Raw genomic sequence first — 144,179 nt, 5'->3', positions numbered from 1 at the left:
TATCCTTTAAACAGAGACGAGTCTGGACCAAGATTTAAGGAACCAACTAGATGGTATGAGTCACACCTAGACTCTTACATCCAGACCTCCAGAAATATATCTTACATCCAGAAATATATCACAGCATTTTCAAACCCTATGGTTTGTCATTGGGTGGCAAAAGGAGAATTCTGCCCATGGCTGAGACAAGAAAAGCAGCTGTTCCAACCCACCACCAGTGTGCAGGAAATCTTCAAGAGGGGCCAGCATTATTGGGGTGGCGTCCCTTGAGGAATCCCAGACTGCATGTCTTACTACTCCTCTGTTCTCAGAACAATGTTTCTCAGTATCATAAGTGAGAGGACATAGACAAAATGTTAGTAGAGTTTTTCATTTAAGCTTCAAATTTATAGTTAGAGATTGATGGAACAATTTACTTGATAATGGATTCATTAAAAAAATTAAGCTACTACTCAGTTCATCATTTAGCAAGACAAGAATGACTTTTTAAAAAAATATTTAATAGCATTTCAACATCATTCTGTACACTAATTACATGTATTTGCCTAGTTCTGTAGAGAATCAATCAATTTTCTATGTTTTTAAGAACCTTCCCTGACACTACTTTTTGACTATGGAGGACTTGGAAAGTCAGTCATCTAGCAGAAGGTGTCTGAATCACCCTTCACATATGCAGTAAAGGTCACAAAGATCACTCCTTTATTTAGCAGCATGCCAGAATGTGTGGCTTCTGTGAATTCCATGCTGTATCTCTCTCATTCTTTTCCCTTTACTTCTACTTTACTAGTGTGATAAGAGATCCCCTATGTCATGACCATACTCTGAATACAAATATTTACATAGTTTCTTTTCCATTTGCAGGTTCTGCTGATGAAATGATCAAAGAGAAGTGAAGATTAATTACAGATTGGAAATGGTTTGTCCTTCTCCAGCATCTAGTCACAGGACAGAGGGTGCTTCTGATGCTTCTGGCACTGCAGATAATGTAGAATAAAAACACAAAGGAGAAAATTAGATCATACTGTTGAAAATACAGTTAATTTGCATGAAAAGCAGCTGACAGAAGAGGACAAAAAGTTGGATCCACATTAAGGATCTTAACAGACTAATAATAATAATAATAATAATAATAATAATAATAATAACAACAGAGTCTTCTATATAAAATTGCCATTTAGAAATGTTTTAATGCATAAAGAAATATATCAGACCTTTGTCTTCAGATGTTTTTATTTTGTGCTTCATTTATTTTCAAAATGCTACTTTTTTTTTCCACAAATGTAGATCCCTTCTTCTCCAATACATAAAATTACTGAAGATGGCTAATGAAACATCCAAACAGAGATGCAAGTTTGAAGTAAGTGTGGAAAAGGCAGACTAGGAAGTCAGGAAGTTACATCAAACCTCTGGAGCTCTGCAGAAAACAAACCATCCTTAGAGGGAGTGAGCAGAGTGATGGAAGTGGTGCAGTGTGAAGATGTGCAGGCTGCACCACAAGGCCTCTCATCCCCTCCCAAGGAGATGAGCAGCACATGCTTTTCTGTTCAAAGAGCACCTTTGGAGGAAGAGAAATTTACATCTCCAGGTAACCAAAGATTTCTTGAGAGACAGCAAACACTTTTAGCTCTCACCTTGACTCCCAAGGGGGCTGTGTTCCTCACAGCTTATGTTCTCCCTCCCCAAAACTATTCACCATTCTCCACAAATTTGGCCTCACTCCTGAACCTATACTATTATGGCTGCTTCATTTCCAACATTTTCTTTCTGAAGTGATGGATTTATTCAGGAAACCAGAACTTTCTTGTGCATAAGATGCAGCTGTGAATATCAGTGTACTGTGGTAAGATTAGAGCAAGCCAGTGGGTGCTGATTGTGTGACACTACATGCAGCTTTCCAAGTTTTGTTAAATTACTTTAAAAGAGAGAAAAATAATCCAAAACAAAGATCAGGAGGAACTGGACTGCCAATATAACTCTGATTTAATGTTTATGCATGAAACATTTATGCATGGGTCTTTCACCACATACTCAATGTTTGGGTCCACATAAAAATTAATGATACTGAAAAACTTCATGGCTTTAATTAGAGTGAAAAGTTCTAAAAGCCATGTGCAAGGTAGAAATCCAAGATATTTAAAACTATTGAAAAAAAATTTGGGAATTTTTTATTTATGCTTCCATCTTTGAAGCCATCCATGCTCCTTCTGCCTGATGTTCCTCCTGGGGTTAATTTTAAAGTCTGCCTTGCAATCAGATCAAATGGAGACTATCATGTGTGTGTTACACTTCTGTCTTCACTCAAAACCTCAAATTATATTATTAGTTTCTAAAATAAGCCTCAGACTGAGCCAGAAGACTGCGATGAGCTGTACAATTTAAGCATTCTCCAATATAAACATGTTCAGGTTATATAGAAAGATAGCTCAATTATTTCTGCCAAGGTGTCAAATTTTTGAAGGGTTTCTTTAGCTGCACTGCAAAACTTTTAACACATATATTTGTACTTGAGGAAGTGTCAGACATATGTAAAAATACACATATGTATTTTTCTGTGTGTAACTTTTCGTTTATATAAAAACAGGTAGATGCTCTGCAACAAAAAAATATTAACCTACCAAAATTTAAATGAAATTACTCTTTTTATTACTGAATAGCAAAAGGTTTCACTAGCACTGATTAAAGTACTAGTTATTAAAGCATTTTAAAAGGTATGAAGAAACACACAGGAGTGGATAAGATAGCTGCATCTGATAGGACAAAGAGCAGAAGCATCGCTACAAAGCAAAAACCTGTTAAATCTAGCTAGTGGGGGCAGCAGCCCAGCATGTAAATTAAGTAGATAACAAGTTTGAATGTGACAGATTTCCAATGGATGTACCCTATTTTCCTTCAAAAATCTGTATTTCTTTTGCAATTACAGCAAAAGTATGCCATACAAATATTGAATATTTATATTTCTCATAAAATTTAAGTAAAACCTCTCACAAAGTGATCAAGAAAAACCTCTTCACAACAGTTCACAATAGTGGGAGAAAGTTTCTATACGAAACTTCTCCAGACAGATTTCCATGCACAAAAACATGTTGGCAGGGTCTGTAGCTGGTGACATTTAATGATTCTAATGGTCAAAATTACTTTCAGAGGAAAATAAGTCAAAAAAAGGAGCAGGGGGGGAGTGCAGGGAGAAAAAGTGCTGTGGTGTCCTCAGAGGAGTATCCTCCCAAGTGTGGGTGTCCTTCCTCCCTCATGCAGCAGGTGATTTGCCTCAAAGATTTTTCCCATACTAACACAACTGGTTTTCATCAGGGCCTGTTTGAAGTCTCTGCTGGGTGGTGGTGCTTTTGATGTCCAAGTGTTCAAAAGATAAACTAGTTTTTGGTAGAACCTCTTTGTTAAAGTTTCGGGCTTGACATACTTCAGTGATCTCAGACCTAGATGGGAGTTAACAAAGCTTAAGAAGAAGGATGTATCAATCATATCAGACACAAAGAATGCAGAATTTATGGGCCACAAGGACAGAGCTCTGTTGAGCTTTGTGCTGGTGTGTTACTGGATCTCCTGGGGCTCCAAATGGAAGCCAGAGCAGCAGCTGCAGGGTAGGGAAACAGAGGAATGAATCTCATCCCACTGGCAACTGCTTCCCAGGAGAATCTGCTGTAACAACAGCACAGGGCTGGCCGTGGAGAAGGCTGTGAGACCTACAGCACAGCAACAGCAGTGTGGCCACAGCACAGGTGAAATAGTGCACTGGAGACCCTGGGAAACACTCTCCCCACAGCCTGGGTCAAAGGGTGCAGAGCTGTGAGAAGAAAGCTGCAAAGGAGCTGCAGGTAGAACATCCAAGGAGCTGAGCAGCAGTGTGACACCCATGTCAGAAGGAAAAGAAGATGGCTATGGAGATGCTGCCAGTAAAACCCACAGGGCTGTCTGACAGTCATCTATGGAAATCAGTGAGGAGCAAAGGCCATTAAACCCCTCAGCCTGGAGCCTCATTGTTTCCCTATTCTTATTCAAATATAAGAGCAGTGGCTTCAATTCCAGCTGATTAGGTTAGATTACCTGATTAGAGGAATCCTAGCACACGAGGGCTGCTGATACTGCTCTTTGCAAGACCTGTCTATTGCAAATACCTGCACAAGTTGCAATCCAGTAATCTTGTTGGTAGGTCGGACTTTAGGTATAGAATGCAGTCTTCTGTATAAGTCAATTTTGTGCCACTTTGGCAAACAAGGAGAAAGTAAAAACAACAGAAAAGTAATGGAAAACTGAGAGACAAGAATAAAAAAACAAAGGATGGAAAAAGTAAAAAAATATTTGCTCCTTAAGTACCCCAGAAATACATCATAAGGAAACTTCAGTTACTTAGGAAGTCCACCATTAACAGAGGCAATGGAATAGTGACATGCATGGTTAACTTGACTAGTTTGAAAATAGCTGATGAAAAAATAAATCTTGATTCAAAATATTTTTTCCCCAAAATCTCCATTCAGTATTTATTTACTTGATGCAGAGTGATTTGACAGAAGAATTTTTTTTCAGGAAAGGAAGTCCTCTTATCAACATTATATGTGATACATGAGGATTAAGCTGAACAGAGAAGAGCCTTCTGCACCAACAAGAGACCAAAATCGGAGCTTGGATGCAAAAACCTTTCATGTAATTATCTCCTGTGTACAAGAGATAATTTCATGAATCCTATGATACTTAAAATAGAGCAAATCAGGGCCCAAAAGAGCCACTGTGGTACATTCACATGCTGAATGTGAGGACTGAGAGCTAAAGTTTCCACCAGGATCCTGACAAGTGTTTGTATCTTTATATATCTATCTGCATCCATTTTTACTCTGTCTTATGGACTGTATCTCAGTATCTGAACCGCAGAAAATAACATGTTTTAAAATATTTGTCTTGTAATAACTACTCCCCTAACAGTTTTCTCCTGAAAAAAGTAGCCATCAAAACTCTTGCTTGGAACATGAAAACACCAATTGCAAAGCAAGAGCAAGCTGAGAAATTAAGCTGTTAAAAAGCAGCACATGTCGGAATTGATGCCTTTTCCACCTAAAAGTTTTTTTCAAAATGTAAAACCTTCATCAGATCCTGATAGCACTAAACAGAGTCACTGGAACAAGCTCCCCAGGGAAGCGGTCCTGGCACTAAGCCTGAGAGAGTTCAAGGAACACCTGGATGCTCTGAGCCATATGGTTTAGTTTTAGGTAATTCTCTGAGGACCAGGCAGTGGGACTCAATGAGCCTTGTGGGTCCCTTCTAACCTGAGATGTCCTGTGATTCCATGATTCCCTGTGAACATGCCTGGAGATCTTCATGCCATCAGCATTGTAGAGTAGCAAAGCTGGGTCTTGAGGTAAACATAGTCTGCTGCTCTTGGCTCTCCAGTGTGTTTGAGAGTGTTTATAATACAGTGTCGCCTGCTGGGCTAAACATGTGCTTAGATTGTAAACTGATGGGTTTGAATGACATGCTTTTATAGGCAGCTGATCTTGGGCTGACTCAAGATGTTACTCTCCTTACCACACCACTCTTTTCAGGTCAAAGTTTCCAAGCCAAAGCACGAAGACAATGCTCTTCATCCATCTCAACAAATTTTCATAAGGACTCGATTGCCTTGTAACCAGCTTAGACTGAGAGAAGCAAAAATCCTCTTGGGGAATCAAGTCATATTAAATCACAACATCCAGGGCCTGACAACATTTACTAGCACCTCACCATAAAGAAAACAGGTATGTGATTTTCAGCTACCTCCTTTTTACAGTGAAATGTATGTGTGCTCATCCTGAGAGTTTCTAACAACTAGACTAGGTGTTTGTACACAGCAGCAGGTGCTCCAAAAATTTGCAACAAAAAACCAGTGCTGAGTGGGCTAACAAAAAATCTGCATCAAAGATTGGAAGATGGAGAAGACCAGAATGAACTCAACAAAAATTGCTGGATTTGTGCACAAATTAAAATGAGATACCACAGCCAATATTAAATGTGAGGTAAGAAATCATCTTCACAGGTATCAGATCTAAATTAGGTAAAATTAGTTATGAAATGAATAATTACAATCTAGTAACATGCTTGTATCCCTTTTAAATCAAAACTTAATCAAAACACGCTCAGAGAATCTGCAATATTTCTGAAGGGAAGAGCATTAAGCTCAGAATGGAGCCATTTAAATCATTTGCATGGCAAGAATCAAATAGACTTGATGGTTTAAATTAAATAGTTTATCCAGAGTAATCAGTCTAACTAGCATGATTAATATGGACACTGAAAGAGAGGCAACCCCTGCAAGGAGGAGTAGGTAAGGAAATTAAGGAAATGGGCAGAGCAAAGGACCTGATGGGGAGCCAGTGACAAACCAGACCATGTTTCTCTTTCCTTACTTCCCCACCTTAATCTCCCTGCCCTCTCTTCTGCCCTGCAGGGTCTCCTTTGTCTACCAATGGCCATGGCAGAAATGTGCCACAAGTGTGTGGTGAGGATGGCTCTCATAAATCCGCTCGCCCTGGGGACACCTGGACATCCTGCTCTGGCTCTGGGAGAACCAGTTCCACTGCCTGCCACGGCTACCCATGACCACTATGAGCAATGCTGTTTCCCCCACTCCTGCTTGTGGCCCCTCAATTGCTCCTGTGGCTGATGGGGCTCCTCAAACCTGCACTTGTGTTTCCCACGTCTCCAGTACTTGCTCTGCATCACTGCTTCTCATCTTTAATATTGTCCCCTCTCAGACCAGCTCTTCATCTAGGACAAACCTCCATGAAATGCAGCTATAGCAAACCCATTTTTTTCTGCAGTCTGATGCAGCCTGACAGGGCACAGCTGAGCTTTCATGGGGGCAATTTGCAGTTTTATCCACAAGAAATATGTGGGGATGATCTTACATGACTGTACTGCTATTTACACTGGCAGACTGGAGTTTCTAACTCATTTCTGTTGCAATGGATGTGCTAAAAATTACTATAATTCAATTAAAAATTTTTGTTCTATTCTGTTTTGTTTTTTTAAATCCAGAGATATAAATGACAACATGGCTACATAAAGTCCATCTGCACATGAAGGGAAGCTTTTGCCAGTCATGCCATAGTTTATTCTCATCACTCTGGTCATCACCTGCTCCTTTTCAGGCTAATACAAATGCACAGTGTATCTCTTCCTCCTTCTTCTCACATTATGTAAAATAATTTTTTAAAATTCTGAAGAAGTTAAACATTTAACCTCGTTTTCCATGCTTCTCATTTTATACAAGCCTGGGGGTGACAAATAAAAGGCAGTGTAGCATCTCTTTGTGTATTTTATAAGACAAAAAGAATGAATAGTAAGTGGCAGCTCTATTGTAAATGTCAAATGTACAAAGGCAACACTACTTTCTTAGAGACCTGCACTACCTACAGGTTCACAAGAAGACACCAGAGAGAGGCTTTTAAATGCAATGGGAATGGCATCATTTAGAATCACAAATGGGGGTAAGCACATTTTTTAAATTGCTTGGTTTGGCCATGCAGTGCAGAATGGCCACAGAGGTTATTTCTGTGGGGCATTGGGGGACAAATGGAGTCACACAGTAAAAGCCATCAATCTTCTGAAAGCAACAAGGTGGTAACATGTCAAATGAAAAACACAAGTGAAAACAGGCATTGTTCTCACATTGTCACTGAGGATCCTGTTAGCCTCAGCTGTCATGCTTACCCCCAAATCAAAGACATAAAAAAATTCAGACAAATTGTACCTCTGCAGCTCTTCCTGTGGGTGGAATAGGAAAAATAATTAGATAGAGGTCACTGTTGTTTGACTTCTACAAACAGGTAGATTTGTTATTTAGTACATTTAAAAGAAAAAAAGTAATCTCATTAGAAGGGTCCTGATGACAGCTTGTTAAGGCAAACTTTCAACAAGGTGGTGGGCAAATATGCCATAAACTTCTGCCTAAAAACAGTGCATAACTATTGTGTTTGTCAGCTGTATTGCATATCCACAGGGCTAGAAAATAATTCTCAGGACATGTGACTCCAGCAGGGCAGGGCTCTACCACAGAGCTCACAGGAAAGCCCTCTTTTTGTATTACCTATTTCCAGTACTGGCATCAGATAGCAGTAAACCACAAACAGCCTCCCAGGGTCTCCCCAGATCTCTCCCAACCTTCCCAGTGTCTTTTTGACCTTTATAATGGATCAGAACAAACCAGCAGGACAACCAAATGGAGTGGATCACGTGCCACAGAAAATAATAGGTATCTATCACCACAGCACCCTGCAGAACCCAGGATTAAAAACCCGATGTCTAAAACACAAGGTTCTAGTGTTTCTGTTTTTCAAAAAGACCATGTTTAATCCAGAGAGGAAGGGAAAGAAGAGGGTCATTCTTAAAAAAACAAATTGTTTTTCCTCAGACATACGCTACCATCCAAACCAAATGGAGATATCTTGAGTGAGATTTCCTATCTGAGGAACTCAAATCCTGCCAAGTCATGGATGATCTGTGAAAAATACAAATATCATTTCTAGATAAAATAGCATTAAATAAACTTGAGTTTTGGGCAGTAGTGACTCCACGCAGAAAATATAAAGGATGGTTTTACTAGCCTGTATTATTTTCTTTTTTTATCCTGACCTAATTGTTTCAACACCTTTGCTTCCTATTCACACAGGAGTTGCTCAGCTCACAGCACTTGACAGGGCAGGGGCAGCCTGGCAGCTGGAGGTGCTGGAGGTGCAGTGGCCAGTTTACCCTGGGCTACAGCAGGGACAGTCTGCTGTTTCTGCCCTTTGTGTTCATATCCTCTGACACAGTAGTTTCTGTAAATTCTTTGTTAACTGCTTACGTTGTACTGTGAAAATGCCTATTCTGTACATCCTTATACTGTGGAAAAATATGGCACCCTAGAGGAAAAATGTCCAAGCCTTTACTTGGCTAACTTTTCCCTCCCCTACAGAGAAGTGAGGAGATGATATTATTTTTAAATATGTTAATTCAACAAGTAGTTTTTCTCACTTGCTTTCTGTCTTTTAGCTATGATGAGGAGGCAGTGATTAAACTGGAGAATAAGTAAATTCTACATGTACAGAGCAGTGGTTTAAGGCCTGAGGAAAAACAGAATAGTATTTTTCCATTTTCATGTGACCCAATCAATGGACTGAATTCTAAGTATGGTCACAGTGCCCTCTGCTGAAATATAATGCCCTACATGAAAAATAAACAATGTTAAAAAAACCCAAACAGGCAAAAGAATTACATAATTCCTATTCAAATATGAATGGTAAAATACTTTTGAAAAGCTATTTGGGACTCCAGACTTTCCCTTCACAGCAACGTTGTTGGGAAATATTTAGTTTCCAACTTTGCTGCTCTGCTATGAAAACTGTGCGGCAAAACTCACAACAAAAAACAGAAAGCCTTTTTAAGGGATCTACCTTCCCTGCCTGACTGCTCAGAATGAGACCCTGGCAGTCACACTCCCAGCACCAGGGACTGTCACTGCTGGGACCTGTTGAAGGTTAGGTGGGAATTTTTACTCATTATGTGCTGGGACAACCTAACTACCGGTATTTAAGGGTGCTCACAAAGGACAAAGAGTAGCCAGGCCCAGGGTGGCGGGGGAAGGGGGCAGAAAAAGGAGGGTGGGGACAGTTTTTAGCTGGCTTTTCCTCGGCTTGGGGGAAGAAGGACGTTCGTGCGCTGGGTCGCGGAGCTGCTTCTTCTCCTTCTCCCCTCTTGGTTGGTGGCCTCGCACCCGCTGTCCTGCCAGGCATCGCCGTGGAGCTGCTGATCCACCTCATCCACCAGCCCAGGATCTCAGCTCATCCCTGCTGTTCCAGCTGACTGTTTCCTCGGAGCCCTGCAGGAGCACCGGGACTGACTGCCCCAGGGGTTTGTGAAAACAAAGCCTCTCCTCCATCCCGTCTCAGCCGAGAAAGCTGTCCCGGGGTCCCTGGTTCTGTTTTCTTATTATTGCTGTAGTTATTGTTTGTTTGTTTACCTGGTTATACTAGTAAAGAACTGTTATTCCTATCCCCAGATCTCTGCCTGAAAGCCCCTTGATTTCAAAATTATAATAATTCGGAGGGAGGGGGTCTACATTCTTTCATCCCAAGGGAGGCTCCTGCTCTCCCTAGCAGACACCTGTCTTCTAGAACCAAGACAGATTTTGGCGCCCAACGTGGGGCACTGAGAGAAAAAGGGCAAAAAAGGAATAACAGTTCTTAAATAACCTAACTTTTGTGTGCTGGATTTAGAAACCTTGTTAGGTAGAACCATGTTGTTTAGCTTACCCAGGTTCGTGGGCCATGTGGTCACAGCTATATTTCTCCCATTTGCTGCACCTTACCTAAATATGGGTCCTATAACTAAGGCTACTGTGGCTATTATCCAGCTTGTTTTGTGGGTTGATAAGGTGAGGAATTCATGGATGTTTAACGTCCTCTGGACGGCGGGCTCATGGATTCAGAGCTGTCACACACTAACTGGATGGTTTTCAGGTTACTTTAATAATGGTACCTACTGGGAGAAAAAGACAGCTGGGGAAATTTTCTCCCAACCTTTCACCCAGTTCCTTGGGCCTACCCCGCCAGTTTTCAAAGGGTTAAAATCTTCTCTGGATGCTAATGACATCACACAGTGGCTGGTGTTGCTGATAGGCCTGTTCTACTTAGCCTTCAGAGACAAAGGGAAAGAGACCGGAGGTGCTGCTCCAGAGCCTGGAACAGCCCCAGAGACAGGGAGTGCTGCTCCAGAGCCTGGCACAACCCCAGAGACAGGGAGTGCTGCCCCAGAGCCTGCCCCTGCCCCAGAAACAGGGAGTGCTGCTCCAGAGCCTGCCCCTGCCCCAGGGAGTGCTGCTCCAGAGCCTGCCCCTGCCCCACAGCCCACCTCAGAAATGAACCACCCAGGGTGGGTGGGGGTGCTGGTGAAGGAGATGCATGAGATGGGCCAGATGCTAAAGGAGTGCATTTCCTCAGCTGCTGGGAAACCCTCCCCCTGCCCCAAAGAGGGAGAGTCTGATGGTGCAGCAGTGGAACCCACAGATGTTACAACCATCCAGGTTCGAGCTGAACCACAAGGGCAGTCACAGCCAGCAGCTGTTGCCCCTGTGGAAACGAGGAAGTCTAAGATGAAATCACAGCACCCTGCTGAGAAGGATAAGAAAGGAGGGTCCTCACAACCCACAGGGGAGCCAGAAGTTGAAATCATCACTGAGTCTCTGACATATGACAGTCTCCGTAAGTTACAAAAAGACATTGTGAGGCGGGGGCGTGAGCCTTATACCACCTGGTTACTTCGGGTCTGGGACCTTATGGGTACAGGCGTGCAGCTGGATGGTGGTGAGGCAAGGAATGTGGGACCCTTGACCCAGGACTCAGGTGTGAATCAGGTATTTGTCAGGGATCCAGGGCCCCTTTCCCTCTGGGAGCAGCTTTTGATGAGTGTAAGAGAAAGGTTTGTTCATAGAGAGAGAATGGAAGAGCACTATCATAGAAGGGAATGGAAAACCATTGAGGAAGGGATCCAACAGCTGAGAGAAGTGGCGATATTAGAGGTCCTTTTTGGAAGGGGTGGACAGCATGATAATGACCCCGACAAAGTCAGGTGCACTGGGCAGATGTTATGGAGTCTGGCAAATCTAGGGCCACGTGACTACACCACCTATATTGCAACAATTAATGCCGATAACAGCCGAGAGACGGTGGGTTCTGTTGCCACCAGGCTTAGAAATTATGACAGTATGGTCCATGGCCCACATCAGGCTAAGATTTCTGCTGTGATTAAGGAACTCAAAGAGGAGATGAGGGAAATGAGGGAAGAGATGAGGAAGAGCAGTTCCCATATGGCACCAGTGCGGGTCACAAGCCCAAAACTCCAAGCCCCACGTTCCCCAGCTAGAGAGAGAGGGTACACCTCACGAACTGAGCTGTGGTTCTTTCTACGTGACCATGGGGAAGACATGGGAAAGTGGGATGGGAAACCCACTTCTGCCCTGGCAGCACGAGTGCATCAACTCAGGCAGGGAACCAGTAACCAGAAAGGTTCCACTAAAGTGAAGGTAGCCTCAGCATCCCGTGACTAAACTGCCAGATATTACAGAAAAGAGGATGATCCCCTTGAAGGAACCTCTAGCATGTATGCCCAAGGAGGAGAGGATGACCAGTGCTAGAGGGGCCCTGCCTCTAGCCAGGAAGAGGCACGGGAAAACCGGGTCTTTTGGACGGTGTGGATCCGATGGCCTGGCACATCAGAGCCACAAAAATACGAAGCTTTAGTTGATACTGGTGCACAGTGTACCCTAATGCCACCAGGACATGTGGGGGCAGAACCTGTTTCCATTGCTGGGGTGACGGGGGGATCGCAGCAGTTGACTCTGTTGGAAGCTGAGGTGAGCCTGACTGGGAGAGAGTGGCAGAAACATCCCATTGTGACTGGCCCAGAGGCCCCATGTATTCTGGGCATGGACTTCCTTCGAAATGGCTATTACAAAGACCCAAAGGGACTCAGGTGGGCTTTTGGAATAGCTGCTGTGGAGGCAGAGGACATTAAGCAATTGAACACCTTGCCTGGACTATCAGAGAACCCATCTGCAGTAGGACTCCTGAAGGTGGAAGAACAGCGAGTGCCAATTGCCACCTCGACGGTGCACTGCCGACAGTATAGGACAAATCGAGATGCTGTGATCCCCATCCACAAGATGATCCGAGAACTGGAGAGCCAAGGGGTGGTCAGCAAAACCCACTCACCCTTCAACAGCCCCATCTGGCCTGTGCGCAAGTCTGACAGAGAATGGAGATTGACTGTGGACTATCGTGCATTGAATGAAGTGACTCCACCGCTGAGCGCTGCCGTGCCGGACATGCTGGAGCTCCAGTATGAGCTGGAGTCCAAAGCAGCGAAGTGGTACGCCACTATCGACATTGCTAATGCATTTTTCTCCATTCCCTTGGCAGCAGAATGCAGGCCTCAGTTTGCCTTCACGTAGAGGGGAGTGCAGTACACCTGGAACCGACTGCCCCGGGGTGGAAGCACAGCCCCACCATCTGCCATAGACTGATCCAGGCTGCCCTGGAAAAGGGTGAAGCTCCAGAACATCTGCAGTACATTGATGACATCATTGTGTGGGGGAACACAGCAGTGGAAGTATTTGAGAAAGGAGAAAAGATCATCCAGATTCTGCTAGAAGCCGGCTTTGCCATCAAGAAGAACAAAGTCAAAGGACCTGCTCGAGAGATCCAGTTCCTGGGAGTAAAGTGGCAAGATGGACGGCGTCAGATTCCCACTGAGGTCGTCAATAAGATCACTGCAATGTCTCCACCAGCCAACAAGAAGGAAACACAAGCTTTCCTAGGTGCCATAGGTTTTTGGAGGATGCACATTCCTGAGTACAGCCAGATAGTGAGCCCTCTCTACCTGGTTACCCGAAAAAAGAATGATTTCCACTGGGGCCCTGAACAGCAGCAAGCCTTTGCTCAGATCAAACAGGAGATTGCTCATGCAGTAGCCCTTGGCCCAGTCAGGACAGGACCAGACGTGAAGAACGTGCTCTACTCTGCAGCCGGGAACAATGGTTTGTCCTGGAGCCTTTGGCAGAAAGTGCCTGGGGAGACTCGAGGCCGACCACTGAGATTCTGGAGCAGAAGCTACAGAGGGTCCAAAGCCAATTACACTCCCACAGAGAAGGAAATCTTAGCTGCCTATGAAAGAGTCCAAGCCGCCTCAGAAGTGATTGGCACAAAAGCACAACTCCTCCTGGCACCCCGACTGCCAGTGCTGGGGTGGATGTTTAAAGGAAAAGTTCCCTCTACCCACCACGCCACCGACGCTACATGGAGCAAGTAAATCGCCCTCATCACGCAGCGCGCCCGTATTGGAAACCCAAATTGCCCTGGTATTTTGGAGATAATTACAAACTGGCCTGAAGGTGAAAACTTTGGTCTCACTGATGAAGAGGAGCAGGAACAAGTGACACAAGCTGAAGAAGCTCAACCGTACAACCAACTGCCAGCAGAAGAAACACGCTACGCTCTGTTCACTGATGGTTCCTGTCGCATCGTAGGGATGAACCGGAAGTGGAAAGCAGCCGTATGGAGCCCCACACGACAGGTCGCAGAGGACACTGAAGGAGAAGGTGGATCAAGCCAACTTGCTGAACTCAAAGCTGTTCAACTGGCCCTGGACATTGCTGAAAGAGAGAGGTGGCCAAAGCTCTACCTCTACACAGATTCATGGATGGTAGCCAGTGCTCTGTGGGGATGGTTGGAAAGGTGGAAAAAGGCCAACTGGCAACGCAGAGGAAATCCAATCTGGGCTGCTGATGAGTGGAAAGACATCGCCACCAGGGTAGAGAAACTGTCTGTGAGGGTCCGTCATGTAGATGCCCATGTCCCCAAGAGTAGGGCTAATGAAGAGCACCGAAACAATGAGCAGGTGGATCAGGCTGCAAAGATAGAGGTGTCAAAGACAGATTTAGATTGGCAACACAAGAGAGAGTTGTTCCTAGCTCGATGGGCCCATGACGCCTCAGGTCATCAGGGTAGAGATGCCACCTATAAGTGGGCACGAGACCGAGGGGTGGATCTAACCATGGACAGTATTTCTCAGGTTATCCATGACTGTGAGACGTGTGCCACGATCAAGCAGGCCAAGCGGTTGAAGCCCCTCTGGTACGGTGGGCGGTGGTCCAGATACAAGTATGGAGAAGCCTGGCAGATTGACTACATCACACTGCCCCAAACCTGCCAAGGCAAGCGCTACGTACTCACAATGGTAGAAGCCACCACTGGATGGTTGGAAACCTACCCTGTGCCTCATGCCACTGCCCGGAACACCATCCTGGGACTTGAAAAGCAGGTCCTTTAGAGGCATGGCACCCCTGAGAGGATTGAGTCAGACAATGGGACTCATTTCAAGAACAGCCTTATAAACAGCTGGGCTAGGGAACATGGCATTGAGTGGGTGTACCATATCCCCTACCATGCACCCGCTGCTGGAAAAGTTAAACGGTGCAATGGCCTGCTTAAAACCAGCTTGAAGGCACTGGGTGGGGGAACTTTCAAGAACTGGGAGATTAATTTAGCAAAAGCCACATGGTTAGTGAACACCCGAGGTTCCACTAACCGAGCAGGCCCTGCCCAATCTGAGCCCTTTAGAACGACAGATGGAGATAAAGTTCCAGTGGTACATATGAGAGGTATGCTGGGAAAAACTGTTTGGGTTAATTCTGCCTCCAGCAAAGACAATCCAATCCGTGGGGTTGTCTTTGCTCAAGGACCGGGTTGCACTTGGTGGGTGATGCAAAAAGATGAAGAGACCCGGTGCATACCCCAAGGGGACCTGGTTTTAGGGTGAACTACCCATGACACTGTGCTTGTATCTGTATCTGCATGTACATATGTATATAGTTAAAGTAGTATGTGTTAGTGTATAATTTAAAGGTTTAATATTTGATGTAACATTTTGGTATGGGAAAAAATTCGGGGTGGATAGTGTTGAGGGTTAGGTGGGAATTTTTACCCATTATGTGCTGGGACAACCTAACTACCGGTACTTAAGGGTGCTCACAAAGGACAAAGAGTAGCCGGGCCCAGGGTGGTGGGGGAAGGGGGCAGAAAAAGGAGGGTGGGGACAGTTTTTAGCTGGCTTTTCCTCGGCTTGGGGGAAGAAGGACGTTCGTGCGCTGGGTCGCGGAGCTGCTTCTTCTCCTTCTCCCCTCTTGGTTGGTGGCCTCGCACCCGCTGTCCTGCCAGGCATCGCCGTGGAGCTGCTGATCCACCTCATCCACCAGCCCAGGATCTCAGCTCGTCCCTGCTGTTCCAGCTGACTGTTTCCTCGGAGCCCTGCAGGAGCACCGGGACTGACTGCCCCAGGGGTTTGTGAAAACAAAGCCTCTCCTCCATCCCGTCTCAGCCGAGAAAGCTGTCCCGGGGTCCCTGGTTCTGTTTTCTTGTTATTGCTGTAGTTATTGTTTGTTTGTTTACCTGGTTATACTAGTAAAGAACTGTTATTCCTATCCCCAGATCTCTGCCTGAAAGCCCCTTGATTTCAAAATTATAATAATTCGGAGTGAGGAAGTCTACATTCTTTCATCCCAAGGGAGGCTCCTGCTCTCCCTAGCAGACACCTGTCTTCTAGAACCAAGACAGGACCAAAGACCCTTTGCGCTGGACTCTCCAGTGTCCTGACCTCACTCCTACACATTCTCACCGGCCCAGGTTTCCTGGCTGTTTCTTGAGTCTTTTTTCTTTGTGGTTGAGGGAGAAAATTATGGCTAAGAGCAGGAGAGAGAAAAATATCTAATAGGTGCTTAAGTCTGAACTAATGTCAACTAATGAGCTTTATGCATTTGATATCTCTTAAAAATAATTGATCCGGAAGGAAGAGCTCGGTAATGGGCAAGGATAAAAGGACTCAAGTGCCTCTCCTGATATGGTGTGTGGGGCAATGCATGGGGCCTGACCCCCTGCACAGTATTTAAAGAGGATGTGTAGGCAATGGGTTAGGAACAAACAACTCCACAGGCTCAGCTGCAAGTGTGTTTGGAGCAGGCTGTTGTTCCAATTATTGGTTGGCATCAAATATCCCAATGCAGTTGCTGTCCTCTGTCTCCATCTGTACCTTTCAATCTGCTACTGAAAGGCAGAAGCTCTTTATTGCCATGCATATCTGCTCATCAGAGTCCACACCCTAATGTTTGGTGAAAGCATAGCTTTAAAAGAAAAAAACCCAAGACCAGAAAACTCCTATCTCCCAACTGAGTTCAATTTCTCCTGTCTCCAGTGCTTTGTTGCCATGTTTTATACAAGAGGCAACTCCTGATGTTTTGTTGTTGCTTTTTGTAATTACAATGTAAAATGACATAAGAGCTATGGCAGAGCTATCTGAGAACATTTCTGCTGGTTGATTAAACCATGTTCTTCAGTCATGCTAAGAGTTAGCCTCAGAATTTACTCAACAGCCTGCTCTCAGGTTTGTGTTTGAGGATGGACATGTGCTGGAGATTTTATGTGAGTTTAATGCTTGGGTTCAAGTGGGAGCTAAGAGACAAGAAAAATCTCTTCTTCAATAACTTTTGTTGTCTCTTTTAATTCTTCCTTCATTTCCCCAGTGCTCCCATCCAAGATACTCTTTAATCTGCGCTCGTGGCAATGCATTCTTTATGTTTCTCATTGTGGTGCTCAAATGATAACTCCACCTAAGTTCACTCAAAGGTTATTCTAATTCCCTACATCAAGATTTCAATTTAGAGGCTTACACTAAACTATTAATTAAAGTGACCTTTTTTTATTACAGCAAATTCATCTTAACCAGTTAATGTGGTGGCAAGTCTTTGTTGTTTTGCCTGGCAGCGAGATCTCCTGAAATTGCAGTATCTGCTGGACAGGTGCCAAGTGGTAAAGCAATCCACAATCCCTGCCATTTGGCACTGCCTCATCTGGCTCCAAGCACACTGGAGCTGCCAATACTCCAGCAAGGGACCCCTCACCATTACAGGCTGTAGCTGAGACACACCAAAAACACCTTTTGCAAACAATCACAAACCTCCCAGGGGCTGAGATACCGTGCACTAGCTAACACTCCTGAAAGGCTCAAGAAAAGCTGTGTTTCAAAGAAGCCTCACTCCAAAACGTTTCACTCTAGAAATACTTGGCTACAGATTCTTCTGAATTTCTGAGGTGCTCAGCCATATCCTTTCTCTCTCTCTGTCTGCTGGTTCCAGCCAGACAGGTGTGACACCTCTACTTCTCGTCTGTGAGCTTGCCCATGGTTTCTCTGAGACCACAGTGCATGAAGGGTTTTCTCTCCATCTGATGGCAGTGCTTGTAAAATCAATAGGAGTAAATTTTAGTTTTGCAGATCATAGCACATCTTGCTTCACAGGAATTACCTTGCTGGAGACACAAAAATGTAAATTTTACTGGTCAAAGCGGTCAATAGCCTGATGCTAATCTTTTCTTGAAAAACTTTCTTCAGAAAAGAACTTTCATTTTTCTGGTAATATTCCTGGGAAAATTATTTTGCTGGGAAATGTATCCGTCTTCCCCTATTTGCTATTCCATATCTGTTACTTTTTGATCTAAGTATCTGTTAGGGTGAGAGCATACATTACTCTGTCTGAATCAGACGTTATAACTGTGTTGAAAACTGGAGTATTTGCTTCTCTGCAGTTCTGCAATGAATTATGCATGACAGAGGAAGGAAATCAGTAGCCACTGCACTTGTTTTGCTTGCTCTGCCACTGTCTTGGCCTAACACACTCTGTTCCCTGGCCCCTCTTATGGAAGGGTTGTTTCCTGCACAGGAACCTATTCCTGTTTGTGACATACTTTATCTGAAAAAGAAAAATCATGCCAACATTTACAGACATTTCTTTCCTAAACTAATTCTCTTCAGTGATGAATCAACTCTCTTCCTCTATCCTGTGATCCCCCCACATTTTGTCTGGGATAGTCTCTACATACAAAGCAAAAGAAGCTTTGGGGATGAGCTCTGGTGACTTTGCTGGGAATTAAAAGATTTCTATATATAACTACTGCACTGGATTTCAAAACCAGACTTGAAATCTGCATATACTCTTCCTAGTGGATTACTATATGGACTGTATATTCTTGGTATCAGTGTAATTAGCTCCCTATAGTTCCAAAATATTATGTACAATTGTATTCCTGTAACTTACCTGTCACATGAAAAATAAGCAATATTACAGCAAAGGTATCAATGCCAAAGAAGGGCAGAGAAATCTGTGAAAATCAGTGAAAACAGATACATACAACCCACCCCCAAACCTTGCTACCCACTGTTACATGGAGAAAGGTGGGTTTTGTTTGACTTTCTTTTCTCAAAATCTTACCAGTTGGTTCTCTGGAGGGAGTTGGGTTAATTAATTGTTTACGGAGAAGGTTCACAGGTCCAATATAAGAACTTGGTTTACAAGGAGTAGAATTTAAAGCAAGAATTAAAGGACTTCAACACGAAAAGCAGAATTAAACTCTCACTTTAGGTACAAATGGCCAAATTACTTCTCCAACAATTATGAAGAAAACCCCACACTTGCCTTCAACCACTTGTTCCTATGATCTTAACCTCACATTGCTGATTGTTCATAAATTAAGCATATTGGGATGAGAGCTTAAAAAAAATTACCAAGATGGCCAGGGTAATTAATGTCTTTAGAGATCAAGGATTTGCCTGTACCTATATTGTCACATCTCTGCCTAGTGAGAAACTTCATCTCAAATTGTACTTTCATTTTGCAGGTGTATTCTAGCAAATGACATATCTTTGTACAGCTCCATTATTTTTGCATAACATTTCTGAGAATCCTTAATGTTTACAGTCAAGATACAGAGTGTTTCAGTCCCTCAAACACACGACCAGAATTTGGCTAATTGTAGGTGTGGGTTCACATATTGGTTATAGTGTACATCTAGCCACCTGTGAGAGAGAAAACAGGATTTTTACTCTAATTTACCATACACTGTGCTCCTAACAGAATGTTTTCTTCCCTGCTATGCTCTGTATTGAGACTTTGTGCTCTGGGGGGATCCAGCAGCGACCTTCCTTAACAACTTCAGTTCTAGGCAATCTGTAATATCATTTACTGTTTCACTGATCCAGCTTTCACTGGCAAACAGGGGAATTGTTTGCACACAAAAATATTTTTGTAAATTTTAGGATCTTTTTTGGAAAATGGTGTTTACACACTTATGTATTAAAGACACATAAATCTAGAAACTGAAATTCACTTGGGACCCTTGTTTTCTACTTGTATAATCAATAACTGTTAAACATATGTGTATTAGTGTGAACTATATTTATTAGCTTCATTTTAGAAACTGAGCTTGTATGTCACTAATACTGGTGATGTTACTTGTGTAGGACTGCCCAGCATGTGGGGGACAAAGAGTGCACAGTGACTGGAGTGAAAGTAAGAAAGCTGAAGAATAAGAAAAAAACCCCAGCCAATTATTCCTACAAAGAGGAGTTATCAACATTTCCAAGCTTCATATCGACACTCATTCTAATCCCATAACCTGCACCACCAAGTGTTTAACCTGGTTCATTCAACGTAATGCTTATGGAAGAACTCAAACCCACCCTGACTCACAAAGGGCCTGTTTGGTGCCCAGCAAGCAGCACTGTACACAAAAATAGGGAGTGGAAATCAACATTTTTATACAAGTTCTGTGCTATTAATTCCTTCAGTCTGAGGCTGAGAGGTTGTGGAGCCTCCCTCATTCGAGATACTCTAGAACTGTGTGGATACGATGCCATGTGCTCTGGAGCAGCCCTGCCTGAGCAGAGAGGTTGGACCCTATGACCACCTGTAGTTCCTTCCAAGGTGACTGATTCTGTGATTCTGTGACATGGGCAGTGTCCCCACACCTGATGCCTATTCATCCAAGGCATTTCTATGCTTCTCTTTAATTTTGAACATGTTGCTACAATGTGAATGACAAGCAGCAGAGAATTTTATGAAAGAGGTATATTTTGAGTGATGACTCTTTAAACAGAATCATGAATGAGTGTATTAGGTTGCTCAAGGAATCACTGGCAAAGGTAAAGCAGGTTTAATATAGAAGTGAAAGTGTAAAAGAAGTTTGTTGGCAAAGTTCACTCTATTATTTACTGGACAGAGCACACAGAAAAATCAGACTCAAATCTGAATCAATCAGTCTAAAAATAAAGTCAATTTAAAATCATATACATAGAAGCTGGGGATGGGAAAAAGATGAGGATGGGAAAGAGTAAGGATTAAAAGAAATAAGGTAGACTCTCCTACTGAATCACAAGCTTTAGAGTGGATGCCCTTGCTAAACTGAGCCTTGGTCTTGACCAAAGGTTTAGGCCTAAAGGGTTTAACATCACCTAAACTAAACAGCACTCAATCAATATCCTGACTTAAATAATTTGTAAGAAGATCACATAGAATTTACTGCAGCACAATAGTAACTTACAAGACTAATTACAAATCTGAAGTACCTAAGCATCTAAGAGAGCAACATGCACAGCACATTTGCTATAGTATGTTCACACTTGTATGCACACAGACCCTGAGGAGGATGTACAAGGTATATACCTGTGAAAAACAGCCCCCAAGTTCAGTGATGTACTCACATGGGATGCCTTCATGCCTTCTCAATAGGTGAAGGGTTGAGCCCTGAGGATGGGGTCAGCATTCTCTGTGATTCCAGAGTATCCTTCACTGGCTCTGAAAGGTGCCCACTCCAAGGGAGACTTCTGGTCACACCCCACAGTGGTCCAGGGGAGTTCAAAGGGTCTCACTTGGCACCACTGTTATTAGGGTCACAAGAGAATTTGCTTTAGCCACAGTAACTTCCCACATGAAGGCCAAGGCCTAATGAGCATTTCTGAAGTCAGCGCAGCTCGAGGAGGCAGTGGGAGAGATGCGCCACTACAGAGTCAGATTGCATTCTGAAAGGGTGGGGAAACAGGAGGTGTCCAACCCACTCTCTAAGAAACTTTGTTAACAGATTTAATGGAAAAGAAAGATTGAGTTACTCAAGACAAATCTGCAGGTGGCAAACTGTTGGAAATATCACAAATGGAAATGGAAATGGCAATAAGATACTCAGCCAGAGCAGCATCGCAGCCCTTAAAGACTGAGAAGAAAGTGGTGAGGTTCCCTAAAAAGCAAAAAGAGAAAGGTGTGAACAGCTTATAGGCAATTGTCATGGTTTTAAAGCACTAGATAAAAAAATCACTAGAAAAATTTACTTAAACTTTTTTTATGCCTTTTAAGTTTTAAGCCTGTTTTGCTCTTCTCCTAATCCATATCTCACAGCAAGAAATAAGTAAATTTTTCTAGCGATTTTTCAGCTAGTGCTTTAAAACCATGACAGCAATAAAGACTGCCAACCATCTTTTCTTATATTTTAATTTTATTCCATGTTCAGCTATTAAAGCCTGACAATCAGTTCTTACTGTATGTTTGTCTGCTGGCTAGCAGAATCAACGCAGTGGCAATTGTGCATGAAGCTATGATTCACAGGATTATAGATACTCGTGTCTTCTAACACTTTGTATTCCTGTACACTGTATCCACTGTAGTGAAGCACAGGAAAACCTGATCTCAACAAAAGAATGTTAAAAAGAGGAATGTAACCAAAACATGCTGCATATAGAAATTTATATTCAAGTATTAAAAACCATTACAAAGCAGAAATGTGCAATATCTACTACTGTGATACCCATAATAAATTTTCAGAAGCAGAAAAGAGACTACAGATAATTTTAGTGTTGTTTGCTGTTACTACAAACATACACCAGTCATTTGCACCAGAGCTGAAGGAAAACTATTAGATCATGGTTCACACCCTACAGATGGAATAAACCATCTTCTGCTCATGAACTTCATAGATATTAAAAAGATGATATCATCTGAGATCCATCCCCAAAAGCTACCAATTACACAAAACACACCCTGAACTAACTTTGGGGTATCTGTTGAAAATGTCACTGGAAATGCTGCATGGAGACAGTTGTGCCTCCAGCTGCTTATGGCAGTTCTAGCAAAGAACTTTTCTACTTAGAATAATCGCACTCACCAAAATAATCTTGAAATACCACTTAGTTTTTATTTCCTATTTAGAATAAACTACATAAAAAGTCAGGCCTTTGTATGTTCTACAAACAGTATCTGAAAAAAATACTATAAATTAGAATATTCACCTAACAACTTATCTAACTTGGAAGAGGATGAAACAGAGAATTCAGTCTCCGGGCAAGGTAGTTCAATCTGCTTTGTACTCATAAATACAACAGAAAAAGTTTAAAAGTTTGTCTGTAAAAGTTATACAGACTGATAACTTTGAAATTTCTCTGCGATCTGACCAAGCCAATTTCTCACTAATATATCAAATGTGACAGCTACAAACCATTCAAGAAAAGCAAAAGTTTCTCTGAATTTTTTCCATTTTGGGTAAAGAGCACAAGATGATATACCAAAAAGTCTAGGCTGATGTCAGACGATCCCACAAGTGCCCTCTCCCAAAATTCACAGATTCATAGAATGGCTTGGGTTAGAAGGGCCCTAATGATCATCCAGTTCCAAACCCCTGCCATGGGCAGAGACACCTCTCTCTAGACCAGGTTGCTCATAGCCCTATCCAGCCTGGCCTTGGACACTGCCAGGGATAGGGCATCCACAGCTTCTCTTGGCTGCTCCTGTGCCTCACCATCTTCACAGTAAAGAGTTTCCTTCTAACAGCTGACCTAAAGCTACACTCTTTCAGTTTGAAGTCATTCCCCCTAATCCTATCACCACATGGCATTATAAAAAGTCCCTCTCCAGCAATCCTGTACTTTCAGATACTGGGAGGTAGTTAAAATTTAGAATTTTAAATAGCACAAGACATAGGGCAAAGGGGAGGCATTAGGAAAGAAAAAATATGTTTGTGAACTCCAGGAAGGGTCAAAACTTCCCACAAGTGCTAGAACAAGTAAGACCAGAAGACACTGAAAAATAATGACTGGGAAATGCTCACATTTTGAAGTAGAAAAGTTACTGCTTTCCATAGATATTCTGAAAATAAGGTGACATCAGGATTACCTTAACCAAATATAACCATGACAAACATTAAGACCTTCACTGACCAGTGCAGCTACAGATCCAGATAGCATCAAACTCAGCTGACTTGAGTTTTCTCAGAGTTGGATACCTATTGTTAGCTCTACATCCTTCCTACATAAGGTGAAAAGGAGTTGAGGGGAAGCAGAGGAAATCATGGGACTTGCCCTGAACAGGAAATTCATGGCCTGGGTCAGAAGTTATCTGGGGCCTCAGCTGTCACTGCTGTCCCACAATACACAAAATTAAGTCAGTATTTTCCTAAGCATGTCCTTGCCATCATCTGGGCTCTTTGGGGTGGGTCTCTTGTCCCTCATTTACTGGATTTCCAGTGGAGCCTTTGACCAGAGAGAGGGTCTTATTCATAGTACACTTAATCTGCTACTGGCTGCAAGGAATTTGTTTCTTCTTTTGTTTATTTTTAAAATTTCTTTACTGCAGGATGACATCATTTGAGCAAATGGAAATCAGTCTATTTGTATACAAATCCTGAGCATGAAGAAGCAACTACAAGATCTTTTGGAATGGGTCTGGGGACTCACCAAGTTTCAGACATAAGAAGTGTCTGGCTCAGCCCTTGCAGGCTGTGGCAGCTGGTGCACCTGGAGAGAGAGGCTTAGGTTCATCAGTGGCTTTAACTGCCCAAAACTACAGCATCACCTGGCTGGTAATCACCCCTGGAGAGTGCCCAGGATATTTGTTGTCCCAAAGCATGGTCAGTTAAAGTTTTCTCCTCCATAGAAAAATGCTCCACAGGTGCTCTGGCAATCAATTCCAGTGCTTGACCACCTATTCAATAAAAACTTTCCTTCTGTTTTTGTGGAACTGCATTTCAATGTGTGCCCACTGCCTCTTTTTCTCTGCCACTGGGCACCACTGAGAATGGCTGGTTTCACCTTCTTTACTCCCCCACCAGGTAGTTAAAGACACAGATAGGATGCCCCTGAGTCAGTAACAACGCTGCTCCTTGCTCCCGAGCTGAAATGACTGTGGACACGGCAGCCCAGACAGGCTTTGAGATATCTGGTTTTCAAGACAGGCCCATAACTTCAGCCACCATCAGTGACTTTCACCTTTCCAGTGTTGCTAGCTTGTCTCTGAATGAAGAGTAGGATGTTCTCCACAAACCTCACAAGTAAACTGGTGTTGCAATAAGAGAGTTTGTATTATTCACACAGCACACATTATAAAATTACTTGATACAACAACAGACTTGATACAACAAAAGACACCCAAAATTTTATTGCCTTGTCAGATGTAAAAATTTATTTATGCTATTTATCAAGTGTTTAAATTTACACAAAAGACAAACACTTTAACTTCAGGTCCGATTGCTCATCAGTAAGCCCTACATCAGAATACCCTTGAAACGTCCAAGGACAATTTTTACAAGACGCTTAGAACAGCAGAATATCATAAATAATGGCCAACTTCACAAGGCTGAGGGTCACTACCTCATCACTATTTCTCTGCTGAGCATAACCCACAGAATAGAGGAAGCCTTAAAGCCATTTTAATCCCCAAACACTATCACTACTGCACTCAGAGCATTTAAATCACACTGCCCTGCATTAATAACACCAGACATCACAGCTAGTCTTCAAGATTTATCACCGCTTCCCCTAACAAAATGACTTTTCTTTTAAACATTACAAGAGAACTGTGCATCAGAACTGCGAAATACACAATCATCCATTTGGCTTGGTTTTACAGTAAAAATAATATCAGTCTTCTATTTGTTAACTTCAACTCTTGTGTCATACTCCTTACCCCCTCCCTTCTCACTTAGGAAACTACACTAGATCAGGCAGTTTAATTGTAGCACTGAGGTAGCATATTTTAATTGAACAGAGTAATACATTTGATATTGTGCCTCCTCTCCTTTAAAGCACAAAAAAAATCCCCACAGTTTTTCAACATCTTTGGAGAAGACAGGCATATAGTCCATTTCCAGCAGTCACTCTATTTTGAATTCAAAGCACAAAGCATCTGTGAATGGTAGATACATTATACCAGCTTGAATGAATGAGAACATATACAAGAAGAAGGAAATATGTAGTTTTATTAGAACTAGGGTTACATTTTAGCCCTATGGCACCTATTGTTCCCCATTATGAAATGCATCTTCTCAGTCCCTGAAATTTGATTTCAAAGACGAGGATCTTGAAAAAAAGCAGCTGTGCCACTACTCTAAATGATTTTCACTCTGTTGTCAGTCACATAACTGCAACAAAACCAGATGAAATCAACAGACCTAATATTAAGTCAACAGGAATTAACATGTGTATACTAAAAGAATCAAAGTTAAGGCAGAAGGTATGATTTAATGAACTGAGAGTACTTTCCATTCACGTAGAAGTTAAAGCTGAGATAGTCTTAAAAATAATTAAAGAAAAACCAACACCAAAAAACAAACAAACAACGACCCAAAACAAACCAACCAACAAAACAAATCCCCCAAAACAACAACAACAAAAAAAAACCCACCACTGCAAGAGTAGAAGCCTAATTTCCTAACAAATTGAGAGTAACAGTATCTCAGCTTTGCCCTTCTGGCTAAAAGCTTTAAAAGACTAAGCTGAAGTCAAGCTGTACTCAAGACTGCAGCCTTAACTTCTAGACTGTTTATTAAAGTAGCTCTTACAGACACACCTGTGTATTTAGAGGGAATAATAAACAGTGATCCTAAAGAACAGGAGTAATTTCCGGCTCAGCATACCATGCTTGTACACATAGCCTTGTAAAACTCTGCTGAATGGTACACAATCCTAACCCAGCCCCAGGCTGGATCTTTGAATTCCTCCCTCCAACTTTCACACAGGAAAGCAAAAAATTTTTACTGCAGTTAAAGTCCCTTCAGTCAGCTGAATAGGACTCATGCATAGGGGAAATTGAGTTTTAATATATTGGGAAGCAGAATGAGAATATAACTGAGCTGACTGATAAATAAACTCCCAAGGAAACAGCTAAACAGCTGAAGGAAAAATGCTTAAGTTGTAATGACCAATTGAAGCTGTTTATGAAGGCATTGATGTTAATCTTTCAAGTAACCCAAAATGCACTCCAACACCTGTTATTAAAAACTTAAGGCTTTTATGAATACCCTCTTACATACAAAAGGAGTATTAAACAGAAGGAACTAGTTTACAGTAAATACAAACATCTGAAAAATCTCTGAAACCTGTTTATACAAATACTAATAAATTCTTTAATATTTTGTACAACTAGAAGGTGCACAGATTGGCATTCAAGCAGTCAATGCTGGCAAACATCTGTCAAACAATAACATGATTTACTTGGATAACAATATAGTTTAAAATGCCATAAATTAAAAAATAAGTTAGTTCACATTTTTTTCCCCCAGATTTTATGTACATCTTAGTATTTAATGAGATCGTGCAGCCTTCTTCAGAAGCTCGAGGTCTTTCCGACGGCTTTTAATTACTCTGGCACAGCCATACTCTTCCAGTTGCAGAGGGATATACTTTTCTATCTGAACGAGCCCATGCCCAGCAGGACTGGTAAACAGCTTAATCCAGGATGGCTTAATGTTTCCTCGGAAGCCCAGAAAGGCCAAGCTTCCTGTGATAGAAAAAGCTCAGCATTACCAAACCAGCCAAGCTCACTGCAGCACAATACAGGACTGGTTAGGTAGGAAAAGGTACATTCCCCCAAAATTCCTTCTCCTACATTTTTCAGGACATTAATCCACTCTCAGTTTTACATGCACCTCACTAGGTGCAAATAATGATTTGCAATTTCCTTTCTCAATACTTAGTATTAAATACCCTGAAATCTTAATCTGAAAACACAGCTAATTGGACAGTTATAAAATGGGCTTTCTCAACCACAACTTGTGGCATCACTCTGAACAGATGAGAAACCTATAAACTCATCATCCCTCAAAATACCAATAGCATCTCATTTCTAGCTTCATGTTATTTTAGAACAGGAAATACTAGGCAGGAACAGGAGATTGCTTAAAGACAGATTTGCTGGGTGAGGCACAAAATACAAGCTTTAGGAAAAAAGCCTGGGACTCCTTTTGCATGATCCACAGGCACAGAGCACTGCTAGTTACTTCGCACAATGGGATAAAGGGGTTTTCTGCCCCATCTGCTGAAGAGCTGCCCACCTCCCCTCTCAACAAGAGCTGACAGACAGCAGCCACACCAGTGCAAACTTGCAACCACCCTGCACCAGCTGCATCCTTCTCACACACCCCATGAGAAACCCACCATGCCAACATAAACACAAAGACCGAGGCGGTGTCAAAGAAATGCGCAACATTTCCACCAACCGTTGCTCTGAAGATAAGGTGGTTTCGCTGTCCCCAGGGACGTTAAGGCTTCAGATAAATTATTAGGAATTGCTACATCACCTCTTGTGCTCAGTAGAATGATAGACCTGCAACAGGAACAGCACAGACACAGCAGCTGTTGTAACACATTTTTTATAATTCTGTTATAAACACATTTTTTAATATTCTGCTATACTCCTTTACAGCTAGCTGCCCTCAGAGTCCAATTCCTTATGAGTACTTATGACATGGAAATAGTCAACCCTTTCTGAAAGCAGTACATAGAATTTCTTGGTTTTAAACTGACTTTAACTTCAAAATCATTAGAAAGTGTTATTTAACAGTTTAGTGTCTTGTATAAAAAAAATGAAGTTTAGATATTGATCCAAAATTAGAAAACTAAAATGTGGATTATTTTCTAACATTAACTCTTTATTTAGTGATATCTTTTCCCTATATGGAGAGAACAGTATATCTTTCACATAGTCCTTGCCACTGTCCTTATAAAACAAAAAGTTGTTCTTGTTTTAAGCAAAGCAGTATTGTTACATGATGTTTTGTTTAAAAAAATTATTTTGGAGGAAAAAGACAACACCAGAAAAATTTTAGGCATTCTAAATCTGCTTAGTTTTCTTAAATAAGGCTACACTGTCCAATAAATTGCTCCTATATTTCTCCTTTGGCCTGAACTGAGACATATGTTTTGCTCACTTTCAGTGCTCATGTATCATTACCTATTCATCATTATTTAAATCCTTGTCAGAGAGCAGAGCTACAGCTTGCAGGACACACTGGAAATGAGTGGTCATTGCACATACCTTTGTGGAATTCCAGATTTTAAATATCCATCAACATGCCTAATGTCTACTCCAGAAAATAATTTGTTTCCCAACACTGTGCCAGTGCAGGCATCTACCACAACAATAAGTATTCCATTACCCTTGAAGGAAAACATGGTTTCATTGACCTGAATGGGAAGAAAAAGAGAGAGAAAAAGAAGTTAATATGAATCAAACAGCAATTCTACTGCACTCAGTGTTAATCAATCTTACTCTAGTTTAGACACAATCATTTCCTTACAAATACTTGCTTCTCCCTAGCATCTCTTCAGTTTTCCCCTGGAAAGGACACTGCTTAATAGAACTTCTGAAATTGCACGGGAGTCTTAAGCCTGTAGCTTCTATAGGAATACTGCACATTCCAGGTGACTTTACTAGCTGCCTCAGTCACGGTTCCTGCTTTGGGAAGCTAAAATTAAGATACTGAACCCCCTGTACTCCTTGAGAGCAATACAGTTAATCGATCTCTGCCGCAGGCTAGTTCCAGCCCAGTTTCCTCCTAGTGCTTACCTGTTTTGGATATGGCACACACATTCCTGAAGAAGCTTGCAGCTGCAAAGGTTAAGCTGCTCAGCTGCCATTTGTCTACCTGGACAAGTGAAAGTTCAGCCAGGCCAACAATGACACTGCAGAATGTAAGGCATGTGCAGACTAAGCTCTGTGGTGGGAATGCATCTGCAAATGGTGTTTCACCATCATGTGCAAGTCTACTTCAGCATCTGAATAGAAAAGTCAAACTAAACTACTTTTTATACAGTATCACGTCACTGAGCTTATTTGGGCCACATCAGAACAAATACAGACATCTACTGATTCTTTAGCAATTGCCATTTAGAGGACTTTAGCAAGGCTTAATGGCATATGTGACCCATCCCACTGTTTTACTAATCTGCTTGCACAAGAACAATTTCAACAAATTGGATTTAACTGACAAATCGTTAGGTTATGTGTTCTGTTTACTTCCAAAACCAGCTAAAAATGTATACCCACACAGATTTAAACATGAAGCTGAACATTTTAAACTCTAACGGGAACATTTTTCTCTTCAGCAGGTAAGATTCAAATATCAAATGAAGCTTTGAAGCCTCACTTTCTGATGTTTAAACAAGCTTTTTGTCTTGGTTTTTTAAACAACAAACCAATCTTTTCATTCAAGTGGAGAAAACTGAGGTCTGCATTATATAGAACCATACAACTGTTATAATACAAACTGTTATAGTGATATTTAAGAAGAAAACCATAAAGAACACTTACATATATAAATGCTTGCTGACTTCTGCTTAACTCTTTTTCATCAGCTGAATTGATTTGCACAAGGAGGTAGTTTTTGTGAGGGTCACTGGTGAATACCATCTGGATATCAAACAAAACAGTAAAGTACACATATTAATGTTTCTTCAACACTTTCATGCCAGTTTACAACACACAGCCCATGCTCCAAAGCAAATTCATCCATTCGTCAGTGGCATTATTTATGGTACTAGTAATCCTAATAAATATAATGATACATAGTGTAACCTATTTATTTCTTAATTTCAGTAATTTTCTCAGCTTGTGTAGCTGAGATAATTTCAAATTCATGCTAATAAATAAAGATCCAAGCAGAAAGAATGTTTGCCATGCACATGTCTGCAGCAAAGCTCTCCACGTAGCACAGACAATACTGTAGTGCAAGACATCAATCCACCTATGTCCCTTTTCTGCAGCACTTAGAACAAGAGTTGCACAAAAGAAGAAAGAAAGCCCTGAAACCTTTGTACTACAGAAAGGACTCCAACCTCTCAAGGAGTCCAAGAAGATTAACCAGCTGGCCACAGCAATCTGGTAAGTGCAGTGTTCTCTGCTGAAAGACTGAAATTTGGACTTGAAATTGAGTAGACAGCATCACCAGTTCTACAGCTCATGAAAGTTTTTGTTTATTTTATTTTACCTGAGTTGTGCCACATTTTGTACATGGTACAGTAGTTTTTTCTGGCATCTGCTTTATGACGGTTGGTACTCGGTAGTACTTTGGGTAAGCTTTTGCCATGCAATTACTTATCCCTTTTGATGAATCTTTGGTCACAATCTTGATCCTTTCACATCCCTGAGATGAGCAATAACTGTGACCATCCCTATTATATTTGGCTTGAAGAAATAAAAACAGTAATCTACACAAAAAGGGGAAAAATAATCTATATTAAGTGGTGAAATATAGATATTTATATTCAGTCTTAACAGCTATATTTCATGATTTTCAGAAGCAGACAAAATACAGTATTCACTTTTGCACCACTATCCAAGGGTTTCAAAATATTTAGAGTTCACTAGAGTTAGAAAATATCTAACAACTTATCTAAAATTCCCCACAATTAAAGGAGACGTCAATATAAATGCAGATGCTTTGCAAAGAAGAACCAGTCCTCAGATCAGTAACTTTCAGGAAACAAAAACCAAATTGCAGAGCATTACTTTTCTCCTTGCTCATAGATCTTTGCAGACATGCAGCAGAAACATTCAGTTTCACCCACCAGCACTGAACAAGATAGCTGTGCTACTTCAAATGCCTGGAAATGTAATTTAGGGTGTAATGGTCAATAATATTCACAGAAGACTGGTAGTTTTTCTATTACATTTTAGACTGTTACCAGGGCAGCTCTTACACAAAGTAACATAAACGTCTGTTCTACATAAATTTGTGTTTTTACTACAGACAGACACAGTAGCAGGTAACAGAAAAAATAAATAAGAGAACAAATTATAAATTTAGAACCAATATTTGTAAGACTCAAAAGTAATGTATATAGGATAAAATTTAATGGAAGTTGACCACATCTAAAACCTCTCAGAAGAATCTTAGAGGCGACTGTGAGAAGTACTTTTGAAAGAGAACCTAATACTTTTAAGTCCTTTTGAGATGGCTGAAAACAAATTAGGATTTTCAAAAAACATAATTTTTAAATGTTGGAAGAGAAAGCTTCTTGGAAATTTCTAGAATTTTCAGTTTAACAAGAAAACAGTTAATTTCTCTGAAGACTAAGAAATTAAACCCCAAAAGGCACTGCTCTGCAGCACACAAGATACTGTATTTTCCCCAGACCTATGGAGTAGGAAATAGCTTTGGCAACTGTGGTGCTCTTGAACAGTATTTCAATGACAACGATGGTAGTTTGGAGATTTAAAGACACAAACATTCTTCCAAAGGGTTTTGGGGTCCTTCTCAACAGCTTCCCTCTTATGCAGGTGTCTCAACCAGTTGCTTTTAGCCCTATCAAACTGGCCATTTCAAGGTTAAACAACATCTTCCAGTAGAGTCAAATGACAAGAGTTACCCAGTACTGTTGTCAAAGTAAAACCTCTTGTTCGATCGATTCTTTTCAAGCTCCATCATTGAAGATACAGGCATGTAGCGCTCCACCTTGCTTGACAGAGCAGATGACCGCCTTTGAAAGGTTTCCAATACTATAAGAAAATCTGTCTTTGGTTGGTAACAAAGACCAACACGAATCCAGTCATTCCTAAAACCAAAATAAAATGTATTAGTCCTTCTAGGAACAGTTTAGGTGTCAATACTTGCAAACAGATCACTCCAAAAAAAGAGAAACAGGAACAAAAAAAGCTCCTAAACCTTCACCAGATGATCAAATCTGCACAGTCTTTCATTAAATATTTTAGTAACTCTGATTCTCTCAGGATATATTTGATTATATACTTCAGAGATATTTAGTAAGTTTACCTGGCAACAAAAAGTATGATAGGCTATTCAACTGCAATTCTGCTTGACTTCACTATTGCTACATTTTCTTCTCCAAAGATTTTTTTCTTAAAGATACTGTACTGGAAAAGTGTTTAAATTCAGGTGCAGGTCTGTTGTTTAATCTCTTACATTTCATACATTACTATTTGTGATTATGAAAAAACATCCCAAACCCAGGCTCTGGTCCTCCAGATGGCTGCAAACTCGTGCACAGTAATTTTGCAGGACATAACTTCAGTATTGCCTTATGGATCAAAGCCACAAAAGAAAGTAAACGTACTTGTTGAAGTTAATCAGATACAGATAGGTGACATTTGGAGCTTTTCCATTCCAGTGTATTGTGTAGCCCTTCTGGAGCATCACCACTGGCTGGTATTGCTGAAAGGCAGCTGCTCTCTGATTAATACCTCGAAGAACCATGGGATTGGCTGGATATTCATCTCGGACAATAGTCATGGAAAGATTCTGTCCATTCCACGTTTGGACATAAACCTATATGATATTTAAGAGGGTGAAAATAGGAAGATTTAGTCTCTTTGTAAAAGAAAATGAAAGAGAAGCACAATGAGTATATTATTAACCAAAATGCTGCAATTTGATGCTCTGAGTTATGTAATACACAAGTCTCTCCTGAATAAAAGTCCTATTAAAATACCTATTATAGATTTTTCCCATTTTACAGACAAAAAAGTGTATGGAAGAGAAAAAAATACAGCTATAACACCTGGCCACACAGAGCAAGAGCCAGAATGGGAATCCACTCAGTGAAAAAAAAGCAGACAGCAGACAGACCTTGCGTGGAAGAAGACACCTTCAAGACAAAGATATTTAGCAGATACAGCTGCAACATCGAACTCTTGGCAAACTCATTTAGTTTTATCTTGCAGCATATGATACTGTACCCTCAGTCTGTTGAGAGGAAGCATGACACATACAAAACTGGCTGAAGTATTTTTAGAAGTCAAAAAATTTTGAAATTGAAAGACAAGTAATTTTGCATATCTTACACTACCTGACTCCACAAGTAGTTCATATTATAGATTTACCCCAAACAGAAAGTCAAAAGTACTAGCCTGTGCATAGTTCCCACTGCAAATCACTCCACTCCATTCTGTGATGTTAATGCATCTGGGGTGTTGAATCAAGTAATTATCCATTCGGCCCACATAGGTATCCCTGTAATTAGTGACTGAACCATCTAGATCATGAAATACTGAGTTCTTGTCACCGTCCAGATCTCCTTCTTCAAACCAGGGACCAGGCTTTCCAAAGAAGGCTTTCAAAGAAACCTGATGACAGCAATAAAAGTTTTTGTTTCTCCTGAGTTGAAACACAGACTAACATTTGCGTATGTGCAGACACCCTGGTATTTTACATAGCTGATTAAAAACTTTACAACAAAGATGGCGTATTCTTGGAAAACAGACATGCTGGGTTTTAGTAACAGGCTCAGGCCAGCTCTTGCTTCAGAACAGTGTTAATATTTGCTGCAGAAAATTCGTTACTAAGGATATACCAAATGTTACAACATTTTTTAAAAAATTCTTTTCAGCTTTACCATAAGCCATTAATCATTTAGTGTAACATATTCTACATCTTTGTTGGTATTGGTTTTTTTGCTCAGGAGATGAAGGATATACTCTGTGTGACCTCCAGCCAGGAGACAAACTCTGAAGCAAGTGTGTGTAGAAGGGATGACCTACAGTTCTTGTCTGCATATGTTAAATACAAGAAAAGAAAAACATTTGCAAGACTTAAGGAAAACTTGTCATAAACTTACGTTTGGACCAAACTTCACAAGAGAAATGTTATTTTTTGGAGTCATCTGCCATGGATTTTTCATCAAGAATCCAACTGCACTGGTAAATCTGTCTGGAGTCGGCATGAAGTTTTTAAATGTGCACTTGGTAAGGTGAACAGGTCCATCATAAATCTGAAAGCCTCTAATTGGAAATGTCCTGTTGATGCAACCAAATATTTATACCATCCTGTAACAAAACTCATGATACACTTGAATCTGTGTCAAATACATTTCCTCTCACAGAAATCAATAAAGCAATAATGAGACAATGACTCACAAGATAGATTTTAGTAAAGGAAATACAGTTTCTGCACTTCTCTAGTGAGTCAAAAAATCCCCTACTCCTAAATTTTCCTGTTAGCAGAGCTATCCTTGTCCATTTGCAAATGTGCCCTTTTTTCAATATGAGAAATACAGCAGAAAACTAATACCACCTGCTCTTTTATTGATCATGGCAACTGGAAATGAGGAACACCCAGAGAATGATAGGCTTAACTCGATCCCCAGGAAGATGATGGTGTAGCTAATCCTAGACACCATTTCCAGGTGCCTGAAGGACTGGACAGTCATCAGGAATAATCAGCATGGATTCACCAAGGAGAGGCTGATGAACTTGTGTGATTAAATGACTGGCCTGGCAGAGGAGTGGGAGAGCAGTGGACACGGTCCACCAAAACAGCAGTAAGATTTTTGACACTGTGTCACATAAGATCCTCATGAAGTACGGGCAGAATGAGAGGACACACAGCTGGGCCCAGAAAGTGATGTCACAAAGTCTACTTGGAGACTGATAACTGGTGATGTACCCCAGGGGTCAACACCAAGTCCAGCCTTGTTCATTACCTCCATGAGTGATCTGGATGATTAGGCCAAGAATAGTCTGTGGGCCAGGTTTGCAGACGGCACAACACAGAGGGCAGCAGCTGATGCAGCAGAGCATTGTGCCACCACCCAGGCAGGAGAAATGGCAAATGGGAACTTCATGAAGTTTAACATGGGGAAATGCAAAGTCTTTTAGTACATTGGGAGCAGCAACCCTCTGTGCAAGTGAAAATGACCTATGGATCCTAGTGGAAGCCAAATTAACCATAAGCTAAACAATGTGTCCTTGCCACAAAGAGGCAAAGGGTATCCAGGGCTGCACTGTGAAAAGTGTTACCAGCAAAGTGAGGGAAGTGATACTTCCCATGTTTTCAGCATTGGTGAAGCGACAAGTAGAGTGCTTGTCCCCAGTACAAGGCAGATATGGAGGTACTGGAAAGTGCAGCAAAGGGCCACAAAGATGATTAAGTCCCTGGAACATTTCTCATTGGAAGAAAAACTAGGAGACATGTTCAGCCTGGAGCAGAAAAGCTAAAGGCAGGAATTCTCAATGTGTATCTGAAGTGAGGATGCAAAGAAGATGAAGCCAGGCTATTCCCAGTGATAAGACCAGGAGCAATGCACAAGATGAAAAATAGGAAGTCCCTGCTAAACAACAGGAGAAACATTTTCACTGGCTGAGCACTGGCACAGGTTGCCTAGGAAAGCTGTGGAGAATCCACCCTTGGAGATACAGTAAAGACACCTGAATGTTGTCCTGGAACAGGAGGCCTAGGTGACAGTTCTTGAGCAGGGGAGTTAAGATGACCTCCAGAGGACCCATCCAGACTCAGTTACATGATTCCACCCAAGACTGAATATCTCATATAGCTACCACATTAACTTCTCTTTAAATGTCTAAACAGCAAAAAACTAGGGTGGCCAAGGCCCACAACACCCTTTGTCCTACTTGGCCAAGGATGTGTGGGGGGATAACCTGGTGCCATGTGGGCATGGCCAAGACATTGTCCTACTTGATACCATATTACATCGTGGCTAGGAGCTGGGGGAAGGGACTTTCATTTCCTGAAGGGAGAGCGTTTTTTTTCTGGGGAAGCAGTGGAGAAACACTGGTCCTGACCAGAGAGAACACTTTGGGGTGTTGATAGTCTCTTGGCCATCTTGTTCTTTGTCTTGGGGGCCATCCAGTGCCAGGTTGAGTGGTGAGCAATTTTTTTGTACGTAAATCACCTTTGTTTTGTATACTTTTGTTATTAATTTTGTTGCAATTACTGTTAATATTCTTAATCTTATTGTTTCTAGTACACTGTTCTTGTCTCAGCTTGAGATCTCTGTCTTTTGTCTCTCTCCTGAGAAGGTGGGGAAAGGGGACTGGCTACATGGGGCTCAATTTCCAGCTGAACTTAAACCAAAACAGTCTTCACAGACAGCATTAAAAAGAAAAAGAGAGCCTCACTTTCAGTGGAGTCTTAATCTCTGATAGCTCAGCCAAGAAGTCTTTATATCTGAGAGAATTATTCTTATATTTCTACTTCCTTCATTCATGACATACTTACCGATTTCTAGGCAGAGTGCGTGTCTTGTTGTCTATTCCTCCAGTTCCCACATATTTATTTTGTCCACCTTGAAACCCATAATTCTTGCTCTCACCTATGAACAGCGACTCTGATACTTCCTGGCTGGCACCTTCATCATTTGGGAAGCTCCCATCACTATCAAAGCACATCAGAGATAAATCTTTAGCCAAGACTCCCAGCAAATGATGATACCAAGGCATAACACTACTTTTACTTCTGTAAAAATCCTCCTCAAGCAAAGCAGTAGACTTCAAGTACAATACACAAAACAATAGGTTTAATCATTAACATGAATAGAGACTAACTCACTGAAATATTCAGCAGAGGCAAACATTAAAATTTCTAGCTCCCTTTGAAGTGCAGCACCTTTTTATTTACAGCCCACTTTTCCAATCCTAGAACCAGTTTGTCGTAATCTAAATAGCAGCAATTTCAGCTCACTACCTAAGTTACTTGATATTTTTCATTAGAAAGAGAATCTACCCCTACTAAATGCTCAACCCCTTTCTTTTCCATTACTCACTCTCATCTATTCAGGAAGAAAATAAAATACTGCCTAAGGAATTATACAGTACCAAGAATACCTGGATAAATATAACCCTTCTGGTAAAGAGGCAGCAAACTGTGGTGTAAACCAAGCACAGGGTAAACTAAAGTGGAAACTTTGGCAGCTGTGCCAGTTTACAGCACCTGTAACATCATCTGCACGACTGGAAATACAACCAGGCCTCAAACAGAAACCACAGCCTTATTATACCTATTACTTTTAATAGATGCATGTAGATTTTCTAAGCTCCTATGTAAGGAAACACAGAAATTATTAACAAAGTACTCACCTAGCAAATGTCAAACCTATTCCATTGTCTGCAAACCTACAAGAAAGTCCAAAACATCAGGGTTTTTTTTTCTGAATTATCCTACAACTGACTAATGTAAGCACACATGAAAAATGCAGTGAAAAAGCTTGAGTTTTTCTATTAATGGAACTTAAAACCACCATACAGTTAACTTTTCTAAAGCATTGTTGTTAAAAAGTAGAATAATTTTCCACACATTTTAAGCAGGACTAGAGAGCTTCAAGGAGACAACAGAAATCCTAGTCTAAATTTACTGTCTCCACCAACTCGTAGACTTTTTACTATAGTTGTTTTTTTTGCTGTGTAAGACAGGTTCTCATCTAATCACACATAAACTCGAATATTTGAAGTTTTGAGACAGTATGAAAGCTAATCATACTGAGAAATTCCTAAAATTAATCATCAATCCTCTCCTATGATCCTGTTGTAAGGCACTTTCATAAACAAAGCTTCAGGGTAAACTTCTTAACAGCATGCAGCTGTTTGCTTCCAAATACCTACCCAGAGTTCTGAATGAGGATATCCCCTCCCCTGACCCAGGCTCCATGATCATTGTTTTTGAAAGAGATTAATCTGTCAATCAGGGCAGCAACTCGGGGCTTTTCAGGGTCTGCATCTTGATGAGGTCGAAACCTGGGAGAGACAAACACTCAGGACAAGAAAACTTTTTATTTTACATGTGCCGTGTAGGCTGCATCGAGTAAACTTGAAAGATAAACATTCATCTGATGGGCAAATTCCACTCTGCTTCATGTTTGGAGTGAAAGAAGCTAAAAGCAGTTACATCTCTGGCCCTCAAGCACTAGAAAAGTGTCTCTGGGGTTTAGTGAAGCAGGAACATGAAATGTCTCTTTTCCAGTAACTCTCACAGATTCTTGCTCACTCTCTCTAAGCTTCTTTAGCTACCTTTAGCCACCCTTTGTCACCTTTTTCTTTCTGCCCTCCCTATTTGTAGCAAAGCATTAATGTGAAAGTTTGATGAAGGGAATTATAAGCTCCTTGGAAGGATACACAGGGCTGACACAAGTTATGCAAGAACAGTCTGAACATTTGTCCAACTAGTCCTTCAAATGTTTCAAACTCTTCTGACATACAGCAGTGCTGCTTCTTTGCGCAGGCCTGAGATTTTTTTATTGCATTGCTACTAAGATGGTCCTCTACAGTACATTATGGCTAGAGTCTAGTTTAAGTAGTAGAAATAAACAGTCTGATTAAGAACTGGTGACATTTTCACTTGATTACCCCCCACGACCCCAAACAAAAGGCAATACATCTAAAAAAAATTGCAAACAGGCATTTTGAGTGGGTAAAGATACCTGTCTGCTATCCCAATCACCTAATACTCTTTTGTTCAGATTTGCATCTGCCCCCTCCCTATCCAAGGGAAAAAGGGGAAGATAGGTAAATGTTAGGTTTTGATAGTCCCAGTCTTCTCAATTAACATTTGAATCCCTCCAGTCTGGCTCCATGTGCAATGACTGGGGACCTCACATAGTTATGCAGTGCCTCATTCCTTTTATTTCTGCTGTGAAACATGCAGTTTCATGCACTTAGTTTCTTGCATCCTCAACACACTACAGGCTCTCATAGGGATTCTTTCCCTCCTCAAGATCCTCTTGATTACCTATTATGACTGAGGTAAACCACAAAAGTTATATGGGCTTTCTGTCAAAATATGGAACCAGTAGGCTCATTTCCAAATTACGAAGTATTGAGTATCATCAAAATTTGGAACTTTCCTCCTTGCATCTGTAGCAGTCACTTAAATGTCCTTGTCTAAAACACAGGTCAGTTGACAATAAAGATAATCTATATACCATATTTTCAGTGCTTATAAGTAGAAGCACTGTTGACATAATAAAATGTTGACAGATACAGTTATACAATATTTATTTAACCACTATCCTAGGCTATTTTATTTGAAGTTCAGGAGAAGACTAACCAGCCACAGTATAGCTTGGAACTTTCCTAGACTCTCCATTACTTTCTCTCACTTTGTAAACTGAAGAAAATGTGGTTGATTGTACCACCTCTGTAAAGAGCCTTCAGTAGAATTGTACCACCGAGCTACGACTCCCAAGTCTAGAAGGAACAGCAGAAACATTCAGCAGTGGGAAAGGTGAGTGGATGCACCACGGAAACATTTTTTTATCAATTAGTTAAAACTCAGTTATAAATCAAAAGTTCAGATTTTAAAGGAATATTTTTCCATTAGCAGCAATTCCAGAGAACATTTTAAGCATGACAGTAAAGCATGTTTAAAACAATGTCTTCTAAGATGGAAACTATCCTGACCAAAAGCTTAGAAGAAATCAAAATCCTTTAAGAGACACCATCTCTGTTGTTCCCAAAACAGATGAATAAATCAGGGAAAAGAATGTATATGAGCTTACTGTTTGGTTATAATTTATAAATTATTTTATTGTTCTTAAAGGATTTTTCCCCATGTGACTGTAACAGCAGTATCAAAACTTTGCTGTTTTTCACACACTTGAAAGAAAATATCCTTTACCTTGCATTGTTGTCCAAACAAAGATATTCTCTGGGATCATCAGCACTAGCATTAGTTGTTTTAACACCCTTATCAATGAACAAACCAGCCTGAAATAAGCAAAGAAAGAAATTTCATACTATGCAAAATGAAAGATAGATTAGAAATGAAATTTTTAAATTTCAAGCATTGCATTCCATACAAATATTAGAAACTCTTAGATCTTTCCATTTGGCTTCAACTGGCATATTGTCTAAAGGAAAACTAGCTAATTAATATAAAAAACCAGTCTGTGCTAAAAGAAAAGGAATTATCTGTGATTTATAAAAAAAAAAAAGTAATGTATTTGAGGTTTTCCATTTATTACCACATGCTGTTCTGGAAAATCTGGAAGCCAATCTTGTGGTGAGTTCAAATTATTGTCATAAATGGAAAAGAAAAACCCAAAACACACTGTGAAAAATACTTTGTATTTCACTTTAATTTAAACTACCTTTACTACTGAAGTTTATTTTGGTCCAAGCAGTAATAAGCTTGAAACTTAATAATCCAGTATGAAATAAATTACTTGAGAAAATAAAAGCATGAGGAAGCATTTGTGCTCTTTTACCTGAATTACATAGAAATACCTGTGACTACTTTCGCCTCTGATCCAAGTTATGATTAGAACTGAGTCTTACACACAAGCAGATTCTCTGACCTGCTAGTGGAGTTCTCTTTCAACATGGAATTTTAGCACACAAATTGTTACCCTTATTTAAAGATGATAGTAACTATACAGGTGGAAGTATTTTCTTCACAATGCACTTTTGTATTCAGTATGTTCCAATTCCAATCTGAACAAAATGCCCTACAATCCCAAACACAGTGATAACCAAACTTCCATCAAACATCTCTTAGTATCCAGACAACTGCCAGGCAAAATCAGTTTCACTCAGAAAAAAAAAAAAAAATCCATAAAGATTCTATGAGGTTTCAATGATTAAACTATGAGAATCTTCCACAGCAACCAAACACAAATAAGTGTTTATTTAGAGTTAGGTAGCTTTGTAAATGTCATTATATTTATGAATACACACAGCAACTAGATTCCAAATTAAATACTGTAAGGACTCCAGCTGAAGTGAAGCTTTAGATGAGATGTAGAAAAGGTTTGAAAGTCATACTAACACAACACCCCTCAATGACTGTAGGCTGAGAAGTCTGTAAGAAAACTGTTGCAAATAAGTGAGCTCCTGAAGACAACATTAAAGCTTAATATCTAGCCAGAGGCTGTCACCATGTGCAAACACCTGAGACTTGGAAAAGTAAGTTGTAGCTATTGCAGCAAGCTATGAGATGAATCACTACTATAATAAACTTTGATTCTTCAAGGGTCAGCTTTCTTTGGAGTAGGAAACAAAACCGTAAAAAGTAGCATCTGAAATACTACTTCTGAAAAAAGTAGTTTATTAGAAGTATTAACTGATTTTAGTAGTTTGCATCTTATGAGGATCTGAAACAGTGAATACTCAAAAATGTAGCTAGAAAACACACCCATGCTGATTATACATTATTATTATATACATTATGATTATACAGTACAGTTCAAACACAGCACAAAAATCTATCTCCTACCCAGCTTATAATGAGAACAGACAAGTTTTAATATAAAATACTGAGAAATAAAAACTTCAGACTTTTTAATAGAATACAATATTACCTTAAAATTAGAATGAACCCTGTTATTATAGAAGATTCCTAGGGGTGTAAGCTCTGATTTGGTTTCAATGCCTAAACTATGAGAATCTCCTGTAGCAACTCTGTGGAACAAATACCAAATTCCAGCATCCTGCAAATAATAACAGAAAAATATTACTTATAAGTGATTCTGATACTATTATTGGTGCTGATATAAATTTTAAAATAAAGTCTCCAAACAACAATTTAATCATTGAAAGAGCGGGATTTTGCAAATAGGGCTAAATTCTAGTGGACAGTATCAACTAAAAAGTGTTTTGCTTCTCAGTAAAGCCATTCAACACCACATATTTAAGATGTTATAATATTTCAAAGTAGAAAAGTGTCCAAGTTAATGTAACTTCTGCATTTCAGTTATGTTATCCAACACACTAGATTTTCTTTTATTAGTAGGTAATACTATTCACAGTAAGATCGCAAAAATCATTCCTCCTATCCTTACTGTTCCAGTCTGTTAAGGCTGGTTCATAAAAATTTAAATGGCACAACCAAAAAAACCCTCAAGAGCTTTCAGAAGACAGGAAAATAAAACACATCAAGAAATCTGCCTACTTCGGGGCACTGTGCCAATGACATGCAGTAATAATTTTAGTATCTGTTCATTTTCTATACTTCTTTAATATCTCTGCTCATAACCTGGATTTATCTGCTAAATAAGACCCACAAAATTTCGCTTTTAGCTCCATTTGCATTCACAAGAGGTGGCATCATGACATCTGTATTGCAAACACCTACAGACATCAAAACTTTTGCCTGACCATAAGTTGTGTGCCCTTAAAAAATAATAAAAAAGGCACATTAAAGGATTAAAAGGTAGCTAAAGAAACACTGGGTGCTTCATGTCACAAAAAAAGTCATCAACCTTTTCAAGAAACATGGATAAAGCCAATTCAGCCTGGCTTAAAAGATTTTATGAATTTCAAGCCAAGAATATACTAATTTTCCAATGAGTGCTGGAAATTCTACTTTACAGTAATGCTCCCAATCCCAGTGTGTAATGATGATGCACTGACATTTCTGGTGATTAACCATTACAAAGCAAATATGGATGTTCCATTAATAAAAATACCAAAATCTTACCTCACATATAATTAAGTACAGCTCTGTGCTTGGCAGACTCAAATAAATTTTATCCAAAACACCCCCTGGTGCTTGAAAAATAAGACTTAGATAAACTTAAAAGCTTGTTAAACATCTGCAAGCATTCAGAAATATGAATAAGGTTGGGAATTTTTCTCTTCTCTCTCATACACACCAAAAAAGAAAGAAACATCTACTGCCTATACAGCCTTACAATAGGCTTCACTGCATAATTAAGGACCTGGGGGAGGAATGGAATTATTTGGCTGTGAATTGCTCTAATTCATAACAGCAAAAGCTCTATAGGGCAGAGTCTGTATGAACACAGTCGAATTATTATATTCCTGAAACAATAAGCTGTGGTCCCTTTAGTATAAAGTGCTTACATCCATGCAAGGGATCTGTATCAGAGTGGCTAGACTTTGTTACAGACAAATGCTTGCTCCAGCCAGGAACATCCTGCTAACAAAAAGATGTAACATCTGCTGGGATGAGCTAGACAGGCAGAAAAAGACCTTGCAGATCTTAAGCACCAGATCAAAGAAGCAAAGAAGCTGTTTAACTTAGCCTGCACTGCCTAAACTAGATATATTACATTAAGCAGGCAAAATGTAAAGACATTGAGTTGGACAGAAAAGAACTGGTTTAATTTAGGAGGTGAGTCCAGATTCTTCCTAGTGGTAGACAGTCAAGTAGAAAATAAACAGAAATAAACCCACTACAATAAAGGCAACAAGAATTAGATCACACAAAAAACAGAACAAAATTTTCTGATTTTTTTTTTATACTCCAGATATTTCAACTCAGCTAAGTATTTTGAATTGTATTCTATTTATTAATAAGTCACCTGTTAGTAAAGAAATTATTTATTTATGTAAGTGTTATCAGGTATACATAAATATTATCTGTGGCTAAAAATACACAGGCTCATAGTCTTCCAACACTAGAGCCTTTGCAACAACAATCAACAACCTTTCCTGTGTTCCGTTTCCATTTATCCCTTCATAAAAATCCAATTAAAAACTTTACTTATCTCAGCCTCTCATCCAATACAGAACAGACTCCAGCCCTCCCTCCTCCACAGTATGTACAGATCTTTCTATCACAGGCAGCTATGACAAGATATTTGCACAAGGTTCAGAACAAGCAAAAACATATCAACAGTCACTGGATGGAAACAATTGGCTAACCACCGACAGAAAAGAAGTGTTTTAGCTCTTTCTTATGCAATGAACACCCTTTTATAGTAATTTTTCATTCCATTGACTACAGCTCTTGCAGAGCTGTCACTAAACTCATGACAACCTAATAGAAAATACAGTAGACTTAATATGAAATGCATGAATTCCACGAAAATAAAAGGATTTCTTCCTAGACACTACTACATTTCTACACTGTCAGGTCTATTAAATACAAAGAAGAGTTCTCCTCTGCTGCAGCCACAACAAAGATTTTTGGCATCACTTAAATGCACCACTAGACATACCCTGCACTTTCAATGCCAATATGCTGCCAAACATAAAATGATTCACATATAAAAAAGAAAAATATATGTATATCTGGCAGTGTAAATGTTACAGATTTTACAAATGCCAGTGACATAAGCAGTTTGTCATTAATGACACCCATATGCCTTACCTGTGAGCCTGCTGCTGCATTATTTATAAGATGATTGTTGGGATGAGAAATCCAGAATGTTGAAACAGCCCTGAAATATTATTCAGAAACAAGTTACTACAGAAAACCTCTATCTCCAACAGAAATAACTTCCCTTTTTAACATTCACATCAGAAAAGTCTAAACTGATGAAGTAACTACTTCACATTCAAAATACAAATCACAAAACCTCCCACAGTGGAAGTCAAAATGACTTTTTATTTTTTAGTTCAGTACACAGTATTGTATTTAATATTGTGCAGAGATCCCATGCAATGTTAAACTGTTTTAAGAAGCTTTCAAAATAAACAAGTAGTATTCAGAAAAAAATAGTGGTGACAACCTGAGAATATGCATATATTTATGCAGTAGTGAAGATGTTCAACAGACTTTTAAGGTCCCTAGTATTACAAGAAACAACAATATTCCTATAATACAATATTCCATTTTTTTTCTTTAATAGAAGACTACATGTTAATTTTTGTTGCTATTTTTTAAATACCATTACTATGTGAACTACATTCATTAAATTATAGATAAAAATGTTTCCATCTCTATTTTGTCAAGAGACCATTTTTGGTGGGTTTTACTTTTTCATCATGACATACTCACATGCAGTCTGTGGCTGGCACTGGGACATAACTTCCATACACCTTATCCCTAATCCAAATACACATGCTGCTGTTTCTGTCTGTAGGTAGAAGAGTGCCTGGTTTTGTGACTAGCCCAAGGTTGTGGAACAAAGTATTCCTCTGCTCAATGCCATCTTCTATGAAGAAACAGTGACCTAGTGTGTCGTAGCCAATGGTGTCCTTTATCTGTAGAAATACAAGTTCATTATGTCAGTAGTAACAGCATTTACTGAGATTTATTTGACAAATACCATCTAGTTTTACTATCTTGGCACAGCTGCAGAGTGAAGTGTCAGTATCAGCAGATACTCAGAAGATTCAAGCACACAGTTTTATTCATCCCTTACAAACACACTTCTGTGTCTGTGGAATTTAGCTGCCTTACAGCTGTCATACAGTTAGCTCCTCTAAGAATCTGAAAAAACAGAATGGTGAGAACTGCTAAATTACTGCTTGCAGTAATTTATTTATCCACTGAAATAAGAAAAACATTGCTGAGCATTGAATTTGCAGAAGGGATGGGATTATTTTGTCATCTAAATGTTCTTTATAATATTTATTCAAACATAATATGTTTTACTCTCTGTGTACCTACCAGTAAACCATTAGTTGCATGAACAGTCACACATCTGGAAAAACAGTGATGAATGGAAAGACCTTCCAGGTAAGTTTTAAAAGTATATCCTCCTTTTTCATCCACATCTCCACAGAGGTGAAAGTGAACAGGGTAACTTCCAATCTGCTGCTGGCCCATTTGCTTCAATTCCACATAGGAAAGGTGAACAGATGTAAAATTCTTCAAAATCTAAAAAAAAAAATGAAGTCCAGAGTGAATAACCAATTTGCTTTTTAACCAATAGAAATTTTAAGTTAATACATCATCTACCCCAGATGTACAGAAGCTAGATGTACACAGTTGCCACAGGCCAATACAATATAGAACAAATGTTACTGTCTTTCTCTACAAGATGCCTTAAAAAACTGTATCCTTCATACATAAGTTCAAAATATATATCTCCATGCGGCTACAACAGAGGAATTTTCACCAGACATATTACCACTGTTTGGTCTTTACCAGGTGGCACATTAAATATTCTTACATGTACTCTCCAACCCAGCAGAAGTCACCCACATCTGGGTGTGTCTGTAATGAAGCTGCATCAGCACAGTCCACCTGGGAGAGGCTTAGCTGAATAAAAACCACAAAATAATGCAGATCCAAAGGAACTTGTTGAGATACCTTGTCCAGTTGAGAGCTTGGTGCTGGGTCAGCTTCATAAGACAGCTGCTCATTGCACAGAGAATACCTCCAGTCACAGAGATGCTCATGATGTCAATTAGTTCTACCCTTTCATTTTCCCAGTGTACGAGCATTATTCACCTTCTTTAAGCCTGGTCCCATTGCCTCTTATTCTACTGCTGTGCGCCTCCAAGTGCTGGAGGCCACTCTGAACCTCCACCAGTACCTGAAGACAGCAGCAAGATCCCTTCCCTCAGCTCCCTGTCACTTATCATCACACACTGCCACATCACCCTTCCTGGACACACCCCAGTGCATCTACGTTTTCATTGCAATGAGAACCCAAAACTGGACACTGCGCTTCAGAGAAATGTCTTTACTAAAGAATATATGAAATTATCCTCACAATCATGCAACTTCACAGTAAAGTTACTGTGTACAAAGTAAAGTCATAATTGGGTTGTACTAGAAATACAGGAAAGAGAAAGTATTTTCTTCCACCTAATCTGCTATAAAAGCATAAACAAGTGCAACAGCTGAACTGCAAGGAACCAACCTGAGTTAAAAATCAAACAAAAAAAAAAAACAGAAACCAAACTGAAACAAAGCCTACTTTTTTTTTTTTTTGTAATTTCATTTCATTAATTTACCTGTACTGAGTATTTATCAAAAATACCAATTTTCATGGGGAAATAAACTTTTTTTTTTTCCTCCTCTTCTAATTGAATTCTTAGGGTTTGCATACCTCACATATAGAGGGATGGTAAAAACCTGATCTTTTAGGCATCCCAAATCTCTAGCTCTTACTACTGAAAAGCACCACAACTGCAAGCCAATGTCTCTCCTCACTGGCACTAAGCCCCCTTTAAGGCTACTGAACTAGTGACCAGTAGGAAATACAGGATGCTCAAAAGCATTTCTTGACATCTAGGATCCCTCTGCTTGAGCATGTAAGATTAGCATAAACCAAAGATACTTTCAGTGCTGAAATCTAGATTTGGCAGCAGAAACCACTACTCAGTCTCCTGGGAACAATTTCACTTTGATGAGTCAAATTATTTTTTTCTCTTCTACCTTCCAGACAACTGAAGGTCTGCCTATGTACACTTTTGTGGCAATCAAGGTCACACTTAGCAAGATTCACAGCTTGTCATTATCCTCTTTCATTACATTATCTTGATTGCACCTACCTTCTTCCACAAAACAAAAGCTGCCAACATAGTAGGAAAGGGCTTATTTTTTTTCCACTGTTATGGTCACTTCTATGAAATTAAAATCTGTATCCAAATACATTAGAAAAAGATTTAAACCTGATGACTACATAATGAGCACATATATATTTGCAATTAAAATTTGAGGCCTCAGACTTCTCTAGCATCACTGAAGCACTGCTGCTCAAATCTTTCATCTAAAAGAGTGAACCCAAGTTTAAATACTAGTTTATAGAACACTCCTTCCTCTCAGCTTTGTTTATAATTATAATACAAAAAAATTTGAAGCAGTTTCCTTTATATAACCTTAGTACTTGCATATTTTTAAGAAACTAAATATAAAACCCAATATTATAAGTCAGTTTCTTCCCCCTCTCTGCCTCTCTAGTGCTCAGGTTCAGATGGGAAATCTGAATTAGGATTCAGTGTTCATCACCTTTGTACCTGGGGAGGTACAAAGGCAATAAAAGGAAGGAAGAGAAATACAAGGGAGATCAAGCTTTATTCTGTAATGTTATAGGATACACATGCATGGATGTCACTTGTTTAATCTGTGCCATACAATGTCACAATACCTGCTAGATGTTTCTAGAATAGTTTATGCATTATATCCCTTCCTTCAACTCTGCAGACTAAGACTTAAGGAGTTAAATCTAATCTGGGTAAAGCTGAGAATTAAGTCATTTCCACACAAAGCAACTGAATGAGTTAATGTTCTTTAAGTTTTCAAATCCCTTGAAGTGAAACATTAATCTTTTTGTCCTTAATATGCATTTATATGACAGAAAGTTAATGTAAAATGTTTTTCAAACCTTGATATGTCCACCATATGTATCATAACTGAAGAATTGACACTCCTTTTCAAGATAGCAGGTATTTTCTGTCTCCCCCTTTATTAGGATATTTCTTGTAAGAACTCCAACTTCTGCTCTCATGTCCACTCCATCAATTACTTCTCCTACATGAGGAAACTGAGGGTTTTCTGTCCAACAACATATTTTGTAGAAGAAGGGAAAAAAAAGAAAAAAAGTCACCACTGATTAAAACCAGAATCAACATACATAAAAAAGCAAGATAACTGCATCAACAAAAATTGTGCATTTCTCTTCCTTAATGCGCTGGTCTCTCTTAGCTTCTCTTGTGGTAGATATATTTTTCATTTTAATAAGAAACTAATCCTCAAAAAATATCAACATTTTATTTTCAAGTATGTCTTACAGTTTTGATCCAACAGTTTGTGAACAGAATGGGGAAAAAAGTAAGAACAGTGTAATGTATTAATGCATTAATGCATTTAACTTCTAGTGAAACACAGGTGCAGACTTGCTTTAAAAGAAAAAGATGCTGGCTGCTTAATCTGTTTCAAAGACAAATTAAGAACTGAAAGTGAAGCCAAAACACTGTTTGAAAATGCTGTATTTATCTCCTCCTAACAAAAAAAGGACTTGCTTTCCTAACTATATCCCCTCTTACTTAGGTAGCTATTCTGAAGATGCATAAGCTCAAAATTAGAGAAAAGATAGTCTAGTTTTACACCCTTCATCAAAAACGCAATCAACTTCCCAATGAAACCGAGAAAATGATCTGGTTCTGTAAACCTTAAAAAATGCATTTATGCATTTACTGATACTCTGAATACAGACTGTCACTATCCCTCCAAGCCTTAAAAAAAAGGATATAAGCGTAAACTACCACAACATGAAGCAGAACTAAGAGTGATACCAACACTGTATCTGCCTCTGAGGATTTAAAAAGACCAGATGCATCTGTAAATGGCACTGCACTCCTCTCCCTAAAGGCTTGCCTATTGTTTTTCCCTGTATTTGACTAGCAACTCAAGAAATCAAGGGCAGACAGAGTAACCAGGGCTCCTATAACACAACACTTTTTTGTTTCCCTACTACAGAAAGGTCAAATCAGCAAAAAACTATCAAAACAATGCAAGAAATAATTTCAAAGGATGGTATGTTCTTCAGCATGTCAAGTTTATCATTACACAGGAAATTCATTCTCTGTGGAACAAGTATGTAGGGTGGTATGGGGATTTTCTAAAACTGTATAAATTACTATGTCAAAGAAAATTATATTGAGGGTGGCAAAGAACCCCAACTGGGAAAGTTGACTGTAAGTCCACTCCCTTTAATATCTTTTTAGTTTAGCTAGGATTTACTTAAAAAAAAAAAAAAAAAAAAAAAGACCAGTATTTTGTATTTTATGCCTTATTGCAAATCTTGTGAAAACTAATTTTTTTAACCTTTAAAAGCAGCTGCCTTTTCATAGCACATGATTTCCAGGATGAAATAGTCTACACGCACACTATTCAGTGGTGACATGAAGCTTCTTAAACTTCATGCTGCAACCTTCCAGTTAAATTTGCTCTTTAAAACATGACACTTAAGAACAAAGTCCAGAAATACCATGTTCAATAGCACCAAGTTAGCTCTGCAGCTTCACTCAAACTGGTATTCTCTGATGGCACAAAAGGTAAGAAAAGATACGCTTTCCTCATACTTGAGATTTCTCAATGCAGTAAAACATACATGACCCATGCTAAGAAATGTGTGAGAAGCAAATTTCACCGCCAGAGGGACAGACAGACTGGCATTTCTTTAAGGCACAGGTGGACAGGGAAATCTGAGGGTGCTGACAGAAAACTTCTGAGAATTAAGAAGGAGAAGAGCAGTTTGCAGAAGAGGAAGTTCCACTGTGCAGAAATTACTGGGACAAAACCAGACCGAGAAGAGCACCCATGAGCTGCTGCAAACTAACACTACAGAACAACACTCGTTAGTTTATGCTATGGAATGACGCTGCAGCCCACCAGGAGTGAGAGGGGAAGCTCCAGACCAGAAGCTGGAGGACACCAAGGGGAAGGGCGGCACCATGGAGCAGGTGTGGAGCGGCAGAAGGAAAACAGAGACGCTAGCATAGCTGGCAAGCCAGTCTCTTGGGAGGCTCTTGTGATGTCAAGCAGAATGACTCACATAATAAAAAGAAATTGGTCAACAACATGCATGACCATTTACTTGTGCATCACACCCAAAGGAAAACCAGACTGCAACTACTCAGGGACATCCTGTGAGAGCAGAATCTTGGAAGGGCCACCTATTTTATAATCACTTTGTTGCGGAAGTGATAAAAAGGAGACTGAGAGAAAGAATAAAAAAAGAAAAAAGGTACAGGTTCAAAGATGGCATTTTTCTTTTTTCCTTCCTATTTTTATTTCTACTTTTTCAATAACAAAAGAAACAGAAAAAATTATAATGATAATAGTTCAAGAGATGAGAATGACACTAAAAGCAAGGGAAACAAGTAATGACTGCAACAGCTATTCAAGCATGTATAAAGAGAACTTGTGAAAAGACAGAAAGGAGCCAAGGAAAGAAACCAAGCCTAACCCTACTGGAAAAAAAAAATAAGGCATTCAATGAGCCTGGGAAGAAATGAGAAAGAAAAGTTAGCATGGTGAGCTTGCTCCTTTATAGCAAAGAGAATTACACATCCGTGTATGTGGCAACAAATCCATACAGCAATTTGAGAAAAGGCTGCTCTTTACTGCTTCCACTCAAGGGCCTGTCCAGCAGCAAATACACGTCTCACACAGATCTTCAAGTGGTGACTGCTCTCATACCTTTGACTTTAACCTGATGCATGGTACATTCTGGGCAGGGAAGGAGGGTGAATTCCTCTGTCTGATACATCGAATAGTCTGTGCTCGCAACCACAATCCTGTCTCCAGGCTCCCAACTACTAACATCATCCAGAAGATTCAGTATTACTCCACCCACTGCTTCCACCTGGAAGCCTGATATAGGGACACCTAATAGGAAAAAAAAAAAAAAAAAAAAAAAAAAGGATTATATTCACCTTTATATCAAACAATTACCAATAAGATACTGATAAAACACCTATGAGATTTTGCAGGCCCCAAAGCCCTCTAAAGTACAACTCTGACCTCAAACACGCCAGTGGGAGATGCTTTTACAGCCTGTTGAGTTATTAGATCTCAAACAAAAAAAAAGGGAAAACACAAAACTAATGGTGACTGGAATAAACTATGATTTATTTTTTTTCTTCAAAAAACCCTGCTATCATATGGCAGTAATTTGTAGGTCCAGCTACTTCTGCTTGTTTTGGGCGACATTTTTTTGCCATTTTAAACTCTACAGATGTAATCAAGGATGTGGAAAACAAAGTGTTTTTTAAGAACAACTAATAGAACAGTTTGGCAGACTAAATTGCACACACATAGAATTTCATTGGCGTATGATGAATTTGCATAACTTCAGCTGCTTTTGCTAACTCTTGAACCTAACTTTACAGCACCAGTAAGTAAAAGATGCATTTTGATGGATTTCTTTTTTAAAATGTAAATCTATACATTTTCATGGGGTTGTAATGAACAGTAAAGGGGTAATACCAAATAGCTCAACTGCCTAACAAATAAATTTATGACTACCATAAAAAAATTTTGAGGAAAACACAATAGTATTTAGTAATTCTAAAAATAGAAGGACATGATTGCCCATAGAAACTCAGATCAAAGATATCTTAAATTTAAAAAAAAATTTAATAAAGGACAAAAGCAAGCAAGTGGCAGGTCTTCTATATTTTTATACCACATATTCAATGTTGTATCAGAACAGCTGCCTAAAGTTCAGCACTCTAACAGCAACCAAAAATTGTAACAAGAAGAAAACATTTCTTTTGGCTTCTGTAGGTTTTTTTCAGTACCGTGATCAACATCTCAAAAGCTTACGATTTAAAATATACATGACTGCCAAATTACTAAAATAAATTTTAAAAGCATCAGAACCTATAAGACTATCTTCATCTAAATATACTAGAATTTAAGAGTCAATATTACGCTGCTCACATACTATATACAAACTGAGTGAGAAAATAGGTAGTACTGAAGAACTGTGTCCTCCTATTTCAACCATAGCAAGAAAAAACAACTTATAGAAGCACTCAAAAATTTAAATAGCAACCAGAAGTTCTAGTGAAAAAAAGCATATAAAGTATTTTTTTGATTTTTCCCCAACTGTAGGATTTCACAAAACACTTTCCTACCATCATTCCATTCGCTGTAAGCTCTCACAACAAACTTCTGACCATCCACTGTGAAAAACTCTTTTTGAGCAAGCGCTTTCCCACCAGTGCTGTGGTTTTCATAGTTTCTCACTGATTCATTACAGGAAGAATTTCCACCACCTATGACACCAACTAAAGCCCAGGCTTGCCTGTGAAAATCAAAAGTGAACGTTTAAATATAATGGCCCTTTAAAAATTCTTTACAAAACCCAGAAAAGACAAGGAGCATAGTAGTCATAAAAAAACCTTTTGCTTGCTCTTCCAAATTCATTTTAAAATGAAACTTCAAAATGTAGAAAGAAATGGGCAGTGGATAATTAAGTTAAAATAGTTTAAAATAACTGAGTGTCCTATACACAAATTGGCAAATACAAGAGCCCTTACTGGGGAAGACTTTCATATACATTTTTAGTAAAACATTCAATAAGATATTGATATACAGTATTTTTCCAAAAGGTAATTGTTAGAGATGTGTGACAGAAGCCACACAGGATTCTACTCCCAAACAGCTTTAGCAGGGCCCAGGAGGAGAAGGAGTCAAGGCCAATGTTCCTGCCATAGCCCCAGCAACACCCCAAAGGAGCAGTCAGGACTCCAGGGGACCATGTGTTCCTCAGGCCAGGAGGGATGGAGACAACCAGCAACAGCCACTGGTACTCACCCCTGTGCTAGACAGGCAATAGCTTTTGAATCTTTTAGGATGCTCAGACCCAGAAAAGGAAATGCATGCACAACCTTTGTACAATATATCACTGATGTGTGAGTGTTTGAAAATTAAAAGCAAAGCATGCACCACAGAAAGCTGCCACCAAGTTAAAAAAAACAAGTTTCTTTTGCTGTCCTTTACTACTCTATAATGCAAAGGAAGCAGTCGAGATCATCTATTAAAAAGCCAGACAATTTTGCATCATTAAAGTTGAATCATTCATCCCAAGTGAAAACTGTGTCAGCTAGCTGGACTGCAGGCTGTTGTTAATGATTAATTCAAAGGCAGATATTAAACCTACCTTAAACCCCATTGCCTTTATTTTAACCCTTTCTGAAGTTTTTGTTGATTTGGATCAGAAAGCCAAACAATACTTTAGGCATTAACATGTTCACAGGAATAGTACATACTGGGACAGCTTTTTGGTAGCAGCAGCAAACAAGTTGAACATTTCACATACCGACATTTAAAATAAAGTTATTTTGGTACATGCTTTGGATTTCACATGTTGCAGGAAGAAGTAGAAGGGGAGAGGGCTGTAATGGAGTATTCACCTCCATGCTGACATCTTTTTCACTAGCTTTAGAGGTTTAAGACAATGGCCCCTGCTTTTCCTAAGCAAGCCATCAGGGAAAGCTTCTTGCCTATCTTCCACCAAGAACAAAATAATTTTATGTGCTTACAGAGCCTTTACTGACTAAGAAAAGCAGACAAGAATCGGTTCAGCAGAGAGGGAAAAAAGGCTGTTTCTTCCCAGTTACAGGATGAAGAAGTTCCTCATTTCAGACAAACTGGTGTGGAGTTCATGGGCAGAGATAAACACCAGAAATCTACACGCACCTCTCAGGGCAGGCTGGGCTGGCTGCACCAGAACCTGAGCAACCTGGAGCCACACAGGCTCTGTTGCTTTCAGGAAGTGGTATTCTACTACAGGACATCCAGGTCTTGACACTTTTGGCCAAACTGCTTCAGAGGCAAAAGCATTCCATCCCACACCCCTGTGCTTACACAGCCAGTGACACAAATGTACTCCTGACAGGAACTGAGGTCAGAACATGCCATCCTGACTGACACGCCAGCCTGCCTCTGCCAAAGCACAGGGAGGAAACTAACTGGAATCCAGATGTCAGGGGATAGTGAGGGATAAGAATAGAATGGAAAAACCAAATTACCAATTTCCTGGAAAACACTGGACAATACAAAGAGGTTATACAACCATCTCAATAGAAGAAGAACAACAGACTGACAGGCAGTTAGGAGACTGGGTATACTTTTCATTGTATTGCCAACACAGAATCACAGAATCATTTAGGCTGGAAAATATCTCTAAGATCAAGTCTAGCCTTTGACTGATGGGCACCTTGTCAATTAGACCATGGTACAAAGCACCATATCCAGTCATTTCTTGAACACCTCCAGGGATGATGACTCCACCATCTCCCTGGACAGTCTGTGCCAATGCTTAGTATCAACTTCCATTAAGGAATTCCTCCTATGTGGAACTGGAAACCTCCCTGGATGTGGCTTGAGGTTGCATCCCCTTGTTCTGCCACTGGTTGCTTACAAGAAGAGGTTGACCCCCACCTGGCTTACAGAGAGTAATAAGGTCTCTCTGAACCTCCTTTAGTTCAGGCTAAACATTCCCAGTTCCCTCAGGCAGCTCCTCATATGACTTACATTCTAGACCCATCCTCAGCTCATTGCCCTTCTCTGGACACGCTCCAGCACATCAGCCTTTATTGTATTAAGGGCCCAGAACTGGACACAGGACTTAAGATGTGGCCTCACCAGTGCTAGTACAGCACTGCCCAGTCCTGCTGGCCACATTATTGCTGATACTAGCCAGAACCTTCTTGACTGCCTGGGCACAATGCTTTGTGTTGCCCAGAATAGTGTGGACAACTCTTTGCAGCAGAAAGCCAAGTTCAGAACATGCACTAAATGAACTCAACTAAATGAAGAGCAATTAAGAGCAGTGCAAATTTCCTGCTTTAATAATCCCTGTTTTATCTCTTCTACTGTCTCACCATCCAAATCCTGACCAACTGAAAAGAATGGCCAAAAAATATAAAAACACCTTGTAACTGCATTTCAATCACAAAATAACTTTACAAGTCAGGTCCTTTGAAATCACGGTGGAGAGGTAATGTACTTTTATTTCAACAGCACAGGAGTATGAATAAGATGTTTGATACTTGGGATTAGTATCCCTTAGATACAATGTTTTGGGTTGGAAGGAATTTAGAGATCTTTTAGTTCCATTCCTTGCTCTTCCAAAGTCATACAAATTAAAAGCTTCACCTAGAAACTGTTATCTATGTCTTAGTTTAATTTCTAGAAAGAACAATGAAAGCAAGTAATTACAAATAAAAAAGTCTGTCACACAGATACCAGTCTCTGCACTGTACTGCTAACTGAATACTATTACTGCAGCACTATGTACAGCACCAAGAACTCTCTGAGAACCTTATGGAATGCCAAGGTTTAACAAATCCCCAACAGAAAAACTGCATGTCATCTTTACTCAGCACAAAATGGAAAATAAATTACTTACCTGTAACTTAATCCTCTGACAAACTTACTTCCCAGAAGATTTTGAATAGTCACTCTGGTTTCTTCCAAAAGATTTTTAGCAGCTGAATCTCCTACAGCAATAGCAATAATACGACCAGGATGCCCATTTTTCAGTAAGTTCTGGAGCTTTAAGCTTTCCTCTGCAAATTCATGAGTATCAAACTTCAGCACTTCCAAAACCTCTGCTGTATCTTGATCGATCACTCTAACATTTAGTCCTCGGGAAAAATTCTTTTTAAATGTATAATGACCATAGGCCAGCCCTGAGAAATACATAGTCTTTGACAGAAGAGTCCATGATACCTTCTGGTGCCCATGCAATTCCAGTGTTCCTTCAGGGCCCACGCCAATAAATTTTTTGCCAAATTCTGGCACATCAGCACCTTCGTTTGACTTCCCATACAAAATAATAGTTGCTTTGGATTTATAGCGGCATTTCTCTGCTCCAACATGAAGCATTCCACCATCCTTTATCAGGATAAATCGAGTTCTCAAGGTAATATTTTTAGAACCTTCTTTATCATCACCAAAAACAAGTAAACCTAAAGGAAAAGAAGTATTTCTGTATATCAAAGCAAAATTCGGAGAGACTCAAATAACCAAGCTCTGCAGTAAGAACAACAGAAAAAACTACAGATTTATTTTTCACACCCATGAATTAAGCTGTTATGTTCTTACATATATTTAAGAATGTTTGGGAAAGTAACTGCTACCAATTGTGATTTATCTTTCTAAGAATTTGCTGATTTATTTCAATTCTTTTTCTGCCTACAATATACAACAGTTACCATTGGAGGACAAACAGATTCAGTACCACACAGGCTACTAAACAACCTTGTTTAGTAGAAACAGAAAACTACATCAGTGCTGCGCTGAAAAGATACTAGAGTATCATCACAGAGAATTCATCTTTTGAATTATATACTCAACCTGGCAGCAGGCTGAAAAGTAAAAAAGCATGGGAACTGGTCAGTAAGCTGCAAGATGAAGTTTCAACATGTTTTTATGCAATCACAGAAAAAAACCTGCATAAAAAATATGTAGGACACTGAAGCAAGGTGTCCATTTTGCTATTTCATACCTCCATCCTGTATAACTATAGAGTGTACTGTAGCGTCTGAGTTCAGACGAAACAAATCCCCTTTTTTGATAATAACTCGCTTTTCAGGATCTTTGCCAGGGCTCCAGTTTTTAAGGCGAGGATTCTGATCAGGACAGTTCTCTGCAATACAATGTGAAATCCAATTTTAAAAAAACAAACATCATCACATCAGTTAAGGCGGCATTAGGATGAACACAAGAAGAAAAGGTCAGTCACCCACAAAGGACTCCCACATCCTTCTGTGCTTTCAATACTGCAGTCATTGTATTTGAACAGCCAAAAAGACATCTGAAAAACAGCTAAAGTCTCAGGGGTAGGAAGGTATTTTATTTTACTGAATTAAAGTACTATTGACCACACATTGTTGACCATACTTTTGAACCCAAACAGATTTTTCTCTTATTTGCTAGGTCACCTGTCCAAGATAGTGGAATGCAGTCAGACAGAGAGCAATCACACTGAGCACTGGAAGCCTTAGGTTAGACGAAATAGGCTAACATGGTTGTGAAGCATCTCACCTCCTCAAGGTCTCAACTTGGTCAGAAAGGCTGATCCCTTCTTACTTTTAAGCATTCAAATTCATTCTTTCAGTGGAAGTTTGCAGGAAGGACAAGACACCCTTAACATACTTAGTATAAAACTTAACTAGCTAGAGCAGTTTCCTGGAAGATGAGATATTTGGGTCTAGCTTAAACATTTGTATTCCTTAGGAACTCAGTTTGAACATCAGGCTACAAACTACACAAGAGCAGAGACACACACAGTCCTTGCTGAAAGCCGTGGCACTACACAGGCTATAAACTGAGCTACAAGGCCTGAGAAGGAGAGGAAACAGCAAGAAGTGACAGCTTGTATGACTTCAGAATAAGTTACAGCAATGCAGTATTTATACCACCCACCTTTTCAGCAAATTAAGCATCTGAGTAATGTGGAAGAATAGACATACTATAAAAACTGGAAAATATATTCCTTGGATTATTATATCAAAATTAAAAATAAATATTTAAAAAATATTAAAAATATTTTTCCTATGTAAAAGACAATTAAAAAGTTGCCAAAATAAACATGTTAGTGGGCCAACTGAGGTTAACAGCCAAAATAGCCTTTTCACATCTTGTGTTCTGAAGAAATACACCTACACTTCTGAAGTGCTACTTTGGACGCTAAAAGCTCTCAGAAATAGTCCATCCTTACAATATCTAAAGAAACCAAAATCAAAGTTTAATACAAGCCAGCCTTAGTTTTGCTAACAGAAATGTTCTTCCTTTAGTATTAACTCTCCTTATTTCAAATCCCTCACAACTCAGGAAAGCTACATAAACCAAGATTTGACTACCAGTGGGGAAAAATTAGCAAACTGCAAAGGGCAGAAGGCATACAAGCATTATGAAAATAAAAACAAAATAAAATCTTTTGGGAGGATCCTACAAAGACAGCTTTCAGAAAATGTAATTCAATATGAGGGAAAGCCGAAACGCAAGAACTACAATCAGCAAGACTGCTGAGCACTCACCAGATAAAGGCAAGTCTACTGCCTGACTCATGCAGAGTCCCTAATCCCTTTTCCCCAGACACCACACACACAAGCACTGTGAAGAAACACTTATTTCCTGGCTGGTAGCAAAGGGCAGTGTGAGGAAACCATGAGTCAGCAACCTGATGACTTCTGCTTACTGTGATTCATGGAAGAGCAGCTCTAGTGATCATATAATTTTCTATTGCATCAGAAAGAAAACGTATAAAACAGCAGCTAAAAAGATCTATAATTTTAAAATCTATTGTACATTACAATCCAGCAAGAAAGCCATCAAAATCAGAAACAGGCACTCCTGTAATGCAAACATGCTTTTGGGGCACAGTGGGTCAACTTTTTGGCAAGCAGATTAGATGTGTTTAGCAAAAGCATTTTGAAATTCTCCCTTAGCAATTGTGGTGGGCTGCATGAAAACATCAAATATTTAGAACTTCACCGTATGTTATCTCCAAATTTACCAAGTAGATTTTAGATAACAGTTACTGCCCTTAAAGTTTATTTAAAGTTAAATAAAAACAGAAGTACAGACCAGAAACCGTTAAGTAGTGATGACTTTGCCAAACTTAGCCACTCATGTTGAAAATTTTTCAAGTCATTTTTTTGAAGCCTCTGCTTCAACACATTTCTGTAAAAAATGGGTCAGCATTCCTTCAGGTTTAATGGCTTCTATTAGAGCTGGGGGGAGAAGTAAAATTTCTGCAAGTGGTGGAGGAAAAGTACACCATCCCACCCATAAGAAAGCATCTTGACCCCATAAAAAACCCCAGTGCTAGAACCTTTCATAGAGCAAGCACATGAAATTTGACAGGAGAAAAAGACAGGCAGGGAATAGTTTTCTAGGTACAACTAAACAGTTACTTTCTACTCGTTTAGACATCATGTCTGGAACTTTTAAGGACTCTGGGAAAAAGTTATCAGTGTTATATTATGCTCAGCAGAAGTTTATCAGACTTTGGCAGCCAAATTTTCTGAGGATCCTGTTTACCCTGGGCAAGGTCCAGCTGAGAGCTGCAAGAGCGAAGAACTTTTCCATCTCCCTAGGTCGTCATTCTGACCCCACATCAGAAGCCCGGGGAAATGGGGAAGGAAATTGCATTTCCATTGCTGTCCCTGATCTCCAGTGTTCAGGACTCCCTAGATGAGTCAGGAGTAGATGTCAGGAATACAGATGCAAGGAGGAAAAAAGAACCAGCTGACAAGCAGGAACAGAAATGCTGACAAGCAGCATTTTCCTTTTGTAGAAATCATGGTAGAGGTTTACAATTTATGTGCATTTACTACCAAGCGTTACATTCCTTCCATTGCCTTTTAAACAGCTATTAAAAGTTCTGACAATATGGATTTCCAACTAGCCCTGTAGAAAAGCACACCTAACTGGAACTGGTGTTGTTTGCTGCAGTACCAGATGTGCTTGGGTCAGTTATTATGCACGTGTTAATGCACATTAACATTTCAACCTGCTGGGGAACTTTTGGGGAGTTTCTGCAACAGCCATACTGCAAGATTAAAACATCAGCCAGGTTTTCCTTAGTGCCTGTAGGAGTTCCTCTTGTTTCAGGGTTTCACAGTATCATAGAATAAAAGCAGCTGGAAGGGACCACAGTGGGTCATCTGGTCCAGCCTCCTGGCTTAAGCAGGGTCATCTCAGAGCACATTGCATGGAATTGTGTCCAGACAGTTGTGGAGTAACACCAGTGAGGGATACTCCACAGCCTCTCTGGGCAATCTGTTCCAGTGCATGGCCACTCACCCAGTAAAGTTCATCCTCATATTAAGGTGGAGTTTCTTATTAACTCGTCTTACTGCACAACAGAACCAAGAGCCTGGCTGCACACCAAAGTATTTCAGAGTGTTAACTGGGTAAGTCACCCTCCAGTATCCTCTGGAATTTGTCTGTAACAAAAGTACTAACTGCATATGTACCCGTTACCAGCAATCTGTATCACAGCAAAGGAATAATCTTCCATTTTCCCACATTTTGTTATTTTCCTTCATAATTATTAGGAAAGCTCAGTAACTTCACCCAAGGAGGTATCTCAGCAAGCCACCACCAAGAGCACTTCAGCTGTATATGTGCATTTATTTTGTACTGTCATCTGAAATCTTTAGTTGGTTAGCTGATTTCAGCCTGTGTTGCACTGACTTTGGAAACAGCATCCTTTTAATGACTATGTCAAAAGCCACTGAGAAGTCTGTTATTACAGTAGCCAACAGTTTCAATTCAAAATCCCGTCTAGCTTTTAGAAACCTGACTACTGCCTTAAAAACAGTCAAAAACTCTAAACTCACCAAAACAACTCACACTCCAAATTGTACTCCCAATATTTAACAACTGCATCTCATAGCATTCTCTACGAGAGATTGGCTAGAGGGATGCACACTTTGAAATCACATCACTTTTGATGCTTTACAATTACTGACACACTTCAGAGATTCTCCAAATTCCAAAAAAGTTGCCCAGTTTTCTAAAATGAGCTGAAAACAAAAAATCAGGGCTAACAGTTAAAAAAAGGTCCCTGCCCAATTTGCATATAAACAAAACAAACACTACTGTTTGTTTTTAAACAATATTGTATTTATTGTATTTTAGAAAAACTACTAGCATAGGTTCTCAAAGATTTTTAAATTATTTTACTGTAACACTTTTATACCATCTTCTTCAGTTACCACTGAAACAGGTAGGATTTAGTTTTGTCTACAATTTGTGAACCTATGAGACTGCTTGTGCAGATAAAAATAATTATGCTTATAAAGCATTCATGCCTCTTTCGCCCCTCAACAATAATCTTTATTTACTGCTATGCCTTTCTGTTTCATGTAAGTAAATCAAACCATATGTAATAAAAACAACACTGATAACAAAAACAGGAGCTGATTTTTTCCCCCAGTCTCTGCCTCCTTCAATGTTAAAATCGCAGGGAATGTCCTATTAACTTTCAACATTAGTCCTGATGCTGAATTACGGAGTTATGTTCACAAGTAGCATAACTTCTAGGATGATTCTCTTAATGAACTTACCATCTGGAGCATATTTTGAAGCTATTCCCAAAAAAATCCCCAGTGCAACAAAAAGTGAAAGGCTAGAAATGGCAGAGCAAATAAGAGTATTTTTATGCCTGTTGGCTTCTGCCTGTCGGCGGTGCTGCTCCACTGGTAAGGACGGGAGTCTTGTCTGGGCTTCTTGTCTTGCCGAGGTAAATTCTGCTGCAGCATGGCTCTGCGAAGGTGGCGGGGGACGGAGAGGGGCAATTCTCCCCAGGACATACCCCGAAGACCTGTGACTGCTCCCGTTCTGAGGATGGAGGAATGCAGGGGAGCTCCCCCTGGTATCAGTGCCTTGCATGTTATAAAGTCACTGGAACACACACACACACAGGGGGAAAAAATAAGAGACAGGCTTTCAGAATACAGAACAAAATACATGAAACAAAACAAAAAAAGAAACAACAACAAACAGCAATTTTAAGCCACATGTGTCAAGAACTGCCACTGAAGCTGTGACTATTTACAAAGTATCTGTTACTCAGTTGCTACTGGTCACTTGCCATGGTATAACTGCATGGAACAATAGCACATGTGTCTTCGACAAAATTTAACTCAAAAACATGTGGTGTGGGAACCCAGTGCGGCCCAGATAATTTCTTCATAATTCCAGTGGGTATTTTTTTCAGAGTATTTTCACAGTTAACTTGTATTATGAGATTAAGTAATCTGAACAATGAGACAGCAAAGCAACCCTTGCTTCCCCACAGTTATGCGAAGAATGTCTAAATGTATTTTTTCTGTACAGAAGCTGAACAAACTCCTCACTTTCCATTATGGAAAAGAAGCTGAAAAAACAAGCCTGCCTTCTACACTGGAAGCCCTAAAACCTGTTTAAATTAAAATACTAAATACTATTTTATTTCTAGTCATGCTGATGCAACTTAGGCAACACTTTTAATAAGCTGAGGTGTACAGAGACAGCAAACTCTTAACTTACAGCAATTGCTAGTAGAGGTGCATCAGGAATGGTTCTGTAAGAAAGTCACCTGCATCTTACTTAGCAAACCTTGTGATTTTTCTCTGCTGACATGCCTGGATTTGGACACAAAGCCTGGGGGCAACATGACTGCTCCAGACCTCTGTACCTATTGCCCAGAAATGAGTGCTGCTATTATTTCAGTTACTAGTATTGTTTCCATCTTTCTTCTGAAGCGCACCAAGAGGAAAGCGTACCAGTGTCATCACTGCCTGGCCCATCCTCAGCAGCAGTTCTAACTCATCATATTTGTCTAGTTTAAGAGACAAACCTGCATTTGACTGTTTTCTCTGGTTTTCCAGTCAGCAGTGTTGTATGGAGTATTCACAAAGCTAGCATAATTTTTTTCCCTCATTACAAATAATATTTCTTATAGATGAAATCTTTTCAGAAGGATGCTCAAGTTTGAGTTAACTGAAACTGAACTTTTGAAACAAAATCCTGAAGGGGATTTAGGCATAAGTCATGTGCATTAAATAGGAAAAATAAAAACTACTAATAATGGAAGAGTATAAAGGTCCTCTTTCTGTTCTATTAACAAAGGGAAGTCTGAGCCATACTCTGATGTGTCAGGCACGCTGATGAAGGAGAAATGTGACAACTGTAATCTTATTCTCAGAAGCAGCAAAGGAGCCTTTTGTCCCACATGCTGCAAAATCTGATACTTCACTGTTTCAAGGAAAAAGAGCTGTTACTATTGGACAGGCTGGATTACCCTTTCATGGGAGAGACAATGCATCTCCAGATGTATGCACAATGACAATGAAGGCACTGAAACATTAACTGGAGTTAAGCTATCCCAGAGTGCAAAAATTATTCCAAGTCCTCCAGAAGTGCTTCTTGCACCTGTTCATTATAACAAATTAATTTTCAGCATTCTCCTTTCTGTTCTTTGACAAACCTAATCCTAGGCTCTCAAACTTAACTGCCCAATCTGTTATGTGCACTGTGGAACAGTTTGCTTTAACCTCATGTGCTTTTACACTCAACTTATCATCGCTCAGCAGTGAAAGTAATTTCTGTGTTTTAGATGTGGTATTAAAAGCTAGATAGAGATGGAGCTTTTCATCTGATTCAAATACAGTATTTATGACTTTTATGACTAGCTTCTTAATTAAACATTTTAAGAAATCTGATCCAGGATTGAGGTTTTGGTGGGTTTTTTTTTTTGTTGTTGTTTTTTGTTTGTTTGGTTTTGTTTGTTTGTTGGGGTTTTTTTTATGGTTTGAAAGCCCAACTCCTTAAATTTGGTTAATTTTTCAGTTAGGACATTTTTCTGTTACACTGAGGAAATTACTACAGTGTTCATTATAGTGTGATATCAACAGTTAAAAAGTTTTTCAACTGCTCAGCTGTATCAACTGAATCCAGATTGGCTATGCAAGGCTTGAAATAGTTTTACAAAATAATTTTCCCACAATTCTTCCCACCAAGGCCTCCTAAAGTACTGCCAGACCTCTAAAGAAATAATTTTTAAAACCCCAGAAAACATTCATTACAGCAGCCATTGGAAAAACTTGTGTCATATTTCAAGCATATTCTGTGTTGTACAAAGCTTTCTGCTTTGTCTGCAAACCTCATCTTGGCAATCATAAAAGGTTTTCAACTATCCCACTCAAGTGAAAACACAGCTTACCCCAAGGATGGGTGGGAAAGAGACAGCAGAATTGCTGTCTTACTCCTTGCAAAATAAAAATAATTAAACTAAGCCAATAAGGAGATACTCAGCACATTCTAAAGACTCACCATATAGTTTGTCCATTACAACAGGAGTAACCATTGCAATATTTCCTTCACTCTTCATGTGTTATTTGAAATTCTCTAGCTGAAAAAGGATCTCTTCTATCCTGTAGAGCAGCTACCAGCTTTTTTGAAGGACAGACTGATAATCTGATTCAAATTATTGGTTTATTTCCACTCTGTGGAAGCCTTTAGAGAGAACCACACATAAGCATGTATAATAACTGTACGTATGGCCAGTTTTGCCCCAGAAAATGCAATAATTTGGCTGCACGAAAAGGGTTTGTATGTCATAAATACAGCATGAATTTTACTCTGCAAATCCATTTACAGAGTAAAATGCAGGACAAAATCCCAAAACTGTTGAACCACTTTTGCTTGAAAGTTCCTAGGCACCTGAATTTTCCTGCATTTCCCTTTGACCTGTGCCTATGCTGAGGTCTCCTAAAGGAGATTATGATCTAGGCATATCTTCCTGATGGTCAGACCCAGAAAAGAACGCCTCCTACTTCTGCAATTATACTGTGGTACACAGCATGGTGCAATATTTTGCTTTGCAGCTTGCTTCAGAGTGCTTTCAGTAACAGTCAAGTTCTCACACTACATACACCAATTACCTAACTTTTATAAAGAGCTCTAGCTATACAAATGTGTTAGTTGTCATGCCATTTACAAACGCTGCTGTCTCACTATTCCCAAACTTTTTGCATGTCAGCTTTCAACAGACTATTATGTAAGATTTTAAATCCATTATTCAAGACAGCTTTTAGTCAGAGCCACACTGCATGTGCTTCCAGCCCACCAGTAAGAGGGAAGCTTCCAATGCACAGACTCAGCTGGAGTGTCTCAGATGCTTCAGCCCACGATGTATCTGGAGTATCTCAGATATTTCATTGCCACCCATCTGCTGGATGACTGCACTATTTGCATATTGTTCTTTTGCTAGAGTAGCACAGCTCCACACAATCCAGGTTGCTGCTCATGCACCCCTTCCTACAGCATGAGCAAGAAAACAAGTACTTCTCATACTGGTCACATCAGCCAACCCAGCTTAAACCACCCTAAATTTAAAAAAAAAAAAAAAAAAAAAAAAAATTAAAATATTTATTTTGCGCAGCTTCCAAGTGAAAACAGTGAATACCTGCAAGCCTGGATATGTCTACAGAGCTACTGAGCAAACAGATGTGGACAGCAAACCCCAGCAGGCAGACAGCAGTGAGCCGCTGAACAGGCTGCAACATCTCCCGTCTCCTCAAGTATTCCTTCACTCCTTCACTGCTTTTAACTTGTGCCACTACCACACTCTCATACAAGCCCACATTGTTCCACATGGTCAGAAACTGGAAACATATGCACTGTACAACCCGGGGATAACATATGAACCTCCTGAGACATGACTCTGTGCTCAAAAGCAAGCAGCATGCTTATCCATTACTCATTTTGGGGCTGGTTTCCTGGAAAGAAACTGGCTTATTTTACCAGATAATTCAGAACATCACATGACACCACCCAAAAAGTGAGAAAAATACCAAGATATTTTACACTTCTGTGTTGTCAAATGCTAAGCGTAATAAAACATGTCGAACATGCTAAAAACCTCCCACACCTGCACCATCTGAAAACATTGTAAAGAAAGTTTGCTTACTTAGAGTGCAAAGAAATTAATGTTTTTCTTTAAGCACATTTTAAGGATCACAGGCCTTAAAAATAAAAGAGAAACCAGAAGAAATGACATGTTTCCGTTGATCTGGGCCATCAAACACCACCAGCTCCAGTGCTGACCTATTACCACACTGTCTAGTCTCAGAGTATATAATTCCCACTAAGGAAAAGACTGGAGAAAAACAACATACACAAAAAAAATATTTCCCCATGCAACACAGCAGTAAATTTGCAATGACACAAGGCTGGGAGCAATGTGTCGATCTGTTGGAAGCGACAAGGGCTCTGCAGAGAGACCTGGAATGGTTGGATGGATGGATAGAGTCCAATGGGATGAAGTTGAATAGGTCCAAGTGCCAAGTCCTGCATTTTGGCCACAACAATCCCCTGCAACGTTACAGGCTGGGGACGGTGTGGCTGGACAGTGCCCAGGCAGAAAGGGACCTGGGGGTGCTGGTGACAGCAGCTGGACATGAGCCAGCCCTGTGCCCTGGTGGCCAAGAAGGCCAATGGCCCCTGGCCTGGATCAGGAGTAGTGTGGCCAGCAGGAGCAGGGAGGTCATTCTTCCCCTGTACTGGGCACTGGTGAGGCCACACCTGGAGTTCTGTGTCCAGCTCTGGGCCCCTCAGTTTGGGAAGGACATTGAGACACTGGAGCGCATCCAGAGGAGGCAATGAGGCTGGTGAGGGGCTGGGAACACAAACCCTGTGAGGAACGGCTGAGGGAGCTGGGGTTGTTTAGCCTGGAGAAAAGGAGACTCAGAGGTGACCTCATCACTCTCTACAACTCCCTGAAAGGAGGTTGTGGTCAGATGGGGGTTGGTCTCTTTCTCCAGGCAACAGCTGACAGAACCAGAGGACACAGCCTTAAACTGTGCCAAGGGAAATATAGGTTGGATATTAGGAAAAAGTTTTCCACAGAAAGGGTGATAAAGTACTGGAATTGTCTGCCTGAGGAAGTGGTGGAGTCACCATCCTTGGATGTGTTTGAAAAAATACTGGATGTGGCACTCAGTGCCATGGTCTAGTTGAGGTGTTAGGGCTGGGTGGGACTCGTGATCTTGAAGGTCTCTTCCAACCCAGCGATTCTGTACCACAAAAGTTATTACTGCTTTCCTGGTAGAGGAACTGGTCTGGTATGAACCAAATGGCAGTGAGAAACCAATGAAAGGGACAAGAACTCAGTATTAAAAAGCTCCTAAGTAGAAACAATTACTGAACAGAATGTGATGTCAGGCAAGCTTCTAAAGCATGACATGCACACCTTTACAGACCTTCAAGCTGGTCAACTACAACAGAAATAAAAATTTCAATGCTTCAAGTGCCTTGGAAGTCTCCAGTTCAACAAATCTCAACGTCACCAGTAAGAACAATTCCAAACAGGGTGCTCACATGCTTTCCTTTCTGGTCCCACATCCTCTCCTCCTGCCTCATTCCGAAATTACCTATTCACTAAGACAACAGACAGCATATTGGAAACAACCTACTTTTCCACCCATGTACAAAAGCTGGAAGGAATATGTGCACAGTAAGATGTACTGCTACAGTTAAGTAACTGTTGGAAATCACATATTTAGAACATGGAATATTTAGAACAGCCTGAACAATCTCAGCTGAGTTACACAAAAAAAACAAAAAACAAAAAAAACACTCTAAAACTGTAAAAACTCTACTGTCATCTAGACAGATATATGCTGTTTTCTGAATGCTTCCACCAAGCTTTCTCCCATGCTCAGAGCAAAAAATCGGCAAGAAACAAAGAATGGTAAAAGTTACAAAACTTTTAAGATAAGCTCTATTGCACTAGACTTTCTGAGTTTCCTGTGTAGCAACTAATAATTTTTAGTAAATTTCTCAGCACACAGAAAACACATAAAATTGCGTGATACACAACCAATGGAAACCACCTGAGCCAAGGTCCATATGTCTTAAACCAAATCTTTCAAAGCACAGAACCACAGAACCACTTCAGTACCACACATCAAGATACAGAAGTGAAAGCATGCATTATATTTACAGTGTAAGAGAAGACCTTTAGATAGAAATAATCTTCATCAGCTGGTCTAATGAAATCTTTGAGAACATAAGCCTCTTTCTGGAAGAAATTTCAAATTTATACTTTAAAACTTATATGCCTACAAACAAGTAGGGAAAGTTGGACTACATATGTTTAGGTGATATGCAAAACAAGCTATTATCTATGGATTAGAAAGGATGATGAGGTGAGGGGGAGAGGATGGTGAGAAGATTGCATTCCAAGGGAAAGAGGTAAATAGACACTGGAATAGAATTTGTTTGTGAGAATAAATACAAAATTATGGTCAAGTAAAACCACTCTAGTGTCCATGGCAGACAGCATACAGGAGAGCCATGAATTTCATTTCTACCCTCTTGTGCAGGTGTTTGGCAAATCACCATTAAGGATGAGACAAAGACCAGAGGGTATTTGTACATGAGAAATGGTTCCCTGCTCCAAAGACAACTGGGCTTTTGACCTTCACATACAGTTTATGCGAACAAGCTCTGCAGCACTCACCTGGTTTCACTTACAGAGCAGTTGATGGAGCAGATGGAGTATCTGATCTTGCAGAAAGTTTATGTACAAAATTTAAGGATTTCTGTAGTGCTGTAAACATCCATCTTACTGCAGAAACTGCAGGGACAAGTTTTTTCCTGTTTCTAGACACCAAACATCATCCTATAAGCTTCAAGAATTCTAAATTGACCAGACGACACTAAAAGGGTAAAATGGTACATGACATTTCCAGTGAATTCTATTTTCCTGTCCTTTGTTTCTTTTTGACACAGTTTATCTTTATAAATTACTTATAAACTAGGGAGGTCTGTTCTGTTTTACATTCACTGTTTAAAAAACAGCATATTCCGGTGGAGGAAACCATGTAGAAACAAGTGAATTACTAACAACTTAAATACAGCACATCCAAGAGCATACCAGGAAATATCGCATGTGCTGAAATAGGCAAAATGAATGGAATAATTTTTACTGCTCACTTTCAGAAATTAAATGTTTAATAATTTGTAAAAGAGATCAAGAATGGAAACTTGCATTTTAGTCACCCATTTGCCATTAGCTTGCTGCATGAGTCAGGGATTATTTGGGCCCCAAGCCTGTAACATGAGAAAAAGAAGTGGTCACTAGCCTCACAGGGACATTGTGAGAGTTAGTTTAGAGAACGCTTTGGCCTCAGCTCAGTGATGCATTTGAGTACAAGCCTATTTTTAAGTAAATAAATAGCTACACTTAAGTCAACAACTTTCACACGAAAGTGATGGATTTGCCACATTCACCTTAGGGAACCTGAATATGATGGTAGGGAAAAATCCACATTAAAAAAAATCAGGGAAAAGCATTTAAACTACTTCTCATACGGACAATAAGAAGTAGTGTACAGATATCTTCAGTCTCTAGAAAAACAAAAATCCTAACCAAACAGCTCCAGCTTAGGACCTCAAGGCAGAAAATATTCTGTGTAATGGTAATACACTTCAGAGAGGTAAAGCTGAGTTCTGGCACTACCTTGAATCATTGGGCCTACAATGCTCCTCCAAAGAGAGAGATAATAAGATTAGATATCTATTATTAAATTAGAAAAGCTCTTATAAATAGATTTATAAGCATATAGGAAAGTACAGAAAATATAACAGGCAGTGGGGAAAAGAATCAGATCTGATACTTAGCTTTGGTAAACCAATATATGCAAAAATACTCCTGAGTGTACACATATAATCTCTTAATCTCTTAATCAACAATAAGAAGTAGTGTACAGATATCTTCAGTCTCTAGAAAAACAAAAATCCTAACCAAACAGCTCCAGCTTAGGACCTCAAGGCAGAAAATATTCTGTGTAATGGTAATACACTTCAGAGAGGTAAAGCTGAGTTCTGGCACTACCTTGAATCATTGGGCCTACAATGCTCCTCCAAAGAGAGAGATAATAAGATTAGATATCTATTATTAAATTAGAAAAGCTCTTATAAATAGATTTATAAGCATATAGGAAAGTACAGAAAATATAACAGGCAGTGGGGAAAAGAATCAGATCTGATACTTAGCTTTGGTAAACCAATATATGCAAAAATACTCCTGAGTGTACACATATAATCTCTTAATCATCAAAGGGTTGTCATGTTTAAGTTATATTTAAAACATGAATCAGTGTAATGACACACTGTCTTCTATATCAGCATGTGAATTTATTTTTTTCATAGGCAAAGCTGTTAAGTTTTTAGAATTTTTTTCTCTAGTCCAACTCAAGCTTCAGAAAATGTTGCCCCTTATTCTGCATATTTGAAGGACTGTCTCTGCAGATTTTAACTATGCATCAACCACAAAAAAATATGCTCCTTGAAAAACTGAATTGTTGCAGCTGCACACCCGCATTCTTTTGTCTTGCCTTTGTATGAGCCAAGTTAAATGAGTCTGCATTAAAAAACAATTAAGAGCTGCAAATCACATCCAATCACATCCAGTGAGAACACAACTGTGACATCAGCACCTCTTAGCTCTTTGAACCCTCAAAGGACTCTTCAGATTGGTGATGAATGACTAAGAGAGAGACTATATGACACAGGTCCATAGAGTCAAAAGTAGCTGGTAGAATGCAAACAATATTTTATGCCTCTTCCAAGGAGTAAAAAAAAAAGCTGACACGGAAGTGTCTGAACCTGAATCAATACTATATGCTTCAGACTTCAAGAATTTACATAGGTTCAGAAAGCAACAAGGTTGCAGAAGAGAAGTCAGTAGGGGACTATTGGATCAATAACACTACCCCGAGTTTAGGAAGTCCTTGAAACACAAGCTGGAAGCAGTAGCATAACAATGTAGCTTCACCAGACAACTATTCACCACTGTCAGACATTGGGAAATTGCCTGGACGGACACCTTGCCTGATGTGACGTGGTTACTCTTCTACTGCACATTAAGACCTCATTTAACTGTTTTTCACCTTCACTTTTTCAAAATCACCTCTCTCCTCTAAGGACCAAATCCCCCCCAACTCAGCCACTGCAACTCTCTGCTGAGATCAGCAACACAAAATACACCTTTACCTGATCAACATGCCAAACTGATACGTGGTAGCTGAAATGTACAGTTTTCATTTTGCTGTAGGAACAGTGGCAATCTAGCAGAAGGGCACAGCACACACCAGTAACGCATGAGTGCACAAAGCCTTGTGAAAAGTTTCTACTGATGAGCTAATGAAGAATAACTTGACTGTATATCTGAATGCAAACCCATGGTTCTGAGTATCTCAATCACAGACCCACATGAGTGAGTTTTTGGTGAAAAAGGAACAGTGACTTAACTTACAGACTATGATATGTTTGTACAATTCTGTAAAAAAAATAAAAAAGAAAAAAATTAAAAATCTATAGTTTTCCTTTTATAAAAAACACAAACAGCATATTTGGGATATAACAAAACAGCAAAATCTCAACAGCAAAACAAAGCCCCGCAATCCAGCATTAAGTATGCATTCTGCTGAGGTGGTGGGTACACTCATATTCTGGCTTACTACAGTGAATTCCATTCTAGGAAACTCCAGGAACTCTGCACCTTACTGCCAAGTACTGCAACATCCTGCCAGGTATAGCTAGTCATCTTGAATGACTGCACCACTCTTTTTTACATGTTCTTCTTAATCCCATGTGCCAAAAAGATAGAAGAGCTACTAGCACATACCCTTCCGTTAACCTACTTCACAACAAAGCAATAAAATCAGTTACAAGTTCTAAATTATGCATTCTTTAATGCCTTCAGTATTTTCTTTCCATGTTGGCAAATGCATCATTTTTCTTCCTCACATCTTTGCTCAACTTTCCTACCCCTTTTCCACTTTCTTTCTCAGTACTACTATTCCAGGAAAATATTTCTGCAGATTTCTACACCCACATCTACAAATAATTCCCATTTGTCTTGCCAAAAATACCTCTATTAAACCAATAGTGAAATTCCTTTTGGTAAAAATAAGCTGTGAAAGTATCAAGTCTAATCACAATTTGACTCCAAACAAGAAACTGCAATTTACAACACAGACTTGAATCATGTTTTGATGCATACCATAGGTGATTCTACGGAACAGCCTTACGAATGCAAAGCATGAACCTTACTGAAAGACTTCAGATTATACTCCTACGATTTAATTTTTTAATAAACAGAAAGCAAAATTTATAGGTGACAATTTTCCCAGTAATTTCTGTCCAAAGTTTTTAGATCACTGGTGCAAACACACAGATGGTGAAGAACTGTGGGACAAGCTTCCTTGAGGTCGTGTATGATGGGGCCCATCAGCCAAGGAGCTCCTTCAGGGTGGGGCAGAGCTAGCAGAGCTGTGTCCTTACAGCTGTGGAGGCTGCAGCATCAGCCTCCAGCAGACAACAGGGACCAGGTTCCCTCTCCTCCCCGGTTCCCCCCAGCTCTGCTGCAAGACACAATCAAGAGGAGATGGAGCTCCAATCCTAGCACAGAGAGTAGTCAGAGCCTTCCCACTGGTAAAGAAGCAAACACCTCCCCTCCTATTCAACAGGTAAGATAAACAAAATTGAGTCAGTGCTCATTTTCTGCAAACAAGACTTCCACAACAAGAAGCTGAACTAACTTACCTCAAAACACACAAAAACAGTTGTCTTTTGTGTGCTAAACATATTTAAGCATGTTTAATAAAATGTTTCTGAAACACACTGGACATATAATAAAGGAAGTTAATGACTGTGCTTTGTATTTAAAGCACATTAACAGTTATCCATAATTAAAAAACATTTCTAGATCTGACTGTCCAAGGCATGCAGACATTTCTCTGCAGCCTTGGTGATATGTTGTTTTGAAGTATTTAAATAAGACTGAAAAACACCTGTCCCACTGCACCCTGTCTTTACCTAAGGAAATAAAACCTCCTAACTTCCTTTGAAGTACAAGCTACTCAAATATGTATCAACTCATATTAAAAAAAAAAAAAAAAAAAAAAAAATAAAGCTGCAAAATAACCAAGGTAGTTCCATAGCTTGTCTTCTACCTATTTTTATATTCATGCCTTAGAGGAAAAACAACATTTTTTGGTCCTCTGGTTTGTCAACTTGGAAGAAAAGTGGACTGCAGCAGTAAAAGGTAACTTCCAGTCACAGGAACAGTAACAGCTAGGAAACCTTTAGTGCATTTTATAGGGCTTTCTACACACAGGGACCACCATCTTCTACTAGTTAGTGTCTCTTTAACTAGCAACAAGTTGGACGAACAGGCTAAAAGCTCCCAGCCAATCCTCAATACCACTTTCCCCACAAAATACTGTGGGGCTAATGTGTCAATATTCGGCATTAAAAAAACCCACAGTGTGCCACTGGAAAACGTCTAACCCCATCTCAAAACAGCACACATCACAGCTCCTGTTGAGATCATACTCTGAACTCCAGAAGACCCTTTCATTTTAGCATGGACCTCACAAGACCTCTTGTCTTTGTCCTCTTCCCCTCCTTTCTTCTTCCCAAATCCCTTTGTATTTGGGGGCACTGCTTCTGCTTTACATAAAATTTATTTCCCTGGCCTCTTTGCCTAGCTCAGGCCCCCGGCATACAGTCTGCTGGATGCTATATTAGCAGAGAGAATGCAGGAGGAGCAGGCCAACAAGCTTGATTTGGCAGAAGACTTCACATTTCTGCAGGCAGTGTGCAGGATCCATACAGACAAAGCACCTCGAAGAGCTGTAGATTCCTAAGAACAAAGATGAACCTTCCTCCTCCTTACTGCTACCCATGGGTGATCTCACATCAGTAGCTAAGCTGCTGAAAATCTTTTTTCTGTGATTCAAGAAAACAGAATAATGACACACAAAAATGCAAAGTACTACTTTATCCACCCTATCACACTGTCTCTGTTGAGCCACAGCTGCTATTTTGTTTTTAGAACTACTCAGAAATATAAAATCTCTTCCCTTTTAAGGAAACCGTGTCACTAAATACACATGTAAAATACAAACAAGGGTAGTATCTTCAGCACACAGCCCTCATCTAAGCTGTGATGTAGCACAAATGCAGCATTAATCGCTGCACACCCTCTTTTCTTAGAGGGGCTGCGCTGATGTACAACTCTCATTGCTTCTTCACATGCCTCTAGGCAAGTAAAGCAGCTGTTGGATATCAGTCACCAGGACGGCATTCCACGACAGCCCGAGCACTTGAGGATGCCTATGACAAGCCAGCGAAGCCACGCCGCGATGCGGACCTGAGCCCGGTCGCTCTCCACGGCGATGCCGGCAGCATTGGACCGGGCGCGCCAACAAAGCCGCGGCCCCGTGAGCGCGGCCCCGCCGCCGCACCTGCCGCGGCCCCGCCGAGCGGCGCGAGGCCCACACCTGCCGGGCACGCGCGGCCCCCGGGCGGCTCCTCAGGGCGGCCACGCCCGCCGCCGGCTGCCGCCCGGCCCAGCCGCCGGCTGCTGCCGCCCCCGCTCCCTCCTTCTGCTCCCTCCTTCCCTCCTCTCCCGCCGGCCCCGGGAACAAAAGAGGCCAGTGCGGCGGAGCTCGGCCGGGCGGGCGCGGCGGCCCGGCCCGCGCCCCGGCCGCCCCGGCACGGCCCGGCCGCGGCCGGGCCGGGCGCGCTCTCACCTGGGCCCGGCGCGGCGGCGCGCTCGGGGCGGCGGCGGCGCGCTCAGGGCGGCGGCATAGCGCTCTCCGCCCCAGACACGGCGGGAGGCCGCCGGCTGCTCGCCAACTCCGCCGCTCCCCGCCTTCGGCTGCCGCCCTTACGCAATTGGCAGCGGCTGCAACCCCCGCGGGGCGACCCAGATCTCGGGCCCCGAGCGGAGGCGGCTGCGCCCCGCAGCCGCGGCCCCGCCTCCCGCGCTCCCACCGCCTCCGCGCCGGGGGAGGAGCGGGGCCGCCCCGCGCCGCCCGCCCGCCCCTCGCCCGGCCCGGCCCGGCCCGGCCGCACCTCCGCCCTGCGCTCCGCTGCCCGCGCCGGCCCTGGCGCGGTCCTGCCGAGCCGCAGCCCTTCCACTGCTACCCGGGACCAGGTGCCGCCTCCTGCAGCCCCCGGGCCTGGGGGGCAAGAGGAGGCAAAGAGTTACTTTGCACTCGTGCCCTACGGACCTATGGCTCTTTTCTGAGCAGCGTGGAGAAGAGCTGATTTACAGCTCAAATACTGGACAGTGTTAGATGCCGATGTCCGTGCTAAAGTAATAGTAACAAGAGGAGGAGTAATAATAATAATAATAATAATAATAATAATAATAATAGTAGTAGTAGTAGTAGTAGTTCCACAGTGTAAACGCGCAGGTGCTGCCTGGGCGGTGTGAAATGTGCGCGAGGTACGAGGGCAGCTGAAGAGCCAGGCGGCAGCGAGGGAAGGAAGACAGAGTGGGTTGTCTCCGGAGAGGCAGCGGGCAGGGATGGAGGGACACCCGGAGCTCATGAGAGGCGACAGTAGCAGAGGGCAGAGACACGAGGCGGCTGTCGGTACGTGCAGGCTGAACAAAGTTACTTACGGCGGTGTAGTCCGGGAAGTCTGACCAGGGAAAAGAGCCGACTGGAGAACCTGATTCCACTTTCTGATTTTTTTGGGTTTTTTTTAAATTTTGTTTCTAATTAAACAAAATGTTTAATTAGGTTTCTAATTTTTTTTTAAGTAAAATCAAACTAGCCCCCACAATGTTCTGAATGTCAGGGAACCCCTGCCTGTAGCTGTTACACAGCAAGGAGCATCAATTGGTGTAGACATTCAAAAGAGACTGTGAAGCCTCAGGGCACCTCAGCCTCTTAGGCTGTCAGCTTTGATGTAAATCTGACCACGGCCTTCTCTTAAGTTCGGGACCTCCCACCATTTCCGTGCAGCAAGGTTGGGCCGCACTCATTACCAATGAGCCAGTGGAAAAAAAAAAAAAAAGCACCCCGGTCGGATTCAAGATGCTTCATTGAAATGCTTCGGGAAACACAGGCATTTCCCAACATAGCTATTTCCTTGGGAATATTCCAAACAGAGGAAGTCAAAGTGATAACTCACTTGTATGTCTATGAACACTGCCCTACTAACTTTGCCTCTAGCGATTTCCTCTTTGTTTAAAGCACAGTAAGCATAGCTTTGGTGGTGTGCTTGTAGCACATGGAGACATCTAGCGCCTAAATAATAGACTGCAAATCTGCTTCATTAATCTGAAACCTGGGAGATCACAGTCGGATCCACGGCTTGCAGTATTTCTCCCCAGGAATGCTGGGTGCAGAGCACTTCTACTACAGACCATCGCACCGCTGAACAGCAGCTGCCCGTGGGCAGGGACCGCGATGGAATGAGCGGCTGCACTAGCTCAGGAGATGACTGTGACTGCAGCTCTGCTGCACAGCTTGAGCTTCAGGCCTGAGATTTACAGCAATGACTCAAGACAGAGCTTAGCCCCAAGAGGAGTTGAGACAGTTCCTAACTTGCCTTTGTCACTAAACCACAGAGAGGAAAGCCCTTAGGTGTACAAATAAGATTATTTCATCTTGGCTTTGACGGTGTATCTGTACTTCTATTCTTTCTTTGTTAGCCCAGGAGCAAGATCGTTCTAACATGTGCAATTGTAAAACTTTGCCTCTTTTCAACAAACATATGCAAACTAAATACTTACATTTGCCAATTACTGAAATTAATTTGAAGGTAAGCACTGCTTATCTACCAGAAAGATATCAGTCCAGGAACAGATAGTATTTATTTTTCTATATACTTGTCTAAAGAAAGAATACAGACTGCTGATCAACATCCTCAGCCAGAAGCTGAAAAAAACCTCATTTCAGTGATACCCAAATGCAGATGTTTTTGCCAGTACTATTACATAGGGACATAAAGTATAACATTTCTACACACTTAAATGGTCTGAAACTAAATATATTGCATTAGGTATGTGTGCGTGTAGGAGTGTACACCTGTGTATATTTTAGACAACCCACATAACACATTCTTTTCAGTCTCAGGCAGGTCACAAACACCTTTGAGCTGTAAAAGCACTAGATCATAGGACCATAGGAAAATTAAAGCTGGAAAAGACCTTTAGGATCATTAAGTCCAACTGCCAACTCAGTACTACAACAACATTCACCATTAAACCATGTCCTCAAGCACCATATCCACTATCTTTTGAACACTTCCAGGGAGAGAGACTCCATTTTGTGAAAAAAGAAAATCCAAAAATTTAATCTAAACCTCCTCTGGTGGAACTTGAAGCCATTTCCTCTTCCTGCCACTTCTTACCCAGAAGAAAAACTGACACCCACTTCACCATGACTTCCTTTCAGGTCACTGTAGCTGTAGATCTCGTACAGAATAGAATTATCACTAAACAACTATAATGCTTTTAAATTATGGATACATTTGAATAAAACAATCTCTAGATCCACTAAGTATGCAAAATATTGGACTTTGAAATTTCCTGAGTATTTGAAATCTCTCTACCAAACCCAAATGGTGCACAAAAGCATGAGTATTAGTACTAAAAAGTAATACTAAAAGTATTAGTATTAGTACTACATTTGGTATCACTTGTTTCTTCATGCTGCTTTGGTTTCAGCAGACAAAAGGTTGCTATAAAAGCATTTAAACCAAAGTTTAAAGATTACAAAAGATGGACTTGAAAGAAATGATTGATGCCATCACTGTGGTCTAATGCTTTCAAAATAAGCAAGATGGAAGCAGCTTTTGTCCTTCTGAATAAAAAGAGGTACTAGGAGAGAGGAGGGAGCAAGTTAGGAAGCAACAGGTGGGAGTAAGTATAGGCTGTTACCAGTTAAAATTATGCCCTATTCTCTCAATTCCCATGCAGATCCTTAGAAAATATTGCTGTTGGTCTATTGAGATAAGAGAGCAAATGTACCTATTTCTTTCCTTACTTAAGCCTTTCTGGCATATGTCCCAGGTACTCTGTGGTAATTCCTTTTCCGTATAGTAGCCATGTTTTAAATTGTCATAAAAAACACACAGATTTTAAATTAACTCTCTGGGAGTGTAGCACATGTGGCAAAAGAAAAGTTAAATTATTAAAATAATGCAAACATTGCCTAATCTTGGGGAAGGTTTGCTCTTGGTAAAAGCCTGATCTGACGTGGACCTACTGTGCTTCAACCAAAGGTAACAGCAGTTAACAAAATGTAGCAACAGTTTAAGGGACAAGACAAGAATGCAAAATGCATATTGGGGGAATGTAGAGGTCATTTTAAACCAAATTTAGTTGGGAGCAGATTGAGTGCATCATCTTCCCCTGCTCACTGAAGAGACAATGCCTTCTTTTTCTGTATGTCAAGACAACCCATATGCAACTCATTTACTTTTTGCAGGTTTACAAAAAAGTGTTACCTATTTCTGAGTTCTGCTAAATCCTACCTGTCATTCTCCTCTGTCACTCTTACAGGATTGTGTGATCCCAAAATTTTTACAGTGGAGAAACTTGTCAGAATTTCAAGATTCTGGGTCATATAAAGAAGAAAAACTGTTGAAAACCAACAATAAAACTTGTAATCTTTTTAGTGGCTTTTAGATTTCCTCCTCAGTAATGAAATGTTGATAGTGAACTAGCAAAATACTTTAAAAAGCTTGTGTTAATGGAGGATTATAGGTTGCACTGCAGGGTAAAAGGAGAATTAATAAATTAAGTTTATAAAAGAATAGTTGAAAATAAGTGTAAAGAACAAATAAGAATGGGAGTGGGAAGCAGATGTACATAGATGGAACACATTAAGAGGAGCACTTAATTGAGACAAAAGGAAGAAAGAAAAAGCAACAAAATCACAAAGCAGATATGAGTACCAGAAAACTGTATTTTGTCTTTTACACTTCTGTAGTGCAATTTGATAAAAGACAAAATGCAACAAAGCCATATTGCGTTAATTTTAAACATCATCAGAATAAAAGTCCCTACCAAATCAATTCATCCATTCACATTAAGAAACACAGATACTATTTTCTCATTGTGTTTAGATTTTAGTTCAACATTATTAAAAACATTTGATTATGATCATCTTCTATATTTAAAAAAATTTTCATTGGGAAAGATTCTCATGGCAGGTGTCCACCTTCCAAGCCACTTCAATATTTATTTTAATATGAATTGGGTTGACATTTATGTTGATTTTACAAGCTAAGTGCAACAGTAAATTTGCCCTGCATTTAAGGTAAATACTGATGGAAACTGATTGGTAAATGAGTGACCAGAAACATAGACATAAGGACTACTGGTTCTAGTTGCTTGTTTGGTCAATAAACATAAGCAATATATAAGCACATATACTGTTAGGCTAGTCAGATCCATGAGAGTCAAATTTGGAGTGCTGTGCTTGGAGACAAGCCACAGTCTACAGACCTTTTAACATCTTTCAGAAATTTTTTATTATGAGGCATTCCATAATCCGTGAGGCAGACAAAAAAATGTTAAATGTATAATTTTCTACAAATTGCGTGCTAGACTTTGGTCAAGACTCTTCGAAATATCTGTGATCATTTGCTTTTCATTTCGTATGCCTGGTGTATTTTGTAATTGCTTTTAAATTCATCACATAATGTTTTTGTGTGATTAATTTAAGTCCTGAATTTTTTCTTTTTTTATCATAACAGAGAATGATTTTGGTTAAAATGCCGTGAATTTTACAAGAAGAAGAGCAGAGCTTAAAGCACAGATTTCTGATTTGCATTCACATACTAGTAAGTTAGAAACATGACAAAATTGTGTTCCATTATTTTTTTAGAGTCAGAGATTGACTTCCACTGTAGAGAAATGCCTTTTAAGTGATCTGCTCTTATGATTATTTATTATGTATAATACATAATACCTGTATGTAAGCAATATATACATAATTGTAACAATTATGTATATATTATTATTTATGGTTATTATTTATGTATCTGATTGAAGAGAAATATAAATTCTTTCACACGGTGAAATGATCAGGAATAATACTTATTCAAAAAGCATTAAAACATTTGGAAAATTATAAAACTGTAATACTTCTAAATTAGTGCCAAAAGCAGATATGGGAAGTTCTAAAAACCTGTATTCCCTGGTACCTCTTTTCATCCCAAAAGAAACATATGTAGGTAGGAACACTTTGTATATTTGAACATATCAAGGGTAAACTGCAACATTAGGAATAATGTTATACCCTAAGATAACATTGTTTTCCATGGCATTAAAACCAAGTTCAGAACAGAACTCTCCATCAAACACAACAAGATACATTTCTTTCACATGATGATTTGCTAATGCAAATCTTCTTACAAAGCTTTGGGCTTGTCAATTTACATTTAGACCATAATTCTCAAAATTCCATTCTTCTATAAAAACTTGTGTTTTATTAAACACAGCAGAAACACATTTGACACATGTTTAAATAATATTGTAGAATGAGGCACTTATGCTTACCTTGTTTTGCAACAAAGCAATAACATGCATACGTAAAATCAGAGGGGGAATGTTTCCAGTAAATTTTCAGTTTTCTGCCAACACAGTGTGTCACCAAATGATGAACTGAACCTTCTTCCTTTTTGGAAGAACAAATACAAATGCAAATCACACTTACAGGAAAAGTTGGATTCCATGCATAGTATATCATCCTGACCTTTTGGGGTTTTTTTACGAAAAAGCTCAGGAACTGAAGGGTCTAATACGAATGACAGCCAAATGTAAAAACAAGAAGTATTTGTTTGCCCAAGAGAAGTTGACATGATTCTCTGAGATGCATTTGCAATCCTGCAGAACATGGTCCTTAAACATTTGGTTCAGGGTGGGATATTCAGTAATCCTAAAAATCATGCTACTTTTTAAAAATCAATTCTTTAAAACAAGAGCTTGAGGTGAAAGCACCATGATAATTTTGCAGAGGTCTCTTTACAAAAAATGTAAATTAACATTAAAATAGGACTCTCTGTACTAAAGCAGAAATTCATCTAGCAAAGTAGCCTCTTTCCAACAGTTGTTGATTACAAGAATGTATTTTAAAAATTAAGTAAATGTACATCAAAACTTGATAGACTACTTCCTCTTCTTTAAGTGACTTGCAGCTCTGTGTCACCATTGATATGCTTATTTATACCAGCTTCTATTAAAGAATCTGTTGCTTTCTGAACCATGTAAGTTCCTAACATCCATGATGTCCTGTGACAAGGAGCTCTGTAGCAACTACACCATGCATACAAGTTGCAAGAAGCATATCTTGTAACAAGAAATATCTCTTTCAGAGGTTCCACTTATCTCAAATGATACCCCATAGTTCTTACATTGGAAGAAAGTTAGTCCTTATTTAACTTTTCCATGACACTCCACCAAGTTCTCTCATGCTCATCTCTTTTGAGATAATAATAAATATATTAATGGAATATATTTATTTGTCACTTTCATGGAAACTGTTTCATATTTCAGCATCTTTATTTTCCTTTTGCCAATTTTGCTGCCCATTTTTTTAAAGAAGACAGGAAGACAATTGCAGTATCCTCCAGAATATGGGTACCTTAGACTAAAAAAAGTGCTTTCTTTTCATTGTATTTTCTCCCTAAATCATACCTAAAATATTTTTGCTTTGTTGGTCACCATTGAATACTGAGTTGATGCATTTAGCATTTCTGAACGGTAACTCTTTAGAGCCTGTAATTGTGTACATAAACTTTACTTTGGATTTCCCAACAACCTGCAAGTACCATATGCTATCACAATCACATCAGCAAGCTTTTAAGAAGGAGCTGCATTTCAGATTGTTCATGTTCTGTTCTGAACAGCAAATTCCTGTTCTGTGTCAATTGCAAAATAGGAGCCACACAAAAATTATAACCTTTGCCATAAACTAGACCTTTGAAAAAAATAGGCTATCAGTTCCCTATTGTCTTCTCAAACACTGTAATTTGATTTTAGGTAAGCAATGAGGGGAAAAAAGACAGGAAAAAAAATACCTAACACAGTATATAACATGCTGAAGGCAAGAAAATGTTCTCAGCACAAACTTGCCATTCTTTGTACATATAAGGCTACTCAGTCAGGGAAGTTCTTTTCTGCTGACCCTTTAATTTTCCTTTAAGTTCTCTTGCTACCAATCTAATGTTTCTCTCTTGCTTTCTGGTTCCACTCCCTTAGCCTATTTCCTATTTTTTTGCAGTAGAAGCACATTTACTAAGCTAGGCAGATGTACATGTTGGACTGACACCAACATTTTATAGTTAAGTCCTACCTCTGCAAAATTCCATGGAATTTTAGCTGCATAGAAAAGAGAGCACAGGAAAAAAAGAAAGAAAAAAACTACAGATAGAAACATGCTTCACGTTTGTGCAACAAACTCAGACAGGAAAAATAACTTAGACAATGATTTCTCAGCTGGAACTTCAAGCTGGGCATAGTGAAGGTTTAATATCTGTCCAAGCAATTTTCTTCATTCTGAATTAGAGCACAGACTCAAGAGAGATTAAAAATTTAACTGAAGTCAACTCCTGGGAGAAAACAATGCCAGAGCTGGGGAAGGGCGTCTAAAAGAAAAAAATCAGAATCAAGCCTCTAGAGACTCAGAGGTAATGATGGCACAGAAAAGCTCTTGATGACTTCATGCATGATAGAGACTGTCTGAAAGACTCACTTGGACAATATTTTCATAAAGCCTGGTATTTCTTACCACATATTTACACTTTTTACAAGCATAAGGAATCACCAATAGTGCTGAGTTATACAGTGATTAGACCTTTTCATGGGTCCAGACTAAAATTCATATGAGGTCAAAACAATGCAGCACCTTTCATCAGCCCCTGATACAGGGGTGAGATACATGTAGGCTTTGGACTAAACCTTCACATGTACATGGACCAGATTCATGCTGGACAGCTTGGTCAGAACAAAAAGCTATATGAGACTGGGAAAATTTCTGTCCTCTCCTTGAAGCACTCAGCACTTGGGCATAAACTCTTAGACATTTACATTTTGGCTAACGAAAAAGACAAAGAGCAGGATACAGTCATTTCCCAAACCTATCAAACCTATGGATGCCTTAAGTCAAATTTCTTGCTATGAAGAAAAGACTGTTTTATGGTTATAGGTTGCTATTTTACTTCATGTGTTATATAATTAACACTTTTTACATTACTGTTTTAAATCATACACACTACAGGAGATAAAATATAATCCTCAAGACCCAGCTTGCAGAATCCCATATTGGTCCTGCAAGGAGCAGCACCATAAATCAATGTTGAAACTCAAGGTTATTTAGTGTTGTCAGCTCTCATGACTCTCTCATTAGCTTGAAGTTTAATAACATCTGCCTTACAGTCTCTATATCCTCCTACTCTCTTTAGAATGCTATAGTTACATCAGAATCTAAGATTTCTTTTATAATTAAGTACTTTAGCTTCTGTTTTGAAGCTGGAGTTGAAATTTAACTTTTGTGTCCACTGACAGTTGACAGGAGGTAAATTAAAAGGACCAGGCTTAGGTTAGTTTGTGCTGTGGGAGATGGATAAACTCAACTTTTTGTGGTCCAACATATGTTTTCGATATATTGGATTGGTATATTAAAGAGTTTACCGGCCCTTCCTTGTTGAAAATACTCATAAACATCCTCTGTAAAACAGATCTTGTACAAAGCTTTATAGAATGCATTCTATTTATAACTAAATCTAAAAAACAGCTCTGTAGGCCTCTTTTTCCTTTTTATCTGATTGATAATGATCTAGGTCACAATGCAATAGGATCTTCCTACGACTCTGCCAGTATTGTCTCACAAACAGTACAGTCATTAAATACTACTTAAAGGATAGCAAAGACCCAACACAGGATACAGACCCTTTTATGTTTGAGTCAATTTCAACCAACACTCCAGCAGATTAAAAGAATGATGGATTTGTGTTTATGAAGTGAGTTGAAAACATGGTACGGAGGAATTGCCTGATGCCACCGTGGGGAAGCACACTGAAAACAAGCAATCTTTTCAGTCCAAGTCAATGCAACATGGTGTCTGTTTTGTAACCATTACTGTCTTTTCTAATATTCCCAGTAGGAAGGTCAGGCCCAGGAAGATTAAACACATTTTTTTGGGGATCTATCCATTCTGGCTATTAACATGACCAGTCAATGGACTGATGGACTCTTATAAGGAAACATACAAAGTCAGAAACCTCCCCCCAGACACTAAAATACAATTACATATTTGAAATAGAAGTATAAATTTGACTAAAGGGGTTAAGATAATTTGCCAGTTTTTGTGCTGGCATAAATTCCTACATTTCTAGAGCACTCAAGCCCAGCCTTTCAACTGAACTGCAGACTGCATTAGATAATCTGCTGGTAACAAAGATTTATTTGGCTAGGATGTTAAATGTAACAATGTCTGGTAATTCAGATATATGTCAGCAGAGGGCATAAAGAAGGTCAGAAAGCATTCAAATGTAAACTAACCTGAAAATACCTACAAATAATCCAAAGTTTTATCACAGTTTTGTTTCACTATCAGCATTTGCCTTTTGTTGCTGCTTCAAATTGCTTCTTCTAGACATAAGAAATGTAATTATACAAATATTAAATATAAGTGTTATGAATGCACAATCATTACATAAGTGTTGTTAAACAGGTGTAAAGAAATATTCTTTAAATACAAAGTCTATGCTTATATTCTTACAGCTCTTACCTTCCCAAAACCTTTGTTGTAAGAATTTCCACAGGAAAGCACATGGGAAAACAGCAAAACAAATTTTTTTTGGTGGGCTTACCCTTCTTAAGAAAGCCCAGTATAATTTATTATTGAAATTTTGAATGCCACACTATTTTCAAATGTATTATGTCAAACACATTTGAAAACCAAGAGCCAGCATATATAAATAAAGTTGTACTTGAAGAAATGTGTCTAATCTTATCTGTGCAACTGAAAGCATGATTGCTGGTCTAAGTCATAGGATGCACACAACTCACTGATCCGACTTTGAGAAGAAACTTAGGAAAATATAAAAAACTACATTGAATTCTCAATGTCTTTATCAAATAGCTGTAGATCTACTTTGGCTGTAACTGGACTAGAAGCTTCTGAAATCATACTCACTGCTTTCAGTAAGTTGTGTTTTTATTTTTGGAAACTCTAATTTTTTTTCCCTGTAGCTGGGAAACATAAGAAAACAGAATGTAGAAAACTCCAGTGTGGCTGAATGATTATTTCTATCAATGATTTTGACTGGTCCTACTATTTCAGCTATTTCTGAATCTGTTTTTGTGCAGTACTGTAAAACACTTATGAAGAGCTGAAGCAGCTTTGCACCTCATGATAAGGAGGCTGCCTCCTTATCACATAACCTCCTCACCAAGGCCATCAGAAATGTAACAATAGCTTTAGAGAGAGCTCATCACAAAGCTTTAGACATTGCATTAGTCCAGTGCTCTCCAAAGTATATGTGTAGCATGGAAATGTACAGCTCAGGATGTGTGCCAGACAATCCGCTGGAGTGAAGAAATACGGGTTCTAGCATTAACAAATAAATAAAATTAAAAATAAAATTAAAAATTAAAATAAAAATAAAATATTAAAATAAAATATAAAAAATTAAAATAAAATAACATTTTTCAAAATAGGGGGTGTTTGTTTCATCTTTATCTCACATTGTTTTAATTCCTATTTTGGTAAATGCTTTATAATGTACATAATACATTAATAGAATTGTATGTGTATACAATTTATGAACAAATATATATGCCTCTATTATGCGTGCATACTCCAAAAGGTCTTACTGATAGTGGGGCATGATCAAAAACTTTTGGAGGTCACAGGTCTAGCCCTAGTACAATAATAGTATCAGTGAGTAAAAGCAGAGGATATGCCATTGTTAGACATAAATTCTTTTATCACAATAAACTGATTTCCCAAGGACATATGATAAAACAAAGGAATTGGAAAAACAGAAGTAATGTAGGGTGCCCCCCCTCCCCTTTTCCGCTTCCTTTCATTTTTACATTTTCCTTCTTCCTCTCTATTTTTCATTATATTTGGCACTTCTCCATCAACTAATTGCTCCACTCTCATTTGGATTAGTCACATTTTTCTTTCAAAAAATATTTTATTTTGAAAAGACAAAAGCTTTGAGCTCCTTTGTATCTTTCTTTTAATTTTTCTTTTTTCTCATTTTGCCTAGTTCTATTAAAATCTCTCACTTCTCCCAGCATCTCCCCTTTTTCTGTCTCAGTCTGTTAGTTTTGCTTTCCACTACCTAACCACAAACTCCTTTCATCTGATCTGCAGATCCATCTTTGGGCCTTCACCAGGCCAAAGATTTACCTTAACCTTTTTTCTTTTTCCCCAGTGGAACGTCCTCTTTTCCACATCCTCCCTTTCCTGTATTTTCTTTTCCTGCAAAAAGATGGAAGAGAAATACTTAGGAGCAGATACATGCTTTTGTAGTGTTCTGTTTCCTCTGGCCTTCTGGCTACCTGTCAACCAACCTATGCTTATGAAAGCAGGAATAGCTGAACATTTGCTGCATCAAGTCCCTTCTCATCTGCGCTCCTCTGTGCCACTGTGGCATGCAGTCCCTGGAGCCTCATCCATTTCTGGCTGCAGGTTGCAAGATTTCTGAGATGGGCTTGGGAAGCACTGAGACTAGGACGGGGCAGCTAGGCAGTGCCATGGACAACAAAGAGCCTGCAGGAAGAAATGGGTGTGTGAAGCTGAGGAACAATCTAAAATCAAAGGAAGACTGGCCACATCAGTAGGTGGTGATTGCTGCAATTCCAGACTCTTACAGCAGCAAACATCACAATAAGCAATTTGGCAATATGCTTGGCATTATGATTTAATGATCAAGAGCCTTTGAAGTCTGACATTATTAATTTAGTTGGTTCTCCACTGCTGCACTTTTCAAAAAATCATTAACTTAGGTGTTTCAAGACACACAGCAGAAGAATATTCAAAAAAGGTAATGTAGATACCTATGACACTTAATGTTTTTTTCCTCCTAGAAATTTATTAGAGTTAAAAGAAAGGATCCGTACAGAAATTTTCAATGCGTATGTACTTTTTTTTTGGTCAAAAATACCATGTTGAAGTATAGTACATATCAGAAAACATTACTAACAAGTTAAAGATGACCATTTAAATCAGTTTCCAAGGTATTTGCTGGAACCTAAATTCACTGCTTTAACTATGCTAAAAAATATCTAAGTGCTTTGGAGACATGCTTTCTTCTAATAACACTTTTTCTAAAAATATTCTATCAGAGAAACAGTATCAGCACCGATCCACTATCCCATAAAAACCACGCCCTATTCTACACCAATGGTGTCAAAAGTCAATAAAAGTATCTACAGAAATACTGCTCCATAAAGTATAGTAATGGCTAGATTATATATTTTTACACTATATTTTTCTATAAATAATACATATTGTGTCTTTTTTTAACAGATTAGTTGAAAACATGAACACATATTTTCAGTAATGAAGTTTCTCAGTGTACCCTAAAGAATGAGAAAGTGTGCACTACTTCCCAAACAAGACATACCTTAGGACAACTAAATGACTAAGCATTTCCTTTGCCAAGAAAAAGGAAATTTTCTTGGAAGCACTTCCTTTACCAAGAAAAATAATGAAATCTACTGGAGAAGAGTTGGGCAAGATGACAGCAGAACAGTTCACCAAATCCTGCAAACACAAAAGGGAGGACATTCATTTAGGAGTGAAAATTTAAGGAGATGGATTTAAAAACAGAGAAAATAAAGTATTTCTTTTAGAGTGATGAAATTGTTGGATTTGTAGCCATGGAACAAGAGTATCAAAAGTACAAAAAGGCAATAAACGCTATCATACGCTACAGATTTTAAAGAGCATAGGTTTGAATGTAGTCTTTAACATTTCTAGTTCTCTAATTTAGGACATCAGTGGAGGATAAGATCTGACAACACAGAGTATCCAGTCCAAAAGCTCTTTCTAAATCACATCTCTGACTAGCAATGTTGCAGACAGAGCACTGGGACAGATGGATAACTTACTTGACATATTACAGCACTTTTAAAGAGAATTTACTACAAGAAAAGCATTTTCTGTGCATTAGCTCCTAATTTGTTTGCATATTCTAAACCAAGTGAAAATGTGATACAATTAACAATGTGGAAACATATTGTCTCCATGTTTCTTGTAGCAGATCAGCTCCCACCACCATAACCAAATTGGCTCTTTAATTAGACTTTTGTAACAGGGAAAACTTCTATGAACCATAAAAAGGAAGCATAGAAAATCACAGCAACCAGCCAGATGATTCACAAAAAAAAAAAAAAAAAAAAAAAAAAAAAAAAAAATCTAATTTTTGGCTATCATAAATGATCATATGATTGACTACAATGAAACTATACAATTATTGAATGACTGTATGTCTATCAGACTCAGGACATATTTCAAAACATTAATTCATAAACAAACACACCTTAGTGATTCCTGGTTACTTTTAAAATCCAGTTATTTACTGAAGTCATACAGTACTAAATACAATTCAGAACGAGTGGTAAAATAAATAAATAAAAGGACAAAAAAATTACCATTAAACACACACATTCTTATGGCCACATCCTCACATGCCACAGAGACAATTTGACTCAGAACAGCTGTTGGAGCACTGACAAAGTAATAATCAGAAGTGAGTAAAAATGCTTTATTCACACATGAATGCTATTGTTTATATATGATTGCTTTTTAAAATAGCTGTGCCCCATAGAATTCATCAAATTGCTAAAGCTAGGAAAGACCTTTAAGGTCAACAAGTCCAATCACTAACAGCACTGCTAGGTCTCCCACCTAGCAGTGTCTACTTGTCTTTTAAATACCCCCCCAGGGAAGGTGACTCAATCACTTCCCTGAGCAGCCTCTTCCAACCCCTGACAGTCTCTTTGGTGACAATGTTTTTGCTAATATCCAATCCACACCCACCCTGTTGTAATGTGAGGACATTTTCTCTTTTTCTATCACTTGCTACTTCGAAGGAGATACTGCACTGTGTAAAAAAAAAAAAAACTGTTGATGCCAACTTCTGTGGAAAGCAACACTAAATGTCACGGATCAGACACACATGGGAAAACACAATGCGATTTTGTAATGCATGAACAATGACTTGCACAAAATCCATTTCCTTACATTAGAAAGAGAATATATAGTGGGACAGTAATGCATTGTACCAGCAGTCTGAAATGACCATAGATTAAATTTAACGTTTACCTCACCTGCATTTTTCTGGAGTTGCCTCCAGGACTGCATATTCAGATTTGCCAGTCCTTATGCTATCGTGTGTCTCTGAAGAGGTCTAGTTACTGAGAAGTGAATCTCAACTTTGAAACTGAGCCGTAAAGATTTTGTTACTGCAGAGAAACAAATAAAATACATATCATCCTAACTTCTAGATAACTCAAATTGTCATCGGTATCCCAAAATGTTGTTGCATTCCATATCTATTTGTGTCCAAAATTGTTCCTCTGACCCTACAGCTGGGAAGCTGGGCTGGAGGGTGCTATCGGTGATTTTAAAGATGGCTCTCACAAGCCGCTCATGCCCTCTCTCCATGTAGGTTTTGGCTCACTAACTGGTGTTTGCCCAGGCAAATTCCTTTTGGGATTCTTGTTTGGATTTTTTGTCTCGTCTTGAGGAGTCTGCAGTTGGCAGTTCTGAGCTGCCATAGAGGCGAATTCCACGCGTCACCTGTACTGCTGCACCAAGCGGGGCGGACGCACTCCAGCAATCTGGTCCGGATCCATCGGTCCCCACTCCAGGAGAGAAGACTACGGAGTGACCCCAGCCCAGACACTTTGCCTTTACTGCTCCTTAGAAAGGGAGACCCCTTCTCTAAGCTTCCAGCCCTTGATCCGCGGAATATCAGCCAAAGTTCCAGCTGGAGATGAGCAGGGCACAGGGGAATGGTGAGGCAAGACTGGCACCACCTCTTCTTTCATCCTTCACACATACTCAGCTGTGGAGCGTCATCCTGAGGGGCTGTCCACAGCATTTTGGTTCTCTCTGTTCTGTGGAGTCCGTGAGGTTTAGCAGCTTTGTATCTGGTGGGTATTTGCTGTTACTTCTTCACTGTTGCTGTCCCCATTGTCAGTAAACTTACCTTTTCACTTACATCTACTTGTATTCATCACTTATTGGTGGAAAGGAATTGGTTGAACCTATAAATGGAGGTAGCTCATTCCAGAGTGTTTTTCAAGTTGTCTTAAATCAAGACACAAATTCTTTTTGTTTAGGAATCCCAAGTAACATAATGACAGAGCATCTATTACACACGTGCTTTGATGAGCAAACTGAGACAGTGATGGGCTCTACAAATATAGCAGAAGAGGAACATATTTTCAAGTCTGTATTTTTTTTGTCTACCCTCCTGTTCTGGCTCCAAGCATGTAGCTTGTGTTCCACCACTTCGGTGGCGACAAAATCTCTGACAGGAAGTAACTTTTATTAAATCTTGTTTCTAACTATAAATTATACTACAACACAAAGAGAATTCTAATAAGTAAGGCATGCATTACTTTGCTTTTCTCTGTGCAGCACACTATGATACACTTGACTAAATACAAAATATAGAAGTAAACTAAATATTTAACTAGTACCTCTTGAGAAGCAGAAAGGGCTGAAAACTGCAATGCTTCATCAGCACCTAGATTTTACCACCCAAACCTTTCATGAATGTGTTTCTAATGAATTAAAGCACTGCCATCAATGCAATAAAACAGAACCATTCTGGGAGGCTGTTTTAAATCAGAGACCAGAAATTTCTATTCCAGTTTGGAAGAGTATGAAGCATCTACCAAATGGACCTAGCAAACTTATTTTAAGAAATACCTGGGGATAAATTGGAATGCATCATATGTGTCTCCAAATCTGTAATTCTCTCACAAAGCTGCTGGTGATTTTTATCCATGCATTTTTATCCTTGCTCTCCTTAGAATGACTTACATTGACTTACGTAAGTAGACAACATTTACATTTAATGTGTCCTTAGTCCATATAACCTTTAAAAGCAGATGACTTGGCCAATGAAGCACTTTTGCAATACTTCAGGTGCTGGAGAAACAGCTGCAGTGCCATTACATGCCCTTGAGCTACTAGATGAGTTCCTGATCATATTACTTGAAATGTTGTTCTAGTTTAAGACTTGTTCGGATCTTTGGCATAGTTCAGTTTCAGAGTTTTACTAAAGCCGTCATTTGCCTGACTAAAGAAGAAAACTTCTGGCAAAAACTTTTGTGTCTTTGGAAATTACAAATGTCTCAGTATGATAGCCTCATTACATTCACTTTACATTCACCCAAAGCTCTAGGACACAAGGCACAGTTACCTATTTGAGGTGCACACAGCTTCCAACCTAATACCAATCTATATTGACTGTCTCATCAACATCTCATGTCTTCTCTGCAGTGCTCATTGAAGGTTAGAAAGCTATTTGCCCTCTTTAAGAAAAAAAAATTGAAAATTAAACATTAAAATGACAACCATTTGTATGGTTTACCAAACCATACTCCTTTTATCAACCACCAAACCTCTTCTAAGCAACCATTTTGAGGTTTTCTCATTATTTTGAAAGACATTATTAGACAAGACACCTTACTAATGCTCCGGGGAAAAAGTTAATGCTGAGATAAGTTATTATGGTTGGCTCTTCCTCACTGGAAGAGTAATATGCTTTGAAGACCATTTCCTTTAAATTGTCTCCATTCTTACAATATTTTCCTTGCTATTTTACCAAAAGTTTGCTAGGATTTTATTTCCTTTCACTGAAAGAAGACACCTGAAGTGAAAAAAAAAAAAGAAAAAATAATAAAAAAAAAAGAAGATACAATGTAGAAATTATTATCATCATACAATATAATTTGTTAGGGAATCATTATTTGTTTTTATAATCTCACAACTCAAATTGGTTATGAAGTTCCATATGTCAAGGGTTCTAAGGTAGTATCATGCTAACATTTCAATCTGGTGGTACTCAAGCTGAATGGATTTTAACAATTAGAGTTATCTGAACTGTGATGGTGATGAAAAGTGATGGTGAGCAAAACCAACACAGTTACTAGTTTATGACAAACTTCTCCACAAACAATTTTTCATTTCTGTTTTACAAACACTAATCAGGTGAAGTAGAACCAACTTTATTACCCAATTTTACTGAAACAACCGAAAACAACTGTATCTCATAATTTAATAGTAGCTGTGAATACAACATTTTCATCTTTGACAATGTTTAAGATATCTTTTCAAGTATGCTTATGCTTTCCTTCTAGCTTTTCAACTTTCCTTTTGAAGTACACTGTAGCAACCTCTGATCTTTGATGACACTATGGTATAAAATATGGTATCAGTCTGACTCAGCAGTAGTGCATCAAACAGCGATGGGTCTCAGGACTAAGAGAAAAAGGGCTCTTTTTTTGTTTTCTGTTGCTTTAAAATAAAACATCAAAAGTAGGGAACACCAAATGAAGACAATTATTTTAAATAGTCTACACTTCTGAGCTGGTGTACACAGAATGACAGAGGCTGAAGGGAATCCCTCAAGATAATCTACTTGTATGCTCAGAGCAGGGTCTGCTACAGCAGGTTTCCTAAAGCTGTGCTGAGCTAAATTCTGACTATATATAAATATGAGAACTCCACAGTCAGTCACAATGTTTGATTTGCCTCACAAAAAATATACATGCTCTATAATTTCGGATTACATTTTCTGTTTTTAGTGTGCCACCATTGACTCTTGCCTCGCAGAGGGCAATACGGAGGAATGTCCAGTTCTCTCCATTCCCTCCCTCCAATATTCACACACAACAGTTAATATCTGTAGCAATGGGAAACAAAGAGACACAGACCCCCTTATGCAGCCAAAAGAGATCACTTTATTGTAGAAATCACTCCCCTTTTATACCTTAAATCTCAACCCAAACTTGGCAGAGGAAGGGCACCATTGGCTGGCTCAGCTGCAGTGCCTCTGTCCACAATTCACATCTATCTCTCACCCCACAACAGCCCAGCCTGCAGCTGTGCCCTCCCACAGGGTGGTCTAGTGAGCATAAGCCTTAACAACTCCAACAATTATAATCCCATATCCCACAGATATCGTCCCAAACCTTTTCTTCCCCAGGATGAACAGCCACAGCTCCCTCAGCATCTCTTCCCATGCTGGATGCACCCGTCCCTCAGTCACGGCTGTGACCCTGCGCTAGACTTTCTCCAGTATATTCATGTCTTCCTCATGTAAAAGCCCAGATTTAGACACAGCATTTCACACGTCTGCACTCACTCAAGAGGGGTAGGATCACTTCTCCTCACCTGCTGGCAAATCCTTGCCTATCAGGCCCAGAATGCTCTTGCTCCCCTTTGGCATAAGGGTACATTGCTGGCTCTTGTGCAGCCTGTCCCAGCAGAGTTCCCAACTCCTTTTCTGCTATGTTTTCAACCAATCAACATGCTACTTACATATTATTTTCCTTATTTCTAACCTGAAGATATTAACAGTGTAGTGAAAAAAATTAGTATCTGTAGGACATGGAATATTTTGTATAAGCAGTACCTTGTTGACCAATGTCAATGTCTCCCAGTTAAAGGAGCCCAAAAAAAAAAAAATTCTTGAAGAGGAAAGTAAGTTTAAAATCCATCAATAAGAGTAGCAAACTGAACATACACTAGAATTCTTTGCTGCCAGAGGTGGACAGTAAAGAGAGGGGAGTTTCATGAAGCTGTGAATGTAAAAAGGAAAACCTGTCCCAAATAGATCCTACCTTTAGAAGGTAATCACATATTTTGCATATATGAACTTGTTTTGAAAGCTGATTTGTCATGATTTTCAGAACTGAAAAGGACAGTTTAATACGTCTCAAAGAAAAAAAAACCAAACAAACCAGGAATGACACCACAAGGCTCACAAACCGCTCTTTTCTTTTTCTTTAAAATACAGGCATTGTCTTTTCAATGAATGCTGGATCAACTTTATTTATCAGAAGACAATTACATCTGTAACATTAAACAACAGCCCATTGTCAATTTCACCAGAACTATGGTATAAGGATAAAACAATCAGGATGTCAAATGTTTTCCTTATCGTTGCAACAGCCTAGAGTGGCTTTCTGTCACTAACAAGTTTGCACTACCAGGCTAGGCTTGCCTAAAACCCTTTTAAATTTCTTCACATATCCATATCATCAGAAAAAATATAGGTATAAAACATAAATCACCACTGGCAATAATTAACCATGCATAAATGGTGCAAAAGAGAGCAGAATCTCTACTCACCAGTGCAATCCAGCACAGCTGCACATACTGAAGACAAAACACTGTTGAATCTTTTGTTCTGCTTCAACAAAACACAGAAACAAAAGCAGAAAAACTGCTATGACACCTTTTCTGTCTTTTTCAATTACAGAGTGCCATAATATCCCCAAGCACAATCAGTTCTTGTGATGGCAGCTGATCATTTGCCTGCAATGGTCAGGCAACCAAAATACACCCAATGTATATCACTTAACATTGCACTTCTACACTCTTTATTTGTGAATTCCTGAAGGTGAATCTCAAAACAGGCTTCATTTATCACAAAGAAAGCACTTAAACATTTAACCGTAATGATTTCCATCGGAGATAGTGGCTAGAAGGTAGTAAGAAAAGGAAATCAAACTCTTACATCATTAAATATGCTATAATAAAGCTGAGTTACACACCTATATCCACAAGTCTTGAACTAGGAAGAAAATCTACAAGTGTAATTTTGTTGTTCCTGAATATACTCTGAATTTTAGAGCTCTCTAAAGCGTCATTGGTCAAAAAATCAGACATTAACCAAGCTGCTTGAGAAAAAATTTCTTTTTGCTCAATTAACTCACCAAAGTGCACAAGACAAGAATTCCTTTTCATGTCAAAGAAGATAGTAGAATTCATTACAGAAAAAAAGTTTACAAGCAGCTTTGCAGCAGGAAGCCAAAGTGTAGTAAGGTGAGGCATTAGGGTGGGAGGGTGATCAGAACAGTAGCTGCTGATAAAGAAATTCAGAACAATAGGTTATTGCTTTAGATGTCAGATTTCTTTGAAAAATGGGGTGTTGCTAAGTATTTTGATACTATAAGCAACTGCTGCTATTTCTTTGAATAAAAAGAAAAAGGAAGAAATGCAAGTTTTTGAATATCGTTTACTGTTAATCAACACATCTTAACCAAAGTTTTCATAATACTCAAAGCTACATTTAAGTATACAAGAGTCTCAATCACAAAAAAAAAAAAACAACAAGCAGAACAATTAAACTACATAAGGCCTTAAAAGCACAGTGTGTATTTTTGGAATATTATTTTGTTTACAATTAGGCTACATATAATTAAGTTTGTTTTTAATAGTGTCATTCACGCAAAATGCATTCAAGGGAAAGGCAACTTAAGTTTTGTTTTACGATGAGTTAATATAAAAATGCCAATATTCTCTTCTTGCCACTCCTCCCACCCCACCCAGGCCTGATTAGTAAAATATCAGTACAATACTCAAAAAAAATAAGCTTTTACACTAAACATCCAAAATTAAGCCAAATCAGTTAATTGCTAAGTTGCAAACTTTTTATTACAATGAACTTCAAAGTTCTTAAAGACACATTGTGGTTCTAGAAGATCAGTCTTTAAGAAGTCTTCTAGGTTTTAAAAGTCTTACTGGTTTCAAAGAGGTGTTTTGTGGCCTCAGTAGCAATCGTGTGAATGATATTTGCATTACAACAATGATAACTCGTGGCACTATTTTGGCAAGATTAGGACTCCTGAGCACATGAGTGGGTACATTTTATTATCCTGAAAGCTAAGGGACAACATGAGTACAAAACAACTCAAGGAAAACTAAGCACAAAAGAAATTAAAAATATGGAAAAAGATATCTATTTTGCCTGCTTCTCCCTATAACAGGGCATGAGTAATTTCCAGTGACTGTTTATTCTTATTACATACATTAGTATTTGCTCAAATTTCATGGCTATTACATTTTTACAGAAGAACTACTTTAAAGTTTGTTTTTTAATTACACCTGTGCAACAGAGTAAGTCACAGTACACCTTGAGATGTTTAAAAAATATTTATAAACTTGTTTTTGATATACTAAAGCACTTGGCAACACTTTTACAGCATTTGGTTTTATATTATTAAATTTTCTTACAGTACTCATTGTGATTTTTTTTCTTAACATCTAAGAAGAAAAAAACCTGACACAAAGAAATATGAACTGCCAAGTCTGACTGTATGATGATGTAATTCCAGTTTATAATGCTGGCATTAAAACCTTCATTAATTATGTTGACAAATCATTACCTGTAAATTTAATGAAGGCAACTGAGATGATTTGAAAACACAACTTTCAGGTTTTAAGTTACATATTTATCAAGGCGTGCAGTTCTGCAGTGAAATGAAAGAAAACATGTAAATACACAACAAAAGTTACAAGTTCACCAGTTCATGTGACACAAATTGTTTTAATCTTTCAAGGTACTGTCCATAGAGTTCCACATCATTATGGCCCGCTCCTTCTACCCACAGTGGCTCTACAGGTCTCTGGCAACGCTCAAATAATGCCAGGCCATGTGAAAAGTCAATGACTTCATCTTCAGTTCCATGGATTATTAAGACAGGAGATGTTATTTTAGAAATTTTGTCAATGCTGTAAGGAAAAGATTATATCCATGAAAACAATGGCATAGTTCTGATATACATGACAGGAATTTTCTTCTAAGATCTAAACTAAGATCTACTTCGTTTCAGTCCTACAGAAACATATTGCAAATTACTTTGTTCACAGTTATCCAGACTAACAATTCACTGGATAGAACTACTTATTAGACTAGGGATTTACATGTAATGTATAGGAAAATTAATTACTTCTTTAGAGATATCCACTAAAATGATTAGAGATGCAAAGTGCCTAGAAGGTTTATAAAGTTTTGTAAGCTTTTTCAAATCAAATGTTCCTCTTTGATGTTATTCATTTTTGATGAATAACTAATTTTTCTCCAATTGTTTTATTAAGCCTTTGAAAAAAAAGTCAGAGAATTTTCCAGACTATTTGTTTCTCTAACTGAAAACTTCTGTAATAGAGAAAATGTATGCTAAATTTAAAAAAAAAAAAAAAAAATCCTTCAACTTACTTTGGGAATGCATCGAAGCAGTACGTCCTCTTTGTATCAGGAAAAGCTACTCTCATTCCTGAGGTCAGTGGAGAATGAAGAATTACAGCAGCACTTTCATACCTAGCAGCAAGATCCACAGATGGAACCGTTCCTATACTCTGGCCATATATAATCACATTTTCAGGGCGAATTCCATATCTAGAAAATTAGAAATGTTTAAAAAGTGGCATATAAAGTGAAACAGAAAAAAAAAATCTACAGAGCAAGGCAAAAAAAAGCATGTCTGAAGATGGAAATTTTCAGAAGGGCTTCAACTATGAAACAGGAGCTGGTAGAAGAACAAGCAAATCTGTTCTATGGCATTCCTGACTAAACCACACAATTATGTTTACTCTCTGTTTGCAGTACTTTCTTTCCTTATGCCTGAATGGTATAGAAATACTGAATTAATTTTTAAAATATGGATTTATTAATGTAGTGTAGCTTATATACTAGTTTAAAGTCCTTACTATTAATTCCAGTGGACCTAAAACACAAAACTGATTAGAGCCTTAATAGCTCTTTGGTTATTACCATATGAAACATAATCAAGCCTGCAAAAATTTGGTCAGCTTTACTCTTCTGATACCTGATAAAACCTGCAAGCTGGTAACATTGTTTATAAATTTAGTGAGACTTAAGGCATACCCATACAGACAGTGATCAGTATAATAATATTGAGCATTCCATGAAATAGCCAAGAAGCTTGTTCTTATCAACCTAATCCACAAGCAAGACAGCCCAACAGGGAATATAGAACTGAAGTAAAAGCTTCCCTCCTAGTGCAATTAAGAGGAGCAAAGAAAAGAAGCATCTAGTTAACACTTACACAAGTCAGTTTAATATATTTCTCAGCATTAGTGTGAATAAAAAAAAGCAATTGCTATCCATTACAAGGGAAAAGCCTCTGAAGAGAATGGTAAGGTGGCCAAGAACAGGGCCTGCAACAAAAGTGAGCTGCTGACGCATTGCCCTGTACGCTTAGAACAGGTCACATTGCAACAGTGCCTCTAAACTTGGGAAAGGAAGAACCTTGAACAGGAAGAGGTACTTCATTGCATCAATACCAAACCAAAGAAAACCCCATATGCAAAAAACCCAAAACAACAACCAACCTCCCCAAAGCCCCATAAAACAAACCAACTCCTCCACAACACCTCCAAGCCAAAAATCCCAAACCCAAATCGTTGTTCTCATGCATTATTAAAAACTTGTTCAACTTTTTAAGTAAGAGCAGCACAGCCTAATGCCACTGTGGAACAGCATGAGGTGAGTTTGATTCTTGGCACTTTAAAAGGAATGAAAATCAAGTTTAAAAAGTGTACCTGTTACCTTGTCTAAAATAAAGGTATGCATATTTTCTGCCAACAATGTATAATGGCACCCAGACCCATAAAGAAGTCATCGAATTAATATATTTTGAATGCCTCCAGTAAAGTCAGAACAGCAGAAGTAACAAAAATATTCTCCAGTATCTTATAAACATGGGTAAATAACTGTATAGGCAATCAAACACTAAAATTAGTAAAATCTAAGAGACTAAAAAATCAGGAACATTAGGAAAAAAATGCTTCATGTGTATCAAGACATTCAAAACACCAGCCAACAAAACAGCTTTCCCCAAATCCACAAGTCCTTCTTAATAAGCTAGAAAAAATGTCATCTAAGTTGCATCAGTATATAATAAACAGTTAAAAAAAATGCATCTAGGAAGATTTCAAGATTGTAGTATTACTTACATGTTATGTATCAGTAGCTGAACTCATTGCTAAATTTGGTTTAAAACCCACTGTTCACATCTAACATTGTCTACTTAATGCTCACCTATTTATTTAAATGGGTTCTGATAGAGTGAAATGTAAAAGCTTTTAAAGTATTAGCACAGAGACAGACTGCCTGACACAGAAATCTTGCTACATCATGGCTACTTAAATACTGTCAGTGTTTCCTAGAAAGAGCTTCTAGTCATAATCAGATCATGACCAAATTAAGACTTCTAAAATTCTAAGTCTTCATCATTAGCCTGGAATTATTAGTAGGCCCTTCACCTCATGACAGTTCTCAAAGAATAAGCAATTTCAATCATTAACAAGATTTTCTGAAAACTCCAGCACACATAAGTACAATAAATTACAGCTTTGAAACAAAAAACAAATCTAATGTCTTCACTATTTCTGTATCTCTTCTGAAATACCTGAGAACTTAGCACCCATCCTTTTAAATTCATCTCCCAATTCATATCACATTTGTCCATTCTGAAAGTACTGTGCCACCTTCCTTTCTTCCCACATAACCCAAACAAAACTTGCATTAATACCTGACACATTTAATCACTAGTATGGCATGCAGTTTGCACAGCACATTATGATAAATAATTTCAAACAGGCCTTGCCAATTACCACACTTATGTTTCCTTGGATGTTGAGTTTTACAAGATATACAGGCCATTACACAAGAATTTAAAGCACTACTGTCCTGGTTCAGGGGTTGCCCTAGGACAACAACCTAAAAAGCATATTTTGAAACATATATTCTCCTCTTTCTCATTATTCTTTCTCATATTTTTTGATCAAATTCCTTCAGTCTGAAGATGGTTTTTTGGCTACAAAAAAATAAACCAAGAAAAGTATTTATGATATCTGGATTAATCCTTATTCCATCAGTCAAATAGATTGCCTCACAATGCCCAGCAGAAGCTACATTCTTTGTAATCTGTAAACTGAAATAAAGAGGTCAATAGCCAGAAGTGGTGGCTCAAAGTAGACTTCTGAATATTCTGGCTTGAAGAGGATAAAAACCTAAATAATCATCCCCCGCCTCCCCAATAACAAACTCCAAGCAGCTTGGAAAGCAGAGATTACATCTACTCATTCCAGTCTTCCCTTTTCTGTTGGAAAAGTTTAGTGGGCTGACCCTGCCTGGGTGCCAGGCACCCACCCAAGCAGCTCTCTCACTCTGCTCCACAGCTGGACAGGGGAGAGAAAATTTAGTGAAGGGTTTGTGGGCTGAGATAAGGAATGTGAGGGATCTCTCATCAAATATCATCATGGGTAGAACAGGCTAGATTTAGAGATATTAATTGATTTTATTACTAACAGAGCAGGATAATGAGAAGTAAAACACCTTAAAAACACCTCCCCCCCATGCCCTCTCCTTCCCAGCTCTACCACCTACCCCCCAGCAGCGCAGGGAGACAGGGAATGGGGGTTGTGGTCGGTTCATTACATGTTGTTTCTCTCACTGCTCAGGGTGAGGAGTCCTTCCCCTGCTCACCACGGCATCCCTCTCATGGAGACAGTTCTCCATGAACTTCTCTGATGTGAGTCTGTCCCACAGGCAACAGTCCCCCTCAAACTGCTGCAGTGTGGGTTGCTCTCCCATGGGGTGCTGTCCTTCAAGGATAGGCTGCTCCAGTGTGGGCTCCTCTCTCCACAGCTCTCCCATGGGGTCACAGCCTCCCTTCAGGAATCCCTCTGACGATCCCCTTCACAAATCCTCCCTGGGCTGTGGGTGGATCTCTGCATCCCTGTGGATCTCCAAGGGCTGCAGGGGTGCAGCTGCTTCACCATGGTCTGCACCACAGGCTGCAGGGGAATCTCAGCCCCAATCCCTGAAGCACCTCCTTCTCCTGCTTACTGGTGGTCCACCTTTTCTCTGCCCCTCCATTCTCTTTTATTCTCTTCATGGAATCATAGAACAATTTAGGTTGGAATGTGATATAGTCCAGGCCCCTGCCATAGGGAAGTAATATTTCACTGAATCAAGTTGCTCAAAGTGCTGTCTGACCTTTCCTCAAACACTTCAATTAGAAATACATCACTTACATTGGATATTCACCTTATTTTATATATTCACTGGATATGTATCAGGTTACCATGATGTGCAATAAGCAAACTACAAAATGCATGTCTGCCTGTGACAAGGTAGGTAGAGTTTTTTTGTTTCTTTGGGTTTTTGATTTTTTTTGTTTGTTTTTTTTTTTAACTTCAGTTACCTTTAAGAAACAAATTCCAGCAGCAATTACCATGCTACACTGTCAAGTTCTAAAAAAATACCTGCCATTTTGATCTAGATATACATAAAGGACACAAAACAATTTATTTTTACTTCTGAACTACTGTTCTTAAGTATCGATAAGATCAAGCTTGGAAGGGTGCATTTTCCATAGTACCTGTTTAGGCTTACACTAGATGCTCTAGAGAAGCTACAGATTGTCAAGCTATTGCAACGCACACATTTACAGATGAAGCACTGGAGGCACATAGAGCATCCTGAGGGCATTTTCAATGCACATTCAGAATCTTTTGTCATCATGGACATAACACATGAAATTAAACTGCAAGTTGCAGAACATGAAGGGCATGAACATTATCCACACCTGTAACTATCAACATTCCAGGCCACGAATAAAATTCAGGAGCATACAGCTCTTCCTCAATTGATGTGCACATTCCCCTTCTTGTGCATATGTTGAGGGTTACGTGTCCTTCCTTTTGTTCCGTCTCACTAATGGAATTTTTTTTCCCATTAATTGCGGGGCAACCTGATTGCTGGTACTTGTTGGGTGCTTGAGAAACACGGGGAGTTCGGCTGGGCCTAGGGGGGAAGGGGAGCAGGGGATAAGGAGGGCGGGGCAGCTGAGGGCTGGCTGGTTTCTTGGGCTTGAGAGCGAGACACTCTTTCCGAGTTGTTGCGGTGTGGAGAAGGGAATTCGCCATCATCCAGACGGAGCTGCTGCTTCTTCTCCTTCTTCCCTCTTTGTTGGTGGCCTCGCACCCCCTGTCCTGCCGGGACGTGTGGCAGTGCCAGCCACCGCCGCGGAGCTGCTGATCCACCTCATCCACCAGCCCAGGATCTCAGCTCATCCCTGCTGTCCCAGCTGACTGTTTCCTCAGAGCCCCGCAGGAGCACCGGGACTGCCCACCCGAGGGGTTTGTGAAAACAAAGCCTCTCCTCCATCCCGTCTGAGCCGAGAAAGCTGTTGCGGGGCCCATGGTTCTGTTTTCTTGTTAATGCTATAGTTATTGTTATTTGTTTGCCTGGTTAAACTAGTAAAGAACTGTTTTTCCTATCCTCAGATCTCTGCCTGAAAGCCTCTTGATTTCAGAATTATAGTAATTCGGAGGGAGGTGGTCTATATTTCCATTCCAAGGGAGGCCCCTGCCCTCCCTACCAGACACCTGTCTTCCAAAACCAAGACAGCATACAATATTTTACACTGGGAGAAGAAAAAAGAAACTGTTTTAGGAGAGGCAAGCCCACTGTCCATATTATAATCAACAAACTGCACCTTCTCTGCCTCTTTCATGACAGTTTAGCATTTTCTAAACTTCAAAATGCTACCATTACACTTGTTCTGTTGTCAAAATTTCTCTTCCATGATAATTGAGCTACTATTCCCTATAAATTTAAACAAAAACTCAATTTCTCTCCAAATTTGTACAGTACTGTACAAAGTTACAGTACTTCAGCTTCTAGCGGAGCCACCCCCACCTGTTCTACTTCTGAATAAAAAAGTAATTTGTGAATTGTCAAATGAACACTTTTGGCCAACATCTGAAGAGGTTCAGTATTATTCCTATGTCTGGCTGTTCCATTTATGGACATTCTGTCCGCTTTGACACATCATCTGATTGTGAGATTTACCCTTAAATTTTTCAATTATTATGCAGTCCACGATAAGCAACAATGAAAGGACTGTTTGCCTTCTTACAGGTAAATCTGGTCATGAGGCAATCTGGCACATCTTCAGAGGTTTCTGAATGAGCACCACTTGCCCTGCATTTGCCTGGGGCTGGTTAAACCTTTCCACCCTTGCTAGGGTGTCATCAAAGGCCTTCAGAGACCAGAACAGCAGAAAATAGGCGTATCCCAAAATGACTCCTGGTATTTCAACACTTGCTAGCTTAGCTATGACAGCTGGAAAAATGTCCTCGCTTGCAGCTTTTATATAGTCCCATGCACATGAATATGCAACAATGGACAACTTTTTCAAACCTGATGAAGGTAGTGAATCACAGCACCCTCCTTCATGGCTGTCATGCATATAGGTAGTAGCTACTGCTTCCTATTAACATACTCAAAGAAGGTAAAGAATAGAGACACAACTCAGCATCTACATCTGCTGTTTACCTGTTTTGATAGACTGTCAAATTCGTTTTCTTTATTAATTTATATGAATATTTATATGAATATTAATATTCACAGCAAAATCTCATCATCACCCTCAGTATGAGTCCCCATTGAACACCTGTGCTGTTTTACAGGTGAGTATGTGGATTGTCTTTCCAAGACACAAAACTTAAGATGCTAGCAAATCCTTACCACAAGCGGTTGTGTTGACTGTAGAATTAAGCCTGCATCAGCATTTCAATCACCTCAGAAATACCTTTCAGTGCTGGGTTCTATGTTTCCATTTTTCAGAACAGGGAATGCAGGGAGCTATGGGTGACTGTGATCAATCTCCAAAGGTAATTTCTCCATTATTTTCTTCATCACATCACAAACTGTGAGGCACAGTTTAAAACTCTAAGGTCCCTCTCTTATCAACAAGGAATTGCAGCTATACTCAATTTATCCTGCAAACAATCTGTTGAATTCATTTGTTTTTGCAGAATTAGTTATAAATGTTAAAGATAGTGCCAGTGTGAAACTGACAGAATGGGCTATGCTATGAAAGTGAATTGGGGCTACAGCAAATGCTCAAAGGCTCTGTTCTAATCCAGATATTCATTGAGAATTTGAACACAGCTGAGCAATGTCTCAGGGCTCAAGACGATGGATAACCAAACTTTGAGCCAGAATATCCAGAGCCATGCGCTGAGTTTCTCCCTGATACATCCAGCATTCAGATACAATGATGAAACCAGGCTGGCCAATTGGAAAGCTGTTCTAAATACTACAGATGTAACTGGTAACACCAACCTCTTTCTCAGCAGTAGACCAAATTCAGCTCCCATGTGTGAAATTCACAAGTTGGGCAGACCAATGCAAACTTTATACAGTCTACAGAATTACCTAATTTCTACAGGAGTTGAAATAATAAAAATAAAAAAAAAGCGGACAAAAAAAGGGACTAAAGTGAGGTCATTCCTGAACATATCTTATAAAATATATTTAGAGGTCTACTCAACAACATCTGCTCATGAAACAGCACGCTTAGATGGGGCATTACAATCATAGAATAGTTTGAGATGGAAGGGATCCCTTTAAAGATCCTGTAATTCCACCTTCCCTGCCATGGGCAAGGATACTTTCCACTACACCAATCTGCTGAAAGTTCCATTCAACCTGGCCTTGAACACTTACAGGGATGAGGAAGTTGCCCACAATTTTTCTGGGAAACCAGTTCTTCTCTTGGCAACAATTTAGGGCAACCTCTTCTAGTGCTTCACCACACTCACAGAGAAGAATTTCTTTCTTAATCTCAACCTACCCTCTTTCAGTTTAAAGCTATTTAAACTGTGTCCTATCAATTATGAACAATCTCATTTGTTTCGAGAAAGTAGACTTCATTGCTTAAGAATTGAGGTGAGCATTCAAACTGCAATCCCATTTCCTTGCAGATTTTCTATTCATTATGAGGAAGAAGAGAATAATTACAAATTAGTTTATTAAACAGAGTCTGTAAACTGACAGTCTATCAAGTATTATGTTTCACCATCTAATTCTGTTCCACTTTCTGTTACATTTAAATAATTCAGACTGTCTTTCATATTGTTCATAAGCCACATTATGCTTTTGGTAACCATTACTGGGTCCTTCACTGAGTAGCCAATGTCTAGATCACCTACAAGCACCTACACCTACCAGCAACAAACCACAGTCAACAGTGCGCCTATGGCAGGCTCTTTGCTTATGGAACAGTTATATCCCCACTTTCCACTGTAATAAAAATAAACACCAAGAGCTAATCTAACAACCTAGTATGCATGTTTTTGAATAGATTAAGCTGAAAATCTGTCTCCTGTGGTAGAATGAGGTTTATGATAATAAGCTTTTCCCTATTTAATACATGGATAACATATGCTTGTTTGAAAAGAAGTATCATACTGTTATAAAAGAAATGCAAGACTAAATGTGTATTTAAAACACTGAAAAGGGGTAATCTGCTCATTAATACTACATTGATGAAGTTCTAAACTCACTGTGACAATTATCAGGATCCAGGATTTAAAGTCCACATGCCCTTACACTAAGCCATATCCCTGATACTATAATTATTAAACAGGATGCTCAAGCCATAACAACATGCTTCAGGGTTTTATACCTTTTTGGCGTAAAATATGCAGTGTGCTGGGATTTTTTTTAGTGAGCAGTTATTCTTATGTTTGTATACTATTTTAAAAAATAGTCTTTGTAGTCTGGGTATTTGTAACATGAGAAAAATATTGAGCTAAATGAAAAAAAAAATGGTGAAAATTGCACTCAAATTAGAGAAGCTGTACTTATTTGGTGCAGGATTCTCAAGGGTTCTCACCTGTATCAGTGAATGCATTCAGAGTCTTTCATGTTGCTATTTTATCTCCCACAAAAACAGAGGCATAGAACACAGAAATTGCTGAAATAACATCTTTCCATTTGCATACTTTTCCTGTCCATTTTATTCTGCTTGAGTTAACACTACTGCTCCAAATTCCTCCTTTTTTGTTCCCAGCATAAGGTATTTACACAGATCCATTACAACCTCTCCCACACATTATATTTTGTGAAGATAGCTTTCTATATAAAGCAAAAAGATGTTTCTCTCTTTGGAAATGCTGTAGTTGCTAGTCAAAATTCTGAAACCAAGGTGATCTCAACACCATACAGAAATAGTCTCACCAAATTCTCTTGTACCAGCTTTTACTCTGCCCCTCCCTACAAAATAAAGTAGGTGATGGAAACTATCTGAAGAAACAACTTGCATTTTCTCACATTCACATCACAACAGTGGGTTAATTACTGGGTATCCATTATTATGGATTTTTCCCACCTTTTTAATTTTTGCAGCTGAGAAGATTCCAAACTATGACAATAAGGATGAGCCTCTAATCATTCAAGACTAAACCACAGCTTATTAAATTTAATTCCATTTCTATTTTTCCAGTATGTTAATAACATACACTGAGCCTGCTTAATACTGACAGTGCCTTCAGCAGCAGGCACCACCAGTCAGTTTGGATATGAACACACTAATTCTAAATCACAGCACTGCTGTTTCAACTACTGATGCATGTGAAATAAAACCATTTGACAAGCATGCTGTAAAAAAAAAAAATCGTACCTAATGTCTTACCTTGTCCTAAGAGCCACCCAAGCAGCATCAATATCAGCATACAGATTCTTCTCTGTCGGCTTCCCAGAACTTGCACCATATCCAGAATAATCATAGGAGAATATGTTGCAGTTGATCCGTGAACCCAGTCCTATATAAAAGCTGCTCATCTGACCCAGGTCAACAGCATTTCCATGTGAGAAGAGCAAAGTGTACTTGGCGTTAGGTGAGCAACGCACAAACATACAGGCAATCCTGTTGCCTTTACATGTTCTAGTCATGAAGCACTCAATGGCATCTTTTTCTCTAGAAGAATATTGCCAGTCTGCTCGCTCTGAGAGATGTAAAGTCCAGCGACTACCACTCTCATCACACATCAGTGTGTATGTGGGATCAGGAGGTAAGAATGCCAGTTTGGAGGCAATTTTCCCTGGACATGGTGGACAACAGAACAGGCAACACAGTTCACTAAAGGAAAGATTATTCATCTTCTAGTCTGAAATGGGAAGAGAGAATAGTATCAGTTTCCAGATACAATCTGACATTAAAAAATCTCCAACTTAAAAAAAATGTACACATAACATCTCTAGAAAATAATGCATAACTTTTGAACATTCGTGCATAATTTTTGAACAAAACTCAGACTTAAATACATATATGTGTATTTCCATATAATATCTAATTTAATATTATTAGTTATTTCACAATGAGTATATTATTAAAGAGGAGTGACAACTCTGAAGCCAGATATCAAAAGTAAAACACGATTACCCACGGAAAGAACAAACACGAGTTTTGGAGTCTCTTTGGAAGAAATGAAGTTCCTCATCTTAAGACATTAAAAAAAGTGTTCTTCCTGCTCACAAATACATATGTGATAAAGAACAACCAAAAGTTTTTCCAGAGTTGCAGCATACTAAGATTATGCAGATTTCTGCAGCTAAAAATCACTACAGCAATTCCTAAATACAATGAATGCATATTGCAATCATGAGGTATGGGCTCCTGCAAGCACTATCAGGAGTATGAAGGGTGCATGAAGGTCAAAATTTAGAAGACAAAACATGATGATGCTTCTGGCTTAGCAAACACTGTAGAGCTTTGGTACAGGAAAACGTAGCCATAAACTTATCTTTGCTCCTCATACTTGCTGACCTAAATGTTTTGAAAACCTTCAAAGAAATTCTTAGCTGCATTGCACACAGGAATTTGGATTGTATAAAGGACACAATTGGGGTTTCTTTTCATGCTTTAAGAAACACATCCAAACTAAACACTGTATCACAGGTATTTGTTAAAGCAATGTAATCTATAATATAACCTATAATACCAATGCATTGGTTTTAACAGTGGGTGGGGAGGTGAAAAAAAAGTAAGCACCTAAAAAACCCCTAGACCTAAAGCAAGCGTGGTAAAGATACAGTTGCCCTTAAAGCAGATATTGTGTTCCCTTAATTTGGGGGGGGGCAGAATCCTTTGTTGCTGCAATACTTCTTCTCAGAGATAAGAAGGGCAATGAAATTTGACAAGTACAGTGCTGGAAAGCAGCACCCCAAAGATAAGCATTTACACTACTTTCCTTGTGTTAAGGCATCTCAACTTAAACAACTTTTTCATACCAAATCTACCTACAGGTCCCAAGTTCATCTCCTGACAGTTCCCTATAACATAAACACAGTTTCACATGCTGGCTTTGAGTCAAGCTACAAAACAAGCAGATCTCAGTTGTCAACAGTACCATGCTGTTCCAGAAGTATTTGGGTCATCCAATAAAACAAGAAGATCTTACTGCTAACTATAATACCTAATAATATTTAGATATTTCAATTTTTTTCCTTAAATTTGTACAGAAGCATAGTTTACATGTGTAAATTTCTTTTAAAGTAAGCTTTAAGAACAGTGCTAGAAAAACACTTTAACATGTATCACATAACAACTGTCTGTATTTTTGGATGTGTAAGTGGTCTCTTCTTTTCCTTACAGCTTTGAGTTTTCACCCCAGGTCCCTAGTTTTATTCAAAACAGAGGGAAACCACAGATGCTTAAACATGGGAGATCAACACTACCCATTTAGAGGATATGGCAGGAAGTACTGATCAGCTCCCATAAGAATGTAGGTAGGCTTTTAAAGAAGATCCTGAATAAAAGACCATATTCCTGACAGCTGAAGTAACAATAATCTTGTTATTTATCAGCACAATTAGTCACTCAAATTTGGAATAACTTATCCCTTTCAGGTAAGATTATGTGAACATTAAGTTTCAGTTATACCCACAAGTCAGGATAAATGGAAGAAGTCTATGAGAAAGCCTTAGTAAAACGTTTGGGTTGTGTTATGCAAAGTAAAAATCCTATTGTTTTGGGAAGAGTGGGCGGCGATGGTGGTGGTGTGAATCAGTTTTTTCTTTACTTCTCTTATAAATATGAGCACCAAAGAAACAACTTCTTTCACCTTCATTTAATGAGTCCATCTTCACAGTCCAGAGAAGCTCCTGTGATGCCTCAACATGCTTTTTTCCCCAAGTACTTATGACCCAATACTCAAAACCACTTCTATTTCGATCAAAGACTATTATGGATCTGTTCTGAGTGAATTTTCCCACCTTTACAGAAATGCTGAAGGCAAAGTTAGATATTACACTTTATTCTACTGGCTGATTATTATTTTTTTTTGTGAAAAATTTAAAAGAATTTGTACGTCCAAAAGTGAGACATAAATAATTTGTTCTGCCCAGGAACAGCATATTGCACTCTACACCAGCATACATCAATAGCTACAGAATTTCTTATTTCTTCCAAATCCACTTGTCAGAAAGAATTAGAACAGGAGTTTACATTATTTTTAAGTAAACAGCCCAGCAACACTACAAATATGATCTCACTCAGAAAACATTTGCTATTTGCCAAAGCAATTTCAGAAGACTGGAAACTAGCCTGCAAGGATTCATACACAGCGCAGTACTGAAGTAAACCACTGTGAATCAGCTGATGTAGTGGTACTGTGCCCCAAAACAGCTTAAATCTGGCAATCACCAGATATGGCAAATGACACGCTGAAGACCACAGATGAAGTATTATTCCTCTCCTATGCTGGACTAATGCAGGCTTTATTTATTGATCTTTTAATCCAATGGAAAATATGACTACTGAAACAAAATATTCTGATTCCAGAATCACTCTCCAATTAAATCATGGCTAACAACTCTTTTCTTTAAAACAAATACATGCTACTTTCTTCATTCAGAAGACCTAAGAAAAACAGCAGGTCACTAACTGAACCAATCTGACACAAAACACGTACTGAACATTCACAGGCGAATAGTTCCAACTAAATGCAAATAATGTTTTTATTATACTGGAACTGGTCTGTCACTCACTGTGATGGATTGTATTCACATGAGAGCGTGAATAAGCTAGATGTGTGCTTTATCTGGATTCTTAGTGAAGCTGAGGCAAAAACAACTCTGACCAGATTATTTTAAGCATATGGTTCCTCAAGTATAGATGAGTAACTTTAATGGGACTCATTTGACTAAGAGATGTTGTGAATACCTAAGGTACAATCAAACACTTTCTGAGCATGTATGATGTAAATCTCTGTGCTCATTACAGCATCATCAGATCCTGAGATCAACACATCCCAACAACACAACTATCTCATCTTCTACTTGACTTTTCAGTAGTAATAAAAATATCAGTGCTATTCTGCAAACACAGTTCCAACAGCTGGTAAAATATACTAACCACAGAAAGAATACAATAAAGAAACATACACCCCCTTTAAAATTATATTGCATTTTTCATAGCAATTAAGTATGAATATTCTGTGTAAGAAAGGGCAGGAAACTCTTCTATTGCAGCAATAGAGGCTAAGAAATAAAACAGACCCGGGTTGTATTACTTAACCCTTCTAGGATAGCTTTTAAAATGAAAGCCAGAGCATTTTATCAATTTTATTTCTTTAACTTTCTTACAAATAAAGACCTAACATAAAATTACAAATGTAAAACTGCCCACACGCAGTGATTTTAATTCATTCTGTGGCAATTAGCCTTCTCATAAAGGCTGACAAAAGTGGAAAAAAGTCTATTTAATCTTAATCTTTAAGATCAAGTATTTATCTCATGATTCATAGGATAACACAAATGTATTTTTTTCATATAAGCAATTATTCCTGTCCTCTGATCTCTGTACATAATAACAAGAAAGTGGAACCTTTGAATATTTTAGTATGTATTAGTCTCAAAAGCAGCCCAACCCTTGCAAACACTTATCTAGAAATCTTATATTTACATTAAATATAAATTATTCTAATTGTTTATTTAAATTAAAGTGCCTATTTCATGCAAACTATTCACAAGAACAAAGTCAAACTCATAAATATAGCTGCTGGTTTGGAACTTTAAGTGTTGTTCAAACCATAACGGGCAAGATATTAAAATTGCTGGGGATTTTTTTTGCTTGGTTGCTATTTGTGTGTATTTTGGTTGTGGGTTTGTTGTTTGATTGTTTGGTTTTTTTTCATCTTTAGTGTTCATTATATACTGCTGAAACAAGAAATTCTGAAGTATTTTCCTTCACACTTTGACTGAACACAATACAATGAAGATTTGAGTTCAAGCCACTACTGAAGTACCAATACTTATTTCAACACCTGTGTTATATTAAAAATGGAACAGAAGGATATGAATATCCTTTAACTAGTCCAACAGTTAAAGCAATAAAATGTTCAGTAAGAAAGAATGTCTGATTAAGTGTCGTTAAGTGTCTGATTAAGAGAACATTAAGAAAGAATACATAGTAAGTCCAGAAAACAACACAAAAGAAAGTCAATTCAATTATGAAAAAGCTATACTTAAGAAATTACTGTGAAGTAACTATTTAAGGAAGTTTTCAAAGGACAAAGGACTGCAGGAAAACGGAGAAGCCTGATGGAACGAAAACTTTACTTTGGTTAATTTGATTCTAAACAAATGAACACCATTGCTAGTCTTACAAATTCTAGCTATCTTAACTTAAATAGAGAGACACTATACATCCTCTGCTAGTTACTTTGTATATATCAAAACCTAGTGGCACAGCTGGGGAAAAAAAAAAAAGGGAATACAGGAAACTCCCACTGAAAAATCCAGACATCCTTTATCATCCGAAGAACAAACTAAACCTCTAAAGGTTCCAGATAGACAACTGCAGGATTAAGTCGATTACATAAGGCCTTGGACATAGAGCCCGGACCTGCCCTGCTAAAGCCGTGGGCGCTGAAGCCCCGCTGTGTTCCAGCCGCCCCAGCCCGGCCGGCCACCAGCGAGGAGCTCCGCCCTGCACACCGCTCCGCGCTCAGGTGGTTCTACTCTGATTTCCGCAGCCGCCAACTTCCTCCTTAATTACTGAACAAATACTCCAAATTTTTATATCAGCAATACCTGAGAGCAATGTTGAGGCCACCGTCACTCCCACCCTCAAAAGCAGAAGCTGAAGGAATAAACTTAACCAGGCTGGCGGGAGCTAAATTAACTCCTCAGGCGTCCGCATCTGAAGAGGGTTCCGCAGAAGTCCTCAGCAGTGACTCAAAGGCACTGTTCGGAGCCACGAAAAGCCGGACTTTAGCAAGCGTGTACAAGTCAGGGCGCCCGTTGCCAACAAAGGAGTCCAGGGCAAGACCACGGAGACGGGAGCACCGGGACAGATCGCCCACAGCACCCGGGCACCCTGAGGCAGGCGACACCCCCAGACACCCCCGAGCCCAGCGGCACAGGGACGCGGCCAGGAAGGTGGCCGGGGCCAGCAGCTCCCCGCCCGGTTCGTGCCCGAGACCGAAGCCGCGCCGCCCGCCTCTCTGAGGAAACGCCGGTGGCTGCCGCGGGCCCTTCCGCTCGCCCCAGGGGCCGACACGCGCCCGCGCCAGGCGGTGCGGACGGGCCGCGGGTCCGAGCGGGGGAAGAGACACGGACGGACCTGCGAGGAGGAAACAACTCGCCCACGCACCGCGGCAGCGGGTCACCCGCACACCGTCCATCCCCGCCGCGCCGGCGGAGGACAGCCCCTACCTGCACCTGGCGCTCCGCTCGGTGGCCCCACGCTCTCCCGACTGCCGGGTCGGTGAGGTGTGGGGACGCCGGCTGTGCTGAGTAACGGCGCGGCAGGAGGCGGCCGTCAGCGCCCCGGCCCCGGCCGGAGAACGCGCGGCCCTGGCAGCGCTGAGCCCGCCCCGCGCAACCTCCGGAGCGGCGCCGGCCTGGCCTCGCCCGCAGACTGCACCGGCGCGGCGGCTGCCGGGGCGGGCCCCGCGGGCCGCAGCGCCAATGGCGGCGCAGCCGCGGCGGCACCGCCCAGCGCGGGCGGGCCCGGGGAGCGGTTCCGGGGCAGGCGGCGCCGGCCGGCGATGAGCTCGGAGAGGGGGAACGTGTCGCGCACGCGGCCCCAGCGCCACCAGAACGCGCGCGCCTTCAAGAACGACAAGTACGACACCAGCGCCCGGCGAAAGGTAGGCGGGAGCGGGCCCGGGCCGGCCCGGGGGGCGCGCAGCTCTCCCGGCGCCAGAGGCCGCCCCTCTGCGGGCCACGCAGCGCCTGAGGCCGGAGCGGCGGGAAAGCTTTCTTGCCGAAGGCAGGGGCAGGTTCCCCTCCGGCCCCTGAAGCCATGCCCTGGTCCTTGTGAGGTCCTAAAAGCCTTCGGGATGGCAAACGAGGTCAGGCGGCAGGGCATGCCGAGGCACGGTTTGAACAATAGGGACAGCTCTGGCCCGGGTCCACCCGCTCCAGGCACAGCGCTGCTGAAGGAGAATCGTAGACCTTTCAGACAGTTGTCACTGTAAGCAAATGCATAGTGTGAAACTTCAATCATACTTATCACATAAAAGGAACTAAGTTAAGCCAAAGAATTATTAAGAGAGAACTGAAATAAAGTGCTTGCATTTGTGCAGTAAGTGCAGTAATTAAATGTTCTATGGCGTATTACTCATGACTTCTTGAAAAGCCTTCTCAAGGTTGGTGATTATGTGGTCATAACTCAGAAATCTTGATGTTTTGAGAGCTTAGTTTGAACAATTTTCCCCCATCACACATAAATAACCAGCTTTAATCTGCGTACTTTTGAGATAACTTTCATGTGTACTTTAATTTATTTTTTTTTAAAAAAGGGGGCTCTTCTGGTTAGTTAGATAGGTGTCTTCAGCTAGTCTATCAACACTTTTGCTACAAAAGTTGTCATCTTCACTCTGTTTCAGAAGACTGTTTTGTCTTTTTTTGATTCTAAGCGGGCAAAGGGAAATGGTCTACCATATATTCTTGAAATAAGATCTGTGCTTGTAGCTTTGATAATATATTATGTGGAAGGGACTGAAGAACACACGGTGTGTCTGAACAGTAACAACACCAAAGTGGGATGTTTCATCTTGCAGGCTGAACCAAGAAGGTGACTAAAGCAAAACAGAGGATGAATAATCTGGGAGAGTTTATCTGGTGCTATTGCTGTCATATCAGTATCCCTGACTGGGTTGTCAAAAAGAGCTGGGAGGAAGGGAAAAACTAGTGAGTTAAAGCCTTGATGCCAATGAGGGAAGTTTGGGTTTTTTGTCAGTTTGTTTTTGCTAGGTTTTGAGATTTTTTTTAGGACTGGTTCTGCAAGTTGAACAGGCTGCTTTCCTGGGATTCTAAGCAGTATTATTTGTTGTGTGAGTCACTGAATGACCTCTGATAGAAGAGTGTTTTATGTCTGGGTAGAAACATACACACACACAAAAAAATAACCAGTAGAGAGCTGGTCTGTCAGAAAAGTTTTCAAAGAGAAACTGAATTCTGGTATCAGTTTTGTAACCGAAATAATCACTTTAATACCCACATGTTGTAGTTGATAGCTTGAAATGTATTTTTTCCCATCTTTTAGTTGTGATTTCCTCCCCCCCCCTCCCCAGCTTCTCTTTCTCCTAATTGTTTACCTGGCGTCAAGTTACCATGGTTACTGAAGTTTCTCTCCTCAGCTCCACGGTGAGAGGCCGGATAGAGTAAAGAGAAGACCGTGCTGGCATTTCCAGCTGCTTGAAGTTTCTTTAGCCCAGGAAAGCACGGGGTTGGGAGAAGAGAGACCCTTCTTTCCAACACGGAAGTTTGTAACTCTGTTTTTCCTGTCCCAGAATGCCTCTGAGCTATGGAAGCTGGGAGGGCATGCTTACCTTCCCTTTCTTTCCCCCCTGTGTTGCCAGGAAACCAAGCCCCCCCTCTCTCCCCTTCTGCCCCTCTGTGGAGAATACTCCTACACCTTTGTGGGCATTTGAAGAAGTTGGTGTCTGTTATTTCTTATCTTGGTGTGTGTAACCTTGATTTGTAGAAAGTTTGTAAGATGTACTAACTGAGAAAAATAATTGGTTCTTTCTCTGATGTTCCCACCCTCCGAGAAACCCTGTTAAAAGAAACCCCCCAGACCCCAAATCCTTGGTGTCTTGTCCTTTGGATTCCCCTTCACAGAAATTAACTGTGGAATGCAAACCAGAGAGAGAGTCCCCCTCCGATTTCTTTACTCGCTCTATAGACTTGAATTCTTGAAGAAAATCAGTGAACCCCACAAACATATGCTGGCTCGAAACTCGAGTGAAGAGAAACCTCATCACTGAGCTAGCCGGGCCACTTGAGAAGATCAAGTCACCCACATGGCTGTTTTTCTGTATTTCTTCCCTTTGAGAATAATTTATGTCCTATAGCTCTGGCTACACAATATCATGCACTCAAATAAATATATGTATTTTTACTATATAGCCAAGATTTGCTGTGGACATCAACTTGTGTTTTATTTTATTTCTATTTCAAGCAAATTATTTCTTTTATCTCTATACCTGCTGGCTCATGAAGAGGGCTGAGCGTGTGGCAGTAGCATCCTGAAGAACACATTTCCTGTTCTGGGGTTAGATAAAGTTAGGTAATGTTAGGTAAGAGCAAAGGATTCATTCCTTTTTCTTAGGGCATACTGTCATGTACAAATTCAAGTCCTAAGGTATTGCCATGTTTTAGGAATTATATTCCCCAGTTCCAACTGAAACACTCTAAACCATGCATCACTCACTCACCCACCCCTCGCCCTACCTCTCTCCCTGCACAGCCTCAGAGAAGAGAACTGGAGGCACAAAAGGCAAAGATCACAGGTTCAGATAAGGACAATTTACTGGAAACAGCAAATGAAATAAGAAAGCAAACAGTAACAGCAGAGTGTAGAAGAGATGATTCACACACAAGCCTTCACTTTGTGGGACCCCTGGCAGTACCAGACCACACCATGCTATTTGACCTGGAAGGGATGCCTCCCCCCATTCTTGGAAAATGATGTGAGGTGGTATAGAATTACCTTAGTGTCCTAGCCTGGAAAAATTAACCCTGGCTTGGCCAGAACCGGGACAGGGATACACAGGGGTCATTATAATGATGATTAGCCCCATTTCTGCTGTTTGAAATTTTAAAGAAGTTGGACTAGCAAAGAATAAGTGGTGAATAATGTCATAGTTTAGATATGGACTATGCTGAGTACTGTCAGTTTTGCATCTCTGTCTTTTATAGTCCTGGATGATCAGATGTGTCATGGATGTTCAATGTGTGATGAGGAAAAGGAAGAAATCAGTTCTACCACAGAGACTGATACAGGAGTGGAGCTTACTCTTTTCTACCTCTCATTACTTCAGTAAATCAAAAGAATGCTTAAAGCTTCTCAAAGCGGGTGGATCTCCTGTAAATCGCTGTTAAACATATGGGAGGTTTTGTATTTGGCCTGTCTACTGTTGTACACTGTCCAATGGAATATTATCTTGAAAGGCTGAAAAATGCTTATCAGCTGAAAATTTGAATCCTGATTGTACACTGCATTAGCAACGCTGAACATTTACTACCATAGATTCAGGTTGTACAGTGGGTGGAGTTGAGGTAGTTAATTATAGTGTTATTGCTATTTCTCTCAGTGAAGCAGTATCTGCAGAGGAAATCGATCTAATAGTATTTTGAGTTTTCTCTGCTGGCAGTCATTATCCAGTTGGTTTGTTGTTTTTTTGAAATGTTTTGTGCTCTTTGTCTGACACTGACCATGTAATCCATTTTCTAATCTTAAAGGCCACAGATCTGATTACCTGAGAACATGCTAGAAGATCCATCTGTCTTTGCTCTAATGATCAGTCTTTACTACAGCATTACTAGAGCATTGGTCTGAGATAGGCTTATTGTGGTGAAACATCCTTGCAACAAAATACACTGCCTCTCTACTGTATTTGGGGAACAGTCTATAACAGTGCTGGAAAAGTTTGCATCTTAGGATGACCTGAAGAAGGAGTAGCCAGGGCAGGGTAAGATGCAGTCTTGTTAGTTATTGAATCTTGGAATTGTTTATGGGTGTTTGCATTACGTGGTATATTCCAGAATAGCTCTTTGCAGCACCAAGCTGAGGAATATACATTATGTTATATGAATATACATTTTATGTAAAGTATATTACATAAGTCTTTGTGGAAGCTGCAGTAGTTCTAGAAATGAAAGCAAATATAATTTAATGAGAACATCTAGAATCCCATTGTAGTAAGATGGTAAACCACAAAGTGATTCGTATTTACACTCAAATGACTGATTTGTTTCTACATTTCTCTCCTTTCATTAAGTACATCTAAGATGATAATCCACATTTCCCTAAACTTTAGGGGTTATTACCTCTGAACCTCAGCTTTACCACAGTATTAATGTCAGTTACTTTTTCAGCTAGGTGCATGGATAAATCACTTGTTTTAGTGGAAACACTGGTTGAGACTGTGGGAGAGCAATAGAAAGGGAACAACTGAATATAGAGCTTAAATGCTGAGTCAGTAACCATATTTTGAAGCGCAGAAGGGAGATAAAGATAAACCAGTGGCTGACTGGAAATGTTAGATAACTGTATTGCAGTTTTTTTAGATAATGTTCTTGCTACAATGTAGAGTAGCTTGGTAGGCTGAAGTCTACTCTCTAGCCACTGCTGTCACTCTGGGTTCAGAAGTACATTCAGTCTTGGGTTGTAGCCCTTCATGTAGGGAGGACAGGAGCAAATATAACATCTGCTCAGGACTAACCCGTCTCTGGAGGTGGGGCAGATAGTGAGAGAAAGAATGTGTGGGTGAGTGCAGGAAATGTTTCTGGTGTGTGTGTGTTTATGTGTCTTTGTGTATTTTCCATTCTTTCTGGGGGAGATGACGAGAGTCCTTCAGTGCTCACTTAAATGCTATCTCCATAGGTTGCTTAAATTTTGAAATACACTTGATGAGAAAATATCTGTAGAAAAAGGAATGTCAAGTAATGCTGATTCAATAACTGGGGGGGACAATTTCAGCCTGTGTAATGTATATTGGAACCCTGAAATCTGGCATCAGTTTCACATTTGTCAGTCTGCACTGACCTACTCTAACTGCTTTACAGTCATGCAATGGAGGTCCTGTGGAGTTTTGTTTTTCTCAGTTCAGTTCAGAAAATCTTGCATTCATCCATGTGCTGCATTCATCCTTGTGCTGCATTAGTCCTTGCTGATTGAAGCAGAGTCACCTGTGTTTCTGACCAGGAAGTTTATGGGTGGCATTAGCATTACACTCATTTACAGCAGAATAGACCACTGATGTGTGCTCTGTAGCAGGCATCTGCTTTTAGTAGAGGAAATAAAAATACCCATAGATTCACTCATAATTAGAAGATTACAAACAGATGGTGAAGCTTCTTTGAAGCCCTGTCATTACATCTTACCTGTGAATGCTTTAATGCTAGTTTTAGCTAGGGATTATTTTGTGTGCCAAGTTAGTAGGTGTAGGTGCATTCGTTTAATACATTCTGAACTGCTTTTGGCAAGTTGTTAGGTGATCTAATATTAGGTTACATGAGCAGAGGATGTTGGTTCATTAGTGTACTGACGTACACTGACTGTGCATATAGCATGTACATGGCATATTTTGTGGCCTCATACCCTAAGACTGCTTAGGTGTGTTTGTATTGCATAACTGTAATTTCCCTGGAGAATATATAGACATACTGTAAGCACTGGATGAGTTGCACTTGTCCTTGGAGCAAAGTATGCTAAAGAGAGAGCTATTTACTGAAACATGGAAGTAAACATAAAGAAAACCACAGAGAAACCACCACAACAGAAACTTAATCTAACACGTTGGAGTAGTTTTCACACCAAGAAATTAATTTCACACCAAGAAATTAATTTCAATCACTACTTCCTATTTGTGTGTGACAGCCTACCTGCATAAAAGCTATGTAGAAAAGTTGGAAAAGAATAATGAAGTTTATGAGCCTTTTTCAGGGTTTCTTGTGGGTTGTTGGGTTTTTTAATACCCTTAAAGGAAACCAAGCTATTAAATGGGCAAAAGAAATAAAATACAATTTGTGAAAGTTTAATTAATATACAAAATATATTAAAAAGTAAATATTAATAGGAAAGGTAAGCACCAGAGGGATTTATTGGATTTTAATAATTGCTTCCCCATTTTGACTGGGAACTGAGAAACAAAAAAAGTTTGTCTCTGGTTTATTATCAGAACTTCTCTCACATGTTTTTTTTTAGCAATTTCAAAAATCTGAAAAAACAGACTATTGAAATCTTTCATTAGGGACAGCTTTCTTTACTTCTTCAAGTCTTCATTGCTTTTGAAAGAGATGTTTTGTGGGTCTTTATGGTCAGAGGAGATGCTGAATTAAGTGTAAAAGAACACAGCAATTAGCAACCTGTTTTAGTAATGGCAGCATTTAAATATCATGACTTTTTTTTTCTGACCAAAATAAATCTAAAACACAAGTTAAACTCTCAGCTTTCTTTACATCAATCCATCATTCTCTATTGATTTTCTAAACCAGCTGCCTGATAGGGTTGTAGAGTCTTAGCATCTCTTTGATTAGATGTACTGAGTCAATGATTAATTACAATGCCCCATACTTGAGTTATCAAAATTGAGTAAAAAATACAGAAAATTGCTGAAGAGGAGGAAGATGTTGTATACGTACATCTTAGAAAGAGGAAATTAGAACTTCAAAGCTGTTGTCTTTCTTCCACTTTGTGACTTTCTAAGCAGATGCAATGTGATTTCGTTTTGAGTAGCTGTGTAAGATTTGTGGTCTTAACATGTTGAAAAGTCCAGGCTTCTTTATGCCTGGATCAGGATGCTTAAAGTGATTTTTGACACACGTAAATGGGGTGATAGAATCATATAAAGGTTTGGGTTGAAAGGGACCTTAAAGTTCATTTAGTTCCAAACCCCCAGTCATGAGCAGACCTCTAGACCAGGGTGCTCACAGTCTCATCAAGTGGCCTTGAACCTTGCCAATGGGGGGGCATCCACAGCTTTACTGGGGAACCTATTCCAGTGTCTCACCACTCTGACAGTAAAGAATTTTTTTCTTAAGATCTGATTTAAACCTGCAATATTTCAGTTTGAAGCCATTCCCCCTTGGCCTGTGACTACATCCTTTTACAAAAAGTCCCTCTCCAGCTCTCCTGTACCCCTTTGGTACGGAGAGGTGTTCTAAGGTCTGCCCAGAGCCTCTCTTCTCTAGGCTGAACAGCTCCAACTCTCAGCCTGCCTTCATAGGAGAGGTGCTATAGTCCTGTGATCTACTTAGTGGCCCTTCTTTGGACTTGTCCCAACAAGTCCATGTCTTTCTTGTGTTGGGAATCCCAGAGCTGAATGTTTGTGTGGTGTCTCACAAGAGCAATGTGAAGGGGCAGAATCACCTCCCTTGCCCTGCTGGCCAGATTTATGGGCTGCAAGCACACACTGTCAGCTCAGGTTGAGCTTCTCATCCACCAAAACACAAAATCGTTTTCCTAAGAGTATTTTCTGTCCGTTCTCCACCAACCTTGTATTTGTGCTTGGGTTGCCACAACCAGGACCTTGCTCTTGGCTTTGTTGAACTTCATGAGATTTGTACAGTTTCACCTCTCAAATCTGTCCAGGTTCCTACCTGTACAGCATCCCTTCCCTCCAGTGTGTTGATCACATCATACAGATTGGTGTCATTGGCAGCCTTTCTGAGGGTGCGCTCAATCCCACTGTCTAAATGCCTTCTCCATGTCCTGGGTAAACAGGTCTTCTGTATCCTGTATCCCCCCTTGAAAGGACACATCTTTTCCCGAGTCTGTCTTTGATCACTGCCATACCTAAAGAACCTTTTCTTCCTTATCCTTGATGTCCTTTGCAAGATTTATTTCTGCCTGTGCTTTGGCTTTCTTAACCATCTCCCTTTGGACTTTTTGGACAGTTTCCCTGTATTCCTCCCATACTGCTTTTCCCTGCTTACACCCTCTGAAAGCTACCTGTTTAAGTTTCTCCAGGAGCTCCTTGTCCATCCATGCAGGCCTCTCAATTTTCTTTCTGGATTTTCTCTTTGTAGGGATGCATTGCACTTGAACCTGAAGGAGTCAACTCTTCAATATCATCCAGCTCTTTTAGGCCAATCTTTCCTCCACAGTTCTATCCCATGGTGCTCTTCAAAGGAGTTCCTTGAAGGTGCCAAAGTCTGCTGTCTTGTAGTCCAGGGTAGTGATCTTCTTCCCATTCTCCTCACTGCCCCAAGGACCTTAAAATCCACCACTTCATGATCACTGCAGCCCAGGCTGCCCTTGAGCTTCACATTCACCAGCCCTTCCTTGTTGGTGAGAACAAAATTCAGCATGGCACCTCTCCTTGTTGGCTCTTCTATCACTCAGAGAAGGCAGCTGTCGTCAGTGCATGCTAGAAACCTCCTGGATTGCCTGTGCCCTGCTGCAGTGCCCCTTCCTCTCTGGCATCTTCAGCTTTTGGGGTGGTCAGTGTTTCAGTTTGATTGGAAAAAGAAAAAGAAAAATTAAATGCATCACCATGTGATTGTGGTGTACTTAGGAGCCAGATGATAAGGGTATTGGGGTGGGGAAGAGCTTTATAAAGCTCCATGAATAATAATGATGCATATTTCCTTGTTCCATAGCAAATATTTAGCAGAATTTGTAATAGACTGCCTGTTTGTTGAACTTTGGATTTGCTTCAGATGAGAGGTTTCTGAAGTAGTTTCTGTTTCATTCTTCAGAGCGTGCAGTCCTGAGCACAGGCTCTTGCATCCCAGGTGCCTTAGGCATTGCTGAGCCTTCCCCTGCATCTCTCTGTGGCACGGCTCCTGACCCCAGCTCCAGCCTGATGTCAGGGTGTGTTAAGGGAAACACTGTCCTTTTCATCCAGGAAGCAAACTGCTTCTTTGGAAAGACAACCATATGCCTTCAGTTTAAGCTACTGCAGTCTTTTTTACATTCTCTGGTTTCTGCCGTAGCAACACTAGAACTAGCTGTTAACAAAAATGTATCTCTACCTGGAAAAACAAATTACACTGTTTGTATCTTACTGCCCTCCCGCATTTCCAATCAGTGCGAGTCGGGGCAGCAAGGGGGAACCGTGGGAAGTTCAGGCAGGTTGTTGTTGGAAGCTCATGTGGGCTAGTGCTTGGCGCCTTACTTTGTGCTGGTCAAGTGATGAAAACAAGGCTTGTCTTTGAACTGCATGAATTTTGAAAGACTGAACACAGGTACTGCTCAGAGCAGTTTGAATTGCAAGATATTGAATTGTGGGGTACTGAACTGCCTTTAACAGACATCTGCTGGGAGCTTACTGATGATTTTCTTCTCTGTGAAGTTTTGCACATTAAGCAATTGTTTGTATATTTTTGAAAATATACTCATAATGCATCAGAACCACAGCTTTCTGTATTCAGTATTCAAGCAGTATGCACAACATTGCTTGGTTGGCTTCTTAATATGCTGAGTCTGTATTTGATGATTTAGAAAATAATTTTCTTTTAACTGAAACAGCCAGAAAGCACCACATGTTCAGTTAACCACACCACAGAAAAACTCATACTGGATGTGTAAGTTTAATAAAAAAGGAGACAATGGAACACTAGTCCCAGAGTATAGTTTCACTTGAAAGTAGCATCTCCTCTGCCATATGCATTTTTTGAAATAGAATAAGATGCTGTCCTTTTAAAGCTTGGCTTTTTGGTCTTATGTATTGAAGTAGAGCTTTGTGGAATAGTAAGAAGCTCTTGGGGGGGTCACAAAAGCGGGAAATTACTTCAGAGGATGCTGTGTTCATAGAATAACTTTTTTGTCCTGTTCACTTGTGAAAGAATAACATAAATTTTAATCCAGATTAATTCAGAATCAGTCCTTCTAGGTATGCTAAGAAGTAGATGTGGTTTTATTAATGCAATGTTGATTTGGTAGCCATTTTTAAGCTATGTGAAAGAATACATTTTTTATTATGCCTTTTTAAACCATTAAATTTTTGCTTTTAAATTTCTGAATGAATATGAACACCCATGTGGTAGACAACAGTACTGCTGGCATTCTTAAATAGAGAAGAAATAAAATTAGATTGAGCGTACAAGGTCATAGCTTGTTATTTAAGGTAAGAGTGTGGTTTGGTACTGTTTCCCATCTCAGAATAATGTCTCTTGTGCAAATACTGCTGGCCAATTGATATTTTATATTTCTGAGAAAGCTAAACACAAAATGTTGTAGGAGATATTAAGGTAAATTTTTCATTGTCTCAAAAATATAGCATGGTTTAAATTGCCATTTTAAAGATTTTATCTTAGGTGCAGAGAGGAAAACTGTTTCTCATAAAGGAAGGCTAGGATTAAAGAGAGACTGAATAATTTGACTGCATATAGTGTGTGGATTCTACTTTATTGTTATCTGAGGAGAAATCCTGAGACTATTTAAACTATGCAGTATAGCGATAGCTTGAGCAATAGTAAGTTAAGTGCTAAATCTTGTAAATTCTTTGGACAAAACCTGTGTATTTCAGGGCTTATCTCTCCTTAAATCCATTTTGTAAAATGTCTAGAGTTGAAAAGAATAAAATACCTACAGTAATCAATTATCAACAATATAATAACAAAAAGAAGTACCACTATTAAGAACATTAAAATCATTGTCAATCATCATCATCATCTAGTCTTTAACCTCAAGATACTCTTTCTATTGAATAAAATTTCTAGACAAATGTATACAAAAGGCTTAATGTTAATATCAAGCAAACATATTTATAGTACTGTATAAATTATATAATAAATCTTTCTAAGCAAGATTTTACTCTTGACTGTAGGTAATCTTCAATTTTTATTTTTTTTTTACTTATTCAGAAAATAAATGCTAAGCTTCATGATGGAGTGTGTCAGCACTGCAAAGGTATCTTGGAGTGGCGAGTAAAATTCAGAAAGTACAAACTACTGACAAAACCTAAAAAATGGTGAGTGAAGATACTTTTTCTTAATTTTTGATTGTGTAGATTGTGAGCTTTGGGAAAATATTCTGGCTTTGGAAACTCACAAGAAGAAGCTGCTATCATGCAACGTTTTTCAAATGTGGAGTCTGCAATGACAACATAAAGGCAATGTTAATTTTCTAATTCATAAGTCTTTTATCTTAAGCTTTTGGGATGAAGACACAGATGAAAAGCAACTGCTTCTCTCTGCTGTTAAAACTGGTTGAACTGTGGACCTGTAAGTTTCCAAGACCATCAGTGTGTCCTCCTGAACAAAAAGTCAAACCTGACCTTGTTGTAACACAATTTTCTAAGGTCTTGTTTCATGTCTGTATTAGAGAGATCTGCACATCTCTCGACTTCTGTGCTTTGGTAATGTTTGCAATAAATGCATTTCATTACCTCTTAGCACGTTTGCTCCTTTTCTGTAGGAAATAATGATCCTAAATAGTAAATGCTGGCATTGTTTGCACAGAGTTCTGTATTGCATATACAGAATATATATGTATATAGGTATATCTGGTTTTGTATAACTGTACAACAAAGATGATAAATATTTCAGCCTATCACATATATAAAAATTATTTTAGTTTTCTGAAGGAGGTGCTCTCTGCTTCCTTCTTATTTGCTCAGTTGCAGGAGTCCTTACCCTCCTGTGCTATCAGACACAGAGTGCTCCAGCAATGAAACATTGAACTCGGAGAAACTCACAACTGGGTTGTGGTGCACAAGAGACCCAGGTTTGTCACAGTAGCTTGCATTTTGGTATTTGTGATATGTTTTGCCCTTTTGTGTAAAAAATACCTTATTGTGTAAAAGGCTTGCTGAATAAAAAATACACATTTTGTGCACCACAAAGTTGGATTTTGTAGTTTTTTAGCTCTTTCTCAAATGTCTATGTGCATCCTGTTTTTTTTTTCCCAAAGGGAAAAAAGCAGGCAGAATTCCCATGTAAATCATGGAAGCACTGGAAGTAGAAAAAGTGGCACTGTAGAACAGCAGCTTGTAACAGAATATGTTATGTTCTCCCTCATATTTTTGAACGAGGAAACTGTGCTTCAGAGTATTCTGGCTTTACAGGTCATGATTTCTAGGCTAGCAGTACAATGGCTGGGTGAGCCACTGTTCTGAGATTACAAGATTGTGAAAATTTTCAACAGATGAAGCTTCTGGGTGAAGGAAAAGCTTAATAAACATTAAAAATGTGACAGTTAAAAAAGAAGAAAAGAAAAGAAAGAAAAATAATTCTTTCTATCACAAAAGATGGGAATGGAGAACTTCTCTGTACCTCAACTTATTTTTATTTTTTTAACATCTTTAAGATTATGAGTGTTAGTACAACCACAAGTTTTCTGTACCTTACGTGTATTTTGAGCATTTAATTATTAGAAGGTAAGCTAATTTTTAAAAAGTATATAAATTTGCCTCACATTGGTAGTCCCCCTGTTTAGTATGAACAAGTTTGGGAAGAACTTTTGAGGGCATGAGAACCAAGAAAACTACTTTCAAGACAGTAGCATTACATAAGGTATATTGTTCTGGGTTATGTTTTCCAGATATACAAGGCTTTAGAAATGTCAGCTGAATGTTAATCCACAGAATTTTTGAAATTGCTAAGTCTACAGGATTTTATCGTATTTTCAAAAAGAATAGCCCATGCCCTCTGCCTTATTAGATTGAGGATTTATTTGTTGAGAAGCCTGTTCCATGCAGCCTTGTGTTCACAGAAAACAAAGTCTAGCACTGACTAGTTTATACTCTGAGAAGTTCAAGAGGAAGTCATTGCAGTGTTTGAACTGAAAGCTTTTTATTTGTAAAGTCCATGTACTTTTTTATACCATATGCTACTTTTATCATTAAACCAGAGGTTATGCAACTTCTAAAATAAAAACTACCTAGTGAAATGAATGGAAATGTTTCTTTTCTCAACTTAAATATAAAATTCTTGATCTAATATTTCTTTTTTGGTACTTGTTTTAGTAATTCTTCCTGAGAAAAGTATGGGGGAAGTGTGAACTGCAATGATTTTGATAATGCTACTTGATAAAATACCGTTTCATTTGAAACCAGCCTAAAATGTGTTGTTCCTCTTTTGTGGAGTATTTGTTCCTCTTTTGTATATTTGTGTATTGTATCTGAACACAGAATGTTAGTAAGTGTTCACAATATTTTTTTACTCATGTTTTTTTTTCTTTTCACAGTGTGAAGTGCCTTCAGAAGACTGTAAAAGATCCTTATCATATCATTTGTCGACCATGTGCTGGTAAACTAGAAATTTGTGCTAAATGTGGGAAGCAAGAAGAAATAGTAATTCCGTAAGTAGCTCATAGGGGACATAGTTTCAGTCCTGTACTGATAATTCCCATTGTAATAAGCCTTGCTTGGAAACTGCCAAGGAGTTGTTGTACTTTATGCATATTCTCAATAATCCCAACCTAAGTCAGTAGGAGTTGTTTTCTTTGCTTTGTTCAGATGAAACTAGTGGTGAAATGTTTATTGATGTTAGTGGGGCTGAGCCAAAAAACATCCCACTTGCATAAGACATTTTAACACCAACGGGTAAATTGTGTATCTTCTTAAGAAAAAAGCACTTCAAAACAGGTCTTGGTGTAGAGCATCGTAAAATATACACAAACCACTTGGCTGTTTACACTTTGTCTGCCACTTGATAATTCAGTTACTAGTGAACAAAAGGACTGACTAAACAAGGACTGATACTGAGCACAGTTACCACAATATATTTAGCTGGCTTTTGACTTCTTTACTGGCATTCTCTCTTTATTGAGCATGATACACAAAATATTAATTCACTAGTTTGTGACAACAATCCAGCAGTTGCTTACTTGGTCAAGCTGTTCAAATTTTATTTTTCTTTCTTTACAGTCTCTTCTGTACTCAGTAGTTTTTAATGCATACTTTATTGTGTTTTATGTTCCTCCTATTTAGTGTGAAGTAACTTTAGGGACTTTTGTTGCCCCTCTCTTCCTTCTTACAACCTCCTGCCATCTTCCATTCTGTATTGGGATGGAATGTCAGGAGGATATTCTATCCCCTGTCCCATTTCTGTTTTAGTTCCAGAAGTGGGTGGTAATAACATCCCTTTTGTTTTCTACAGGATTGATAAAGGACAAGACAGAATTGAGAGTGAGACTTCTAAAAATGGCCAAGAGAGCAGTAAATTGAAGGATGAGCTGGATTTTGATACAAATTTCAGTAGTGCAGACAGTGATGAAGATTCTGATGTGCTTGAAGAACGATTAAAAAGTATGAATTTTGAAACGACAGAGATCTAAGAGGTTGTGTTTTTACAAGAGATTATATGCAACCAATGCCTGCCTTAAACTGCTCCAAGCCCTGATTTGACATCTGAGGTCCATGTATGAAAATGTTGGCACTGTGTATGATGATGATGCATGTGGGGATTTGTATTAATACACATTTCTGTGTATTAGGAACAGAATTTCTTTGAAAATATTCAGAAATTCTATTTGTAAGCATAGTTATTTATTTCATGCATGTGACATCTTCCTGTTTTTATGGAATAAAGCCTCTTTGTGTAATTGCTTGAAATTCAGTATTATATGACCATTGGAAATACTATTGCTACCTGGATATCTACATGGAATTCCAGAATAAACACAGGTAGGAAGAACTAAAGCAGCTGTAATGGTTTTCTGAAGGAAGAACTTGCAACATTCTGTCAATGAGTTTCCAAATGGGGTCTTTCCCTTATGCCTGGGATGTTTCATTGTTTTCTTTTTTTTTTTTCTGCAAAAAAGAAATGAGTGCATAAATGCCATCACCAATACAGTTCGTGAACAGTTAATGCTTATTTACCATGTATAAGTATGCATTCCAGATTTGTGACCTTGTTGCTACCAATATTTTGTAGAGAAAAAACATGCAGACTTTAGAATTTCTCAAAACTGGTCTCATGGTTTCTTTTCATTTTCAGAATTCCAAGATCCACCTGGATCTGATGTAGTTTTCTCTGATATGAAAAGACTTGCATAGTGGAGTATGGCTTATAGAGCTTATATTACTCCCTTCCCAGTTTCTGTTCCATTGTTGATTAGGCTATACAAAGAACTTAACTGAAGTTGCAGTAACTGTCTTTACTGGGTTCAGGATGGTGTGATTCCTTCTATATTGTCCTCTTGCTCTTTATACTTAACTGACAGTATATATAGACATTAACCTGTGACAGTATGCTATGCCACATATACTTTGGTACTTTGCCTCATTTGCAGTAGTGAGCATGGAAAAACTTGTTTCTCAAACTATGTTTTTCAAGTGCTCTGTGAGGAAATTCATCTCTGAGATTGTTACCCATCCCTGGATTGGAATTAAAGAAATACTGAAACTTAATCTTTTAAGTGCAGATAGGCACCCCATGTCTGTCCTGTGAAGCTGGAGAACACCTAGAGGGGTTCAGTGGCAGAAAAAGAGGTTGTCAGGTGTGTTCAGAAGTGTTGAATCTGAAGGTCATGTTTCACTGACAGGTAAGTCCTCCCAACAGGACAGCAGTGACATCTGACTTAGTGTCACATCTGTTGCCCTGCCAGTTGACGTCAACAAGGGCAGAGTAAACAAGGAATATCCCATGCACACATGTGCTGCAGATGACCAGGTAGTACAGTGGGTAGAAGGAAGTTAATAAGTAATCTGGATTTAGCTTCAGAAAGGGTCTCTCTGAAGGGGAAAGAATGACTGTCACCAAAACTGAACTCGGCTTTTAAAAATTACATATGTATGGGAAGTGTTCTTCCACTTGGAAAAAATTATAACAGCCTTGTCCTTTGTCAAAAGGTGAAAGGAAATCCTGGAATGGTAGGAAAATATGATGGAACTGGCAGGAGCTGTACAATGAAAAAATAAGGTGAAGAATTCTCTTCTCATAGTGGTGACACAGCCTGTCAGTACCAGGAGTGAGCAGAGCAACAGAGATAAACAGTGTGTTGCGACACAGTGCAAAAATGTTTGTACAGAGGGAAAGTCCTCTGGTCTTCATGCCACACTCCTGCTGCTTTGTTTGGAGCTTGTACTAGAGCTGATGACACTTTGCTGTGTGTGAGCACAGTTACAGAGGTGGCTGGCTGGTGTTAGTCCAGCCTATCTAAAGACAGTTTTTGGTTCTGGCAAGCCTTCTGTCTTTGTTTGTAACTGTGGTTAAAAGAAGTCATTTCTGTTCCATGTTAAACACTGTTTAACATGGTGGTTGTGAGTCAGCTTACAAAATGGCAGCATCATAAGGGAAAAGGAATTTGCATTTTACTGAAGACACTTCTAATAGCAGTAAAAGGAACAATTGTAATTTTCTTGTTTAATTTCGATTGAAAATTAGAATATATTTGGAACTGCATTAAGCTATTAAAATTCATAAGAGTTCTGAATAGCAGGGGTTTGGTTTTGTACCTTCTTGGCGAACTTATTGAACAGAGGATAATGCAGGAGCGGGATCTCTTTAAATGCTGATCTTCAGTAAAATAAAGAAATGAGAATATTTTTTAAAAAGAAAGGAGGTCAAAAGTCAGCAAAGTTTTTTTAGATCTTCAGGATAGTCATATAAATGGAATAATTTTCAGAGGTTTTTAATTGAGATTATGAAACCATTCTACCTCTTCCTTCACAAATTGTAATGAATTGGTGTCTAAATATTAGAGGAAATAAAAATACCACAGTGCCTGTGGGGTACTGAGCTGCAGTTTAAACAGTATGAATGGTTGAGGGTTTCAGAATTTGTCCAGACCTTGCAGTGTCTCGCCAAATACATTACTGAAGAAGAAAATGGTAGATGTTAATTAGTCATCTGAAGAATACTTGGTGCATCACTAGTGATGCAGTGATGTTGCTGACAGTTGAGTTCCTGTTACCAGATTGCCCTTAGGAGTGTCATTTGTCATGACTCAACACTGAAGTAATTAGTTAGATAGTAGACTGCCGGTATGTGTGAGGTAGCATGCCAGATGATTCTTAATCCACAAGGGGAAATGCTCATCATAGGCTGGAGCTGCCAGAACTCGACATGGTTGACTCATACACGTTTCTGGAAATCAAATTGCCATGTATAAGGATTTCTTAAGACAACCTGGATTCATTGCATTATGAGAAGAGTCTGATATGGACACAGTGCTACGTCCTAGCACAATTCCTTAATGATCTCTCAAAGTTCACAGGCATCTCTGAGACATCCTATCATCAAATGTTTTGAAGGATCACGTGATGCAAAAAACATTTGCCCCATGATTTACGTCCAGTTTTGCATGGGCTGGGCTCTTCTTGTCTTGGCTACTGATTAATCTGTATTCCTCTATAATACTCTAATAATACCAGCCTCTGAAGGTTTATAGGACTACCGGTTAATTAAGAAAAATACAGCTTGCTTTCTCCCTATAATGGGCATGTACTTGGATGTTGAGATGTAAATCATAGCATTAGCAAGGAAAATAGAAGAAAATGTAGCAGGTCATCGAATGTGAGCCACCTTGTAAACCTCTAGCCCTATAATTATGTATGTTTTCTTTGTTTAGGAGTTCTCCTAAGTAAATGTATGCCGGTAGAAAATGCAAAACTAAGTGCTTATTGGAAGCGTCAGCCTGAGTTAGAGAGTTAATGAGGAAAGCTTTGTAAGTGACACGGAGAGATGCTTTTCATTATCAGCTCTTTAGGGAGCTGCTCACGAAAACTGCCAGCCTTTCACTTAATTCTTCTGCCTACCTGGCATCTGAAAGCTAATACAATTCAAAATTCCTTGTGAAAAAGAAGGTATGAACTCTGCTCATCATATACAGTGAGTTTGTAAAGTAGGTTCCTGAACTTTGAAACAGCTGAAGTGAGCTCTTTCTATGGCTTGGTGACACATTCACAGACAAATTACCTGTAACAGACTAGAAATAAAATATTTGGCTTATTTCAGGTAGCAGACTTTTCTGTTGGAGCCCCTAAAATAGTCAAGATGAAATCACATAAACGTGATTTTTTTTTTTTTTTTTCTGAAGTCAATGAGAAAATACCTATTTGTAATAATAGGGGCAATACTCCTAATTTAGTCATCAATGGTAAACTTGAATTTGAGGACATAAAAGCAGGAGACAAAAGCATTAAGATTTTACCTGGATCTCTCCTTGCATTTGCCTCTGACATAACTTCAGAAACCCAAATTGAAGGGATCAGATATATTCTTATAAGTGCTTTGAAAACAGCACCAAATACTTTAATAATTTGTTTTCGAACTGCAACAGAGAAGACCGTGTTTTATACAAAAACAAAGCAAAAAAAAAGGGTTTATGCCTGTTACACAATGGCAGCACTCACTTGAAATCTCTCTTTTTAGCTCATCTTGCATTTCTGGGCCTCAAGATTGTATTATCTCTAATTATTGCACTGGACTGGCAGTTTCCTTAATTTATGTGAGCAAATATGACACGTATCAAAACTAAATATGAAAAGTATCCAATGTTTAATTATTCTAAAATGTATCAGCATGCAAACTTGTAGAATTTATTGAATAATACATAGTTGCAAAGCTACATGTGTAACAGTTTGAAGTTTTTTTTTCCCATTTTTTTTTTAATCTTCTTGAGTATTTTGTTCCTTTTAGAGTTATTTTGTATCATCTTCCAACAGCCACAGCTCTGTGGAAGTTCCTTGCTATCATGAGAGCTGATACAGCCTCTGACTGTCATCAACAAGATATTACTCCCGGTTATTCCCAGGAGAAGGAACAGAATCGATGCCAGAACCATAAAACAAACTGCTCTGCTTTGTGGGTCCTCCTTGAGATTGGGCTGCACAGGCTTCATCAGACACAGGGGAAGCTGGTAGATCAGCTTCTCAGAAGCAACAACTCCATAGCACCCCCACTACCAAAACCCTGCCATGAAAACCCAACACGAAGTGGTAACGCTTGTGAGATGTGTGTGAAATGAAATAAAGCCATGGGTCTTGGGAGAAAAGATGAAAAGGCCCTACAAAGTGTTTTTATAGTACTGGAGAAAGGTGGAATAATCCCAAACCTTCTGTATCCAAGGAAAAACAAGCCCCATAAAACCAGACAACTTCTTTTAAGCAACAGCAGATTTACTATTGCCTACATGACAAAGATTTTTTTAATCTCTCTGAAAACAGCTAATATCTCATTCTCCAAAGAAAATAACTCTTCAGTTGCAGCTTAGTCTTTCTGACAATAAGTTAGTGATGGAACCTTCCAGAATGGAACAAGCTTGTACCTGCATTAATTAAAGTCATAATACAATCTTTATGTTATAAAACTTATCTTATGCTTTAAAAAGAACACAAGAAATTTGTCTAGAGAATGTCTAGAAAGACTAAAAAGCTATTGCCATAATCTACCCATTTTAGGCAATTGTTACCTTAAGATTTAAGCCATCACAAAACTGTGCAGTGACCAGAGCCTCTAAGCTATGATTTTTACTGCGTTTCAGCAGGAAGTTTTCCTCAATTTCCAGTTTTTGTACTATTAACTACTATAGTTACTCTGTAACTATATGAGTTGCAAGTTGCATTTGGGTATTAGTAGTTCTGATACTATGACTTCTCCTTTCAAGAAAGAATTGCATTTTGGGTCACCACATCTAACTAGTTGCTTCTTTCTCATCCTCATGATTGCACCTAAGGTCTACAGGACCAAGTACAGGTAGAGGCTGTCTATGTTACTTAAAAAAATCACGTTAGACACACTCCCCCCAAAAAAACAAACCCAAAAAACAAAACCTGAAATGAAACAAAATGAAACCCAAAACAAAAAGCAAACAAACAAAACCAAAAACAAACCAAACAAAAATCCAAACAAAACCAAACAAACCCAAAAACAAGCAAACAAAACAATAACATCCCCCCTCCCCTGCTGTAGCACTTACCCAGGACACTCAGAATGAATCCTGTTGTGCATTCTTTTCCCTTGCCACTAATGTGTGCTACTAATGAGAACAATGTGTGGTTCTAGAGGAATGGTAATGCATCTGGTTTAGTCTTTAAATGGAGAAAAGGGCCTCTGTCAAATATCTGATGGTGTCAAGCAGGGCTGTCCAACCAAGTTTGTCCAAAATGCCATTTAGAGGCAGAGGGTGGGGGGAAGGTGGGAAGAAGGGGAAGAGTGTGTGGCAGAAAACAACTTGTGAGTATGAAAGTACAGAAGTTCAGCCTGCACCTGCCTCTCTTCATCTCTGTAGTCTTCAGCTGCCACTGTAATGTGCATGGAAATTATTCCATATAATAAACCTAGAGATTTATCATAATTAGCCTGAAAACAAGTTGTTGTCTCTTGCCTCCCAGCATGTCAACCGTGGTTTTCAGCAGGTTCCAAGGAATTAATTACCTTGTTGCTGTTTGAAATAGCTTAACTTTTGTAGAAATGAAAGCAATTTAAAGGAGACATTACAAAGGACAGTAATTACCATTCAGTACTTGTTCCTGGGGTCTAGATGGAAATGATCTAAAAAAGAGTGATTCAGATTAAGAATCCCACTCATAGAACTGAAGCTAGACCTTCACAGTGACAAAACACAGTTATCACTAATTTACCTTTGTAATTTGATAAACCTTTTTGTGAGATTTTGCTTGGGATTTTTCAGGGGGTTCAGGGGATGTTTTGGTTTTCTTTATATTAAAGCATTTTAACATTAGCTATCCTGTTGAGTGTTGTTCTTCACAGAGCTACTGCTTAATAGCTGTAGCTCTGTGTTTTGTTTGTCTGCATCTGGGGAATGTGTTGTGGCTCAACCTGAGCCAGCAGTCAAGCCCCAGGCAGCTGCTTACTCACTGCCCCACCCGCAGGATTGGGGAGAGAATCAGAAGGGGAAAGGCTAGGAAACTCGTGGGGTGAGATAAAGACAACTTGATAGGGAAAGCAAAACTCACACACACAAGCAAAGCCAAGTGAGGAATGACTTGACTGCTCCCCACAGGCAGGCCGGTGTTCAGCCATCTGCAGGAGAGCAGGGTCCCATCACCTGTGATGGTGACTTGGGAAGACAAACACCATCACTCCAAATGTCCTGCCTTTCTCCTTCTTCCCCCTACTTTATATGCTGAGGATGATGGTCTGGAATATCCCTTTTGGGGATGTCACTTTGGGTCACCTGTTCTGGCTCTGTTTCCTCCCAGTCTTCCATGCACCCCTGCCTTACCACTGTGGCAGAATGAAGAGCAGAAGGGGCCTTGGCTCTGTGTAACCTCTGCTCAGAAATGACAACCATCTCTGTGTTATCAACCCTGTGTTCAGCATAAACCCCAAACAGCCCCATGACAGCCACTGTAAAGAAAATTAATTCTACCCCAGCTGAAACTAGGACAGAATGCTATGCTCCTTCTTAAAGGTAAATGATGTTACAAGAGAGCTTGATTTACTGATCTTGAGTAAACTATACTGGTAGTTAAATATATCTTCCCTAATTGATTTGACATCAAGATAGCCCTATGGGCTTCATGTTTGACACACTTTAATGAAGAATTAGGTTTGAATTTTTTCATTTACATTTAGAGGACTGCTTTGCTGTTTCATTGTAGAGAAGGCCCCCAAGTCTATGTGACAGTTTTTGCTTCGGAGTATAATGTAAGCATAAATCATCTAGAGATGCACAAAGTCACAGAACCTTTTTTTTTTAATTTTTTTTTTTCCCTCACTTAGTAAGTGTGGAATGAAGAAAGCAGTACTGAAAATACCCCCTGTGTTTGCAAACTGGAACATTTGTTTGTCAGTGCCAAAGTACAGCCTTTCTATTGCTGCTTTTACCGACGTCCTCACGTTCTCTCTCGAAAAAGCTACCTTGCAACACCAGGTGTCACTCTAACAAAGTGAAAAAGTTCGCTTGCAAGTTAGCTTCACTGCTCGGTGATACACCAGGCTGGGTATCTCGAGAGGGCTTTGCTTTCAGCCCCCAGAGCTGTCTGCCCAGCTTTTATCTCACAGGGATGAGGCTCCCCTTGATCTGTGCACTGAGCTGCCACCCAGACCATCTACACTTCTAGCGAGCTCCAGAGGGGAGGAGGTTGGAATCAAGGGCAGATACCTGAGCTGGAAATCCTGTTTTTTATGTGAAGTCTGTTTTTAGGAAAAGCTTAAAAGGCTGTACTTGCCAACCTGGCTAACCCACCTGCAGCTTCAGTAGCACAAGTAGGCAAGTGCTGAGTCTCCAAAAGTCAGAGCTAATGACCTCATATTGTATGTTGGCCTCTTGTAATGTGAATATTTATTTACATTACAAATACACAAATAAAATAAAACCCAAACCAAACAACCGAACACTGCACAAACAATAAATTATACAAATCAAATTATTACATTTAGTTAGACTAAGATCAACTCATTAATTTCCCTAGAAATCTTGGAGAATCTGGTGTAGGGTTGCTGAGAGAGAAAGAAGCCCGAAAATGAAAAAGTACTGCCAGCAAATGATATTTAACTGAGAGCTCTCATTTTCCACAGCAGCTTCTCAGGAGCACACCTGCACCCCTACTGCTAGTTGAGAGGACATGGAGATGTGTGTCATGACCAACACAATTTTTAGCTTTCTCTTTAGTGAGCAAAAAAGAAAAAAAAGAAAAAAAAAAAAAAGGTGTAGGTAAAAAAGAAAAGTCTGCCTTCCTGTAATGAATTCCTTCTCAAAAGTTACCTGCTCATTTACCATGGTGGACCAGCCATAACTAAGAACCAAATGCTCACACAGCTGATTGCTAGCTGCTTGCTCTGCAGCATGGGAAGAGGAAGGAGAATGGCAAGGAGACTTGTGAGATAATTACAGCTTAATAGAGACAGCAAATTGTGACCCAACCATAAATCTAATCCTAACCCTTAAAATAAAATATTAAGTAAAAAACGGGTGTTGGGGCAGTGCAAATCAAAAAGAGAAATTCACTTGCGACTTCCAGGAGCTGTTTAGCTGCTTCCAGAAAAGCAGGGCTTTGTCATGAGTAATACTTGGCTGCTGTGAAGAAGGTCGGCTCCATGTCAACCAGACCCAATGCATTCACATACTGATTGTGCTTTCTGAATTGTTTCCATGTCACAACAAACTCAGCTCTGAGTGCCAAAAATATGAATTATTGTAAAACTTTCAGTGCAGACCTTTGTTGACACACACTGAACAAGTTTGTAAGAAACTATATCAACAATACACCTGGGGATCCATATATACCAATCTAATTAAATGTTTGCCTCGCACTAAAAGTAAGTCATTGTGTTCACTAAGGGGTATTATGCATGATAATCAGTTCTTTCCTTGAAAGACAGATTTGAACAAGTACTTTAAAAAGAATGCCTTCTTCATTAGTCAGTAATTGGAAGACTGTCAACAAAAAATACGTGTAAGGTGCTGAATATTTAGGATTGGGTTATTTGGAATCATTTGAGAACAGCAGCAACATCTGAGTTTGTGGTTTGTCTCTTTCTCTTTGGAAGGTTCTGAGTCCCTTCACTTAATGAATGTGTGTGTGTGTATGTTCTGAAGAATGTTGAGTTTGAGAGTGGTCATGAGAGGGACAAGGTACAATCATAGGTGCTTAGGAATAGAGACTTGAAAACTACTAATTGGCCACTACTCCTCAGAGGTTTTCAGAGCTCCTTATTTCTTTCACAACTGATTTCTGACTTTGACTGGTGATCTCTAGCAGATAACCATGTGCATGAGAGCATTCAAATCCATGCCAGCATGTTGTTTTATTTAGTATTAAAGATCTGTATTACTGTAGAGCAGCTTTGTAGAGCAGCTTTATAGAGCAGCTTTATAGAGCAGCACTGCACCAGGTTTCTTTCTGAAGTACTAAAGGACTTTCTGAGGCATATGATATTGTTCATTTATCTCAGGTGCCCTGTTTTTTTGGCTGCATTAGTGTTAGTTTTCTTCCTAGCAGTTGATACAGTGCAGTGGTTTTGGTTTATGCTTTTGAAAGAAAGAAGGGTTTAAAGGGTTTAACATCAGCCAGCAATGAAGGCTTCTTCCCACCTCTCTTTCCCCCTGACTTTCTGGTGGCATAAGGGAGAAAATGAGAGTTAAAAATAAATGCATGGATAGAGATAAAGACAGTGTAAAATGTACAGCAAAAGGTAAAGAGAAAGGTAAAGCAAAAGCCACATACACAAGGAAAGAAAAACAAGGAATTAGTTTACTGCTTCCCATGGGCAGGCAGGTGTTCATCCCTCTCCAACAGACCAGGGCCCCATTACAGGTGATGGTGACTTGGGAAGACAAATTCCATCACTCCAAATGTCCCTTACTTCCTCTTTCTGCCTCCACTTCACATACTGATATGGTATGGAATATCTCTTGGGTCAGCTGGGGTCAGTTGTCCTGGTGGTGTCCTTTCCCCAGCCTCCTCTCTGGCTGGGTGGGGTGAGAAACAGAAAAGACCCTGGTCCTATGTAAGCACTGCATCAAATCCAGACTGTATAAAAATCAGTGGGAATCTTAGCACTAAATAAAATGGTGTCTGGACCTGACATTTTCAAATTTCTACTGTGCTAAAGGTGATTTTGAATACAAAGCCTTCTGCATTGTAGGCACTCAAATCAAAACTTGCTCCTGCTGAGAAGACCTTGTGGTTCACATGGAATCTCACTATAATGAGATGATTCACAAGCATATCCACAAATGCTTGTTTATTGAAATTAGTCACACAGAGGCTGTTTTGAAAAGCTATTATAGCTGTGTATATTTCTGATGTGAATTTTTCTCGCTGGAAAGGCCATTGTACCTAAAGAGGTCTTAAGGTATCAAATAAGGTAGATTTGGGGGTAAAGCTCTTTTCAGGCCAATTCTACCCTGTTCATCCCAAAAGTGAATTCTCTAACCCAAATCTCGGGAGCTGAATGATTCATCTTCCAATGGTGTAAGACAGGTGGACACAGAGGAGCTGGATAAGACAGCTACCAGCAATTCTGTTTTTCTAGACTTTTCTCAGGCAGAGCTAAAGATTTCAAAAACATCCTTCCTCTGCTAACTTGACTGTTTTTTGACTCTGAGGGTATTTTGTGGATTGAAAACAAAATAGATGAAATTTAACAGCATCTGTTAAATCTTCCCTAAATTCCCCCATAATTTTTTTGTTGGAAACTTAAATGATTTCTATGGTAACAGAAGAAGAGTGTTTCTAAATTTAAAACATCACATTGTGGGTGGGCATCAGTGCTCTTCTCTGCTGAAAGATATTTGCAATTGAACCATTATAGGTAAAGTCTAAGATTTGCTTAAAACAAATGATGTTTTGTTATATTGTTTTACTTTTTAGGGCAGATACAACAGTCAAAAAGTTAATTTTTGTTCACAATTTAGCTCATGAATCACTTGCCTTGGCTGCAGTAAATGTGGTGACTGGATTAGCTGCAGCCAGTAGTGTTCAGGTGTCAAGAACTCATCCTTTAAATAATGTAAATCATTGAAGTGTCAAAATCAAATGTCTGGTCACAATCACAACTGATGACTTCACTATAGTTTAATCATGAATTACAATGTGAGAATTTGTAATTAAAGACCAAATCAAGAGCATGAAATGAAAACACACTTGAAAGCTACAACTTTCACAACACTGTTCTCAGTAATGTACCAATATTGAATTAAATGAGGTAAAATTAATATTCGTTATAGCAGAAAAATATCTAAGTGTTCTTGACACCTAATCTAAGTAGGCATATCCCCAGTACTTTCTGAAATGGATAATGTAGTGACTAGATCTCTGTTAAAAGTTGAAAGCAGGTTTTTTTCTGATGAATATTTGAATTTGACCCACAGTGTTTCCTGAATTGCAAGAGAGTCTGCAGTAAAGGGTACAGGCCATCATGTAAAGTAAATTATATATGGAACAAAGTAAAGTGGGTAGATACGGAAAAAGACAGGTTTTGTAAAGAGATCTAATATAACATTTTAGGAGTTGTATGTTACATTGGAAAATCTCTGTCTGAAAGCTCTTACTGGTATACATAAAGTCACACAGATAGAATGATTTGGGTTGGAAGGGACCTTAAAAAAACATCTAGTTACAACCCCTCTAACATGGGCTGGGACACCTTCCTCTCCCAGAACTACCAGCTCTTTTCCTTCCTAATTAGGGGTGAGTGGATGAGACAATGGACAGTGACAATGGACAAGAAGAGAGAAATCATGTCCTTTCCTACTGTTTTCAATAACATTTTCCTAATCATATTTTTCAGACGCTGCCTTCATTCCTAGCAATTTCTTTCCCTGATGCAAAAACAGCTACAAGGTCAAACAGATCAATGCAGAAGGCCTAGAAAATATTCCTTGCACCACAAAACACTTGCTTTAAGAGGTAAGTAGTCCTCATGGCCTTGTGCTAGCAAACAACTGGAGTCTTAATTCACCTTCTGAAAAATATCAAATTCATCTTTTGTGCCACCTTAAAAAACCCCAACAAACCCACTTTGACTCTGACTTGGTCAGTTCATTTTTTACAATTGCTATTTGCAGAGTGCAGAAATTAATTACTCTGATTAATATCTATGGTATTTCACATCAAATGCAGGCCTGTTTCTTTGAACAGTCTTACTGAAGTGGGTCCAACTCAATACACAATATAGTTTCAACAAGGCAGGCCAGTTTGAAGATATAAATTATACATTCCCTCCCTGTTTCTGGCTTAGAAGCAAGTTACCATGGTGACTGGAAAAGCTTAACTTCTGCACAGATTCTGAGATTGTCACCTTTCACAGCTTTATTCCCTTCTTAACCCCCAAAAAGAATTACCTTGCCAAAATAACTTCATTGCTTCATAAAGTGATGCCAATAGAAAAGCTTGCAGTTCAGCCTAACTCCAAACTGCTGCTGTTGTATCACACAGCAGGTTATCTCTAATCTCCTGTCTACAGGGCAGCTCTGATGACAAACTGGGGAAAAAAAAGCTGACCAAAGAAGTCCAAAGGACATTCTCCATATGTAAGATAAGACTTTCAAAAACACCCCTGTGCCTGGGGAGCCTGGTCTGTGCTGACTCCTTGACACATGAAGCTTAGTGTTGTTGCCTGTGCAGCTCACCCAGCTGGCACAGGGTCAGCCAAAGCTCAGCAGGGCTGTACCCAGCCTCAGAAGTATCTCCAGGATCACCACTGCTTGGAAAGGCCAGGAGGGAGTCAGTGCCCAGAGGAGACAGAATGGCGGCTGCTGGTGGTGCAAGGAACCCCTTGCTCCCAGTTCCTATCAAGCTGTAACACTGCCAGCACCACCAGCCACCCTGAGCAGCCCCTGCCCAGTGAAGGGCAGCATCTCGTTTTGTCTGGGGCTGCACCATGAGCTGTCTTCACCCCAACACCCTAACACCCTCAGCTATCACCCTAACACTGACAAATACTCCCCCAAAAATTGTTCTTCTGTAGGTCTGACATTTACAGCATGTACATCAACCTGGACTGTGCATGGTCCTGCTATGAAATATCATGGCCTGATCTCCACATCTTCCATCTCACTATAAACACATAAAGACGGGTATATCTCATCAGTAGATGACCTGTGTTAGCTTAAAATGAGTATGTCCATAAATCATTCTTACCATAAAGGGATTTCTGCTAGCGAGGTGCTCTGCTTGCAGGAAGTGCACTGAGATAGATCACTTTGTGGAGCTCTGTCTGAGAAAACTGGAGCAGTAAGAGTTCCACCTGATTAGCTGCTCTTGGATCATTATGAGGGCTGAGATCAGCCTTTGAGAAAGAGTCTTCCTTTTTTTTTTTCCTTGCTTGTATATGTTGTGTACTTTTTCTAAGTGTAAAGAAGGTACTTTGGCATGTATTTATACTCAAAACCATACATTCTCTTAGTTCTTCAGTTTCAGCTGGTTAATCTGAAAATATGTCTTGTTTTACAAAGCCTTGTCAAAAAGAAGAAACTCAAGTATCAAGATAGACAGGGCACCATTTTCCAAAATCATTTTGCAAAGAAGCCTCCAGATCTTTAATTACTTTTGGTATACACCCATTCTGAAAAAATGAGAAAAAACTTGAAGCAAGGTTGGAACAAATATCCCATAGTTATTCCGTTGTGAATCTATACAACACATTTCTTTGAACTGGTTCAGTACAGCTCTTTTGAGAAAGATCAAAAGTTCACTCAACTATATTTCATGGAACAAAGTCCCAGCTGAGGAGAAAACTTGCATTTTGAGTGTCTGCTAGACTGTGATAGCAAAATGGAAATGGAGGCTGCCTGTTTCTGTAATCCAGATCTAGTTTTAAAACTAAAAGTGCTCATCTCTGCAGGGCTGTGACTATTAACACCGGAGCTGGACATAATGCCAGATTAGCGTGCTTTGATGGAAAGTGAGAAACAGAGGAATGCTGCTGCTAGCTATAAGATGTTTTCCTGAACGTGCAGTAAATCACACCCACAATATTCCAGGGATTCTCTGGACTGTTGATGAAAAAATGTTTTTTGTTATTGTAGTAATAGGAGCATATTAAATTTTCCTTCCTTTGCTGCTGGCAAATGTAAACTCAATTTTGTAGCAGAAAGAACTAGTGGTAAGAAAAGATGGTGGGGAGCTCAGTGTGACTTTGAGGGATCTGAGGAGGATTTTGGGGTCCAGTCAGGATAAAAAAGATTTCTTTCTTCCAAATATGTGTTATGAGCAGAGTCCTGGTTTGGGGGGATGAGCTGATGACAAACTCGCCTTGACTACACCCAAAATGGTGTTGAGTAAAACTGAGGATGCACAAGCTTGCATAAAATAAGGGAGATAAACTGAAGTCTCATTCTTTTTGTCAAACCCTACCAGCCCCAAGCTAGGATTTTTTCTAGAAACACTTACTATTGCCTGGTTCCCTTCTTGATTTTGGCTACGCTGTTCCCTGACACAGTCATCACTGATCTTCCCAAAAGTTAAATCACCAGGTGAGACAGGCCATCCATCTGAAACTGCAGTTCTTTTCTTATTTTTTTGTTTATAGTGCAAGCTGCTTTGGAGATTACAATATTGTTTTAATCCTTACAGTTAACAAATGCAATGCGTGACATGCCCTTTAACATTTCTGTGGTGTGATACCCAACAAAAGACAACTCAAACAATACTTGGAATTAAAAAAAAAACAATTGAAAGTACTCAGCATTTTAAATCCTCTAGCCTATAGGTGTTCCAGTTATTTTGTGTGGAGACGGAAGACTGATCTCTTCCTCTTCAATTTAAACAAAGTTGAAGTAGTTTTTGAGATGTATAATAAGACCTTTTTCTAAGAAGTAGAAACCCTTTTTTTTTCTTTTGCCATACTCCCTGATCTGTAATTTTAAAAAATGTATTTAGATTGATCCCATAAATTTTAAATAATTTTGTTGGTGTTTGAATTAATGATGTTATGTTTTTCTCTACCAAACATGCATGGATGAATTTGATTAATGAAAAGGGATTTAAAGGGATGAGTCAGAGAACAAAATATGTTAACTCAGAAAACCTGTGCTGGATTCTGAGGACACATTTCATGTTTCTGTTCTGCCCAAGTTTCACCAAACTCTTCTGAAATTGGGGTGTGAAAGATTGTGGGGGAGGTATTTGGTGAAAGAGAGGATTTCTTTTCTTTCTGTGGAATCTCTTGACCTTCAATCGAGACAGAGCTGTATATTTCTGAGGCTGGATCTAGACTAGCTTGAAATTCTTTTGAGTCATGGTGTTGCTGCAGCCAAAGCCTGTGCATTGCTTAACATGCTTTGTTAAATGAACTTAAAATTATTTCCTCTCTTACCTCTTACCCTCTCTTACCTACCCCATGCATCAGACCTGTTAGTGGCTTTGTTCTGTGTGCGTGGCAGCCACACATATCAAAAGATTGACTGATATCAGGATCTGCAGATTTTGTAAAGTTTATTTGGTGCAGTTGCATAAAAATTGTAGAACTAAGACAGTGATAACCAGTGTGCAACTATTAGAAGAAATCAGACAGCAGTCACCTAACAGGTAGCACCCTTCTAGAAAATCAATAACACATGTATGGGAGGACCACAACAGACTGGCTTTGACCTAGAGAAGGAAGAAATAATACTGTGGGCCAAACCTGCCAAATTTGTTTCTCTTTTCTTTTATCACAGTGGTCTTGAGCCTGGCAATCCTGGCCTCAGAGACCTAAAGCCAGTCAATCCTGTGAATATCAAGCAGTATCAGACATGTGGTGTGATATACATAAGGCCTGAATAATGGTGATTAATTTTTAGCTGCTAAGCGTTTGCCTAGTCTTTGAACATTGGTAAAAACAGTCTGGAAGTTTTGAGGTTTGCCTGCCCCCATCACAGCAATCCACAGGTGCCTAACAAAAACAGCTGCAACAGCACCAAAATGCACCGCTGTTTATGTCTTCACAATGGTCTTTATCCTTTAATACACTAGGGACACGAGACAGGAGCACATGAGGAGCAAATTTTCCTCACAAATAATGTCTTTTAGAATCATGTGTTGAATGTCTTTATGAATCTATTTTATAGTGTTATACATGCTAATACTCAAATCCTTCACAGACATCAGAGAATGTAAATACTATTGTGAGAACAATGGGTACATTATTATCACAATTTAACCCTGCAGATGGCTTTCAAAAACTCTGTTTTCAAAAACCAGTTTCAAAACTGGTTTTAGCAGGCCTGATAACCTGTCCATGAGGTCTAGCTGTACTGTTTTCTGATTAATTAGACTGTATCTATATCTCAGCCTTGTACAGGAAACCATCTGAATTAATAGGACAATCTTTTTCTGACTGTGCTTTCAAAAACCAGAAAAGATTAAAATTTTCTTTACAACTAACAGGCGGCTGCTGAGGTCTGGTGATTTTTCATTCTCACCACTGTTGGTCACCTTGGCATTGACCCCACCACCATCATCAGAGCACAGCCTTCAGCAAAGGCTCCGGGCCCTGCTGCGCCCCTGCTGCTGTCAGCACCCTGTCTCTCTGAAGTGGCTTCACTCCCTACAACCTGGCAGCTGTTGCAGTGTTGTACTCAAAATCCTGCTTATGGGGCAGAGGAATCACAAGTAAAAAGTGAAGTTATAAATGTACTGTTAGGATGATGGAAATCTTGGAAGACTAGCTCACGAATCTTTAATCCTCTGTTGGATATGAGGGTGATTTGGCTGTGGGATCTGATATGCCATGGATTGCATGGTCTGACTGATCTGGCTAGCTTAGGCAGGTGTTCCCTTTCTTCCTTGACATTCCATGTGTGTTCTTCCTCATGTTGTGTGCTTGGACACTGAGGACAGCCTCCCCAGTAATATTGCTCACTGGTCAAGGGTGTGTGGTAGCTGTGTTCCCCTGCTAGAAGCGCTAAGTAAGCTCGATGTCCATTTGCAGATGAATGTAGGGTGGTCAACATCCAATACTGAAGACACATCCAAAAGAGAAGCTGCACACAGCAGTCTGCCAGCGGCTTTTTTTGGAATGGCTGAGGGAGCTAGGGTTGTTTGGTCTGGAGAAAAGGAGATTTAGAGGGACCTTATCTCTATAACTACATGAAATAAGGTTGTAGGCCAGTGGGATGGGTCTCTTCTCCCAGGCATTGAGCAACAGGACAAGAGGAGGTAGCCCCAGGCTGAGCCAGGG

The 144,179-nt window shown here is 39.5% G+C and overlaps 3 protein-coding genes across 11 annotated transcripts; 1 reads left to right on the top strand and 2 right to left on the bottom strand.

The window, feature by feature from the left end:
- Positions 1-24,786: 24,786 nt before the first annotated feature.
- Positions 24,787-86,834, bottom strand: CEMIP2 (cell migration inducing hyaluronidase 2). Of its 4 annotated transcripts, XM_058826294.1 has the most exons (26): positions 86,413-86,834; positions 86,249-86,320; positions 80,386-80,503; positions 61,586-61,922; positions 57,013-57,153; positions 55,912-56,473; positions 52,631-52,800; positions 51,189-51,377; positions 48,370-48,539; positions 45,702-45,911; positions 45,087-45,292; positions 44,457-44,526; positions 41,701-41,829; positions 40,020-40,108; positions 38,009-38,140; positions 37,487-37,522; positions 36,630-36,785; positions 34,231-34,408; positions 33,524-33,739; positions 32,731-32,942; positions 32,026-32,211; positions 30,645-30,864; positions 29,969-30,067; positions 28,694-28,842; positions 27,876-27,982; positions 24,787-27,157 (listed from the first exon to the last, which is right to left on the bottom strand). In XM_058826294.1, the coding sequence occupies exons 4-26, from the start codon at positions 61,908-61,910 to the stop codon at positions 26,961-26,963; spliced, it is 4,149 nt and encodes a 1,382-aa protein (XP_058682277.1). In that variant the 5' UTR covers positions 61,911-61,922; positions 80,386-80,503; positions 86,249-86,320; positions 86,413-86,834; the 3' UTR covers positions 24,787-26,960. The 4 variants fall into 4 exon arrangements, with proteins under 4 accessions (XP_058682277.1, XP_058682276.1, XP_058682275.1 ...); XM_058826293.1 differs by lacking the exons at positions 80,386-80,503; positions 86,249-86,320; positions 86,413-86,834 and adding an exon at positions 75,490-75,914; XM_058826292.1 differs by lacking the exons at positions 80,386-80,503; positions 86,249-86,320; positions 86,413-86,834 and adding an exon at positions 74,612-74,827.
- A 6,998-nt stretch (positions 86,835-93,832) lies between these two features.
- On the bottom strand, positions 93,833-112,640 carry ABHD17B (abhydrolase domain containing 17B, depalmitoylase). Of its 2 annotated transcripts, none has more exons than XM_058826379.1 (4): positions 112,413-112,640; positions 106,387-106,861; positions 97,089-97,268; positions 93,833-96,604 (listed from the first exon to the last, which is right to left on the bottom strand). In XM_058826379.1, exons 2-4 carry the CDS (start codon positions 106,851-106,853, stop codon positions 96,385-96,387), a joined length of 867 nt encoding a protein of 288 aa, XP_058682362.1. In that variant the 5' UTR covers positions 106,854-106,861; positions 112,413-112,640; the 3' UTR covers positions 93,833-96,384. The 2 variants fall into 2 exon arrangements, with proteins under 2 accessions (XP_058682362.1, XP_058682361.1); XM_058826378.1 differs by lacking the exon at positions 112,413-112,640 and adding an exon at positions 111,789-112,389 and having other exon boundaries at positions 93,834-96,604.
- Positions 112,641-112,704: 64 nt separating this feature from the next.
- On the top strand, positions 112,705-127,203 carry CZH9orf85 (chromosome Z C9orf85 homolog). Of its 5 annotated transcripts, none has more exons than XR_009276105.1 (4): positions 112,705-112,849; positions 123,522-123,628; positions 123,810-124,015; positions 125,845-125,958. XR_009276105.1 is itself a non-coding variant. In XM_058826569.1 (4 exons), exons 1-4 carry the CDS (start codon positions 112,748-112,750, stop codon positions 126,934-126,936), a joined length of 501 nt encoding a protein of 166 aa, XP_058682552.1. In that variant the 5' UTR covers positions 112,705-112,747; the 3' UTR covers positions 126,937-127,203. The 5 variants fall into 5 exon arrangements, 3 of the variants coding, with proteins under 3 accessions (XP_058682552.1, XP_058682554.1, XP_058682555.1); XR_009276106.1 differs by lacking the exon at positions 125,845-125,958 and adding an exon at positions 124,277-124,362; XM_058826569.1 differs by lacking the exon at positions 123,810-124,015 and adding an exon at positions 126,759-127,203.
- Positions 127,204-144,179: the final 16,976 nt, after the last annotated feature.

Source organism: Poecile atricapillus, chromosome Z, assembly GCF_030490865.1.
Source record: "Poecile atricapillus isolate bPoeAtr1 chromosome Z, bPoeAtr1.hap1, whole genome shotgun sequence".
Lineage (NCBI taxonomy): Eukaryota > Metazoa > Chordata > Aves > Passeriformes > Paridae > Poecile > Poecile atricapillus.
This window is presented reverse-complemented; position numbering and strand designations above follow the sequence as displayed.

Bases quoted from the DNA above. Each gene is read 5' to 3' on its own strand.
- CEMIP2 (XM_058826294.1), bottom strand. From the start codon at position 61,910: ATGCAAGGCACTGATACCAGGGGGAGCTCCCCTGCATTCCTCCATCCT. The intron at 32,212-32,730 runs GTACGTTTACTT...TTTTGGTTTTAG, and splicing joins TATCTGATTAACTTCAACAA to GAATGACTGGATTCGTGTTG. The intron at 27,158-27,875 runs GTTGGTGGAAAT...TTTCTATCACAG, and splicing joins ACCTTATCTTCAGAGCAACG to GAAGCTTGGCCTTTCTGGGC.
- ABHD17B (XM_058826379.1), bottom strand. From the start codon at position 106,853: ATGAATAATCTTTCCTTTAGTGAACTGTGTTGCCTGTTCTGTTGTCCA. The intron at 97,269-106,386 runs GTAAGACATTAG...CTAATTTTCTAG, and splicing joins TGGGTGGCTCTTAGGACAAG to ATATGGAATTCGCCCTGAAA. The intron at 96,605-97,088 runs GTAAGTTGAAGG...TTTTCCTTACAG, and splicing joins TGCTTCGATGCATTCCCAAA to CATTGACAAAATTTCTAAAA.
- CZH9orf85 (XM_058826569.1), top strand. From the start codon at position 112,748: ATGAGCTCGGAGAGGGGGAACGTGTCGCGCACGCGGCCCCAGCGCCAC. The intron at 112,850-123,521 runs GTAGGCGGGAGC...TTACTTATTCAG, and splicing joins ACACCAGCGCCCGGCGAAAG to AAAATAAATGCTAAGCTTCA. The intron at 123,629-125,844 runs GTGAGTGAAGAT...TTCTTTTCACAG, and splicing joins CTGACAAAACCTAAAAAATG to TGTGAAGTGCCTTCAGAAGA.